Source organism: Xyrauchen texanus, chromosome 2 (assembly GCF_025860055.1).
Source record: "Xyrauchen texanus isolate HMW12.3.18 chromosome 2, RBS_HiC_50CHRs, whole genome shotgun sequence".
In the NCBI taxonomy this organism is placed as follows: Eukaryota; Metazoa; Chordata; class Actinopteri; order Cypriniformes; family Catostomidae; genus Xyrauchen; species Xyrauchen texanus.
The window spans coordinates 43,771,953-43,916,131 of record NC_068277.1 but is presented as its reverse complement, the minus strand read 5'-3'; the positions used below and the strand labels follow the sequence as shown (position 1 = coordinate 43,916,131).

The 144,179-nt window shown below is 38.6% G+C and overlaps 3 protein-coding genes across 3 annotated transcripts; all 3 read left to right on the top strand.

The window, feature by feature from the left end:
• The first annotated feature begins 63,733 nt into the window (after window positions 1-63,733).
• On the top strand, window positions 63,734-67,048 carry ciao2b (cytosolic iron-sulfur assembly component 2B). The gene is made up of 5 exons (XM_052149629.1): window positions 63,734-64,021; window positions 64,162-64,239; window positions 64,381-64,506; window positions 64,598-64,643; window positions 64,771-67,048. Exons 1-5 carry the CDS (start codon window positions 63,893-63,895, stop codon window positions 64,869-64,871), a joined length of 480 nt encoding a protein of 159 aa, XP_052005589.1. The 5' UTR covers window positions 63,734-63,892; the 3' UTR covers window positions 64,872-67,048.
• A 3,349-nt stretch (window positions 67,049-70,397) lies between these two features.
• Window positions 70,398-72,730, top strand: rrad (Ras-related associated with diabetes). Its single transcript, XM_052149593.1, has 5 exons — window positions 70,398-70,541; window positions 70,691-71,058; window positions 71,181-71,254; window positions 71,343-71,547; window positions 71,785-72,730. Coding segments are annotated over exons 1-5 (927 nt in total). The 5' UTR covers window positions 70,398-70,539; the 3' UTR covers window positions 72,063-72,730.
• Window positions 72,731-73,020: 290 nt separating this feature from the next.
• On the top strand, window positions 73,021-129,165 carry cdh16 (cadherin 16, KSP-cadherin). The gene is made up of 18 exons (XM_052149582.1): window positions 73,021-73,038; window positions 74,145-74,203; window positions 74,298-74,393; window positions 78,597-78,731; window positions 79,096-79,225; window positions 82,285-82,443; window positions 84,566-84,762; window positions 94,481-94,606; window positions 98,187-98,337; window positions 98,432-98,644; window positions 101,050-101,126; window positions 106,058-106,249; window positions 114,977-115,218; window positions 116,539-116,669; window positions 120,695-120,934; window positions 126,634-126,750; window positions 128,455-128,571; window positions 128,666-129,165. Exons 2-18 carry the CDS (start codon window positions 74,150-74,152, stop codon window positions 128,764-128,766), a joined length of 2,478 nt encoding a protein of 825 aa, XP_052005542.1. The 5' UTR covers window positions 73,021-73,038; window positions 74,145-74,149; the 3' UTR covers window positions 128,767-129,165.
• Window positions 129,166-144,179: the final 15,014 nt, after the last annotated feature.

Sequence of the window (144,179 nt, the reverse complement as noted above, 5' to 3'; positions counted from 1 at the left end):
CACAAAGTTAGAGTACTTTACCGATTTAACCTTCTAAAATGTACAGAATGCCTTTAAATCCATGATTTATACAATACATAGGTTTGCTAGGTAATTCTGACAAGTGATTTGATCTGACATATAACTGACAAATTAATGATTATAGTCTGATATACCTCTTTAAAATGTGTGTAATGTTTTATCCATGTTGTATGACCAATGAATTAACCAGTATGATTTGTGACCAGGGATTTTAATGTTTTGTTTCCTACACATATAATATCCATGAAAGAATATCATGCTTGGTATGCAACGGTTTGCTTGGTTACATAAAGAAAGCTGATGACAAGGATTAGCATGTCTATTGTACCATTTGCAAGATATAAAGTTAATGAATAAACATGCACTATTTTGAGCGGGAAAATGTACACGCAAGTACATCTCCAATATTGTGTTCAAAGTGCTGGTGTATTTGTTAAATACTTTGGGTAATCCAATAGCAAATCGATGTAAACTCAAATATGGTTAAATGGCTTTAAGGCATTGTCAACAGACTCCATAAAGTTCATTTTCAAGTCAATTCAAGTGATTTTTATTGTCATTCACCCATATACATGTACAGTACACAGCAAAACGAGACAACGTTCCTCCAGGACCATGGTGCTACATAAAACAACATAGGGCAAACACAGAACCACATGAGACTACACAGACTAAATAACATTTCTACATAAAGTGCACGTGCAAACATGTGCAAAAAGTATGGGACAGTACAATAAATGACTAAAAGGAACAGGACAATAGGCACAGTGAGAGACAGTGCAGCACCGACCAGTACACATTTGTAATCAAGTAGTGCAAAAAGATGACACTTTCTAAAATGCTAAATGTAAACATAACATACTATGAAATAGTGTTCTATGGACATAGTAGTTATTGAGTTAGCAGCCAGGTATAAAATGACAATAATTAAAGTGCAACTCTGGACATTTTCAAAAGTTGGATGGTGTACAGGTGTGTGTGTGTGTGTGTGTGTGTGTGTGTGTGTGTGTGTGTGTGTGTGTGTGTGTGTGTGTGTGTGTGTGTGTGTGTGTTTGTCAGTCCAGTCCCTGAGTATTAAGGAGTCTGATGGCTTGAGGGAAGAAGCTGTAACACAGTCTGGCCGTGAGGGCCCGAAAGCTTCGGTACCTCTTGCCAGACGGCAGGAGGGTGAAGAGTTTGTGTGAGGGGTGTGTGGGGTCATCCACAATGCTGGTTGCTTTGCGGATGCAGCGTTTTATGTAAATGTCTATGATGGAGGGAAGAGAGACCCCTATGATCTTATCAGCTGTTCTCACTATCCTCTGCAGGGCTTTGCGGTCCGAAACGGTGCAAGTCCCAAACCAGGCAGTTATGCAGCTGTTCAGGATGCTCTCAATAGTCCCTCTATTCACTATATTGATCATTCATTTCACATTTTGTCACTCTTCTCACCAACCTGTCTTGTGTATATATGTGTTCGATTAGATTTATGTTTAGCATAGCAATAAAGTTTGTCTGTATTCAAAGATGATTTAGACTGTGATATATTTTGATAAATAATCTCATCTCTGTTTCTAAAAGATTTAGCTTCAAAGCTGTACCTAAATACGTGTGATATTATTTTCAATAAGCCATGAGAATAATAATATCACTCCAATAAGTAAATTAATCATAATTCACTTATTAAAGCTAATTCCTTACAGTAGAAATTGTGAGCGGATACAACTAGACATTGTATTATGATTTTAATGGTGGAGAATAATCTAGTTATTTGTCATTTATCTAATTTATAATGGTTGTCGAACACGACTAATTCCATAATAAATTTCATTACATAATAATGTCCAATAAGGACAGTTTCATTTAGTTCATAGCTCACATATTTCAAGACCCTAAATTCCCTTACATATATTGGTGATATATATCACTTTAATGGTTCCAGTCTAAATTCATCAGTACCAAATTCCCTTACACTTCCGCTTGAACTCCGTGAGGGCCCCTCCATTGCAACTAGAGGGGGAGCCAGATTGGTTTCGAGAGGCTAGGATACACACCTCTGCTCAGGCCAATCCTGCCAGATGGGATAGGATGGAGGAGGCCCCCAAGATAGGGTGTTGCAGACCCCTCCAACACAATCCATTCAAGGGCTCTCCCATTTGAATGCAGCAGTGGGATCTCCCACCTGAACACAGTGGGAGCTATTCACTTTTATTTGTATCATGGGCTCTCCCATTCACAAATGGGTTGGCTCTCCCGTCGAATGCTGTGAATGCCCTTCTCTTTCGAATGATGGTTGGGCCTACTTGCTTGAGTGGCCGCTGAGTCTCCTTTCACTGGGCTTGCACCATTCGCCGCACAAGCCCATCCGTCGAACGAATTAGGAGAGAGACTTAAGGTCAGTCCGGGTGGCTAGGATTCACACCTCCATCCGGGACGACCCTCCCATTTCACGGGGGTGCCCCCTGCGTTAGTGCAAACCGACCCCTCCTGTACACAACAGCTCTTCACAGAGCAAATTTCCCTGCGGCCATACCGCCACTGTCCCTTCTGTGTTTCAACTTGTATTCACTCTCCAATCTTCCTATCCTATACCTCCCAGTTTTCTATCCCTTAGCACAGACCCCAGCTAGCGGCCCAGCTCGATCCTATCACCTTCGGCACTCCTGCCCATCTCTCACAAGCTAGGAATCTTGTTCAATCTTGTCTTTTGGGGGTCAGATGTTCCGTATAATTCACATCCTTCTAAAATCAAGCCTCCATAGCTAAAGACTCGCTGTCCTGCATATCAGCTTCTTTTGGGGTATTCAAGCTCGGGTCAAGTTTCGAGCCTAAAGCCCTTTGCCCAGGACAGTGAGCCACACATGTTTACACTATCATTAATAAATGATTACATTCACTTGTGAACTACTGAAGTGCAGTTTCATTAACAAGGTTCGGAATGAGCAAATTCATTTAGTCCGACCAATCACACAGCCAGAGCAAGAGTGTATAAAAATCTGCTTGCCTCTAAGTGTCACTGAAAGTTTGCAGCAACCCTCCTCTTCCCCATCTCATCCTATCTGTTCCATCAATACTAATCCGTGGTGGGGGGGGGGGTTATTCATGCTCAGATCAAGTCCCAAGCCTTTAAATCTGTCTGACCTGGATAAACTGGTTAAACTGTGCTGAGCTAAAAAAAATCATCTCTGGCTATTATCTCTAACAATCAGTGTGTATATGCTATTAATGGCAGTCATATCTGGTAGTCACAAACAGTGTTTAGCAACAGGAAAAATTACACTTAAACAGTCAGGCTTCCTATGCAACCAATTGACCCGGTTGCTAGGGTGGGTAGAGTCACGTTGGCTTAACCTCCTCGTGGTCGCTATAATGTGGATCTCACTATTGGTGGGGCGGGTGATGAGTTGTGCATGGACACCGTGGAGAATAGCTTGAAGCCTCCTCACATGCTAGGTCTCCGTGGTAACACACTCAACAAGCCACATGATAAGATGCACTGATTGACTTCTCGGACGTCTCGGAAACTGAGATTTGTCCTCTGCTACTCCACCACAACGACCTAGAGCGCATTGGGAATTGTGCATGCAAAATGTTTTTACCAAAAAAAAAAAGTAGAGTAACACAAGTCTTCTGGCTGCACATAAAGTATGCCTACTTATGAGGAAAGGGCATTTAACAATCACAACACCTTAAAAATAATACACAAAAATGCAATATAACTGCAGGGATAAGGCTTATTAGCAGAGATGCCAGCTAATGAAAAAGGGACAATGAGTCCATGAAATCACAGCCCCCCACACACAAACATATTCACACAATAGAGTTGAAAGTACAATAAATAACGAGCACAGCACTCAGTGAAAGGAACACCAACAAAGAGGTTAAAAGGTAAAAACTGCCTCTATACCTTGGGTTCACAGTTCCTGCAACAAACAAATTATATAAAAATGACAGAAACCAGTTGGCACACAATACAAACACACAATTGTCACAAAAAAAGTCACAAAATTGAGAAAACGCGACATAAGGCAGCCAGGGCATAAATGTACACAAAAATATGATTCAACAACAACAAAGCAAGTTGGAGCAAAATAAGAATATATAAAAACATATTTATATGTTATATTTGTATATCTTTCATAGGATATACATTTCTTTGTTTATTACAAGACAAATGAGTACTATAATCATAGAAATTACTTCTATATCACATTGATTTTCTGTGCAACAATAGTAAATTACCTGTATTCAATATGCATACACATACATATTATACATGCTATTTCTTTCTCAGGGTAGTGCTGATGTGTCAGTGATTGACTTAATTTACATTTGACATTGCTATCTGGTGAAGAAGCAACATGGAAGTAAACTATAACAAGTATAACACGAGTGTGATTTGGCTATTGTTATTTGGGTGCACTAATGATATTATGTAAGTTGTGTCTATTTAGACTCAAAAAGTGCCTGAGAAAATACAGTACATTTGTGTAACTTATGTGTTGATTATGTGTTACGTGTAGCTCTATGTGTTTGGCAGCCAGCTGCATCTCATAAATTTCAGTCTGGATGTAATGAATCCTGTTCTATATTTGTTGCATCATCTTTTTGATATATTAAAAATAAATCACAACATTATTTTCTATTCAATTATTTTCAAATTTTCATTGATTTTTTTATTTTTATTTGACACTATCTGGGCATAGATATAATTTTGATAGATATAAGTGTCAGGTCTCTAAAGACCTTAATACATAATGTTTGGCAAACACCCATGGATTTAAGGGTTAATTCAGGCCATGAGAACAGCACTGACGTCCTCATTTGGAAACCACTTTACTCTTACACACGCTGCATCCAGAAACTTTACAATTAAAAGTTCTTGCTTTACATTTTACTCTATCAAATGGCTATAAAGCTGACACCTGCACATAATATTACACTGAGTATATCCATTTTAAAGTCTTTGTCATTGAATCTCTGATCCCTTCATACAGTGCATCCGGAAAGTATTCACAGCGTTTCACTTTTTCCAAATTTTGTTATGTTACAGCCTTATTCCAAAATGGATTAAATTAATTGTTTTCCTCTTAATTCGACAAAAAACCCCATAATGACAACATGAAAGAAGTTTGTTTGAAACCTTTGCAAAATTATAAAAAATAAAAAATGAAAAAATCACATGTACATAAGTATTCACAGCCTTTGCCATGACACTCAAAATTGAGCTCAGGTTCATCCTGTTTCCACTGATAATCCTTAAGATGTTTCTACAACTTGATTGGAGTCCACCTGTGGTAATTTCAGTTGATTGGACATGATTTGGAAAGGCACATGCCTGTCTATATAAGGCCCCACAGTTGACAGTGCATGTCAGAGCACAAACCAAGCCATGAAGTCCAAGTAATTGGCTGTAGACCTCCGAGGCACAGATCTGGGGAAGGGTACAGAAAAATTTCTGCAGCCTTGAAGGTCCCAATGAGCACAGTGGCCTCCATCATCTGTAAATGGAAAAAGTTTGGAATCACCAGGACTCTTCCTAGAGCCGGCTGCCCGGCCAAACTGAGTGATCAAGGGGGAAGTGGCTTTGTCAGGGAGGTGACCAAGAACCCGATGGTCACTCTGACAGAGCTCCAGCATTTCTCTGTGGAGAGAGGAGAACCTTCCAGAAAAACAACCGTCTCTGCACTCCACCAATCAGGCCTGTGTGGTAGAGTAGCCACTCCTCAGTAAAAGGCACATGATAGCCTGCCTGGAGTTTGCCAAAAGGCACCTGAATGACTCTCAGACCATGAGAAACTAAATTCTCTGGTCTGATGAAACAAAGATTGAACTCTTTGTCCTGAAAGGCAAGCATCATGTCTGGAGGAAACCAGGCACCACTCATCACCTGGCCAATACCATCCATACAGTGAAGCATGGTGGTGGCAGGATCATGCTGTGGGGATGTTTTCCAGCGGCAGGAACTGGGAGACTAGTCAGGATCGAGGGAAAGATGAATGCAGCAATGTACAGAGACATCCTTGATGAAAACCTTCTCCGGAGCGCTCTGGACCTCAGATTGGAGCGAAGGTTCATCATCCAACAGGACAACGACCCTAAGCACAGAGCCAAGATAACAACGGGACAACTCTGTGAATGTCCTTGAGTGGCCCAGCCAGAGTCCAGACTTGAACCCGATTGAACATCTCTGGAGAGATCTGAAAATGGCTGTGCACCGACGCGCCCCATCCAACCAGATGGAGCTTGAGAGGTCCTGCAATGAAGAATGGGAGAAACTGCCCAAAAATAGGTGTGCCAAGCTTGTAGCATCATACACAAAAAGAACTGGGGCTGTAATTGGTGCCAAAGGTGCTTCAACAAAGTATTGAGCAAAGGCTGTGAATACTTATTTACATGTTTATCTTTTTGTTATTATTTTTTTTTAATAAATTTGCAAAGATTCAAAAAACTTTTTTCATGTTGTCATTATGGGGTATTGTTTGTAGAATTGAGGAAAATAATGAATTTAATCAGTTTTGGAATAAGGCTGTAAATACTTTCCGGATGCACTGTAGATACATTATGTGTTGTAAATATGTAGCATAAAAATAAAATGTCCTGAATCTTAAACAACAGGAATTCTGAGAAACTAATTTGCACTTTATGTTATATAAATTGCTGGTATCAGGAAGAGGAATTTACAACCAGTCTCCCAGAATAAAACAGCTTGCCGCATGATGTAGAGAATTATTCTGTACCCATCATCAAGTCAGAAGCTTCAAAGACATTATTGTTATTAAAATATTCACTGCCCCTTCTCATGTATCTGTTTAACAATTTTGTTACAATTGGCCACTGCATTCCTGTGCCAAGGAACAGTTTCAATTGAAGCAGTACTAGAAGAAAAGTATATAAACATTGAAAGTGGATGTCAAAAGCCAGATCGTAAGTGCCTCCCAGTGGAGGGTGAATATAAACACTTGAATATGTAATATTATTTAAAATCATAGCCAAGTTGGATAGAAAACAGACAATGTCTTAAGAGGCTGAATGCAACAAGAGTCAACAGTTTTAGTACTGATTACATTTTAATTTAGTCCTTCAGTCCCTATTTGCCATTTAACAGATTTTCAGTTGGTTCTCTCTAGTGTTTATCTAAACAAAATTAACTTGCCAGTTAAGACATTCAATGAAAAATAATTAGGACTATGTCTTATAATGCAAAGCAAAACACTTGACCTTTATTGACTATGTTGACACTTTAAATGCAAGCAGGCATCCTATCAGGATTCTACACTAATTTTCTCAATGCATTAAACATGTATGGCCATATGCGATTCCTGAATTTCTTATGCTTTAGTGTCTTGATTTAAAGCCATATGCTTCAAAAGTCTACATTAAGTGGTTAGCAGCAAACAAAATCTAAGGACTCCATGACCTGACACATTATTCCTGGTTGTATGTAATCAAAAAAGATACATTTCTGGGACAGCTGAAAAAGGTGCAGCGTAAAGAGTTTTTTTTGGTTCTCCTCCCTGACACAGGCATCACTCTGACTGCTGTTAGGAATGCACAGATTAGAAACAGCCCCTCTAAAGCTTATTTATAGTCCAGCACATCAGTAAGCACATTGATCTTTTTTTAAAGCATTTCTTGGTGGCCAGCACCGGATGTGTTCTTTGAATATTAAGCCATAAATGGATGTGAGGTGTCTGGTGCACCAGCCCTTGCAAACACAGAGTTCAAAAAAAGAGGAGGATCTAGACAATGTTATGAGTTGGTGTGTGATTACACGGGTTAGTGACAGCATATTATGTGAGTTCAATGGCTGCAAAAGTTCTGGGGACATCTTGGTGATAAACAGTTGTGAGAATTATTCAGTGACAGGATATAATTTTACTAAATCAATTAGCGAATAATATTATTGTATAGTGTAGGCTTTTCTTTCTCTATTCAAGACTGATTGCACTGTGAATTCGGCAACAGTAGGTTGAAAGATCTGCTACTGAAATTGGTCTGAGCTTCCCGAAATTTGAGTCACTACCCCAGTGGCTCAAGCTGGAAGTGTTGTTAAATGTATGGGCAGGGTTGGGAAGATTTCTTTTGAAATGTATTCCACTACAAATTACAGAATACATGCTGTAAAATGTAATTTGTAATGTATTTCGTTTGATTAATTAAGGTCAGTAACATATTCTAATTACTTTGGATTACTTCTTCAGCATTGGTAGATTTTTTAACTTATTTTGACTATAAATACTCTGCCAGTACAGTAAGAACATATACACATGTTAAACCTAAATATCTTATGCAATGTTGTTTCTTAAGCAAGATCAAATTGATCTTGTTTTAAGGATTTGTAGATATTTTTACAGGAAAACAATACAAAAATTATTATCAAGAATACAATTTTTGCCCAAATATTAAAGGTCTTACTAGAAAAAATTAATTATGATCCAACGTGAATTTTGTTGATACATTTATGTATTTTTTCAAATGCACTTTGATCGCATCATTTATATGTATAAATGTTTTCCATTTTAAAGGATTAAATATTAAATGAAACAAATGACAATAAAATGCAAAGTAATCTCTTCAGTAATCAAAATACTTTTTTAATGTAACTGTATTCTAATTACCAATTATTTCAATTGTAACTGTAGTGGGACACAGTTACCTATATTTTGTATTTTAAATACGTAATCCCGTTACATGTATTCCGTTACTCCCCAACCCTGTGTATGGACACATGTGAACTTCAGTTTCCAGGTGAAATGTCCACAGGTTGGCACCAAAATCGAGTTATATTTTTAGTTGTAAATTTTGTAATACAGTCAACAGGAATGCAAATTGTATTAAATCTACTACCAAACCCAACTGCCAATTCTAAACCAAACCGTCAGTGGACTAGAAATGTAATTTTAAAAACAAAAATGTAACCTATGTATCGTGTTCACTTTTGTTATGTAAACGTGTTACTTACTGGTACTTAGGGGACCAGAACCCATATCTCGGAGGTTGATAGAAGTAAATGTGTTAACACTTAAATTGATGCAAAAATGCCTGATGGGATTGCTGTTTGTCAGTGATTATGTAGAATGGATCTGATTTCATCTATAAATATGTTTGTTCAAAACATCCTTGATCAGCTTGTGCAATGATTTGCTTGTGGAGAAGGGGACAAACACATAGGCCTTAAAAAATACTGTACATGGAAACAAACCTGTGGTGGCACTCAACCACCTTTAGCTCTGAACTAACCTACAGAGAGCCACGATGCAGTGGAGAAGATGAGATGATATTTGATAACCTGATTAAATGTTAAAAAGTGAGAGAGTGGAAGTGCAGACTGCAGAGCCTCAGACTAATCCAGTTTTGCTTAAATCCTGTGAGAGATTCAGGGTAAGACTCAAAACAATTACCCTTGCCAAAAGCCTGTGTCAACTCTGATCATACTGTTATTGTTTGAGCAAAGCTCACCTACAGTCAAATATACTCCAAGATAAGGCATTCAGACAAATGTAAACTCATTAATGAATTATCTTGTTGGCTGTACGCTCTGGCACAACACAACTTTAAAGTAACACCTGCCAAAAGAAAAATGCATGTAGCATAAATAATTTGTATTTGAGGAGTAAATCGATAATAGATTCAAACAATGTTTGCTAAACTATCTTTAATATGTTTGTTTGTTTGCTTGCTTGCTGTTGATACTAGAACTAGACACTAATCAAAATTCCACACTATCGTTCAGAGGCGTCATGCCCATTCGATGTAAGGGGCACGTGCCCCCTCAGATATTTGAGCCAAGAGAATTTTAAATGTATTATTTGAACTTCCAAAAACATTTTGTTACCTTTTGATCATTACATTTAATGATTATTGCATGCAAAAAAAGAATGTGTATGTGGCAGAAATCTTTATTCACATTCTATTTTTATATATTTGTTTCAGTCCAATGAATCAAATGTTCCGCTAAAGGCAACATCCCGTGGCTGCCTTGGATCACGTTCACAGGGAAGGTTGAGCACATATGGGAAAGCACAATGTTAAACTAATTAATTAAATTAACTTATGAGCAGCTTGTCTTTCCTAAATGTGTCTGTCTCAGTGGAACAGTCAATCTTTTTTTTAATAGTCTCAAGTTTTAGTTTTATATGGTTCCTCTGTAGCAGCAGATTTTGTATCCGTTCAGAAAGGTGGCGGGTGACCACTGACGTGCGGTCTGGGTAGGCAAATTAGGCACTGCCTACCCTGGCAAAATTCAAAAATAAAATGTTTATTAAATAATAAACTTGTATTTGTATTTTTACTTATTTTTACTTATTCTAGTGATTTATATATGCAATATGTGTTTTACTCCAATTGTTTAGACGTTATGATGACAAATGTAGCAGTTATGCATAATCAACTAAAAACAAATGGTAGAATAAGCAGTGCTTTTACGGTCCATTCATTGCAGACGACAAGCGGAAAACCCATGTTGCCATGCGCACTTCGATCCTGTAATCTTTAACATGTACGGCAAAAAGCACAAATCTGCTGTGCCTTTTGACGTAAATATGTTATGTCCGTAATCATCTCCGTTACGTATCAGACATGGACCAATTAAAATCGAGATATTCCTGGACATTTGCGTAGCTAACGTCATTACACCACAGCTAGTGTACATGCCTAATCCCTGCCAATTTCAAAATCAAAATGACAGCACCGGCTGTAATCACGGAATTAAGAAATTTTTCCAAGCTCGATTTTAATTCCAAATATGAGTTAATTGCAAGAGGGAGGTCTACGCCAGCCTTAGATGGACTAGTACAGCAAAAGGGCCCAAAAACTATCCAATCATTTCAAACTGATTGGTATGTAAGAAAAGATTGGCTATGTGGCTGTGCTAACAATCAGCGGCTGTACTGCTATCCCTGCCTGCTTTTTTCAACCAGTCAGACTGTTTGGACTTCAGCGGGATATTGTGATTTGAACAACCTGCCCGCAGCTTTAACCAAGCATGAAAAGTCGTCAGCTCACATCCAGTGTCAAATTACACTGAAAACCTTTGGAAAATCTCGGATCGACCTTGCACTTGACGAGCAAAGGAAGCTGAATATAACCTACCACAATGAAAAGGTAAAGGAAAACAGAACTTATGTTCTGTTATATGTACTGTATTTTGACTACTGAATTTTGTATAATAATATCTAATGAAGATATATTAACAAAATCGTATATATTATATATAAAACATATCTAAAATACATATACATTTCTTGATATGTACACGATATACATCCTGATTTGTACATTTCTTGATATGCCACGCTTGTGCGTAATGTTCACTGTTATTACGTATTATTAGCTTAAACAATAAATCAGGTAATCTGGCTTTCATAACTCAGTGCCTAGCCTCTTTAAGACATCACCGCACGTCACTGCGGGTGACTGAACGGATTGAGGCGACCTGCGCTGTTTACATTCTCTGTCTTGGGGAAACTGTAATGTGCCAAACAGTGATGGCAATTGTAACAACTGATGTGATGAAGAGACAGTATTCTGTGTTTTCTTGGCATTATTCAGAAGACAAATAGATATGGTTTGCTTGGTGACATTTCCACAGTATTTGTCCAGTCACTGTTATTGTAAATGGTGCAGCGACTCTCTCATCTATGGGTTCTTCTCTTTTATAAAATTGTGCATCCTCATTTCCTTTCTTTGTATAATTTCTTCGCAAATTTTCTGTGAAATATCACAAATATTTTTATTATTTACTGTGAGCATTTTTGGGCGTAACCTTGTTATTTTCTTTTTGATTCTCTTATGAATAAAAAAAAATTCTCTGCGGATTATAAAAAGCTGGCATTTAAAATACATTTCATTGTAACGTGGTGAGGCCTATGTTTAAAATTCAATGCCCTGTTCAGTTCTTTCTCTATTTTAAATGCTTTGACAGATTATTATTATTTATTATTTTTATAGCCATTAATTTATTATCATAGTATTTTCAAACACTGAGGTTCGACCTGGAATTTAGACTCTTAGGTGATACACTTAGATGATCTTAGAGAGAGTTAGAATACCTATTCTATTGTAAATTGATGTTTGGTTTGACTGTTCTAAAGTTGATATTGGATATATTTTATGTCATTTTATTTCTATATTTAGATTTTTAAGTGTAGGTTTAAATACTCTGTAGTTGAAATTAGAGGTCAAACTTAATAATTTAGCCCTTGGAATTAAATTATGAAATATGTGTTACATTAAGTAACATTACATTATTTCACGCCTTTGTAAATGTACTATTACACTTTATTGCATTTTAGTGTTATTAGTGCTCTCTTATTTCTTGTTTTGTACTTAGTTAATACACCTAAACGCATATATCACAATGCTTTTATGAGCAGCTTTGCGTAATGTTACTACCCACATGCTGTTTTAGGTGTTTTTTGGGAGTTTTATTTGTTTTATTGCTTTTATTTCATTTATATTCAAATTTTATGAATTATATTCATTATGTAATAAAGACACAAACAAAAAAAGGTATTGATAAAACATGCATCTATGGGTGAAAAACACCAAACAAAGCACCACAACAATATTTAATATCTGACTTTTCTGCTCAGATTTTGATGGTTATATTTATTAAGCTTATTTGTTTTTTTTTTGTGTTATCCTATTGAAGGGCTACGATTTGGGTCTAAGAATCATGTCTGATTGGTGTCTTGTGGAAATTACTCCGACCTAATTATACAGGGCTTTGACTAATCATCAACATAACCAACTGACTAATCGATGTAGAAAATATGCTGTTTTACACATCCCTAGCCATTGTGTTGTTGAAATGTTATTAGTTAATAAATTAGTTATAAATCCTATTAACTCATGATGCACTGGTGTATGTTAAAATTATAGTTTATTAAAACCACAAAGGTTAAACATGAATTAGAACTGTTGTGCCAGATGATGGCCCAACAATGCCTTCTTAAAATTAAAAAAATGCACATGATAAACAACTCCAGGAGTCAAATATTGCCCCTTAATGGAAAGGTTTATATATTTAACTCTGGTATGAATGCCAACAGATACATATGCACTCAAGAAAATTAAAAACTTCAACCTAGGGAACATGCCCTGACCCCCCTAGACAATAAGTGTACACTCCTTTTCTTGGTCAGGTTGTTGTGCGTAACCTGAGATTAAATCCCACAGGAATGCAATTATGAAATGTTTTTCTTGAAAAAGTTTGTATTTTATTTGTATAAAATAGAACATAATGGTAATAGATACATTGTCACCGGGCTCTTCCACACGTCAGTCACCCACTCTCACTTGCCCAAGTTTTAATCACCCACACCTGCAGCTTATCATCACTTCGTTAAGACTTGCACTTAAGTCTAACACTCAGTTAGTGCCTGGCCTTGTTGAAAGGTACTTTGGACTTCCCTATTGCTCTGCTGCAGTGGAATACGGCAGTGGATACAAGTTAAATTACTCTGAGAATTCTGTGAATACGGCATATCTACTCATCTGTGTTAATCTCACCTGTTTTTCAACTATCTGTTCTCAATATACACAAGTGATTCGGAGAACACAGCGTTTATACTCCACTGTGTTAATCTCACATGTTTGCCCATGGTCTGCCCTAGACGTGTAAGATAAGTGACTTTGTGAAACCTGAGGTTACTGCATATCTACTCAGCTGTTTGAAACTTGCCTATTATACTACGAGACTCTCTGAATGCACAGGAAACTTGACTTTGAGAACTCTGAAAATAATTTGTTTGATTCACTAACCTGCTCCTGTTTATGAACGTGACTAACCTGTGAGCCTGTCTGAAGTCGAAGTTGCCTATTTGGTCACGTTAAGTTGGAAGTTACCATTTGTGGATTTGTGCCTTCTGCCTTGGTTCACTGTTATCATAGACCATCTTCATAGACTTTGTACTGTACCTGAATAGTTGCCTTGCTTGCTTACCTGTCCGCTATACAGTGTCCAGTAAAATAAATGTGTTAATTGTCAAGCTCCTGATAGGGTTGGGAAATGTCCCCTAAATTGGCAGTTGACGATGTTGACAGTAAAACATCGCGATGGACGATGATATCGTCGGCGGGGGCCGACGAGTCAAAGGTAATTTTTTTCAAATATTATATGAAAAATTATTATTTCGTTATTTTACTAACCCAACTAATGACTCGTCGGCGCTTTATTAGTAGGTTGCACGACACGTGAAGCATGTTTTTTTAAGCTTTCACTTAAGAAGAGTTTTGCACTTTTTATTTTAATATATCTCTTTACATAAATACTATTTTCCACTTAAAAACTATAATTTCGTTATTTTACTCACTGATGAGCAAAAGGTCGAGGCAGAAATGACCATGTACCTGCAGGAAATGGCCATTGATGGGGAAGAGGACCCGCTGACTTGGTGGGAAACGAACGACAAAAGGTTTCCGTTCATGGCAAGATTAGCACGGAAATATCTGTGCATATGTGCTACCAGTACTCCATCAGAGCGGGTCTTCAGCACAGCGGGTAGTGTAGTTACTCTAATCCGCAGCTTATTAAAACCAGATAAAGTGAATATGTTGGTATTTCTGGCCAGAAACATCGAAATTTAAACATGGTCTATGGTGAAAGATATTAGACTTCTTGCGGAGCTATTCGATTTTGCATATTATTTTTTAAACGTTCATTTGTGTAGTTCATATGACCACTTTACAATATTTCAATAACATTATTTATTTTGTAGCCTGTGCTGAAGTTAATTGTGCTGCTAATTATAAGTGAAATGTTAATGCCGAGTTTCGGTCTGAGTGTTGTTCCGTTTTCTCGTTCTTTATTTGTTGTTCTTCTATGTTTTAATAAATGTGTGTTATTCATATTCACATTGTTTCTTTCATTTGATTTGACATTATGGATTTATGGCCAAGGAAATTTTTCTTTAAATGTATTAACCAGACAAAAGTTATTTGACGTTCGCTGGTCTGGGTTTATCTTAAACTGCCGCTTCAGTGTATACAAGAGCTATGTGACAATGAGCAAGATTTTCTGAGACACTACAACTACTAATAATTAATTAATAAAGGCTATTTTCTTGTAGCCTACAAAATAACATATTTTAATCTAAATGTACAGTGTAAGACATGTAAAAAAAAGACAAGAAGCTAACAATGTCAAGATCAATATTTGTGTAGCCTGCCTGACACGGTATTTTCACAGACTAACACGTCACGTCTCTGGCATATACTACAGTATTTAAAATAGCACATATGCATTAGTTATATTCTCAATTTAATTTACAGAGCAATCCCTGCAAAGTTTTTAGGTTAACTATAGAAGAGACTAGGATTAGTGAGTCACACTAGCAAGACTCGCAAAAGGGGCCGTGACATCACGATGGTGGCTCTACATTGTGATGTTGGTCAGCCATCACGATGGACGATGATATCGTCCATCGGCACAACCCTAGCTCCTGAGTTGGCGTGTCATTGCATGCATGTTAAAAACAACTTTGATTACTTTAGAGTGCTGTAGTGTATTACATATCTAATTTAGAGATGTGGACAGGGTCAGTTAAAATGGGTATTTGGCGCGCATTCTACCACCAATGTATGTAGGGTAATTTTCACACGTGCTAAATTTAGGAGGGAATTTAGAGTCTCGAAATATGTGAGCTATGAACTAAATTAAACTGTCCTTGTTGGGTAATGAAATGTATAACGGTTGGTGAGAAGAGTGACAAAATGTGAAATAAATGATCAATATAGTGAGTAGAAGGACTATTGAGAGCATCCTGAACAGCTGGTTTGGTACTTGCACCATTTCGGACCGCAAAGCCTTGCAGAGGATAGTGAGAACAGCTGAGAAGATCATAGGGGTCTCTCTTCCCTCCATCATAGACATTTACATAAAACACTGCATCCGCAAAGCAACCAGCATTGTGGATGACCCCACATATTATAGTCAAGTCGTCTTTTAACACAGACAAACTTTATTACTATTGTAAACATAAATCTAATCTAACACATACATAAGACAGGTTGGTGAAAAGTGACAGAATGTGAAATAACTGATCAGTACAATGAAGATTAACTTTACGGAGTCTGTTGACAACACCTTAAGAACCATTTCATCCTTCTTTGAGTCTACCCAACCACCCAAATTATTTTATTAATACACCAGCACTTTGAGTGCAATATTGGAGATGTACTTGCTTATCTTTGTGGTGTTTCCTTGCATTCTTTGAAATGTTCTTGGTGCTTGGTCGAAAGTTCTCTTTGTGACCGAATTTATTGTCTGTATGAATGGTGAGGTTAGCTGTGAAGCGAGGCCTTCTCGTGGGTTTGTGAACCATAGAGAGTGATGAGCTTTCTCGGGACATGGAGTCCCGAGCTCCCTTAGACCTCACATGGCACATGCAGGCAGAAGACCCGAAGAACAGAGTGTGAAGAGAGGAGATGAAGCTGAAGAAGAGCAAGAGCAGCCGAAGAGCAAGTGTTCTTCCTGTTTGGAACTATTTGAACTGAGACTGGCCGCATCCTCAAAGGTGTCCTGCGCCAATCAGAAGTGACTTTTCAGAGTCATATGGTCAACTGGGCTGTTTTTGTCCGACAGTTGAGTTATGGTCCTTTGTTTCAGACTCTTAAAAATTTCCAGCTTAAAAATAGTGATTATTGAGAATGGTACAAGATACATGATATTCATTGTCATCAGATTTTTCTTCATACACCCAAATGCTGACATACTAACCATGACAATTTTTTATGGATGTTATACGTGTAGGTAATAAAACATGAAAATCCCTGGTTACGAAATCATATTGGTTTTACACATTATTGTATTTTATCGAGTTAAACCTTATAGTTACCATTCTTAGTAGAATGAGATGAATTATACAAAATGAAAGATTATATTTATCAGTTATAGGTGATTGCACATCGCTACACACATTTTAAAGAGGAAAATCAGGCTATAATGATTAATTTGTCAGTTATACAAGCTACCACAGTTCAAAGTCATTTTCAGCATTATCTAGCAAGGCTAGAGTAAGATTAAATGTCTTAGAGTTGTGCAAGTCTGATGGACCTGGTAACCTTACAAAAGAGAAGTCTGGTGTGGGGGATCTTGTGAAGACCGGTGATTTAAGACATTGAAACATTCCAAACTGAAAGGCTGTTTTTTTCTCGTTTCAAATCATGTTGGTGGAATTCTTCAGCATATATAGTCTTACAGTGCTTTTATGTGTCAACCCAAACCCCCCTGCCATGACACCAATTTCAAATCTACTGAGTGTTCATGAATGTATTTTGTTGTCTTTATTTCTCTTTAAATCAAACTATTTTATTTGGTTATTTTATTTTAGCAAGTTCACTTAATTGTATTATCTATACCTTACACTGAGCATGGGAAACTACATTTACAGTAATCACATCATTCAGAGGAAGGCTACATGTTCACCTACTTTAGAGATGGGCTTCAGCTCACTCTATTTAGCGGAGACCTATTTTACACTGCCTCTTATGACGTGTTTTACTGATTAAAACCAGTGTTTTGTACAGTTTCCTGAGCTTTATACTGCTTATTCAAGTAAAATGAACTTCGCATAAATGGCGGTGTTTGGTTTGGTTGATCCTGGTGCCCCCTCCAGAAAATTAGGTGCATGTCGCCTTTGCTATCAATATTATTACTGACCTTTCAGACATAGACATGAATGAATTGCCTCGTCTACAAAATGTGAAGCTAATCTGGTTATTAGGAGAAGGTATGTTCAGCAGCATTTATCTCTGCTATGTTTATGTATTATGTTTTCCCTATACATCTCTTTAATTTGGATTTATCAAGATAGATGGAGTAACAGACTATGGGTATGAGCTCATATCATCCTGAAAATGGCCTGTGTTTCAAAAGCACTGTATTTATCAATGCAATAAACCTCAGTGAATCAATACATCCCTACCATTTTAGAGCAATTTTTGAAGTTTCGCTTTGGTATTGTTCTATTTTACTTTTGTTATTATTTAAAGAAATATGATGCAGCAAATCACAACACCACAAATGATAAGGGTGTTACAAAAAAAAAAAAAGACAAAAGCACATTCATGATTTATGGCCCAGGCCTCTGTAAAGGCTGGGGAAATGGATGGCTAGAAGAACAAAGTAAGTGAACTTAAAATGTTTACACTTATAAATAATTGAGATCAAATTACAGGAAAATTATGACAACAGTATACTGTTTTCTCAAGTTACAACAGCTGCTGGAAAGATCTAGTAATGTGTGGTGTTTCTTTTCTTTTCTGGCACATTGCAGATCTTCTGGGCATGCACATATTTTACTTTGGAGGACTAAATATATGAACACGCAGTGGTTCATTTAAAAATGAAGTACTAAACATAACTGCCATATAATTCTTGATTATGTTTTTCACTACTATCACAGTTGGTTCTGGCTATAGAGTTATCTCAACAAAGTATAGGTGGGCAGTGATCATTTCCACAGAACAAAAGGCAGCATCATCCAAGCCCATTGATTAAAGGCTGACACTTTCTGGAACAGATTTCAAAGAACAAAGGGAAAAGTTGAAGGGCAAAATGGAATCACACCTTTTTTGCTACTCATATCCCGTCTGCTACAGTATCAGCAACATTTCGTGTGGTATGACAATCTTTTGTATGATGGTTGGTTGCTGCTTGGTCATTTACTTTATGAAAAGTAAATGACTTAATCACAAATCAAAGTCACAATGGTAATGGGTGATCTATCATACTCGATGAAAACAAAAATGTTTACATATTTCAAAAATTAAATGTCCATATTATTACTTAGGAACATATGCTATACATATATCTAAATATCAACATGCATATGGTTTTGGAGGTGGTGTGGTGGGTCAGTGGGTATCACTGTCGCCTCACGGCAAGACAGTGAACAGTTTGAATCCTATCTCAACCTGGGCCTTTCTGTGTGGAGTTTGCATGCTCTCCCTGTGTTTGTGTGGGTTGCCTCTGGGTGCTCTGGTTGTTTGTACGTCAATTAAATTGGAGTGTGCGTTCAGCCTGAGACAGCTGGGATATACTCCAGCACTACCCCTGACCCTGCATAGGATAAATGGAGATGGCTTTGGTATTTTGACTACTGAATATAAAATGTAGTGTAATTGATAACGACCAATATAAGGTTTGTGAAATCAGAAACACTAGGTTGACTTTTCTTTAGCTAAAATTGGTCTGTGCTTACTGAAATTCGAAAAACACTGCCCCAGTGCCAACAGTAAGTGTTGTTGGACATATAGGCATATGTGAGCTCCATATATTGAATGAAATGTCCATGGAGGGGCACCAAAAGCGAGTTGTTTCAGTCCCCCCACCCCCCTACCCAAACCTAAACCTAACCATCAGTGGAGTAAAAATGTAATGTCCAAATCACACCTGTCATCGAATATGCAAACGCGATTACTTCCTAGTTTCAGTGCTGGATCTGAACCTGGATCTCCCATGCTGCTGGGCAATGCGCTTCAGGTCATGCCACAGTAGAAGGTAAACTGTTATGAGTAAGACGCGGGCAGACGAGGAGTGAGGATCTAAATTTAGCTTCTTTAATGAAAGAGGAAAAGGTGAACAAGATAACTAAAAATAAATAAACAACTCAGGGAACAAACAAAACATCCACGAGGGGACAACAAAATGTAAACATGAGACACATTGATGAAGGGCAAGGCAGGAACACAGTCAAGGACAACTATAACATTAACATTAGATGACCGACAACGAATGAACAAACAACAGGGTTTAAATACAGAAGGATGATAAGTAAATTAAACACAGGTGGAAACAATGACACTGGCAGTGATGAGGGCAGGGGATTATGGGAAGTGTAGTTCGGGACGGGTGACAGGGGAGAAACACTGAGCAGATAACGGGGAATCGTGACATAAACACACTGGAGGCGATGAAAAAATGTCTGATAGGTGATGCCGCCTGTCAGTGAGTCGGCATAATGCGGCTGATCATAGGGTACTGGAACTCTCAGAAACAACATGCCTACTTCCCATGTTATTATGTTGTTTTCTTGTCAACAATTCCCATTTATTCAGTTATGAATTATGAATTAATATGTCCTATTTTTTTTTTACATTATATTTACCTTCAATTTCAGTTTTACATGAAAAAGACAGAAGGCCAAATAAAGGCTTTTTGTGAATGGAAACCCGCAGGTTGATGAATTAATTTTTTTGGGAGAGAAAGAACATTTTCACCCAAGAGAAAATAAAGCTGTTCACAGCTGGGTTTAATAATTTTTCCCCAGGGGAAGCTGACGAAAAAAAAATGAGCAGTTCCTGCACTCACTCTCCCACTGTGTTCCTACTGTTTCCTATTCACTATTCAACACAGACTGTGTCATACACACTTCTCTTTCAGCAACATTAGTGCTATCTGTTTTACAGTACAAGAAATATTCAAGCATATAGTACGTTAGCAATTACAATCTAGAACGGCTTGCTGTTTGCTGTCCAATGTTGCTATCAGAGATTATTCAGCAATCCAGTGGATTAAAACTGAACCACAAAACAGAGATATGGAATGAGACTCAGTGAGTTTTTCACTCTCCCTGTCACATGGGTACCATCATTAGTTTATTATGTTGACCATAGGTATTAGTGTCAGCAGTCATGGGACCAGCTCCAGGGGAACTGCAGCAGACAGTAGTTAGACATAGTGTTTGTGCTAGTATGGCATATTTTTGTCCATACCGTCACAATAAATTAATTCCACTCCCACTACAAATTCACAAAGCCTCCCTATTGGGGGCCTTCGTAGCTCAGCGACTATTGACGTTGACTACCACCCCTGGAGTCAAGAGTTCGAATCCAGGGCGTGATTAGTGACTCCACCCAGGTCTCCTAAGTAACCAAATTGGCCCGGTTGCTAGAGAGGGTAGAGTCACATGGGGTAACCTCCTCGTAGTCGCGATTAGTATTCTCACTCCCAATGAGGCGTGTGGTAAGTTGCGCGTGGATTGTGTGGAGAATAGCATGAGCCTCCACATACCGAGTCTCCTTGGTGTCATGCACAATGAGCCACGTGATAAGATGCCCAAATTGACGGTCTCAAAAGTGGAGGCGATTGAGTCTTGTCCTCCACCACCTAGATTGTGGTGAGTAACTGTGCCACCAAGAGGACCTACTAAGTAGTGGGAATTGGGCATTCCAAATAAAATAAAATAAATAAAAAAAGCTTCCCTATCAAAGGTCCTACCATCAACCAGTGTAGGACAGGCATGTCTATCACCAGGATGCATTTATCCAAACCTGACTCCTTTTTTTTTAGCTCTGCCTATTTCAGCACTTAATCTGCTTGATATTGCTACATTCTTAACACATTTTCCACCTCATGAGAGATGACAGTGGCACATCTGTTCCCACCTCTTGCACTCACAAGGAACGGTGCAGTCGACAGTCTGAGAATGCTGCCAGCTGCCCTTTGTAAAACATACACTGAAAGAGAACTGCTTCATAAAAGGATTATTATTTTAGTCATCTTTCAACTTATGTTATTGTCCCATTGTCACCATAAGTTTATTACTTAAACTGGTTGATCTGCATACTAACCAAGTACACTTCAGCATTTGACTTTGAGTTACTGAGGGTTGACTGGAACCTTGCTTCTTTCATCACTGTACAACCATCAAAGCATTTCTTCTCTTTTTGCCCAGAAGGATCTTACACTGAAAATAATCATTACAATAACAACATCATAAAAGCTTCATGCAAGCAATGTGACTTTATGAGCATAGTTGGCAAGGTTTTCAGATTAATTAGGTCATTTCAGATTCTTAAAAGGAAATCTGATCTTCCTGTGGCTGTGTAATGCTAATTTGATGCTTCAGAATTTAGTGCCAACACGTCCATATTCTCTCTCTTGTTCCATCTCTTTCTCCTTCTGGTCTCTCAGCAACTTTCTCTGGTCTCATATTTTCAGGGGAGCTGTACACCAACCACCTAAGCATTTAATGAGATATTATATTACGAGGTTATTAATTTGTTTCCATTTTCATATGCTTATTCATATGCTTATTAAAACCCCAGGCTGTCTGCAGGTACTTTAAAACGAACCTTTCTATTTAATTTAGACACTATATATATATATATATATATATATATATATATATATATATATATATATATATATATATATATATGTGTGTGTGTGTGTGTGTTTGACCACTGGCAGGTACATTTTCAGATTACACTCAACAGTGATTGAGTATTATATTAGCAAAGAAGTTCGGCTCCGAGATCCTTTTACTGCATGTTGAGAGTAGTTTGTTTTGAGTAATTCTGTGAAATACAGTCAGAAGTTTACATACACCATAGCCAAATACATTTAAACATTGTGAAAGTTTTTCACAATTGCTGATATTTAATCATAGAACACATTTCCTATCTTAGGTCAGTTATTTCTTTCATCACATTCCCACTGGGTCAGATTTTTACATGCACTTATTATTTGGTAGCATTGCCTTTAAATTGTTTAACTTGGGTCAAACATTTTGGGTAGCCTTCCACAAGATCACACTTCCGTTAGGTTAGCAGTGGTTTGACTCTCATTAGAGATGTCTCCTAACAACCCAACTGATAAACAATGCTGCAGCACTAGCATTTGTGCTTCAGGTGTACAATTATCAAAAGAGATTATAATGTTTTATACACCTGTTTCTGCAAGCGTTTGTTAAACAAGCTTTAATATAATATTTATCGATTTTACTTAATTAAGTGAATGCTTATCACTTACTTTGTATATCTTCCTGAGTGTCGACATGTTTGTGTGATATCATGCCTCTGTACAAGCCTACATGTACTTCAAGATGCATTCCATTGCACTTTTCCTAGTAGGAATTTGTCAAATCGACTTTCTGAGTTGAATGTAACGCAGCACTACTTTTCAAATCTTGATCTGACACTGAATTCTCAAGAAGCCTAATTTACACTTAGAAAACTCCTGATGTTGCTATAACAATGCAAAAAGCACTTACCAATTTACTTGAAGTGAAAATCAGTAATTAATAAATTAAGCAATTCTACAGTCATGCAGAACATCTCAGGTTTGTAAATCCATAAGGATCTCTTTCTCAATGGCGATAGCGAAATAATGACAGTTGACTCGTCAGCAAGATCTTGTGCTCTTCGCTTTCAAATGACGTCACTTATAGCATGATTACATTACTCAAGGCCAGTTAGAAGGCCTCGACTGGGACATATACAAAAGATCACACCCACCAAGAACAAATAAATCAATCTGATTGGCTGATGATTCTGACAGTCTGACTTTAGTTGATGGACGTGGACTAATGTTGAGGGATTCTGTGGAAATTCTGAAGGCCTGAGCGGGTCGAGCTCAAACTCATGCGCTGCGTATGGCTTCGGACATGCAATTTGTGAAACAGTTGTCACGTTTCGCTTGAAAGCATCAAGGAATAAATTCTGAACTTTTTGTTTTTCTCTATTTGTTTGAAGATTAATTAAGAGTGGAAAGCGAAAATACATGTGATTGAGAATGAAAGGATGAAAATATTTATTGATTTATTTGGCATGTTAGAAAAGGCTTTGCTGGCCCTGAGAATTTGCAGCTGCAGTTAATTTTAGCTCTTCATTAGTTCCTGATTAGTCCATTCCTTAACTTATTATTAATTTATGTGGAAGTAACAATTAATTCAGGTATTAATTCATGATTATGCATGTACTGTTATTATAAAGTGTTACTCTGGCTTATCCACTATGTGCAAGTGTTGTGCGCATGACTCTACACGGTTTGACATTAAAAGCAGAGAATAACTCAATTATCTCATGTAGATGCAGTTTTCTTGCATTGTCAAATTTTTTAAATAAGCAGATTTTTGGGAGTTATCATTGGCACCACTATCCAGCTTAACACTGCCATTCGATCCCTGCCTCAACCATGGCAAGACTTTTAAAAGTCATGGCAAATGTCTCCCATCTGGTCATTGTAACTTCTCAAACTCTACTACTCCCTCCCTTAACACAAGACATGTCACTAGTTGGCCTATTTAATTGGAAAAATCACTGCAGGGCACTGGTCCTAAGTTATCCAAATAAAAAACCCTGTGACAGCCAGTCAGAGCCCTTCCTTCACTAATACGCTAATAGACAGTGAAGACATGTAAAGCTGCATTTCTTCCTTCAGCAAACTGAATGCCAAGAATTAAAGTGGCCTCTGTCTGCATCCTGCACAGAGCTCTAGTGATAGAACTGCTTTAAATGAACACACAGTCTCAGACTGATCTGAGTAATTGATATTTCAGTGGGTTATTTCTCTTCATTAGGGCACAGCATGCTCAGCTGCACAGGCATGGAGAGCAAGGTACGAGAAGTGCACACTCTTTGATTGGATCTTATCTGGTCTCTTTGCCAGGGATTGGGACTAGGGACTGCGCCATTAGCTGGACTGTGGCTATCATAGTATTGCACTTTTCGAAGCCAATAATTGTTCTGTCAGCCCTGCAAGGAAAAGCTCTCTAAGGACTTTTGTAGCATTCATTGATTATATGATGGCAGAAATTTCTGGTCGTTAAAAATGTCTTTTCTTTTCTGAGTGTTGCATCAGGCACATTATATTCTCACTTTAGTTGGTCATATTTGATCTGTTAGACTGATAATAAAAGCTAGATAAGAGTTGTACATTATCTCATGTACATTTTTTACAAGCCTTCAACAACACACACAATGTTCTCAACAATATGTGCAAGCAAGTGACAAAGAGCATATGTATAATACATATATAATGAATGCATGTTTCACAGCTATGGAGAAGTATACTAAGCGCATTTGAATTAGAATGCAACAGAGCCACAGCTAACTTAACATTTTTATTTATTTTAGTTTCAGTAATTTACTTACTCTGTTTGTTAGTTTTAATTTAGTTTTAGTTTTTTAATAAATTTTTGTTTAGTTTATTAATAAACTTTAGTTTTTATTTGTATTTCAGTTAACAGAGATGAGAAAATTACTTAGCAGGGAAAACGTGTAATGTTTTTGAAATTTAACTATTCACTATCCAGTCCAGATTACACAAAGGTCTACATAGTGCATAGCTAGACTGACATACAGTAAAATAACTAAGAAGGACTCATAAATGTGGAGATACACTCACTGACCACTTAATTAGGTACACCTGTACACCTACTTATTGTAATCAGCCAATTGTGTGGCAGCAGTGCAATGCATAAAATCAAGCAGATACAGTTCAGGACCTTCAGTTAAGGTTCACATCAACCATCAGAATGGGGAAAAATATGGTCTCAGTGATTTCGACCATGGCATGATTCTTGGTACCAGATGGGCTGGTTTGAGTATTTTTGTAGCTGCTGATCTCTTAGGATTTCAGAAGCTACAGTTCAGCAGAACTGTAGCTTCTGTTTCGACTGAAAACTCACATTAAGATCTGCCTTCATCAATGCCCACTTTTCACAATCCAACTAACAACTGATAAAAATAAATCCTAACCCTACATTTTTTTCTTGTTTGATAAGCCGTTTCATTCAGAAATACGTCATAATATGGAAGTAAATTAGTTTGAAACTTTCGTTTAATGCAGTCATCAAGAAAACTTATTCAGGGGTTTTGCAGAAATGCACTCTGAAATGTCACGTTTACACAATTGCAGCATTAAAGGCTGATTAGAGAACGTGCTTTCACAAACACAGCTTCTGTCAGAAAATACTGCTTATATGTACATGTTGATGCGTAAGTGACATTCTTGTAGGTTTTCGAAGAGTGCCCATGTGCGTATGTGCTCAAGTGCGTAGAGGGAACCCCGAAGTCTGGTGTAAAGGGAAACCCACACTATTGCAGCATAATGTATCCAAAGTCCCTCCACTTGCCGGCCATCTTTGTAGCACTCACAGGCAGGCTGGGTAGCTATTTTCTATGAATACAAGCATCATAAATGTACAGCTTCTATCTACTTGAATGGGGAAAGACCAAAATCTCCTAAACGGTTGGTCATGATTATGATCAAGAACAAATATCAAATCAGCAGTAAAAATTGACAATGGAATTATAAATTGTGCTTTTTCCAGGCTGGATCAGCTAATGTGCATGCGCTTCCTCGAGTTGATTGACAGGCGATGTCTGTATCTAAAAGGTGTTTGGCTATTTTACTTGTAAGGTGGGACTTCCTGTGCTACATCTGTTGTGCATAAAACAGCTTTCTGGAATATGTGTAAATTATAATTTTATATCTGCAAAATGTACTACTCTACCACCTGCTTAATGTCATTAACGACAGCTCTATATTGTTAAACCATTGTGGTTTGAATGATAATTGCACAACATAGTTACTATGGTTTTGGGAAACAGTAGTGACTAACTAGTTAATTTCTCCAACGATGCATCGGATTATGGAGGTTAAGCAGTGAGTTAAGTAGCTGTACAGGAAACGTACCCCAGAATGTTTGAGGAATATTAATCCAGTGTATTCTTGCTAGTGCTGTAATAAAAGATCAAAACATTTTGCCTTAAATTTATAATTCCTTTCTTCTCATGAGAATATCAGTCACTGAAGTAAACCACATAGATCATTATGTGCAGAGACCATAGTGAAAAGTACAGTAATCCCATTTCCTGTCATTAGAGTGAAGTATTTCCCTCTGTCTGCACTCTGAAGCCCTAATCCTTTTACATCCTTTTATCAATCTGATCTGTTCTCTAAGGCTAGGCAGTGTCATTATAAGCAGCCATCAACAGGCTAAAAGTGTCAGGATCCTGCTATCTCTGTTTGAGCTTTTTTACTCTCTTTTTTGGCAGGATCCTGACATCCTTGTTTTTGTACTTTATTTGTATTTTGTCTACAATTTATTTTTGCTTTCCATAATGTTAGGCTTTGTAATCTTAAGCATTTTTAAACAAATTAAATTCAGTAATATCCATAATTTATTATTATTGATAAATTATTCGTTGTTAAATTGATACATGAAATGTACCATCTATAATTATTTTGTATGTTTTGTATGTTTGTGTTTCTGTCATTTCTTATTTTTAAAATGAATCTATAGATCAAGGCTCAGGTGACATATATACTTTAAAACAAATTACATTGCTAGTATGCGCAATCATAGATTGTTTCTTATTTTTGTAGGATATTGGTGGAACTACATAAGAAATGCATTATGTGTTTACATTATACCATGCAGTGAGATGAGAACGTACAGGGCATTGTATCAAGGAGAAAAAAGCAGGACAACAAAGGTTGCCAAACGCTTTTAATTTTATTTCAGTGAAAAGACACAGCTGGATTTACATTTCCACCTGACTTTGGAGCGGAATCGTTTCCATCACCTCCCCAAAGTGGCCTTCTGAAAATTAATTTAGCCTTCACTATTAGATTGATGTAATCAACTTGCCTCATTTGTTCATGCATTTAACAGTGGCAGAGTGGCAGAGCGGCAGAGGAAAATCGGGCCCATAGTCTATGCTAAAGGATTTTGATTACCCATTGCTACTATTGGTCAGTATGTTCAATAAAAAGAAATTAGCTGACTTGGCTTTGGCTAAAGAATCATGTTGTTTTGTCCTGTTCTGTTCCTCTCATAGTCATGTTTACTTTTTAGACTCCCACACTTTCATTTCTTGGAAGCAACTATCCCATTTTCATGAAGAGCTTTAGATATAGTCAGACATTTAATCTGAAATATGGTAATCCACAGACATATCAATGGCTGGATAAGATATGCAGGAGGTCAGAGTGTCCGGATGTCAGTGTTGGGTAAGGGAATGTGGTGGGTAGCCTGCTGCTCTGTGTAATTTAATGAAAATCACCCAAGTCTTGTACAGTGGAGAGGTTCTCACAGAGGTAGAGGACATATGGTCTTGACATGCCAGGGATAGAGGAGCAGGTTTCATGTTCATCATTGCCTTATCCAGCAGTGTCATCTGCACAAAAGATAAGATGTTTGCACCTGTGCTGTGATCTCTGTTGTCAATTATATTTTTGATAGCTAATAATACTTTGCTGTGTACAACACGTTTCAGTTGAAAACTGAAAAGCATTTGCTATTGGTACATCTTAAAGCACTGTCAAGAGATCAAATGAATATGAACACACTAGATTTGTCATTATTTGAAACCCCATTTCAATTCCTTTTACTGCTCATCATTAACATCAGAAACTATTTGTATTTGTCTCTGTTTGTTTCATAGCATTATTTTTTTTCTTTGTAGCAGTGGTTTCGATTTCAGTTGACAACTGCCCTTGTGTAATTATAATGAGGTCACTCCTTGTTTTTTTTTATTTTCAAAGGTGAAATTCAATATAATAAATGAAAAACACACTTTGATTGGTTTTTGATGGTTTTTGCACAGATAAAGGTCAATCACCTGTTTCTGGTGGTTGTGTAGAAAGCTTTACAGCTACGGATCCTTCTTTGTAAGTGCGTTGAAGGTGGATAACATTAGTGTTAACACAGCATATGTCTGTTTGAAATAAGCCATATTTGTTGACAACTTTTCTTTCTGTAAAATTCAGATCCAAGTCTGAGGTATGATTTTGTCACTTAACCCTGAATTGTAAATACATGTGTAACACAGATCAAGGTTCGGGTATGAAAGGAGGAGATGAAGAACAGTGACACAGTTCAGGTAAGGCTTTTATTTTTCAGGCTTCAGCACACTGAAGCCTTTCTTTAGTCCACACAGTTTAGTCAATAAAACTCTTAATAAACTTACATTTCTTGAAATCATAAACTTCTCAACACTCAGAAATGTGAATATACTCAGAAAACATGCCATTCTCTCTGCCTTATCTGGCCTGTTTGGCTCCTTTTAAGGTCTCTCTCCACCATCACTGTTACAAGAAACAACTGATAGAAATTAAGACAACCAGCTTGATGAGCCACACCACTCCTTCTCTCCCGCAAACAGAAAGACGACCATGCCCCCATCCCCACAACATGTAAACCAGAAAGTGGAAAATATCAACATTTAGCATCCAACAGACATGACAAAATCAATAATACTCCAACGTAAACTTAATCAGATACACTCCAAGATTCTTTACAAGACTAACAGCACAAATAGCTGCATGTCTATATGTCATCTTTGATAAAATTGCAACAATGATGATACATGATGGCGCCACAAATGGCCACCTCAGTGTGGATCTCGAGCGCTGATAGACACAAGCTAGGGAAGCAAGCCAGAGCGCTGGTCAAGCTCCAACAGCACGACTTTTGAACAGCGCTGATGAGTATTCCTACTGCGAATCTCCGCTATCTTCCTAACAAAAGGGATGAACAACTTCTCACCCATACAAACAAGGACTTCTCAAACTCTGCTGCCTTGTGCTTCACAGAATCCTGTCTGAGTGAAGCCATTACAGACAGTGTATTACATCTGCTGGGCGTCCAGCTGTTCAGCATCTCATCACAGATTTATTGGGGTGGTGGAACATGCTTTTACATCAGTGAAATGTAGTTGGTGTACAGATGTAACAACATCAAAGAAGATGTGCTGTCCTAATTTGGACGTACTCTTTATTATCTGTAAGCCTTTCTACTTGCTGCATGATTTTTCATCATTTATTCTGGTGAGTGTTTATATTCCCCCACAAGCGGTGTTAGTGTAGCACTGCAACAGCTGGCTGATCAGATCACAGACATGGAACAACAATACCTGGACTCACTTATTATTATTCTCTGTGATTTTAAGAGAGCCAATCTCACCTGTGAACTGCCAAAATACAGACAGCACTTTACATTCCCCTCCAGAGACAGAAATGTACTGGATGTCTTCTACACAACATTAAAGGATGCATATCGCACTGTCCCTACAGCAGCTTTGGGACACTCTGTTCACTGTCTGGTTAATCGTCTTCTGACCTACAGGAAGAAACTTAAAACAGCTAAGCCTGTAGTAAGGACCAATGAAGCAGAGATGGAACTACAAGCCTGCTTTGACTGCACTAACTGTAATGTTTCTGAAGCTGCAGACACCAATCTGGACTCACAGAGCTCACAGATACTGTGACATCATATATTAGTGTCTGTGAGTATATGTTCATTCCTAATAGGACTTATTTAATGTTTTACAATGACAAACCATGGTTTATAGCAAAACTCTGGCAGCTTTGTCAACCCAAAGAGGATGCTTACAGAAGTGGGGATACAATCAAGACAAAAACACTCTGAAAAAGAGATTAGAATAGGTAAGAGATGTTACTCTGAGAATCTGAAATACAAGTTTTCATCAGTGTGGAGAGGCCTGAAAGACATTACCAACTACAAAACTCCACCCCCAAACACTGCAGCAAATAAACAACTGGCTGGTGACCTGAATGTGTTTTACTGTAGATTAAAAAAACCCAGTCTCACACCCCACACCCAATCTGACCTTCTCTTCACATAAACATCAACACCTGCGACAAGGTCTGTGGATGATGCAGTCAACATGGGATTACAACATATCCTGCAACTGTAACAGAACCACAGACTCGAAGATAGTGTTGAACCCGGAGGTGTAGTTTATTGAAGGGAAAAGAGGAGTTGGACAAACTGAGTGCACACTGCAGTGCAATGGAGTGTAAATCAAGGGAGTTTGATGAAGGGGCAATGATGTGAGGAGCTTGGACACATCTGAGTGTTGGAGAGGAGTACTTTGTAGGAAGTAGCTGGGATGAAGGAGTGAGGAGCTCGGAATGGTGATCATGGGAACGTGATGCTGGAGCACTGGAGTTAGGAGCTTTGAACACGCCGGAGCGTTAGAGAGGATAATCTCGTAGAAATTTGCTGGAACGAAGGAGCGAGGAGCGTTAGATGAAAGCCAGGAAACGTCTTGGAGTAGGAGCAGTTAAGTGAGTCTATGTTCACGTGTGAGATCAGATAAAGAGTGAACGGAGAGTGGAGCTTATATGTTGTGAGGCAGATTGATGTGGGAACAGGTTTCAGGTGCGGGTGATTAGTACTCTGGAGAGAGGGAACGTGGAGTGAAAGTGCTGGGAGTGTCAGGCTGAACTGTTACATTACCCCCCCCTCCAGGGGCTGCTCCCGAGGGGCGTGCAGTCTGGCGTCTAGGATGCCCACGACCACGAGGAGCAGGACGATCTGGGTGGGTATCGTGGAAGTGAGAAAGGAGGGTGGGATCCAAGATGTCATCACGAGGAACCCAAGATCTCTCCTCTGGCCCATATCCTTCCCAGTCAATGAGGTATTCTAAGCGACCTCTACGGCGCCGGGAGTCCAGGATGTCTCGGACTGCATAAGCCGGACCGTCCTCTAGGAGTAATGGTTGGGGAGGAGCATCCGTAGGGTCCTGTTCTGTGGAGCAAAGAGAGAGGGTCGGGTGGTGAGGCTTTAACAGAGAGACATGAAAGGTAGGGTGTATACGGAATTCTGGTGGAAGTTGGAGTTGGAAGGTGACAGGGTTAATCTGTTTGGAGATTGTGAAGGGACCAATGAAACGGGGACTTAGCTTTTTGCAAGGGAGGCGTAACCTGATGTCTCTTGTGAATAGCCAAACCTTTTGCCCAGGATGGTAGGTCAGAGTGGGAGCTCTGTGGGTGTCAGCAGAACCCTTTTGGCAGTGTACTGCTCGTTGTAGGTGGTGGTGAGCCAAGTTCCAGACTCCCTCACTCTCTCGGAACCAGTGATCGACGGCTGGCAGCTCCGAGAGATCCCCGGACCATGGGAATAAGGGAGGTTGGTAGCCCAACACACATTGGAAAGGGGTGAGCTTGGTGGAGGATTGACGTTGGGAGTTCTGGGCGTTCTCAGCCCAGGGAAGAAAACGACTCCAGCGATCTTGTCGGTGATGACAGAAGGTTCTGAGGAAGCGCCCGATCTCCTGTATCTTCCTTTCAGTCTGCCCATTGCTCTGAGGATGGTAACCAGAAGTGAGACTGATGGTCACCCCCAGGAGAGAAAAGAAGGCCTTCCAGACTCGGGAGATAAACTGAGGTCCGCGATCTGAGACTATGTCTTCAGGAACTCCGTAGTTGTGGAACACCTGATTGAAAACGCCCTCAGCAGTTTCTAGGGCTGTGGGGAGTCCCTTGAGAGGAAGTAGTTTGCAGGCCTTTGCGACCAGGACGCAAATATAACCTTCGGAAGAGGGTAGATCAGTGATGAAATCTACTCCTAGATGTGACCAGGGACGACGAGGAACAGGTAGAGGAAGAAGTTTGCCTGCAGGAAGACGGCGCGGGGTTCGGGATATGGAACATTCCACACATCCTTGGAGAAACCTTCGAACGTCAAGTTCCATGTGAGGCCACCAGAATTTGTCCTGGAGAAGGGAGAGAGTTCTGTTACTCCCCGGATGACCAGTGCCCAAGGAGGAGTGAAGGGAATCGATGAGGATTATACGTAGGGAAGAGGGGACGTAGGTCTTGTCTGCAGGGCAGTTAGGAGGAGCTGGCTCGGTGACGGTTGCCTCGGCGATGTCCTCGTCCAAGGACCATTGAATGGGACTAACCACCATGTTGGGAGAAAGAATGGTATCTGGGACTTCCTGGATCTCCTCTGGAGCATAGAGACGAGACATTGCGTCTGCCTTAACATTCTTGTGACCTGGGCGGTAGGTGATAGAGAAGTCGAACCGGGAGTCAAAGTCAAAGTCAAAGTTTATTTATAAAGCACTTTTAAAAACAGCAAGTGTTTGACAAAGTGCTGTACACTTAAATCCTATATTACTGCTACAAACGACCAATGACACAAAAGATAAAAACAATTAAACAAAAGCAATAAAACAACTCTCACATAGCATCAAATGCCAAACTATAATAATAGGTTTTAAGACTAGATTTAAAAGCAGCAAGTGTCTGAGCCTGTCTGATGTACAAGGGCAAATTGTTCCAAAGCTTTGGTCCAGCTACTGCAAATGCTCTTTCAGCCCCTGCTCTTCAGCTTAACCCGAGGGACAACTAAAAGCAAATGGTCAGCAGACCTAAGTGCTCTTGGCAGCGATACTGCTTGATCAGTTCAGACAGATACTTTGGTGCAAGACCATTAAGAGATTTGAAAACAAACATCAAAATCTTAAAATTAATCCTAAAATGGACAGGCAACCAGTGAAGAGAGGAGAGAATAGGGGTAATGTGTTCCCGCTTTCGTGTACCCGTCAACAGGCGAGCTGCTGCATTCTGGACCCTCTGCAGTCTGGAGAGAGAGGCCTGACTAATGCCTACATAGAGGCCATTACAATAGTCCAGACGCGATGAGATAAAAATATGAAGCAGTCTTTGAAAGTCTATAAAAGACAGGAAAGATTTAACCTTGGTGAGTTGTCTCAATTGGAAAAAACTAGACTTAACTACTAAGTTAATCTGTTTATCCAATTTAAAATCACAGTCCATAATCACACCCAAATTCTTAACATATGGTTTCACTAGTGGATTCAATTCCCCAAGATCCACCTGTAAGGATTCATAAGTGCCACCCAGCGTGAACAGCATGACTTCTGTTTTTCTTTCATTAAAACTTAGGAAATTCAGTGCCATCCAGGCCTTAATTTCCTCAAGACACTGTAATAGAGGCGCTAACGTATGAGTGTCTCTCCTTTTCAAAGGCAGATAAATTTGCATGTCATCTGCATAACAATGAAAAGAGATGCCAAACTTCCTGAAAATGTGTCCCAGAGGGAGCAAATACAAGGCAAACAAAATAGGCCCCAAAATGGAGCCCTGGTGGACCCCACACGTAAAAGAAGCCGTTGAGGAGGCAAATTCTCCAAGGCGAACTGAGATAGTTCTTTCAGACAAATATGATTTAAACCATGCCAACGCAGTACCCTCAATACCAACACATTTTTCTAAGCGTGTAACCATGGTCTTATGGTCTATGGTATCAAATGCAGTGGACAGATCCAGTAAAATTAGAATCGCACAGTTCCCCGAGTCAGTAGTAAGTGACAAATCGTTAGAGGGAGAAGAAAAAGGCCCATCGTGCTTGTCGAGGGTTCAGGCGGTGAGCCTCACGGAGGTATTCCAGGTTCTTATGGTCAGTTAGCACAAGAAAAGGATGTTTAGCTCCTTCAAGCCAATGCCGCCACTCCTCTAAGGCTAATTTGATTGCCAGAAGCTCCCGGTTACCAATGTCGTAGTTGAGCTCTGCTGGGTTGAGTTTCTTGTAGAAGTAGGCACAAGGGTGAAGTCTGGACGGTTTCCCTTGTTGTTGGGAGAGGACAGCTTCCACGCCAGAGGTGGAGGCGTCTACTTCTACTAGGAAGGGCTTGTTAGGATCCGGATGGAAGAGAAGGGAGCCATGGTAAAAGCCGTCTTGAGTCGTTGGAAGGCCAAGGAGGCCAAGGGGGACCAGGCTACGGACTTAGGCTTGGATTTCAGGAGTGAAGTCAGAGGAGCAGAGAGGGAGCTGAAGTTCTCAATGAAACGGTGGTAGAAATTGGAGAAACCCAGAAAGCGTTGGAGCTCCTTAATGGTCGTAGGAGTGGGCCAGGTTCGCACAGCCTCTACCTTACCCTCATCCATCTGGATGCCTTCAGGACTAAGGTTGTATCCGAGGAACTGGAGAGTGCGCAGATGAAAGGAAAATTTTTCTGCCTTGAGGTATAGATGGTGGTCCCTTAGCTTCTCTATCACTAGCTCGACATGCCGGCGATGGTCCGTTTCATTAGTGGAGTAGATAAGAATATCGTCGATGTAAACGATGACGAACTGATTGAGGTACTCCCGGAAAACCTCATTCATGAAACCCTGGAACACAAATGGGGCATTGACCGGACCATACGGCATCACCCGGTATTCATAATGGCCAGTTGGGGTAACGAATGCAGTCTTCCATTCGTCTCCTTTCCGAATGCGAATAAGTAAAGATTGCCACTCCTCTCAACAACTCCAGGGCAGCAGGAACTAGGGGACACAGTTATCTTGTTAAGGGCGCAATAATCAATACAGGGGCAGAGACCTCCGTCCTTCTTGGCCACAAAGAAGAAGCTAGAGGCAGCTGGAGAGGTGGATGGGCGAATGTATCCCTGGGAGAGAGCCTCCGTGATGTACTCCTCCATGGCGGTCTGTTCTGGAATGGAGAGAGGGTAGATCTTACCTCTGGGTACAGGTTTGCCCGGCAGGAGGTCGATAGAGCAGTCCCAGGGTCGGTGAGGTGGTAGCTGTGATGCCTGAAGGGGACAGAATACGTCCTGAAAGTGGGAGTAGCAGGAGGGAAACTCTCTGGACTGTGAGCTGGTCGGGCTTTGGATGGTAGTGGTGTTTAAATGGACAATAGATTCCCTGGAAGTAGTAGGGAGGTTTGGAGCGGGAAGGTTGGGAAAACAGGTGGGGAAGCATTTGGTTCCCCACTTCAGAACTTCACCTGACGACCAGCAGATGACAGGAGAATGTTGGACGAGCCAGGGGCAGCCTAGGATTATGTCAGTAGTGGAGTTATCGAGTACCAGTAGGGTGATATCCTCCGAGTGCAGGCATCCTACTTGCAGCTTGATGGGGCCGACCCAGTGACGGATATGCCCCCTGCCCAAAGGTTTGCCAGTTATGGTTTGGATCTGGAGACAGGGTTCACAGGTGTGCTTCTGGAGAAGGAGACATTTGCAGAGCGTGTCAGAGATGAAATTTCCGGCTGACCCAGAGTCGAGGAGTGCTGGTACTGAGAGAGAGGAATCAGAGGCAGTAAGTGAGACCTTAGTTAAGAGTGGGGAGGAGCAGATTCTTTGAGAGTGTAAATAACTCACCAAAGGGCGAAGGTGGCCGAATGAGACACGAAGAGATTACGTGTCCCTCCTTTCCACAGTACAGGCATAACTTCTGGGTCAACCGGTGTTGGCGCTCAGCAGGGGTCAGGCGGTAGGAGTCCAGCTGCATGTTGTCACTTTCTGGTTCATGTGAATAGCTAGAGGGTGGTTGGGCTACAGCTGGAGGATGTGGTAACGCGGGCAGCTCGGCGAGACAAGACCTCATACGATTAGACACCCGGATAGAAAGTAGTATGAATCGCTCTAGACCCATAGCATCATCAAATGAGGAGAGATGTAGTCGTAGCCGCAGTTCCAACCCCAAGCAGTAAATGGTGAGGTGTGACGACTCATTCTATACGCTGGAGGCTGCGAGTGTGCGAAATTTCAGGGCATAATCATTGATGGAACTCCTTCCCTGGTGGAGATTATACAGTTGTTCACCTTGCGAAGTATCCCCTGCAGGGAAACCAAAAACTTCCCGGAAGTGTTGGGTGAAGCTGTCAAAGGATTGGGTTACGGGGCTATTGGAGTCCCAGAGAGGTTGAGCCCATTGTAATGCTTGTCCTGTTAGAAGAGATGATGAATGCAACCTTAGAGCGCTCGGTGGAGAAACGATGTGGTTGCATCTCTATCGTTAACGAGCACTGGGTCAGAAAGCCACTGCAGTACTCCGCCACTCCTGAGTAGGGCGCTGGATTGGCGACGGGTGTCGAGGTAAGACCAGGAGAAGAAATAGCGGAAGTGCCGGTGGATAATGGAGGAGCGGAGGGATCCAAGTTGCGAGTTAGCGCTTGCCGAAGAGCATCTACGAGGGCTTGAATGGGATCGGGTCCTGCCGGGTTCATGATTGTTGGTGGTCTGATCTTCTGTAAAAGAACCACAGACTCGAAGATAGTGTTGAACCCGGAGGTGTAGTTTATTGAAGGGAAAAGGGGAGTTGGACAAACTGAGTGCACACTGCAGTGCAATGGAGTGGAAATGAAGGGAGTTTGATGAAGGGGCGATGAAGTGAGGAGCTTGGACACACCTGAGTGTTGGAGAGGAGTACTTCGTAGGAAGTAGCTGGGATGAAGGAGCGAGGAGCTCGGAATGGTGATCACAAGAACGTGATGCTGGAGCACTGGAGTTAGGAGCTTTGAACACGCCGGAGCGTTAGAGAGAAGAATCTCGTAGAATGTTGCTGGAACGAAGGAGCGAGGAGCGTTAGATGAAAGCCAGGAAACGTCTTGGAGTAGGAGCAGGTAAGTGAGTCTATGTTCACGTGTGAGATCAGACAAAGAGTGAACGGAGAGTCACTAAACTACACCATACTGATATGATTATATGATGTAGAGGGAATTTAGATCAATGATAGCCCTAATAATCGAAAACCTAAACCCCAACAGCAACCAACTAGAACTATTTGACAATTGTTCCCCCAAGAGAACAAAAAACATTGGACTTGTGTGGCTTGCTGTTGAGATAGATGAATGTGAATATCTAGGTGAGTAAACCAGTGATGTATAATCCAAATATGAAGTGATTGTAAGCTTGAAAATCAAAGCAGCATGAAGGAAGATTATGTGTTTCGCCCACATGCAAGTGAGTGAAACAAATGTGCATAACAAACGATGAATGACACTTCCGGATATTTTAAAGCAGATGCTGAATTATGTTTGGATATGATACCTTAATTGAATGAAAGGTGTAATTCTACCGAGTCTTCCTGACAGAATTACTGCTGCGCTCCCATTTCCAGCACCTGTATTTATCAGCACTGTTGCCCCCCAGGGATGTGTGCTTTCCCCACTACTCTTCTCCCTGTACACCAATGACTGCACTGCCAAGGATCCCACTGTCAAGCTCCTGAAGTTTGCTGATGATACTACTATCATTGACCTCATCCAAGATGCCGATGAGTCTGCATACCGAAGGGAGGTTGAACAGCTGGCTGTCTGGTGCAGCCAAAACATCCAGGAGCTGAACACACTCAAAACAGTGGAGATGATTGTGGACTTCAGGAGAAACATCCCAGCATTCTGAACAGCACTGTGGCAACAGTGAAGTCATTCTGGTTCCTGGGCTCTACCATCTCACAGAACCTGAAGTGGGAGACCCACATTTACTCCATTGTGATAAAGGCCCAGCAGAGGTTGTATTTCCTTCGCAGTTGAGGATGTTCAACCTGCCACATGCGCTGCTAATCCAGTTCTACCCAGCAGTTATTGAGTCTGTCCTCTGCACTCTAATAACTGTCTGGTTTGGTTCAGCTACCAAATTGGATATCAGAAGACTACAAAGGACAGTTTGGACTGCTGTGCGGATTATTGGTTCTCCCCTTCCCACCCTCCAAGATCTGTACACATCCAGAGCGAGTAAAAGGGCTGGAAAAATCACTCTGGACCCCACTCACCCAGCTCACTAACTCTTTGAACTGCTACAGAGTATTGAGCACCTGAACAGCCAGGCACAAGAACAGCTTTTTCCCTCAGGCTATCCATCTCATGAACAGTTAATCCTGCCCCATTGAGCAATAATTACGTGCAATAACAAGCTTAGTCAATTATGTATATTTGACATACCCTACCTCTTCTGCACATTACATTCCCTGTATTCTGTATATAACAAATTGTATTTGTATATATGTATATTTTTGTGTCTTATTGTGTATTTTTATATAAACTTTATATTCTGTTCAATTATTTGTATTCTATATTCTATTTTTTTCTTTTTTATTATTATTATTATTTTGTTTTTTTGTTGTATTGTTTGTGCACTGGAAGCTTCTGTCACCAAGACAAATTCCTTGTATGTGTAAGCATACTTGGCAATAAAGCTGATTCTGATTAAAATCTCTGTTGCTCTGAGATTTTATTTGCAAACCAAAATGTAGTAAAGTGCCAGTCAAAAGTTTGGAAACAGCTACTCTATTATTATTATTATTATTATTATTATTATTATTATTATTAATATTATTATAACAATAATTATTATTATACAGGTTAAGCCATCAAAAGAGTAAAGCCATCAAAACTATGAAATAACACAAATAGGTTTATGGGAATTATCTAGTTACCAAATATTTTAAATCAACATTAATTTTATTTTAGATTCTTCAAAGATCTGCACATTCTTAGCATTCTCTCAACTAACTTCATGAGGTGCCACCTGGGATGCTTTTTGAACAGACTTGGAGTTTTCATTTATGCTGGACTCATTCACACTTAAAATCATCCATTAAAAATGTCATGATAATGACACCTTTATTGTAGGTATTTATCATGAGAAATATACTATATATTCAGTCAGGAGTGTCAAAACCTTTGACTGGAATAAAACATAAACATTATTATACATATTTTTAAAGCTACTCTGCCCTGTTTGTTAAAACAAACTTACAATTGTGCAGATATACTCATGCTATGTGTAGTACACTGTAAAATCGAATTAGTTGACCTCACTTAGATTTGTTAAGGCAATCGGTTTGCATGCTTTTTTCTAAGTTACACACACTTATTTGTCTCAAGTAAAGTGAACCTAATTGTTTAAGTACAGATAAGTAGTTACAAGTAAACTTAGCTCATCTGTTATTAAACTATCAATGTTTTTATTTAATTATTTAAATTGAGTAAATGCACATCTCACACAATATAAGATCAATTTGACTGGAATCTAGGTTAGCAAATTAGCTCATTGATTCCCCTTCGTATTTCTTAAAAAACATAAAACTGCACTTTTGAAAGAGTACATTTGAGTAGAGAAGAATTACTCAAATTTAACAGGCTTCAGCTTAATCAGAGGTAACACTAATCACCCTAATGGTCACAACTAACCACCAGCTGCAATAAAATACCAACTATAGTCATAAGAATTAAAACTTTATCCATTTTTTAATAACATTTATTTTATTTCTACATAATTTCCCTTGTTTTGACAAAACACATGTCATTTATTCAAATGCAAGCGCTTCTGGGTATTCCACACAGCTGCAAGTTAGTAGCACTTGAAACCATATTTTAAAGAATGTATATATTTTAGTTTATTCCAAAATGAGAAATCTCAAGAACTGTTTAATTAGGACCACTTGACTGTTTTTAATTATTGACAGCTTTATGATTTAGAGAGTAACGGTAACTTAATTAAAACAAGTACCTATAGTAAAAAATAAGCTTATGTTGTATTAACTATTTTATTTGTATTTATTTTAATATTTGAGATAACTATTAGTATTTACAATGTATCGGAGAGATACAGTATAAGCTTAACATTTTTTATATTTAAATGAAAACACTGGTTCAGATCTGCAGTATCGACAGATTCAAATTCAGCCAACTGGAAGTGTTATGTGTGCAAATTTGTAGCTCTCTGCAGAAGCTACATCATCAAAAGTGTTGGGGAGTAACAGAATGCATGTAACGGAAATATGTATTTAAAATCCAAAATATAAGTAACTGTATTCCACTACAGTTACAATTAAAATCATTGGTAATTAGAATACAGTTACATTAAAAAAGTATTTTGAAGAGATTACTTTGCATTGTATTGTCATTTGTTTCATTTAATATTTAGTCCTTTCAGATGGAAAACATTTATACATATAAATGATGCGATCCAAAGTGCATTTGAACAGTGGTGAAACACTTTCTTATGATGTGTTACATTCATATGAGCAGACAGAGAAGTCAGTTTGAAGTAAGTTTGGAGCAGAAGAAATAGAAATAAACTTTGTGTAAATTGTCAGCTTTACGCTAAGCTAAAATGCTATTCCTAGCCATTTTACATGCACATGTTACGAGACATATTTTTTTTTATCAAGAAAATTCATGTTGAATCATTCTTTCTTTTTTCTAGTAAGATCTTTGATATTAGGGCAAAAATCGTATTCTTGATAATCATTTTTGTATTGTTTTCCTGCATAAGATATTTAGGTTTTTCCAGAAAATGTATTTTTAACATGTGTATTTTGTCTTACTGTACTGGCAAAGATTTTATAGTCAAAACAAGTGAAGAAATCTACCAGTGCTGAAGCATATACACAAAGGCAGCTTGACTTGCATCACAAAAAAAAGAGATTATACTGTCATCTCTGTCCATTTGGCCATATGTCTCGTCATATCCTATAAAGAGCTAAAGAAAAAAAAACAGACTCTGGAGAGGAGCAACGGGAAGCTCTGGATCCAGCTGAGATCAAGGCAATCAATTGCTGAGAAGTTAAGGAGATTTAAACAATGCAAGATAAAGAAAAAGTGTTCAGGGTGTATAAATAATAATTTTTTGGGAGGTTGTGGAGAATCCTGGTTCTGTAAAATGAAGAGAATACCTGTAGGGGCACTTAAAAGATGCAAAGATTCAAAGACTGTTTATAAACTGCATAGTAATGTGTCCCCTGGTGTTGTATTGGTATAGTGTTAATGCTGTGATTACTGAAAAAATTGTAGCCAGGGACATGAGGATAGTTTGAATATACTAAACCAGCAGAGCTTTGTGCATGAATTTAATTAGTCCTTCTAATTAAATCTAATGCAGGCAAAATTGTCCACACATCCTCATGCATATGCGAGCATCATGTACTAACAACCATGTTATGAGGAAAAAAAAAAGTTTGTCATGTTTGTGTTTATCAGAGTCATTAAATCTGGCTGAAGGGAATTTACTGTATACATATAGCCAGATTTCATATATAGCCTAGAACCATTTATTACTCTGACACATCCACATAATCCACATAGACACAAGACCATACATAAAATGCGCCTCTCCATATATCATTTCCCACCTCTATGCACATTGAAATTACATGCTGCCACTTACATTAGTCACACATGAAGTGGAGATTCACTTTATATTAAAAGAAATTTTTAAGGGTGAGAGGAAAATATTACAGTTTTCTGTGCCCAGTCAGCTGAACTGCGGTATAAACTGTCTGAAGCTGCCACTGCCGGTCTGGCCTCAACCCAGTGATTCGGCCTGTCAACCTCACTGCAGGAAGAACCAAACACACAGTGACATTTCCACTGCCAACACCCTCAGCACTTTTCCTGAGAAGCCCCACATCAAACAGATCTCAGTCCAAACTGTGGGTGGCATTCAGCATATTTGGCACACTGCCAGAACTGTCTTAAAGTACATCATTCATACTTGAATGTCAAAAAAATATTAATGTAACACTTCATGTGACTTAGTAGAGATGTAATTTGCCTTGAAGTGACAGTGTGAGATGTATGTAAGGCTAACAGTTTTGTTTAACATTAGTCAAAAGTTGCAGAAAAACTTTTTTTTTCAAGGATGTAACTTGAGCTTTGATACTGGGCAAGCATCCAAGGTTTTTAATACACATTATAAAACTAGTTCAGTAATCAGGGCACTGACCAGGGAGTCGGCCATTTCTAGGGGTGTCCCATTCTCAAAATCGTTCTAGTTCAATGAAACAATTTTTCCCTAAACATTCCCAGAATTCACCATAGAATAAAGACAGCATTGTTGCTCTCTTTGTTTCCTTGGAAACGTCGTCATGTCTTCTAAAGTCTATCAGGACATTAGAAGCAGAAAACATGTGTAAAATTATGAATTCAAAGCCTTATTTTCTCTATAAAACAGATGTTGTTTCTTTCATTATGTCATTACCTGGACCAGATCTGCTCATATTTGTGAGAGAAGATGGAAAACAAAAGGAAAGCAACAGCAGAGAAGAGGGTACGGCTTTAATGTTCTAACTTTTGTAGTCAACTGCATTTCGTTTTTTGCTTACCTATTGTATGATCATATGTGTGCTTCCAATAAACATCATGCCACATGAAAGTATTGCGTAATGAGATCTCTAACATTAATTTCAACTTGCAATTGAATCAACATTGTGATACATGGGATAGATGGTATGTACCAGGGGCAATTCCAGGATTTCAATCTTTCAATCCCCGAATGTCACTATAAGATTTGCACATTTAATATATTCCACTCTGTGGGGGGATTGCCTGCCCCTATAGGAAAGCTCCGCAAAAAATACTTGAGGGGTGACATGTTGTTCTGGGTACACGCTCGAATACGTTGTCGTCAGCGATCTTGGAGCGGTTCACGTTAGAAGCCCCTGGGGTCGGGACAGCGTTTTTTTAAGTAGGGTTCAGATTTGTAATTTATGAAAAAATATATAGGCCATCGCTGTTTCGTGCACGCGCTCTTACTCACAGATAGGGGCTGTTCACACCGAACGTGTTCACACCTGCGTCTCCTCTGTTTTGCCATTGTTTTCCTGTGTAAACACGTGCTGGATGAACGTCCATACCTGCTGCACCGCGTCTCGCTGTTTCTTCAGTGTCTCAGAGGACTGGCACATTTTTTGACACTGTGTCAACACAAGTTAATAAGAGCTTCAGGTTCCAAAAACGCATGCCGAGACACCTGCGTTCTGTATCAGTCATTGAACTGTGTCTAGATAGTTTTTTTTTTTTTTGTACAGGTGTCACAAAGATTTAGTGTTCTGAACAAGTTCAGGTTGCAAAGAGGGGACTAGTACATTTATTCCAGATTGTTCTGACAAAAAACAAACAAATGTCAGCACTTGATAAACAGCAGTGTTTTTTTTCCTTCTGGTCTAGTGTGCTGAGGGGCCACCGTGCTTTGTATGATTATTGTTCATTACGAATGTTGACTACAATGCTTACATAAAATACAGCCTCAGCATCAGAATATAAACTCCAGGTGAAAGTAAAGAAAATAAGACAAGAATATATTACTATTGTATACAACAAATCCTCAAAGTAATATAAATACTACATCATATAATAATGGCAAACTGGACAACAATAAATAATTGTTGGGTTATAAAAGCAATAAATAACAACTGAATTCCAAAATGTTACTGGGTGAAGTAGTAGGTTTTGCACACCCTGTTCAAAGAAATTGATTTGTATACATTTATGTAGGTAAATATCACTTTTTTTATTACTGTATTGTGGAACAACTGGAAAACATGCATTAATTATCTTTAACTAGATTTTTATTTCATTAAAAATTTTGAATGTACTTGGCTACAATGGTTGATAGGATGAATTTGAAATGATTAATTATTAATTTTAAGCACATTTTCAAAATGGACCACAGATTGGTCGGTTGCTTGGGGCCTGAGAAAACGTAAACCTGCCCACTGGCATAGATTTCTTTTTTTTTTTTTTAACTGTTTACATCATTCAAAATATCCAGCTAATATTCACTCAAATAACACAAATATTGTCATTTTCTATAATAAACACATCTATAATGTTTTTTTTTTTTATTTTTCAAGATTTCTTGTTTCAGTGGCTTGCCCAAAATTTAAAGATTATAACTCTACAAAAGAATGTTCTATGATATATTATAATAAATTTTGAGACTCACAGCCTAAGAAACTGCATAAAAACCACACACACAAACAAATTATAACTTGACCCTAAAATTATTCTTTTTCAGATTTTTCTGATTTGATATATCAGGGTGCTCCAAAATGCTTGTTTTAATCCCAATCATGTCATCTGTAACTGACTAAAATTTTGTTTTGATATAAGAAAGCAATTAAAAGTTATAGCATTAAAAAAATAATTTATCCTAGTGTCCAAAAACATCTCCAAGTGTCCAATAGCCTCTCCTTACAAATAAAACATAATAATTGTACATAAGAACTAATTACACATTAAAATACAATGATGACTAAAGGTATGCTCTCTATCTTCAAAGCATGCTGGCACAAGTAACGAGATCTCATTCAGGTCCATTCTGTGTCATTTGAGCCATCATTGAGTCTGTGTATGTACTTGGCACCATCTCTTGGTGGTCATATGTAATCAAAGTGAACGATCCTCTCTGCCCATATATGAATGACTTCCACCATTGGCTGCAGCGATCTGAATCCTAATACGATTGTTTTACCGTTCCATGATTCTGGACAATATACATAATTTCCGATTAAGTCATCTGATCCAGGAAAGCTAACGTGTTTTGTGTGTGAACATTGTCCTTTGTGTGGATTATCTAATGATCTATTCAACTATTCATGTTGCTCATTTAAACAGGAATTGTAATCTTATGTGAAATTGTATGTTCTGTTTTTTTTTTTACTTTTTTTAAGTTACAAGCAAATACGCAGCTTATAGGCAACACCTGTTTACATGTAACATTTATGTAAAAGATAGAACTTCACTATTACTCGCTATATTTTGTTAGTGAGAAAAACAGTTCAGTTTTGGTCTAAATGTCTACATGCATTGTAAAGCAGAGCCTCTAAGCTTTAAAACAATATGTATTTTGTGTTGGTCAAGACTGTTGTTATTATTATTTTGATAGTTTTTTTTTTTGTCGGCGTGTCAATCCGAGCAACCCGAGGGGGTTGGGTTGTTATTTTATACTAACCTGTATTTGTAGTATTTCTTGTGGTACACTTATTTATTAACTCTTAAAACAAAATAGATACAAATCGTGTTAGTCAGATACAAATAGTGTATTTCAAAGATTGTGTGTCAAGTTGGCTACGTACCAGCCAAATAAGTCTTTAATCAGAAGTGTGACTGAAGTCCAGAGTAAAAAATGTATCTACTGCAAGATTGAATATCTGTAATACCTTCTGCAAAACCTGCAGTTAACCTTTTAGCTCTCTGACAAAGCATGGCTCACCAAATATGGTCTAAAATCTCTGTCAAAGGCAGAGGAATCCATGATCTTGTGAACAGCTGTGACATTGGTTAAGAGGCATTTGAATTTCTGACAAAATGAGAGGGGTGACATAGAGGAAAGCAATTATGTCCATAGTTTATTACAGCCTTCTGTCTAAATGGGTCAGTACTGTTTGGTGAGTATCTGTGTTGCACACATTTCTGCACTAATCAACTTCTCTCACATGTTCACTAACCGTGACGATATTATAATGTATGAAGTGTTTCCCATTTAAGTGTGACCTTATTTTAAAACTGTATTTGTGTCCATGAGCCCCAATTATTCCATCAGCCCTCGTGCCTCATACCTGATCATGGATGGCCATTCTTTATTCATTCCAACCAGCCATTCAAAACTTTACTCAGATGCAAACTAATCCAGATGGAATCTGCAGATTTTTTTTTTCTCTGAAAAATGTACAGTATGGAATGGATTTCAACATGGGGAACAATGTTTTATAACAACTTCTGTTAGTATGAGTGATCTACTTCAACTAAAAATGTCAAAATCATGCCACAGGATTAAGACAGGCCTTTGTATCAGACCAAGCGTCATAACAACGTTTTATAAAGATGACCTTGCTGTGGAGAAAACAATGTGTGCGTGTGTGTGTGTGTGTGTGTGCGTGCGTGCGTGCGTGCGTGCACGCGTTCGTCCGTGCATTTATGTAGGCTCTTGAATTCTTACTCTATTACATGTGAATGTTGCATGACAAAAGGTCATTCAGAGGATGAGGACATATATCACTACCTTTGTTACATGTCATCTCTAGCTCCTGTCCAAACAGAACATTTAGAGGCAAATTGAAAAACAAAAAAAAAAGAAAGAAATATATGTATATATATATATATCTTAATTATGAAAGAATATCCTAATATCTGATAACTGCACATTGTGTTGCAGAAAAATACAGTGAATCTGATTGTGGCATTGAGGAAAGAAATTTAGTTAGTTTTGACCGCACCTTAAATAATCCTCTTATTTGTGTTCAACCAATGAGGGAAGAATGATGTCAGAGATTATCTGCTTTCCCTATAAACTGGCATTAAATCCAGGGCAGATTACTGCAATCTTTGTCAATGCATAAACTGAAGTTGTAATGGTATGATGTAAGACTGCCCCCTTGTGGATACCTTTTATGACAACAGAATCATTGCTGCTATATCTTTGCACTTGGACAAATGGACATAGCGGAAATAAAATAGGACTAATTTGATCTGCATTTAAATCAGCTCATTGAGCTTCATTTCACATCCGAGATCTCTAAGAATCAGGGTATTTTTGAGTGGAGCCATTAGGTTTAATCATTGACTCAAGAGGAGTCATTTGCAATTTAGAGAAGTTTGTCAGATGTATTAGCAGACATTCTATTCTTTAAGCACTCCTTATATGTTTGTTAGAGGAGCTCATAGATCATCTTCACATGTTGTGTATGAAACCACCCCTGCTTATCAAAGTGTTTCCATTTACATAAACCTGTCTCTGAAGCTTAAGCCAGCAAAAGTTATTTTCTCCCCCACAGGATAATGATTTTAATTGCAGAGAAAGAAGAGCATGAGTTTAAACAGCAATATAGATTATAATAAATAGACAGCTTTTCATAAGTGCAGCTCTCGCCTGGTTTCCCACTGAAGCTAAGCGGGGTTATGTCTGGCTAGTGCCAGAATGGGAGACATACTGAGAAAAACTAAGGGGGCCTTATATACTAATATCCCAGTATACTATAGTGATAGGGACACCACTGTAAAAAGGCACAATCTCTCAAAAAGATACCTGACCAAATTTGCCAGGTCCTATCGCAGGTCCTTTGAAAACCCAGCAGGCCAAGACATTTGCTGATTTCATGCTAATTTTTATTTGGATAATATTTGCATTGTTGGATATCAGGTTATGACAATACAAAATGAGACAGAGAAAGACTAGATACAAAATAAAGTGAAAGCAAAAAGATAAAGTGAATCTAGAGCAATTTGCTGAACTGTAACGGCACACTCAAGCCAAGTATACATCGAGTTAACTTTTGGCCTTCACAAAAACAGACTGAAGCAATCAGCAGGTAATAGGAATGCTAATCTCTTAGTAGATCAATGCAGATCAGTGTTGCCAGTTTTAGAGTCTCAATATTTGGAATAGGGCCTGCAATAAAAGCACTTGTCCATTAAAAATAGCTTGTGAAATCTTTGATAATCTCTTTGTCCATAAATCCTTTGTGTGGGTGACTCTTAAGACAAGACTAATTATAACCTGAAACCAACATTGCACAAGATTAACATATGATTTATTATTGAATAATGCATTCATTCTCAAAATGCCAACGCTTCCAAGAATATCCACAGCAATTTTCTTTGTCATTGTGATCCTTGAATGTGGACCAAAAAGTGAATCCCTTGATTTGAAAAGCTTTCTTTTTAATGTGTGAGCGGATTCACAAATTGAGATGGTGTAACTGGTTAATGATAACAACAGGGCAAAAATAGTGTCTCAGAATACCTTGCACACAAACTGTTAACATCAGTTTTACTTTGACAATATATAGCTAACTTCTGCTAGATCAGTTTTACTTTGACAATATATAGCTAACTTCTGCTAGATCAGTTTTACTTTGACAAGGACATATGTCCTCATAATAATGTTAAAACTAAAACAATGACTGCCTAATAGATGGCTGTGCTGATTGACCAAATTATACCACATGTCTCTGCATGGTGACGTATTCAACATGAACTAGCAGCATGGTAGTTATACCGTAGTAAATATGATATTATTTATTGGCTGCTGATTGCCACTTGAAGTTGTTGAAAAGTGCACACCTTTGTGCATCCGTGTCGCCAGGTCATTTTTCCGGGGCTTCAGTCCCGAATGTTTTGACTGTAGCCCCGAATGTAATTTTAAACGTAGGCAACAGAAATTTAGGTGCAGCTCAACAACAACAAGAACAAAAATATTTCTGCATGAATATGCAATATTCTTCATGATGCAGCCTGTCACGCAGGTCTTCGAGGAACGTAGGCTACTCACAATAATATTGCTACATATTGTTTGAAGTTCACGTGGCGTGACATCCTCCCCCTCCACCTCCTGCTACTAGAGAGAAGCAGCTTGTGTTACTCTGGAGGAAAAATGAAACATCAAGAAAAAAAGCAACATAGCCTTTTGGACTTTATTGAAAAGAAGAGTAATGGTGAGGATTTACTGGTGTTACCTACATGTATAGCTTAATGTTTTTAAACTTGTGGGCTGTCAAGGACATCCAAATGTAGGGTGACCATATGTCCTCTTTTCCCCAGAAATGTCCTCTTTTTCGGAACTTAAAAAAGCGTCCGGCCGGGATTTCTAAATTTGCAAAAATGTCCTTGATTCGACTTTAGTTGCAATATGATGTGCATCTGGTCTAATGCTTCATTGTGCATATTTACATTGCTTTAACCCCTCTTTGTAAGTTCCGCCTTCTTGCACACCAATTGGTCGATTATAAGAGGCTTGCAGCAACTATTGTCAATCTCTCTACGAAGCGCTGTTGTGTTCGAAATCAAACAGTTGCTTGACAGTAGCAGCAAATGACAGATGAGTGGAAACAATGCCCAAACGAAAGTGCAAATTTACAGAAGATTTGCACAAATAATCCCCATGCTCTCATCCAGGTCGAGATCCGTGGGAAGCAGAATGTATGACAATGTAATACTGCACTTATGTGTCAGTTTCTAATAAAGGTGCAAGTTGACCGTTTAGACACTAGGAAAAACTACTTAATTACAGTAATGTGAATATTTGTAATTCGTTACTTTACACCCCTGCTAGGAACGATATGTAAGTACTTACTCAGTTGTAAGTAAATGCTGCTTTCTCAGTACTGTCATTAAATTAACTGATGAAGATATTTATAATAGTCACTCTAAAAATAATAATAGCACATTTCACACGGAAGCAATGTGTAGTGGCAAATTCCAAATAACAAAATAATTATGCCAATTCCTTGATACAGGGTTAAAGTTTAAAATGCTCAAAAGACAGTCAAAAAGGTCATTTTATTTGTTTTCATATATTAGTTTCTTTTTTTCCTTTCAATGGAGATGTGTGTGTGGTTTGAAAACCAAATGCTTGCCCTGTACACACACTCCCCCCACAGTTCAAAACTGCATATAGACCAATCACATTAAAGGGGGTGGGATACAGGTGAACAACTAAATTAACTCACAGAAAAGTAAAAATAAACATTCATAATATAAATGGCTCCTACATAATGATGGAGCTTTAGTCATTTTGGGAAAAAACATGATCTGTGACCATGGCCATTGCTATTGGGTAAAAGGTGGTAACGATTCTAGGGTCCCACAGGTCCAGGGGGGCCTACAACAAATTTTAAACTATTTGTTTTAATATGGAAGGAGCCCAAAGCAAAACACAACCAAGGGGCCCAGAATTCCTTGCTATATCCCTGTCTGGGACATTCGAAGATTCGTTAGTCCAAAAACCATGTGACTGCTTCGATATCTGGTTCAAAAGAAGTGCAAATCCCAATACAGTCACATAAGAACATTTCATTCCCCTTTTAATGAAATGTTATTGCCAATCTCAAAAGAATATTTATTTTCCAACCCTCACTTTGTTAATACTTATTTATAAGCACTTACTTTAGTTAATAAAAGACAAAAATGACATAATAACTTTGATAATAAATGTTATTGCTTTTAAACTTTATCAGCCACAACGGCTTACTAGCTGTGCTTACTTTTTTGACCACCAGATGGCAGTAAATTGAACAGTGTATTGAAGCTTTGTGTCACGAATCCAATATCAATAAATTTGAAAATGTTTTAGAACAGGGCTAAAGGCACAACTTAAGGAAAATTTGCTTTTTTTTTTCTTGTCACAAAGTGTATAAAGATCGAACTTCATCCACTTGAAAAGATAGATCCATACTATAAACTTCCAATAATGTAATTTGTTTAGCCGTAAATGTGTGCAAAATACTGACATATGTATTTAAAAGCAGGCCTAGTATACGTTTTATCTTTCATTTTCATTGTTGATGGGTTTTCGAGCGGGGGATAACCAAACTAGATCGTGCAACCTTAAAGCCCAGTGCCCCCGTGGGCAGTCAGGGGCCCCGGGTAGACAAGGGCCCCTGGGCACTGGCCCCATTGGCCCGGTTGGTAATCCATCCCTGGCTGAAAGCTCCATTACACAATGTTTGATATAGATATACAAGAATTGGGGGCAGAGAGTCTGCTGGCCACCCAAACTCCACAGCGCACCTCAGTTTTTTCCGATGGAAATCTGTGGTCAAATATGGTACTACAAGGAGCCCTCATTGAGACCCATAGATAACGGAAGGTGATAAGACATTGTATGTTTTTTTATGATGACAAATGATGTCAAAAAGTCTTGGCTTATGAACATTTCTGTTTTAAATGTGATTTAAGATATTATTATCATTGTAAAGCATTTAGATGTTTAGTAATGTAGAAGCATGTAAATGGCATGTAGAAAGATCTGTTACTTTCCCTCTCCTCCCTGGGGTTCTTCAACTACAATAAACATAATAAAATAACATTTGTTTTAGATTTTGATCTACAAGAAGTCAACATTCTAATATCAATCGTTCTTATTTAGAATATTAGAATCATAATTTTGTTCTAAAAGTGCCACCTTGTGGTGGAATAATGCAAAGACACCACATATTGTGACAGTAATGTGTCAATGTAATTTAAATTATTTAAATATTATTAAATAATAGATTTACCTCAAAACAAAGGTCTAGATGTAGGTAGGGATAATAGGGACATGTCCCTATCAACTTCGAAAATTGAAAAAAAAATCTAATAAAATGTATATTTCTTTTTTTCAGTGGAATGCCCCAAAATGAAGGAATATAACTTAAAAGTATAAATAAATAAATCTTTTCAAATGTTTTTATTATATATTATGATCAATTATGAGACTCACTGCCTAAGAAACTGCAAAATAACTACACACACACACACACACACACACACACACACACACACACACACACACAAAATAAAAATATATCTCAGGGTGTAAAGAAGGAATAATGTAATCTGTAACTGAGTAAAATTTTGTTTTGATATAAGAAAGCAATTAAAAGTTATAGCACTACAAAAATAATTTATCCTAGTGTCCAAAAACATCTCCAAGTGTCCAATAGCCTCTCCTTACAAATAAAACATAATAATTGTACATAAGAACTAATTACACATTAAAATACAATGATGACTAAAGGTATGCTCTCTATCTTCAAAGCATGCAGGCACAAGTAACGAGATCTCATTCAGGTCCATTCTGTGTCATTTGAGCCATCATTGAGTCTGTGTATGTACTTGCCACCATCTCTTGGTGGTCATATGTAATTAAAGTGAACGATCATCTCTGCCCATATTTGAATGACTTCCACCATTGGCTGTGGCGATCTGAATCCTAATACGATTGTTTTACCGTTCCGTGATGCTGGACAATATTTTTTTTAGCCAGATATTTAGCCTCTGCTGTGTGCACATTGTCCTTTGTGTGGATTATCTAATGATCTATTCAAACGATTATGTTTTGTGTGGGCACATTTAATTTTTTTATCCCTTTTTCTCCCAATTTGGCATGTCCAATTCCCAATGTGCTTTTAAGTCCTCGAGGTCATGTAGTGATTCTTGTCAATCCGGGTAGCGGAGGACGAATCCCAGCTGCCTCCGCATCTGAGACCGTCAACCCGCACATCTTATCACATGGCTTGTTGAGCACATTGCCACGGAGACATAGCACGTGTGGAGGCTTCACGCCATCAACCACGGCTTCCATGCCCAAATCACCACACACCCCACCGAGAACGAACCACATTATAGCGACCACGAGGAGGTTACCCCATGTGACTCTACCCTCCCTAGCAACTAGGCCAATTTGGTTATTTAGGAGACATGGCTGAAGTCCTGGGATTCGAACTCTAGGTGTTGTAGCCAGCGTCTTTACCACTGAGCTACCCAGGCCCCTTGTGTGAAATTGCATGTTCAGTTTTTTATTTATTTATTTTTTTTTTTTACGTTATAACCAAATACGCGGCTTATATTTACATGTATCATATATAATAAATTGCAACAATAATGTAAGGACACCACATATTGTGTGTCAGTGATTTGTCAATGTAATTGAAAAAGTAAATTATTTACATTTTATTAAATAATAGATTACCTCAAAACAAAGGTGTAGATTTATGTTGGGATAATAGGGACATGTCCCTATCAACTGTCTGAAAATTGGAAACATCCTAACCAACATTTGTGCAATTTTACCACACAGAAATTATTGTCCTACCTCCTCGTACGGTTACTGCATCTGATACTTTTCTCACAACTGTTCAGGATGCACCAATTAATTGTAAGATAAAAAAAAAAAAACTATTTTGGAAGATTACACGGGTGGATTTCCATTGGTATTTTACAACCTATCCTTAAAATGAATACATTTAGACAAGCATGCTTTTCATGTACAAATATTTTCATGTCTAGGACAAAAATGTCCTGAGTTTTGTATGCAGCCCAATGGAGGATTCTTTTCCGTAAGCATCCTCGTGAGAAAGACAAATTTGAAATTGTTCTGCTGAAGAAAGAAAGTCGTACACATCTGGTATTTTTGGCTGAACTATCCCTTTAATGATGGGTGTGTTATGTATGTAAGTATGTAATAAATTATTTTTATATCTCCCCACACACTCAGTTATTTATATACAGTATTTATGCACAAATATGTGGATTTATTTATTTGTTTGTTGATTTATTTATTTGTTTGTTATTTTGCAGGTTTCTTCCTCCCTCCAGGCCCAAATGCTTTATTTTTAATGCAATTTAAAAGGTGCAATTTAAATAGATAATTTTTTTTATATACTGTTTTATTGTTACAACGAAATACATTTTAAACATTAATTAAATACATGATTTATAAATACACAAATGTATTATTAAATATAATTACACTTTTAAACATTAATTATATAAACAAATTTAAGTGTTTATATATTTCAGAGTTCAATTCAGCATTCACTGCAATGGAACCTTTTCACATATCTGGGTTGAGGAGTGAAAGTAGACGCATAGCAGTGTAAACTTGAGTGGCGAGTAATGGGAGACCACAGCATGTCAGTATTATATATAAGCAGGGGTGTATATATATATATAGTTGAAGTCAGAATTTACAAACACTTAGTCATTAAAAGTAATGAAAACATAAAAATTATTTTTAAACATTTTTATTGCTTCATCTATTACATATGAACAGCAGAACATATATGTGTATATATATATATATATATATATATATATATATATATATATATATATATATATATATACACACACACAGAATCTCACTATAAATAGGGGTAAGAACTTCCTGTTCTATACAGAACAAGGGAGGGGCTCTTTCAGGTGGAAGCGACCAATGAGCCAAATGCCTGAGACCGAATGCATAATAATAAAATAAAATCTAGGGGAGGCCTAGCCAACCTTTGTCAGTAGGCCTATGTAACTTATTGAAATGTAATTTGGGATGCTTACCATTCCAAATGAAGGACTTCGCTATGCTATAAAATTGCTTGAAATAAGAGAGGGAGACATCTATATGGAGAGACTGCAACAAGTCATTACATTTTGGAATACAATTAATTTTAATAACATTAACTTTCCCAATCATAGATAAATGTAATGAAGCCCACCTGTCCACATCGCTCGAAAACCATTATTAAAGGGGTCAAAATGAACTCTAACTAAATCACACAATTTTGCTGGGAATAAAATGCCCAAATACTTAATGCCCTGTTTTGACCACTGGAAAGTTCCCGGCTGAAAAGCCGTTACTGGGCAATACGCTGTCAGAGACAAAGCTTTGGATTTAGACCAATTGACTCTATATCCTGAAAACATAGAAAAGGAATTAATAATTCTGTGTAGGCAAGGCATAGATCTAGTAGGGTCAGAGATGAATAATAAAATATCATCTGCGTAAAGCAAAATTATATGTGCCATACCTTCCGCCACCACCCCTGGAAAATCATCCTCCTTTCTAATATATGAAGGTCAGTGACTGTTTGGGGCATAAAAAAACTTTTAGACCGTCCTTGGTGTCTATGCTTAGCTTTGCTGGAAACATCAGTGCAAAAGCGACCTTCTGTTGATGTAAGAGTTTCTTACATTCCTTGAACCTAGATCACATTTCTCTCTTGTTGAATTCGCAAAGTCCGGGAACAAGAAAATATTGTGATTCTTCTAAGAATGTTTTCCTTTGCTCCTCGCCTGGCGCAACACGATATCTTCATCAGATGATCTCAGAAATGTGGCCAGAATTGATCGTGCCTGTCTCCCTCAGCAGATCTGCGAGCCGGGACTCTGTGAGCTCGCATGATTTCCAGTTTATGGCCTGTTATGTTGAGCAGACTTGGGAAGAGCTCGTCCAGGAATTTAACCATATCTCTGCACTCTTCATGCTCAAGAATTCCAACAATCCGTATATAGTTCCTTTGGTTCCTATTTTCTAAATCTTCCAATTTTTCCAAAATGTGTTCCAAGTCTGTTTTGGACACAGGCGGATTAGTAGATAATTCCCTTTCCGATGACTCCAGATAATCAATCCGTTTCTCAACATCTGCCACTCTTGTGACCAACTCAGAGAATTTTGTCTCTATCACCATAATCGATCAACGTATTACAGCGAGATCTTCCAAATCAGCAGCAACCTTAGTCAGCATCACTGAGATGTTGGACAGATGATGCTGGATTTCTTCTCCCGTCGCACCCTCCAAATAAGTTCCCGGCTCGCAGAGCTGTCAGAGATTTCAGCTTGAGCACATAAGTGTCTTTTAATGTCTCCAGAGTAAGTGAGGATTTTGACTTCTTTGCCATGTTAACCTCAAAGAGCAAATATGTAACTGGGTGTATCGAATCGTGTGCAGAGTTGTCGCTCACATGTCTGATTCTCTCATGGCGTCAAGTCCAGGCAGTCTAAAACTCATTATTAACCGCTCCACAGATTTCAAATTAGCAAACTATAGTTTTGGCAAGTCATTTAGGACATCTACTTTGTGCATGACATGAGTCATTTTTCCAACAATTGTTTACAGACAGATTGTTTCACTTTTAATTGATTATATCACAATTCCATTGAGTCAGAAGTTTACATACACTAAGTTAACTGTGCCTTTAAGCAGCTTGGAAAATTCGATAAAATGATGTCAAGCCTTTAGGCAATTAGCCAATTAGGCTAGCTGGCTAATTGGAGTCAACTGAAGGTGTGTCTGTGTATGTATTTTAAGGCCTACCTTCAAACTCAGTGCCCCTTTGCTTGACATCATGTGAAAATCTAAAGAAATCTACCAAGACCTCAGAAAAAAAAACAATTGCGGACCTCCACAAATCTGGTTCATCCTTGGGATAAATTTCCAAATGACTGAAGGTACCAAGTTCATCTGTACAAACAATAGTATGCAAGTATAAACACCATGGTACCATGCAGACATCATACCGCTCAGGAAGGAGATGCATTCTGTCTCCTAGAGATGAATGTAGTTTGGTGCGAAAACTGCAAATCAATCCCAGAACAACAGCAAAGGACCTTGTGAAGATGCTGGAGGCAACAGGTAGACAAGTACCTACATCCACAGTAAAACAAGTCCTATATCAACATAACCTTCAAGGCAGCTCAGCAAGGAAGAAGCCACTGCTCCAAAACTGTCATAAAAAAGCCAGACTACAGTTTGCAAGGGCACATGGGGACAAAGATCTTACATTTGGAGAAATGTCCTCTGGTCTGATGAAACAAAAATGTTACCGTTTGGCCATAATTACCATTGTTATGTTTGGAGCAAAAAAAGGGTGAGGCTTGCAAGTTGAAGAACACCATCCCAACCGTGAAGCATGGGGGTGGCATTATGTTGTGAGGGTGCTTTTCTGCAGGATGGACTGGTGCACTTCACAAAATAGATGGCATCATGAGGAAAGAATATTATGTGGATATATTGAAGCAACATCTCAGAATTCAGCCATGAAGTTAAAGCTTGGTCGAAAATGGGTCTTCCAAATGAACAATGACCCCAAGCATACCTCCAAAGCTGTGGCAAAATGGCTTAAGGACAGCAAAGTCAAGGTATTGGAGTGGCCATCTCAAATCCCTGACCTCAATCCAATTGACAATTTAAAGGCAGAACTGAAAAAGCAAGGAGGCCTACAAACAGGGCTGAACTGGGAAGAGAAATCGGCCCAGGATTTACATGGCAACTGGCCCAAAAGTTGTTTATGGGGTCGCTGTCCTTTACTGCATATCGCAGCACATTTTTGTGGTCCATTCCGCATAATGCTGCGGATCATTTTTGCTTATCGTGGCCCATTCGGCACATTTTGCGGATGCACCACCAGCCCGCTCAGCTCTCCCGATGGCCATTCCGCCCATGATTAGCCCCAAAGTGTGTCAGCTCACCAGGAAAATGCCCGGTATGCCAGATTGCCAGTCCAGCCCTGCCTACAAATAATACATTTATATATACATATCCTCCTAAGACCTGAGCTTGACTGCTGTGTGCATTTTACATTTCCCTTTTTGATTTGCAACTAGTAGCATTATGTTTCCAGGAGTGTTGGTTATTCACATTTTTGAGATGTTACAGACATTACTGCTGATTTTCTGTTAAGCTGAATCAATTATTCTTATTCAAAGTGTGCTCACTTGCTCTTTTCAGCTTTTGTATGAACCACATTTATTTTCAATGTGAAAATACACAGTAAATACAGTATATAGGAATGCATTTACTAATGTTAATGAATAGAATCATTTTGTAATAAGATAACAAAATAAAATAAAATAAATTATATTAAAATGAAGCTAAATAACCCACAGATGTGTTTTTTCTACATTTGATTAAATGTTGTGCCAGTTTACACATATGTGGATATCATGCTTATCAGTGTGCTGACGTGCAAAAAATTTACAGATTTTTTAAAGCGGCATATCAAGAGACACTACTCTTTACAACCAAACACTTTTATCCAGTAAGAAAACTTGCTTCCTTCTGCTCTGACTATATTCCCCAACTCTGAGGATTGTTTTGTCCAGCAGGACAATGCTCCATGCCACACAGCCAGGTCAATCAAATTGTGGATGGAGAACCACCAGATCAAGACCTTGTCATGGCCAGCCCAATCTCCAGACCAGAACCCCATTGAAAACCTCTGGAATATGATCAAGAGGAAGATGGATGGTCACAAGCCATAAAAATAAGTCAAGCTGCTTGAATTATTGCGCCAGGAGTGACTGTTAGTGAGCATGACAAGATGCATAAAAGCTGCAATTAAAAATCAAGATTATTCCACCAAACATTGATTTCTGAACTCTTTCATAATACTAAAGTTTTATGTATATATGCAGTAGGGGTGTTCAGCAAAGCCATTATCTGTATCTGTATTCGGATAGAAACGGATGTGAGCTATAGCCTCTGTATATAAACTATGCCTCGGATGGGCCTATTTAAATATTATTATTATTATTATTATTACTTAATTATATTATTGATATATTATGAATTTTTTTCTCACCAGATTAAGCTGAATGTGTAGGATACATAAACTGTGGAAAATGATTTTAACAGTGGTTTCTGCTGGTATTTCGGACATTAATATCTGCTGAAACAAAATGGTCATTTATGTCTGTGCAGTGTTCAAGTAACAATGTTATTCTGGAGGCACGAGGTGTCAATCAATTGTAAAATGTCAAACACATTTTGCAGTGAAAATTAAATATAAATATGAATGTTAAAAGAAATGAGAAAGCACAGGATATCTCTATCAGAAAGTTGTATGATACACTCAAGGCTTATTTTGTGTTCACATATTTTTGTAGAGGTCATAATTAATTAGTTAACTTAAATTTCATGCGCAGAATTTGTGAAATGCAGTGGAATATATTGTAAGATCGAGCCTCTATATATTTCTAGTGAATGGAAAAAAATGAAAAGTAAAACAAATGTTTCGCAATCCTCCGTGTGCAGGAATATTCTGAATAGATTTACACTCTATGAAGTATGTAAACCTCTGTGGAGCTTTTAAACCTTTTTGGAAAAAGGATTAACCAAATAATTACCTTAATCAGTAATGAGGATATAAATGTGGTCAACTTACAGTCAAGCTCTGCTATAAAATCATCCAGCTCAGGTTGGTATAAATCCTTACGTGTGAAATGTGTGAAACATTTGGCATTAATGTGTTACAGAGCAGACATTTCAAATAGACATTTTGAGAAGTGAAATATGTGTAAGATATAAGCTATGTCCCAAATGACACACTATACTCTTACAAAATTTACTATGCACTCAGACATGTATTGAATGAATTTAGAAAGTGTAGTATCATCGCAAATTGAACACTAAACTAGGTGACAAATGTAATATCGTATACTTAAGGTAGATATTTGATAATATAAGGTTCATTGAGAAATGTTGCATTAAATCAGGTTAATGGGTATGGCCCAAATGAGGATAACCCAACATTTTTGGAAAATCTGTTTTTATTATTAGCCACAAACATTTATAATGTGCAGTCATTTTAATTTCACAATTTCTCCATGTTTAGATCACTCAACTGGTGTAGATATCTCACATCAACAAAGTCGCAAGAAAATACAGTATTTTATGGAAGATTTAAACTCCTGCATTTGGTGCAGAAGAAAATATCCAGACAAAAAATGTTCTTGAGGAGCTGATGCAAAAACGTATTATCATCAAATTATGGATTGTACATATTATCCCATAATAATATCTGATCATGGTGCTGTTTCTTTAATCTATTCAAATATATGTAAAAAAAAAAAAAAAAAAAACCCTGTGAGATGAAGATTACATCCCAAATGATTACACGATCAATAAGTTTTTCATTTGTAGGATCACATATCGATTTTTTTCTTTGAGGTAATTTAAATATGACATCTTCAACTACGAGATGGGAGGCCTTTAAAACAAATATGGTGGTCAAATAATTAGCAATACAACCTACAACTACAAATACAATTTTATTAGATATGCAAAATTTTGAAATAAAAAAGAATGAAAGAAATAGAGAATATAGTTCATTCAAACCCAGATGTACATTTAAAAAAAAATATTGATCTTAAAGCTCAATATAATGATTTGTCAATATCTAAAGATAACAGTGTTTTGCATTTAAAACAGTTATTCTACAATCAAAGGGAAAAGGCAGGGAAATGACTTGCATGGCAAATCAGAAAATAGAGGCAGAGAGAACTATAATTGATATCCAGACCTGCACTGGAGAGCTTACACTGATCATCAAGAGATAAGTAATACATTTTTGTAATTTTTCAGACTCTACATACATCAGAATCTCTGTAACATCATCATGAAAAAAAAATATTACAAGAAAATTCAATAAATAAATTAGCCATACCTCTTTTAGAAATGTATACTGAATCTCTCAAGAATTATATTCTATGATAAATGCACTGATCACTTTAATTCCTAAACCAGACAAGCCATTATCTAAATGTGACTCATTTAGACCAATTTCACTTCTTAACTCTGACATTAAGATCCTAGCTAAACTTTTAGCTGTAAGATTGGAGAAGTGTCTTCCATTTTTAATAGAAGTGGACCAATGTGGGTTTGTTTAAAATGTAAAACAGTACTGAACAAGTATTTGTTCAATTATTTTGACTATAAAAACTCAGCCAATACAGTAAGACCAAATACACATTTTAAAAATAAATAATCTGAAAGACCACAATATCTTATGCAGTGTTGTTTCTAAAACAAGATAAATCAAATTGTTCTTGTTTAAGGATTTTTTTTATATTTTTACAGGAAAACGGTATAAAAATGATTAAGAAACTGAATTTTGCCCTAATATCAAAAAGGTCTTACTAGAAAAAAGAAATTATGATCCAACATGAATTTTCTTGATAAAAAAATATGATCATGCCAGTGTTTCACTGCTGTTCAAATGCACTTTGGATCGCATCATTTATATGTATAAATGTTTTCCATCTGAAAGGACTAAATATTAAATTAAACAAATGACAATAAATTGCAAAGTAATCTCTTCAGTAATAAAAATACTTTTTGAATGTAACTGTATTCTAATTACCAATTATTTAATTTGTAACTGTAGTGGAATACAGTTACTTGTTTTTTTTAAATACGTAATCCCGATACAAGTATTTTGTTACTCCCCAACCTTGCGTATGTTGTCCCTAGATCCTGAAAAGGCCTTTGATAGTGTTGAGTGGCTAGATCTATTTCAAATACTTTATAGATTCAGGTTTGGGAGCAAGTGGTATTCCACTTCAGGGAATGCAGCTACCTTGTAGAAGGAGCCCTTGCCTGAGTGATCATGTTTACCACTGCGGGCGGTAGACCACATAAGTCTTCCGCGTCCCATCCAGGGACCAGACATGGAGGATTGAGAGGTCTGGACGTGGGTGCTAGATGGTGCCCCATTCCTGAGAGAGAAGGTCCTTCCTCCGGGGAATTTGCCAGGGAGGTGCTATCACGAGGAGCGTGAGGTCCTCGTCCTCCCTGACCTTGCACAAATCTGTGCAAGTAGGCTCACTGTTGCACAGCCTGGTTCCTGTACGACTGAATAATTGGCAGCAGAGGGGCGTAACAGCCACCCAATGTGTGCTGCGGCACCATGTCCATCTTGGGACTCGAGTCTGAAGCCAGTGCTGAAGCGGTCTCATATGCATCAATCTGAGCGGCGTGACCACCGCCGAGGATGCCCCAGGAGCCTCTGAAAGTGTTTCAGTGGAACTGCTGTCCTCTGCCTGAAAGAATTCAGGCAATTCAGCACTGACTGCGCACGCTCGCTTGTGAGGTGTGCAATCATTGACACCGAGTCCATCAAACTCCTTTCCGAGAAAAGGCATGCTCTGAACCATGGAGAGCTTGCACTTTTCCCAGTTGATCCGAAGCCCTAGACAGCTGAGGTGCTTGAACACCAGGTCCCTGTGTGCTCACAGTAACTCTCGAGAGTGTGCTAGGATCAGACAGTCGTCGAGATAGTTGAGGATAGTTGACGATGGGCCCTAGCTGCGAGTGCTCTGTGTCTGGCGGCCGTGACAACGGTGGCCGTGAACACTGATTATGTGACCCAAGGAGTGAGGAAACTGCTCTTTTTTTGACAATGTGGGTACCGCAGCCGTTCGGGGTGCGGCAAACACAACACAAAAGGAAACAAAAGATTTGCCTTCCAGCCCACCACCTGAGGATGGAGTGGTCTTGGTACTAGCGCCATAGCGGTCATCTCTCTCCCTGAGTCGTCAGTCTCAGGGGCACTTAGGAGCCTTCCAGGTCCTTGTGCCAGGCCGTGAGGGTATCAGCTTCTTGTGGGGGGCTCTACACTGGCACCAAGAACTGGGCTTGGGCTGTGGCGGATACGGGATCTTGAGCCGCACCGGGGTAAGATATGCTGTATAGCCTCCTTCTGATTCTTCACCGCTGAAAACTGCTGGGCAAATTCCTCAACGGTGTCACCGAATAGGCAGATCTGGGAGATGGGCATGTTGAGAAAGCAAACTTTGTCAGCATCCCTCATCTCGACCAGATTCAGCCACATGTGGCGCTCCTGGATCACCAAGGTGGACACCACCTACCTGAGTGCTCGCACCACGACCTTCATCACCCGGAGGGCGAGGTCGTTCGCCGAGCGCATCTCCTGCAGCACATCTGGATTAGGACTATCCATGTGCAGCTCTTTCAGTGCCTTGGCCTGGTGTACTTGCAGGAGGGCAATGGCATGCAGGGCGGAGGCAGCCTGTCCAGTAGCACTGTAGACTTTGGTCATCAGAGATGACATAGTCCAATAGACCCTGGAGGGGAGCGCGGGCGATCCCACCAGGTGGCGGCGTTTTGCGGGCATAGGTGCACCGTGACTGCCTTATCCACCTGAGGGACCTCCGTGTTGCTCTCAAGAGCAACCACTTGTGTCACTAAATCGACACAACGTCGAGTGACAGAAGAGGATCTCAGATATACCTTGGGTACAGATAGAGCTGGAAACCCAAAATACCAATAGTCTTGATACATATCTATATTCATATTCCCGCAAAACACTCCTGAATGTGTGTATGAATCACATAAGGCCATTGGTGAACAATTTACAATATCTTCTCACCTATATGGCGAAATGGCAACTTTATTTCAGGTAAACGGGATATGGGCTTCAAACTTTGGTACTGCAATGGTGTAAGTAAGATTGGAGATCTATATAAGAATAACATTCTTATTTATTTTGATAACTTGGGAAAAAATTATGACATTTCCCAATCAAATTTCTTTAAATATTTCCAACTACTTAGTTTCCTCTGCTTTGAATAAAGCTGTTTTACAATATACACAATTAACAATATTAAAACAATTAGCAGCACGAAACACTTACTAAGAGTTTGGGGTAGTGGTGGCTCAGTGGTTAAGGCTTATGATAATTAATCTGTTATTTATGGTAGACTTTTTGGTAAAGCAAAGATATCTACAGAATCTAAGAGAAGTGCATTGTGTGAGGACTTAAATATAGAAATTAAAGCTGAAGAATGGAGATTTGTCTGCTTAAAAGCACAAAAATTGTCAATCAGCACCAGACATAAATTAACACAATACAATTGGATGACTTACAATACCCCAGAAAAATTTAACAAGTTTAACTCTAACATATCTGATATATGTATCAAATGCAATGTGTCTATAGGTAACTTAATTCAATGTATCTGGAATTGTGAAGTAATACAATATAATTTCTAAAATAATAGCATAAAAAGTCTCCCTGTGTCCCAAGCTTTGCATTTTAGGTAGGCTATATTTCCCATAAATCTGAAACTGAAGAAAGATGAAGCTAAGTTGTTAGATTTGTGTTTACTACATGCTAAACAATTAATTTCCATGTACTGGAAAAATATATCACGCTCTTCAATTAGCCAGTGGCTAAGACAATTATCAGTCTGCTTATAAATTGGAAAATAATAACTTGCCTCTCTCCTCTCCATCAATAGAGGGTGTGTGGTGAGCGTACTGGTGCACTATGGCTGCCTTCGCAACATCCAGTTGGATGATGCACACTGGTGAGGAGAGTCCCCTGTTCACTGTGTAAAGCGCTTTGAAAAAAACTTGACTTTTCTATGTAGGCTATGTATTTTTTATTTATCTTTTATTTATTTTTTTAGGTTTCGTCCTCCATACATAATTTGCACCTTTTCCCTGTTTTTGTTTCCAATTCTTGTTCTTGTACGCAGCAATACAAAAATACTTATTATTATTATTATTATTATTATTATTGTTATTATCCTTTAAATACATTTGTCGAAACTTTTGTTTTGAAAAACTGACGTACTTCTTCCGGTAGTTTGACGCTTGCCCTCATCTTGCTTAGCAGTTTGTACTTTTATTTGTACGCGATATAACAATACATAATTGTAGTGTATTTGTGTATCACTCTTAGTGTTTTATCGTAAATGAAGCGCAGTAAGACGAGTTCTCTTTTCAGTTGATTGCTTCGAGTTTATTATAATGTCAGGGGGAACTCGACTAGAAAACGCCAATCCTCTGATATTCCAGCGATCAGGAGAAAGACTCCTAACTGCCACTGATAAAGATGAAGATGTAGCTGACCCCATCGATGACAGGGAGATCTTTGATATCCTTCCACAACATTTCACTTAACTCACCAGTCAGTATTGTTGCATGATTTATCTGCCATGTTCAGAGTTGCTCCTTGCAAAGAAAGAAGCTTAAACTCATTTTTCGTACATAGTCACACCTTAACCACATGAAAACATCTGATTAGATCAATCAATGATCCTGAGCACCCACTGTCCCTCGAAGAGCTGAATGTCGTGGAACAAATGCGCGTTAATGTGAGTCGAATTTAAACAAGAATTTCTGTGAGAATAAAAGACAAATATGCATTAAATAATTTTGGTATTTATATTATGTTTTTCTTACAATAATGTTGATTAATATCTATATACCTACCTATCATATTGTTCTCCGAGTAGGTGAATGATCAGGAGAGCACAGTGTCTGTGGAGTTTAAACCTACCATCCCACACTGCAGTATGGCCACACTCATTGGCCTGTCCATCAAAGTCAAGCTTCTGCGCTCCCTTCCTGAGAGATTTAAGGTATGCTTAAAAGGAGCCTTTTGAAGCCAAACACATTAATAGGCCCTGGGTGTCTCAAGTAAGTCATTTGTAATGGTCTTTTTGTTGCTAGATTGATGTTCACATCACACCCGGCACTCATGCCTCCGAGGATGCAGGTAAATGTTCATCGTAACAGCAGGTTGAAGGATAAGTTAACAACATTGTCCCGGTATACTGCACAAGTTTCCATGTTTTAACTAAAAAGTGCATTTGTCCATATGTTGTGTTTCTTCTCTACTTCAGTTAATAAGCAGCTTGCAGACAAAGAGAGAGTGGCAGCAGCTCTGGAGAACTCTCAGCTACTGGAGGTGGTCAACCAGTGTCTGTCCACTAGAATTATGTGATTTATTTATTTTCATTTATAATTGTAATACTCAGCAAACAATACAAGATCAGAAAGCCTTATTTGTATTTTCAAGAGAGTATATTATTAATCTTGATGTTTGCTCATTGCTCAAATTGAGTATTCTTGAAGCATCCAAGTTGAGTTACAACTGGGGAAGTTCTATTGAAATAGGATCCCCCATTCTGTTTGCGTTTTCATATAATATGAGTAAAAATATTTGTGAATATTTATTATATACAATAAAAAAAAAATGTGTTTGGTAATCTTACAGTATTTTGACAGCATCCTAATACTAAGTAATATTCATTGGAATGAAAAATTATTTGTACAGTACAACTGAGATAAAACAGTTGCCACTTGCATATGTTTTTAATCACCAGTATATTTCACAATACAGGCTGGGTAACTGTAAATGACTATTCTTTGTTTAGATTTTGTTTACCTACTTTTAGCATGGTCACATACTAAACTTATACTCTGGCTAGTTTTGCATTAAAGGGATAGTTCACCCCAAAATTAAATAATTTATTCACCCTCATGTCATTCCAGATGAGTATTACTTACTTTCTTCGGCTGAACACAAACAAATATTTTTAGAAGAATATTTCAGCTCTGTAGGTCAGTGCAAGTGAATGGTGACCAAAATTCTGAAGCTCCAAATGCATATAATAAAATAAAATAAACAGCATAAAATAAACCCATATGACTCCAGTGGTTTAATCCATGTCTTCAGAAGAAATATGATAGGTGTGGGTGAGAAACAGATAAATATTGAAGTCCTTTTTTTACTAGTAATTCTCCTCTCTGCCCAGTAGGTGATGATATGGACGAAGAATGTGAATATACAAATATAATAAAAAAGGACTCTTTTCTCACCCACACCTATTATATCGCTTCTGAAGACATGGATTTAACCACTGGAGAAATGTGGATTATTTTTATACGCTTTTTGGAACTTCACATGTCTGGTCACCATTTGCTTGCATTGTATGGACCAACAGAGCTGAAATATTTTTCTAAAAATCTTTGTGTTGAGAAGAAGAAAGTCATACACATCTGGGATGGCATGAGGGTGAATAAGTTATGAGAGAATTTTCATTTTTGGGTGAACTATCCCTTTAACACAAAGTCTCTGACACAGACTCTGTATGACTCAACAAGTTACTCAGCTATTTTTTAAGGTTTTATACATTTTATAAAGGTTTAGGATTACTCCATGGTCTAATTGAAAGGCAGAAGACGGTCAAATGATAAGCACAATAGGGTGCACAGTGTATTTAAATTACACTTGCTTGGCTTTCAAGACACAAAAGTGCTTTCACTGGCATCATTAAAAATGCATGATAGATACCATTTCATGTAATTGAACACTTATTCAATAAAGCCTTTTTTTGTAATTATCAAACTAGCTAATGTTGCAAATGTTTTTCTTTGGTCTGGTCATGAAAATAAAAACCAAACTCTTTATTTAACTCCATTAATTTATGGGCCGTTTTCCAAACAGCATTTTTGCACCCTTGTAGGATACTTTGGGAAGGGGATGCCAATCATAGGGTCATTCCAAACAAAAGTAAGAATGTTATTTTTTTTTCACAAAGGACCCTTTCACTTGACTTTTAGTGAAGGCTACAGTTAAACTGTAATGCCATGCTCTCTTCAGAGTGCCACATCAAGAGCTCTGTCTTTCATAGTAAGGCATAGGGATGATCACTTTCGATTGGAATTCACCCATGATTACTTATCTAACAAAGTTGCTAGTAAGTTTACAAATAAATATTGTGTTGCATTTGAATGATAGGACATGTATCATGTCACATCAGCACAAAAAAATAACTGGTATATTGTCTTAAAACTGTAAATGCAGTAGACAATGATTTTTTTTTTTGTGTCGTCACATGATAAATATTTCTTCAAAGCTCAAGTAAACGCTAAGAAGGAACATGTTTTAAAGTCTTACAGCTGTGTGACTATTACGCTGACATATCAAATGATGTCTGTATGTTTTCTGGTGTAAATAAAATATGAGTATTGTTTTTTTGTCCAAGCACCCTTATTAGATATGCAGTGTAAACAAGTATAAGCAAGTGTCCTAAATGTAATTCTGATCAAATTTTCAAAACCTTTTCAGGAAAACAAAGAATTGTGAATTAATTAAATCTGCACACATTTCTAAAATACTTCAATTGTGTTTTCTTAAAGATAAATGGAAAACTGGACTTTATAAATGTTTTTTTTTTTTTTAATCATTGACAGAAAACTAATTTTTTCTCTACAAAAGGTGGATCAAACTAAATGCTCTAAGCCTAGTGTTTGTTTAAAAAAGATGCATTTTGCCTCTGCTGAAGTTTCTGAATATTCTACCTGTCATCTATTAAATCTCATTATCTTCTGGTTGTGTTCAGGATCCTAGGAACATGCTTATCCCTACATGACTTCTACATTGTTCAGTAAAGAGTTTCTTCCTGATTTAACAGATATATTATAGACCTTGGCATAATGGAGGAATTTTGGCAGCTAGAGCAGGATATATAGATTCCATAAGCCTGGCCAGTCATGCAATACACAAACCTCCACTTAATAAAATCAGCGCAGTGTGTATGTACAACAGTTGCAATATGTGTGGTGCCTTTTTTTCTATTTTTCTATTTGTGGCACAATACTGATTACCACAAAAAATTATTTTGACTTGCTCTTCCTTTTTTTTTTTTCAGGAAAAATCTGGTGTAGGCCTACAGTGAGGCACTTTCAATTAAAGTGAATGGGGCCAATCTGTAAACATTTAAATAATCACTGTTTTATAATTATAGCCACTAGTCATAAACAATATGTATGTTAACATGATTTTAGTTTGATAAAATTGCTTACTGACCTTGTTGACTGTAATGTGCGGACTGTTTAACTGCCGAGTGCTCGTATGTGCTCATTGCCAACCAACGTATATTCTAATAAAGAACGTTGTCTTACTCATTGATTTATTTATTTTTTTACTAAGCAATTGCTAAAAAATTTATTATTATTTTTAAACAATGTTGTTTCTAGAGTAGCAACATGTTTACAACAGCAAAGTCACTATAACTCAATATCTCACTGGAAACAAATCTAAAATGTCAATAAAATAGCTGTATCCAATGGCTGTGAAGAAAGCAGGGAAGGCTGTCATCAAGGGTCTGTGTTTGATGTCAATCAAACTGCGCACACGTGGGTCAAGTGCAGGTGGACCCGTCACCATCTTTGCTGCCTAATATGGGTGTAACGGGATAACCGTCACAAAAATTACCACGGTATTATGTTTCACGGTATTTAGGTGCATTGATAATATTAAAAGCAGTTCAATATTTGGTTATAAAATAGGCCATTTATGATAAACACACAGATAAATATTTCGGTTATAACCAATTCTTGAACTTTATTTTGGATTTCTTCAACTTTAATCCTTTTGACAATTTCTGCTACAGTTTCACTATCACTTTTTTGCATGCATATTGTCAATGTCAATTTCCTGAACATTAAAAACCATGCATTTTGAAAACCCTATTTAGTACAATGTTTTACAAATACATATTATTATATGTACATATTATATATACATATACCAAAAACATATTATTAGTATTATCAAACACATTGGCCTGCTGTTGCGCTACATCAATGTTGAATGAGGTTTTAAATCAATTTGCTGCATTTGTGAATATGACAGAAAGCATAAACATATCTTAGCCTAAATAGTCATTACAAATCATATAAAACTACACTGAATCTTGTGTTTTTATGAAACGGGCTATCATTTATTATCCTGTTTAGGCCTACTGTATTTCCACATACATTAATCTCCGCAAATTCAGTGGGATGGTGCTCACGGAGATGGTGCTTAAGGTTTGAAGCGTTTCCCGCCTGAGCCGATAATTTTTGCAGCAAACTTTACAGACTGGGTAGCCATCAACACTGATGGTGCCTCGTGGGTCTTTTAGCGGAAATAAAGGTTCAGGCTCGCCCGGATATGTCTGTATATGTTGCGCTCGTGCTGGACTTCTGATGTGCTCGAGATGCGCAGCGCTCGCGACACCTGCACGTCACCTTTCAAATTGAGTGACAGTCAGATGCAACCTGAGGAAATCGCAATTTAAAGATTTATTTTATCTAGCAAAGTTTATATGATGATGTGTAAATGTCGCAGATTCTGTCTTAATTAAACTGATTAGGATTTTACAAAAGTCCTGAAGAAATCTATCTTTATCTTCATGCAATACTGTCAATGAGAAGATTTCAACGGTATAATAACCATCCATTTTAAAACCGATGTATATAGTGAAACCTTGAAGCAGTTACATCCCTACTGCCTATGGCAGGAAAATTGCGATGTTAATTTGTTTAATTAGTTAGATGGTGAGGCATTTTGGATTTTGGCATTTGGGGATCAGAGTCAGATGACAAGGTGAAATGTGTTTTAATGATAACAATTAATGTATTTATCATGTAAATGATTACATTATATTTTCGGTGATATAAGACAGTAAGTAAATTGTTGTATTTGATCCCATTAAGTGTCAACCACAGACCTTTGCATGGGCCCCCCTGCGCCATGGGCCCGGAGTCATCTGTATCCTTTGACCACCCCTGACGTCGGGCCTTTGTCTAGGGGCAAAATTGTTACTGGACTCGGCAGATGTTTGACAATGCGCTGATAAAAGATTGCACCTGACAATTCTATCTTCTAACACCAGATGGCAACATTGAAATATAAATATCCTACTCATAAAAGCTTCTCAACAAATGTATCGAGTAATTTTGCCCTTGAGAATAATAGCATGGTGCTGTTTTAGACATGCAACACATAGGGCTTACAATAAAGAGTAAATCTGAAAATACCAGTGGCGCTGTGCCCATTCAGACTGAGGGTGCACGTACCCCCAATATTTTTAAGCCAAGAGGATTTTGAATGGATCGTTTGAAATTACAAAAACATAATTTTTAATATGATAATTCAAATCAATTATAATTGCATGTAAAAAAAAAAAAAAAGTATGTCTTTGTCAAAAATCTTTATTTACATGTCTAAATGTTAGGCTGACCTTGGTGCCCCCTCAAAAATATAGGTAAGCTATATGATGCTCCTGCTAAATACTGATGCTGAAAAATCTAAAAAATAAATAAATACATAAAAACACTTGAAGAGATCCAATCTCTTCAAGTGATACATTTTAAATGAATTTCAAACAGTCAAGGAATGACTGAAAACACATTTAAACTCTAATTTCTGGTCATGAAACATGCATGATGTTTGGGCTATGAGCATAAAGACTGAGCATGAATATGCACCTTCTACCTACAGTACACCATGTATTACATGTGTAGGGGGAGGGAAGACCCCCTCTGCTCGCCCTTGCAATTGTGAATTACTCCCGCAATGTAGCGCACTGGATTGCGCCCCCTCCCTCTCCCTGATCTCTCAATGACGTAACTACTATAAAGCGAGACGTGATTCTCCGAGGTAAACCCTCCCTCGGTGTGACGTCACGGACACTAGCGCGCCTTAAATAAGGGGATCCGTCTTATCACAGAACAGATCATAAGCGAAATCCTCAGCAGAAGAATAACGGAATTAAACGAAAGGATTTTTGAACACTGGAATTTTGACACTGAAGTGAAGACAATATTGCCGCAACCATATGTAAGTACCATTTCGAATTCTCATGACGATTTGAATAAAAACAATAGCCTATGTATTGTCATTATTAGAACTCTATGTTGGAAAGTGTTATTACGCTATAAGCTGTTTTTATGATAGGTTGTAGTTACGTTTTACTTTTACACTGACAGGTTTGGAGTCATGACTTTGAACAAAGGAGACAAGTTGAGGAACATGGATAAGAGAAGAGGCAGCATGCCGTTTCCCGTCCACCTGCAGAACTTGCACAGAAGAAGTATGCCGGTGGACGACCGAGAACTGCGCTCAACGATGTCCGCGGAAGAGACGGGCGAACTGTCCAACCTCATGCGCTTCAGTCCCGGAGAGCAACACAGAAACAGCTATGTGTCCGACTCCTCCGACTCGGTCATCTCCTCCGGCAGTGATTCGGAGGGACAGGTCTACAAGGTGGTTCTCCTGGGAGAACAGGGCGTTGGGAAATCGAGTTTGGCGAGAATATTTGGCGGAGTTGAAGACAGTAATGATTACGAGGAAACAGGTACTTTTTTGACTTGCAAATGCATTTAAGTAAATCTAGCCTACATTCCACAGGCAGTGCTTTGTGGTAGGGTTTTGCAAGCTCTTGAAGATGTTTACATTTAGATTGCACCTTCATTTCAGGAAACACATATGACAGATCACTTGTTGTTGATGACGAAGAGACATCCATCCTTCTGTATGACGTATGGGAACAGGTAAGCCTGTGAGAAACCCTGTGTTAACTTAAAAAAAATGGGCAAAATTTTAATGTAGTGTGCTAACAGTCCAATTTAACCCCTACAGGATAACAGCCAGTGGCTGAAAGATCAGTGCATGCGTATGGGAGATGCCTACATCATCGTGTACTCGGTGACAGACAAGTCCAGCTTTGAGAAGGCTTCAGAGCTGCGAATCCAACTGCGCAGAGCTCGGCAGTCAGAAAACATCCCCATCATCCTGGTGGGAAACAAGAGTGACCTGGTGCGCTCCAGAGAAGTGTCTGTGGATGGTAAGATTCCACCCTCCTTCTGCTCTGTTTAAAACAATGGCAGTTAGAAACAGATGTCTGCTTGGCCACTCAATAGATTGTAGATGTTTTGGATACACAAGGACTTGGCTGTCTCATGTGCTTTGAGGAACAGCCAGGAGGCATAGTGATGATGACGACAACGTAGCGTTAGTCCCTCTGGTAATGGAGCTATTGCTCACCTGCATCTGTCTCTTTTTTCTTTCCTCCTCTCTCTAGAGGGCAGTGCCTGTGCCGTTGTGTTTGACTGCAAGTTCATAGAGACCTCCGCCTCTCTGCATCACAATGTGCGTGACCTTTTTGAGGGCATTGTGCGGCAAATTCGTCTACGCAAGGACAGCAAGGAGGAGAACGCACGCCGCATGGCTAACTGCAAGCGTCGTGAGAGCATGAGCAAGAAGGCCAAACGTTTCCTGGGCCGAATGGTGGCCCGCAAGAACAAGAAGATGGCCTTTAGACAGAAGTCCAAATCCTGTCATGACCTGTCTGTCCTCTGAAAAACTGGACTAAAATGCCCTCTCATCCCCATGACCAGAAGCTGTGTATTTTTTTATGTTAATATAAGGACTATTTAGCTGTACAGACACATATTAACATGTTTTGTAACCTGAAAAAGAGATTATATCAAACACACCTGACAAAATCATGTTGATTATGTTGACCGGTATGCGGCTTTTTCATGTTAGGTTAGGTTTTTTTTTCGCTGCCTTAACATGTATAGTTGTCAAATTCTACCCATGTAATTAGGAGGTTAATCCACAAAGTCACAATGTTCCCTTTTGAGAGCTATGAGTACTGAGTTGTAGGATTAGTTGTATGCTCCTCTCATGTGTGTCATGTCTAGGAGATGAGCACAAGTATTTATTTATTTATTATTATAATTTTTTTTTTTCATGTTGAAATTATATGGAATCAAACTTTACTTGAAATTGAGTACGCAGGTTCGTAACTCAGCAAAGACAATGAACTAGAAGGTTTGGTTTTTGCAAGAGGCAATATAAATGGGGAGTTTCAATATAAGAAGTCTGACACATAAAGTTTCTCTGGCATATATGCTCCATGGGCAAATGACCGACAAAGAAGCAATAAATGATGTGTTGTGAGATGTTTTTAACATTTGATTTGCACTTATTGCCATTTAATATTATTGTGCTGTTCATTTTGTGACATGTTTACATTGGATTTATAATAAAATTATAATGTAAAAACAATACTTTTACACAGTGTTGTTGTCTCTACTACAAAGAAAATACACATTCAAAGAACTCTTTAAAGTGGTAATACTAGTAATGTATTCCCCCATACATATGCAAGCTTACCACGTACTTGAGAGTAAGTTGTACAATTGGAGGAAACAAGGTAGTTAAAGGTTTCTGGAGTCAAATTAAGAAAGCTAATCATTAAACAGTTAGAGAGCAGATGCAATACTCTTCTAACACTTGAAACTATTCTCACTGGAAGTGTGGACGGAAGGTAAGAGCTGCTTTTGTTTAACAACATGAGAGCAGAAAAAATATTTGCATAAGATTTTGCCTAAATTTTTGCCACAATCTGCTGTAATACTCTGATTTTATTGGTTGTTTGAAATCATATGTGTTGGTATTGTTCTATGATTATAGTTTGCTAAAGCACAGCAGTTGCAAGTGACTAATTTTAGCATAATGATGTTTCTTTATTTAAAATAGCTAATATTTTGTTTATTTAGAATGGCATATGTTTATTTTACTCTATAGAAGGGTAGTATATCTTGTATAGGAGTCTGAGTATTTTTGTTTTTGTTTTGTTTTGTTTTTTACAAACAAGAATTTAGGCTAAATTTATATTTAAGTGTAGATCACAATGTTTATTTTATGTGTTTGTAACTGGAAATCCCTTTCTTTAAAGCTTTTCACTATTCTTAAATACGCCTTTCAAATAACTGTAATGGTCATGTGTTGTGACAAATACATTTTCAAAAGTGCAAATATTCTCTATATTTTAATTAATATGTTGGCATCCGTAGTCGGTATAAAATAATGAGCAAAATGCTGTTTTAGATGTATAGATGTATGGATATCAATACCCTTAAGGCATATATTTATTCAACCTTTTCTTTAGTCACTGGCCACTGGATACAGACACAGAAAGTATCCTAATGATGTGAAAATCAGACCTGCAGAATTAGCTTGTTTTCCGAATGCTTTCTCTTAAAAAAAATAATCATTTTGATCATGTAGTTATCCGTGTACAAGCTTCAATGAGTTTTTATTATAGAACTTGTGCTTCAAAGTAATTTGACACTTAACGTGATGTTACATTAATGAGCTGTGTTCGCTGTTAACATGTTAAGTTGATCGTTAACTATTAGGGGGAAGTAGTCTGATGGCACGCTTGATTCTTTTGGTCATAAAATTAACTAGTGACAATTTCTGCATACATTTCTTTTATTCTTGTCTGTTCTTTGTCTTGCTTCAATATTTATGGAATTAATGGAAACATATGCACGTGCATGCAGACTGGTTTCAAGAAAAAAATATGCTCTTTTGTTTGAACTTTAAAGTAAAGTGTAAATACTAAAATGAGATAATTTTGTGTCTTAGGCTTAATGGCCACTCTTTGCTCAATGGAATATCTGAGTGCATGGATTATAGCACTGAGTGTAAGTTCTCTAAATTGAAAGTTTTGTCTGGAATATCACAATATTTATCACTCACCATGAATTCACTTATGCAATTAATTGCTTTCTATTTCAGGTAGTGTCTCAGAACATTTTGCTTTCTGACACTGCACATCTTAAGATTGGTGTTCCAGAAAACTATGATGGTATTTTCCCATGGTATCTCACCAAGGTGAGCACTATTTCTAAGGGGGACAAAATGGCAAATAAGTAGGAGCTATGGCTGATGCATGTTGGGCACAATTTAGCTGTGAAGTTGTACTGAAATGAATGTGTTTTAATTTGTCCACCTTAAAATATATAATAGCCTTATAATTAACAATAGACTAATAAATAAAGGTCACAAGGTTAAAGGGTATATGACAATGGGACTGCTAGACATGTTGTGTTTTTAAATGAGATTTAAAGGTAAAGATGCTACATAGACTCAGTGAAAGTGAGTTTGAGAGATTAGGTGTCAGAACAGTATGATCTACCATCTAGAGTAGGTAATCCAGAAACTGAGGTGCAGGGGTGTATTGATGGAGGTGTATTGATGGAGTGGCTCAGACATATAAAGAAGGGCAGGGCCATGAAGGAATAATCCGGGTTCAACACAAGTTATGCTTAATCAGCAGCATTTGCAGCATAATGTTGATAACCACTAAAATTAATTTAGACACGACCCTCGTTTTCTTTAAAGGAAAAAAAAAATAAAAAGCAGAAATTGAGGTTACACAGACCCTTACAGCGAAAGTGAATGGGACCAATATTTGGAGGATTTAAAGACAGAAATGCAAAGCTTATAATTTTATAAAAGCTCTTACATTAATTCTTCTGTTAAACCTCATGTATTATTTGAGTTGTAAAGTTGTTTAAATCCTCGTTTTTACAATTATTTTAGGGTTTTCAGCGTTACGTCGTCATGGCAACAAAGTTGTAAAATGTTATATATAACTTTGCACAGAAAAGGTTTGTACATGATTTTATAACACTAAAATCATATTAACACTCATATTGTTTACTTCACTTCCATTGTAAATGTCTCACAGTAAGCTTGATTTTTGCTTTCTTTTAAAGAATGCAAATGCTGTCGACTGAAATTAACTTGTATTGAACTCGGAATAGAAGAGTGCTTTGTACTGACTACAGGATGATACAGGTTGTCTAGCAATGGTGGATAGGCTGATGAAAATGGCATAATTAATACTGGAGATTATAAAGGCATGTACTAGAACTTGAAAATGAAAGAGTGCACTCTAGACTAGAGGACTGATGTACTGTATGTAAGCTTCAAATGTAATCCCAAGGTTCTGAACAGTTTGGTTGGCTGTTTTCAATTACCACTTAATACCAGCTCTTTCCTGTTGACTAAAATATCATAAAGATAACTCTATAAAATAAATTGTTATTATAGACTGCATTAAAGAGGTAAAAATGGACTGTCCTTGTGCTGTGTTGTGAATGACTACTAATCTCAGAGCAGTCTATTAATGACTGCTGCTAAGAAAAAATAAGAGAAATGACTGAAAAGGCAGAGCTATTGTACATGCCGTTCAATAAACCCCACTTCCGACTCCCCAGAGCACTCAGAACTCAAGGTGTAATTATGAGCAGGCATTCAGGCACCATCTAGTCGTCACCAAACTAAATATGGAGGTCCTGTACAATGCCTTATTTCAAACCCTATGTCAGACATCTTTACCAGATGTCGGTTAGTAATAGCAAGGTTGCTCTACAAAAGCTTTTCACTTTGACACTGTAATTGGCAGCATTTGTGAAGAACCGTTTGGGTCCTAGTGCTTCTCGCTCACCATTTTCTACATTTGATGCCATGCTATCAAAACAGTCCATGTAGTCTCTAAATCAAGTATAATTGTCTACATGTAAGTGGGTGGATAATTACCTACACCCTGTGTTATCACTGAAGGACAAAATTATGGCTACATAATATTTGTTTAGGCCTACAAAAATAAGTGACAAATGAGGTCTGACTCATTCATGTAATTTTTTAACCCTCAGCTAACTGGTATGTTCTGCCTGTATACTTCCCAGATAGAGTAATACATTTGGGCTAGTTTTTTGCCACAGTCAGTCAAAACATGGGTTTAAAAGAGCATGTTCCCCAGATATCCCGTGCAGGCATGTTGGCAGTATTTGTCAGATTGAACAGACAGGGGAAGGGCGAGCTACCAAGTGCCATGCGAGTCATATTGTGAGCAGTTAGCACTTCAGTCAATCACTACCTTTCCTAATAAACACTCATTGTCATTCTATTCTAAATACGCTAAGCAAACACATAAAAAAAGATATATGCATTGCTACATTCAGAGAACCAAATAGAATAATTAAAACTCTGTTCAGGCAGGTGAGAATTGTTAGCATGACACTGGGTGTTCAGGGTTGTGTACTATTCGGGGTATGACCACATACACACTGTACACAATTCTCAGTGTGCCAGTATTGAACAGAAGCATTTACACTGTGGTGCCTTATATCCAGTTTAATTCAGCATCACCATGTGCATCGGTGTCAACCACAGAGCTACATAACTGCTGTCAACAGCAGCAGCCTCTTCAGGCTTAATGACACATTTGGAGATCAGGCCAGCCAGTCACTGACAGATCCTTCAAGACCATCAGTGCTGCTCACAGTCCTCCTTATATGCAAACTAAGCAAGTTGCTTACACTGTCAAAGACATTAAAAGTATTACAAATACACTGACGGGGTTCCCCACATAAATTTAGCTTAGGGGCCGCAAAAAGCTAAGACCATAAAAAATAAATAATGCTGTGTCAAAACAAACTGAAAAGTTATATATATATATACAGTATCATACAGTATCAATAAAGCAGAACATGTTGATTAAAGAGCAAAATATTTAAATAAATGTATCAAATACACCAGCATGCCATGGTGCCAGACAAATAAATCAACAAATATATAGAGACATATTGAGATTTAACCAGATTCTGAGGTGGTCGAGATGGCATGTGACCACATTGCGCTTGCAATGAAAAAGAGGCTCCGCACAGAAGATCTGCTTTTTTAGACAATGTTTCATGCTAAAAATTATTTTTTTTCTCCCCAATTTGGAAAGCCAATTCCCAACGCGCACTAGGTCCTTGTGGTGGTGTAGTGACTCGCCTCAATCCGGGTGGTGAAGGACGACTCTCAGTTGCCTTCCCATCTGAGACCGTCAATCCGCGCACCTTATCACGTGGCTTGTTGTGGAGGCCCACGCTATTCTCCACAGGATCCACGCACAACTCACCAAGCGCCCCACGAGAGCAAGAACCACCCATTATAGCAACCACTGGGAGGTTACCCCATGTGACTCTACCTTCCCTAGTAACCGGGCCAATTTGGTTGCATAGGAGACGTGGCTGGAGTCACTCAGCATGCCTTGGATTCAAACTCGTGACTCCATGGGTGGTAGTCAGCATCAATACACGCTGAGTTACCCAGCCACCCAACCACAAACCACAGCTTTATTCAGCACAAGAACACCTGCGGTCCACTGAGCTAAAACAATAGTGTTCATCTTAGCTGGTTTGAACAGGAAATAATCAACAAATTGGAAAAAGTGAAATAAATAAATAATACATGTACATTCGTATGATATTGTGTGACTGGACTCATTTGAATTCCTACGACTTTCACTACAGCCAATGACGTCGCTGGACATCGTTTCCATCTAATATGTGACAAATACCCACAAAACAGCTTCCTATCATGTTTACGTACTCTACTGATTGGTTATGTGTAGATAAGGGGTTTGGGTAAGGGCATAATATTAATAAGCATGTCCTTAATGCCTTAACTCGCGCTTACTTCTGCATTAGACATCCGTGAATTTGCACATGATGAAGTCATACGAGTTTATGCAAACAACATTGGGTGAGATCATAAGCCAACTAATAAATGATGTACGTTTTTCATTAGATCGGGATGGGACACAAACACATCACCACTGAGAATTCTGCTCTGAACATTATATGGACCAGTAATCGTGACCCAAAAAGAAGGTTGTTGGTCTGTTCTGATGGGGTCATGGAAAATATCTAAGCATATAATCTTGCATACATAGGGTAGTAAAATAAAGAGGTTTATCAACTATTAAAAGGGAGAAGAGAACACTTCTCATCTTTTGTTGTTGGTGTCAAAGACCATGATGTGTCCAATTTTGGTGCAAATTCAACTGTTACTTGCTAATATACTAATACATGTGTTTGTTCCATGTGTTCGACTTGTAGGCCACTATTCTGAAGTGTAGGCATTTTCAAAATTGTTGATTTTCCTACTCCTATTTGCAATTCATGTCATGATCACAGTTTTGCATATTGTTCGGCCTATGCAGTTCAGATTTTGTGTTTTTATTTATACATTTTACAGTTGCCTGATCTCCCCCTCACCTACACTGATCTGACTGTGAGTGGTGATGATGAAGGGATATTTGGGGTAGAGTCAGGCTTCCTGTACGCCCTCAAACCTCTGGATAGAGAGAAGCAGCCATCCTACTCCTTGCAGGTGCAAGTTTCTCTTTCTAATGGCTAATTCTCATTTTCTCTGTTCAATCATTCATCAGTCATGCAATGACAAATTAATCCGTTTTCCATTTTAAAAATACATTTTTGTGAACATAAATTCTTACTGTAGTTATTTGTAAAACGCATCAGCCAAAATTGTTATGTCTTTTCTGGCCAATGAAATAGAATCCAAATCCATTTTCAGCATGTACAAAAACATACTCTAAACATCAAGAAGCAGCCAAAAATAACTTAAGCTATTTGACGAAAATCTCTGGCAATAATGTAAAATAAATGGAAAGGTTTTCAGCTCAAATAAGATGTGCTGCTTGCGTGCTTTGACCTGCAAGCACATTTTTCTCTAGGTGTCCTTCACAAAGTCCATGCACACTCAGGGCTTTACTGTGGAGGTGTGCGTCATCGATAAGAATGATAACGTGCCGGTGTTCTTGGTGGAGAGCATGAGAGGCAGTGTGCAGCTGGGGCTACTCAAAGGTGGGTGGGTTGAGCTCAGCAGGCATACATGAGAGAGTTTCCTTTGCTTGATGCTCAACATAATTGCCCTGACTTTTTCTTCCATTTAAAGCACTGAGAGCCTAAATGAGATAAACTGTTTGTAAGTTTGAATTTCACACATTTCAAACTTCAGATAATAGTAGCAGAAAAAGTTTGAGGGCAGTAATGATTAGTAGCTTTTTTTCTTTTTTACTTTCTGTGGTGATACATGTGAGAACAAGCTTTTATGTCTTTTGAACATAAGGACAAGCTGTTTCATCTGTTTGTGCTCAGATGCCTACATCATCACTGTGATGATAAATTAAAAGAAATGTCCTTGAAGTGCTAGCAATTGTATGTTGAAGGTTGCTCATACACTGCATGCACTATTATTAGGCAAGTGAGTTGTGTCGAAGAAGCGACACTAGGGGTCTCTCTTGAGCGCCGAATATACCTCTGATCTATGAAAAAAGACAGAATTTGCATGTCCCGCCACCGGACATACGGGTATAAAGGCAGGAAATGCATCTGTTTCATTCAGAAATTTTCTTCAGAGCCGATGGTTGTGTATGCACACAGGCGCTGTCTCGTGTGTCTGGGCTGCGATCACACCGAGGCACCGTTTTTGGATGGTTCATGTTTTCGCTGCGAGAACATGATTATGGCAACTTTGAGGTTGAGGCTTTCCTTCAACCGAAGGAACGCCACTCCAGCCGCCCCCCACGTCGCTCCTTCTTCCCACGGGATTGAGGACGACGCAGCTGGCGATGGAGGGCTCGGTTTGCACAAGGGTAGTCCTGATCCCGACGTGCAGCAGGAACTGCGTACCGACCGACCTCGCCCTCAGGGCCATGAAGGCCACAGCGCAGTCACTCGGGCAGGCGATGGCCACACTTGTGGTACAGGAACTTCATCTGTGGCTGAACTTGGTCGAGATGCGCGAGACGGACAAGACACGATTCCTCGACACCCCTGTCTCACAGTTCGGTCTCTTCAGCGACACCATCGAGGATTTCGCTCAGCAGTTCTCCGTGGTGAAAAAGCAGACAGAGGCCTTTTTCTCTCTTTTTTTTTTTTTCAGAGGCCTTTTTTTCACTCCTCAGAAAATTACGGAATGAAACAGACGCATTTCCCCGCCTTTATACCCGTATGTCGTGGGGCAGGACATGCAAATTCTGTCTGCCAACATTGGCCTTTTTTCATAGATCTGAGGTATATTCGGCGCTCAAGAGAGACCCCTAGTGTTGCTTCTTCGACACAACGTCTCATTCCCTCCATCAGGGAACGGAAGATACATACGTAACCTAGACGTTTTCTGATCTTATCATTATTTCCATGCACATTTTCCAACTCTAAACAATATAAACTTGAATGCTTATTGGATTCAATCATTTTCAGGTGATATGTATTTGTGTAATTAGGGAGGGCGTGGAGAAAGTGACTAACACCTTATATCAAGGTGTGCATAATTATTTGGCAGCTTCATTACCTTTGGTAAAATGGGCCAAAAAAGAGATTTAACTGTCACTGAAAAGTCAAACATTTTAAAATACCGTCCAGACGGATACAACACTCTTGAAATAGAAAAACTATTGAGGCGTGACCACCTGACAATCTATTTTTTTGTTGCGAATCGTCTACTGGGGTGCAAAAAATGCATGGAGAAGAAAAGGCACCAATTAACTGCAAAAGACTTGAGGAGAATTAATCATGAAGCTACCAGGAACCCATTATCCTCCAGTGCCACCTTATTCCAGAACTGCAACCTACCTGGAGTGTCCAGAAGAACAAAGTGTCAAATGCTCAGAGACATGACCAAGGTCAAGAAGGCTATAACATGACTACCACTGAATAAGATTCACATGTTGAAGCATCAAGATTGGGCAAACAAATATCTGAAGTCAGATTTTTCAAAGATTTTATGGACAGATGAAATGAGAGTGACTCTTGATGGACCAGTTGGATGGACCCATGGCTGGATCACTAATGGACACAGGGCACCACTTCGAGGAGAGGAACTGGTATGGGCTGCTATCATTCACGATGAGGAAGTTGGAACTTATTCGTGTTGAAGATAGACTGAAACTCAACTCCTAAACCTACTGCCAGTTTCTGGAAAGTACTTTCTTTAAGCAGTGGTACAGGATGAAGTCTTCAGCATTCAAGAAGGCCATGATCTTTATGCAGGACAATGCTCCGTCACATACATCCAAGTACTCCACTGCTTGGCTAGCCAGCAAGGGCCTCAAATATGCCCAAATAATGACATGTCCTATTCCTCACCTGACTTAAATCTTACTGAGAACTTGTGGGCCCTTCTCAAATGTGAGATTTACAATGAGGGAAGACAATACACCTCTTTGAACAGAATTTGGGTGGCCTAATATCGCCCTGAGAAAGACAAAACTCACTTTTCCTTTGTTAAACATTCAGGTTTGAGGATCAATAACATTTTGAATTGACTGAGAGCATAGTGTTTGTTCAACAATAAAATGAATCCTGAGGAATACAATTTACATAATAATTCTGCCCGCAGTGTAAACTAAAGCTGAAAAAAGCATTTTTCTCTGACGAAATGTATTCTAGCAGAGATTGAGACGAATGATGAAATGGTGAAAAATACTTCTGTCATTAATTTAAGGAAGATGAGTAATCTCTAAACATTAAAGTATTATTAGACCATCGCAGTGAAGATACTCATGTGCTCTGTCCTCAATGGAAACTAACATGCTTTATGTTGATTCATCATCTGTAGTCAATGTATTATAGTGAATTCGTCCCTCTTATGTTGAACTTCATGATGATAATTATTTAAATACAGAACATTATTATTGTAATGACCTGCATTGAAGGTCAGGCTAATACACATTTAGTATGATTTGCTCCTAGGATTTGCTTCTGATTGTCTTTGTTGTGGTAGGCTACATTTAATTTGTATTGCTTGAAAAGGCTATTTTTGTTAATAATTTCTGATTATAGGCAGTATGCATCAATGTGTCATACTTATAAACCTCAGTACATTATGAAATAACTATGATGTGTGTGTTTCATTGTCACAGGAATCCCGTTTATGCAGGTGGAAGCATTGGACCGAGATGACCGTAACACCGCCCATGCAGAACTGCGCTTCAGTCTTCTGGACCAGATCCCTCGCATCCCTGCCAGCCACATGTTCTCCATAGATTCCATCACTGGCGAAGTGTCCCTAACAGAAGATGGTAATAATCAGAACTTCTTAACTTCTTGTCTTAGACTGTGATTTGGAGTCAAGTCACCATGGTCCTAATTAAGTGCCGACATTGTCTTCTACTGCTGTAGCCCATCCACCTTAAAGTTTGATAGCATTCTGAGATGCTATTCTGCTTACTACAATTGTACAGCGTGGTTATCTAAGTTATCATGGCATTTTTGTCAGCTCGAACCAGTCTGGCCATTCTCTGTTGACCTCTCTCATCAACAAGGTGTTTCCATATGCAGAACTGCCACTCACAGGATGTGTTTTGTTTTTGGCGCCATTCGGAGTAAACTTTAGAAATTGTTGTCAATGTCAATTTTATGGTGTCAGTAAGTTGGTGAGATATAAGATATAAGTTCCAATAAGGTAGATAAATCTCCCAACTTTAACCAAGTTTCCGACATGAGCAAAAGATCCAAGTCGTTCGTTGTAATAAAGTCATTCAAAAGGAAGGTTTTGTTGACTAGCGAATGGGCATTTATCAATGCCATCTTAGCCGGTGTTGTGTCACCGAAAGACTCCGGCTCTTGGTAGAGGTAGCGAAGGTTTCGGGATTCCACGCCAGAGTCGTGGGGAAATGGGCTTTGATGGAACACAGAAGGATGGATTCTTCCAGTGTGTGCCAGGAAGCAAACCTGTTGTAATCCCAGGTGACAGCATGGGCTTGTCGACAGGTTGGAACTGTTCTCTGGGACGCCAGGTAAACTTTTATCCAAAGCATGATACCTCCACATTTCCCGTATATTTTCTGTCGCTTTTCTTTGTGCGTGAAAATCCCAGGAGATCAGCAGTTACAGAAATACTCAAACCAGCCCGTCTGGCACCAATAATCATGCCATGGTCGTGATCACTGAGATCACACTTTTCCCCATTCTGATGGTTGACGTGAACATCAACTGAAGGTCCTGATCGATGTCTGCATGATTTTATGCACTGCACTGCTGCCACATGATTGGCTAATTAGATAATCTCATGAATAAACAGATGTACAGGTGTACCTAATAAAGTGTTCAGTGAGTGTATATCATGGTCATCTAATTAACATGGATATATTTGGTAAATAATCATTCAAAAGCTCTTCTCTGAGAGAACAGAAGTTAAAATAATAGAATAATACCTCCTCTCATGTGAATCCTTCAGTTGCACACTTTCTTTCTCCTTTCCTCATTTGTCACTCCTTTCAGCCCCATTCCACCATGAAATCAGCAAATAACTCTCTCTTTCACTCAGCCCGTTTAACACGCTCTGCTTATTGCACTTTTAATGTGACTGTATACAACATTGCCCCTTTGTTTTTATAAAACTTTCCCACTAAATTAAAATAATTTTGAACCAGGGCCAGAGCTCACAGAGCCAGAAAAGCAAGCCGTTTAATTTGAATGAGTCATCGTGAGCCCGAGCATCAGGACAGGTCAGTCGAATCTGGGTTCAGGTCCAATTGCAAACAGAACAGCAATACAGTAATATGCTCTGAGAATGTTTGTGCACCGTGTTTCTTTGAGGTGTTTTCTTGTGACGAAAACAATAAATAGACAATGCAGAAAATTAATGGTTTTGTAATGTAGGTCTTTACTGCTGCCTTTGAGTAGCTCCATGGGTGATATGCATTGTGTGAAACTCACCATTAGAAGTAAACTGGAATGGCAAGGTAATAAAACCTGTGACTATTTACAGTTTAGTTACTGTGAAGGAAATTATAAGTTTGTCATTTAAGTTTGAGGTTTGTTTGGCAGGTTTACATGTTTGATACTTGCATGAAACTTTTCCTGCATAGTGTCATTTCTTATGTGAGGTGTTGTTCGTGTGTTTGGTATTCTTTGGTAAGCTGTTTTTGTTTTCTTATTTACAGGGATAGTTCACACAAAAATGAAAATTATGTTATCATTAACTGACCCTTATGTTGTTATCATTTCAAATTATTATTATTTTTATCATGGAAATATATGTAGACCCCAAAAGGGTCAACATTCTTAAATATCCCTCCCTTTGTGTTTCACACAAGAAAGTAATATGTGTTTGGAATGATGAGGGTGAGTAAATGATAACAACATTTTCTTTTTTGAGTAAACTATCCATTTAAATTGTTCCATTTGTTTGGTATCCAGGTGCCTCAACTCTAGATCCAGAGATGTGCGGCCGCTACAAACTCTCAGTGATGGTGCAGGACATGGCCGGGAAGGCCAACGCTTTCTTCTCCACTGGAACAGTGTTAGTAGAGGTGACTGGGAACACGTGGGCCTCACCTGACCCAGTAAGACTGCAGGAGAATCTGCCTGGACCATATCCCATTCAAATTTCACAGGTACAGACATACAGAATGACAAAAGCAGAGGACTCTAAATGCACTGATGGTATGAGTAATATTGTGAATTTTCCAAGTATATTATAGGATATGTGAATCTGTTTTATCTTGCTTTCTTCATGTCAGGATCCTGTCACTTTGTCATGACAGGATCCCGACACTGTTGTTCTGTGTTTGTGTTGTGTTTCGTTTTTTTGTCTCTGTGTGAGTGCACAGCTTCGGGTTGTGGTTTCCCTGCCGTGCACTCTTTGGCCGGTCTTGTGTTTCATGTTCGGAGCATGGTGTCTGGATCCTGACTCTCCTGTCTGGTTCGGTATCTGTTCTGGTGTCGGGATCTGGACACTCATGCTCCATGTCTTGTCTTTTATTGGCATTAGTGCATTGCTCTTATGTCATCTTGGCGGCACTCACATCAGTTGTTGGTGTTTGTCTGTCGTGACGGTGTGTGTTGCGCTCGCTTTGCGCTGCGCATCCATGTCGTGAGCCATCTTCATGCTGTGCTGGGGTTCGGTCACTTCTGTCTTAGATGTTGGTTTTATTTGTAGTCAAACTCACGCACTGGTGTCTTGTCTCGTTGTGTTGCCTGTTGCATGCATTGCGTGGTGTTTGCCTCTCGATATATGCTCAGGCTTTGTCTAGTGTTAGAATGCATGGCATTGCTTTGTTGCCATTGCCATGCCTTCTCTTGTCCTGTCTGTCGGTTGGCATAAGCAAATGTTGCCTTATTGTCTTGGCGATATGCATTCGTGCCATTCGGGTTTTTGTTTTGTGAGAGCACGTGGCTTTGCTTTGTTTCTGTTTTGCCTTGTGACCTCAGTCCTGCATCATACCTCACCTCCTTGTTTGCCCATTACCAGTTCATTTGTCTCACCTGCCCTGCCTGTTAACTTGTTGATTTCTCTCCCTATTTTAGTCTCCTTGTGTCGTGTGCGCTGTCCTGTGCCAGTTTGTCTTGTTCTCTTGTCCTGTCGGTTCTGTGTTCTGCTCCATTTTGATCCAGACCAGCCTGTCTGTGTGCTTACTGCCCTGGACTTTGTTTTTCCCCTAGAGGGTAGTTTTCATTTTTGGCTCTGTTTATTTTTGATGTTAATAAAGTCCTGTTTCACTGTGAGGTCCTGCCTCTTCAGATTCATGACACTTCAATTGCCAGTGCAATGACATTATCAATTTACACATGGGTTTTATCTTTACATGACTTTTGCTTGTTGTTCAGATTTTATGAGATTAGTAATGACTCACTGCCTATCTGAACACAGTCACTGTCTCTGGAACACCTGATACTCTCACCAATGTGGAAATGGGGCATCCACTTTGGGGCAAAATATTTGTTAGACTGATTATTTAATAAGCACAATGAAATGAGATATTTTAAATAAACATAAATAAAATGACAACACAATGGCAAGTCTGTAATGCCAGTAAAACTTTATAAACTTTATGAATAAAATTGTGCACGGTGTGATTTCAAGTTCAAATTGGATGCCTGCGTTGCAGTTTTCGATTATTGTGAGGGACTCAGAACTAAGCTAGTCAAGAGTAACATTAACTAAAATACTATATCATACACATTTTACTCTTTCTGAAAGTGAGATATAAAGAACATGCTTCTGTCTCTCACTTGCTCCTCAAGGAGACAACAAGCAGTGCGTTTGAGGTGAGGGAAAGGTGGAGTTTCTAACAAAAACAAAACACAGTCACCTGATTTTTGTGCCAAATAAGCCATGCTGTTGTTTTTTATTTCCGATCTATACAACATTTTATTTTTTAAGCTTTTTTTGTTGTTGTTTTATTTGACAATACGAATGATGATGATGATGTGCTTTAGCCACTACGCCACCACCACAGATTTATAGTTTTTGCAAGCCATTTAGGACATCTACTTTGTGCATGACTTGAGTCATTTTTCCAACAATTGTTTACAGACAGATTGTTTCACTTTAATTGACTACACAATTCCAGTGGGTCTGAAGTTTGCATCCATTAATTTAACTGTGCCTTTAAGCAGCTTGGAAAACTCCAAAATATTGTGTCAAGCCTTTAGGCAATTTGCTTCTGATAGACTAACTGGCTAATTAGAGTCAATTGGAGGTGTACATGTGGATGTATTTTAACCTTCAAACTTATTGCCACTTGACATCATGGGAAAATCAAAAGAAATCAGCCAAGAACTCAGAAAAAATATTGCGGACCTCCACAAGTCTGGTTCATCCTTGGGAGCAATTTCCAAATGCCTGAAGGTACCACGTTCATCTGTAAAAACAGTAGTATGCAAGTATAAACACCATGGGGTGACGCAGCCATCATACCGCTCAGGAAGGAAACGCATTCAGTTGCCTAGAGATGAATGTAGTTTGGTGCAAAAAGTGCAAATCAATCCCAGAACAACAGCAAAGGACCTTGTGAAGTTGCTGGAGGAAACAGGTAGACAAGTATCTATATCCACAATAAAATGATTCCTATGTCGACATAACTTGAAAAGCTGCTCAGCAAGGAAGAATCCACTGCTCCAAATCCACCATTAAAAAGCCAGACTACAGTTTGCAAGTGCAAATAGGGACAAAGATCTTACTTTTTGGAGAAATGTCCTCTGGTCTGATGAAACAAAAAATTAACTGTTTGGCCGTAATGATCATAAATATGGTTGCAGGGAAAAGGGTGAGGCTTGCAAGCCGAAGAACACCATCCCAACCGTGAAGCATGGGGGTGCCAGCATCATGTTGTTGGAATGCTTTGCTGCAGGAGGGACTGGAGCACTTCAGAAAATAATGAGGAAGGAAAATTACGTGGATATATTTAAGCAACATCTCAAGACATCAGCCAGGAAGTTAAACTTGGTCACAAATGTGTCTTCCAAATGAACAATGACCCCAAGAATGCCTACAAAGTTATGGCAGGACAACAAAGTCAAGGTATTGGAGCGGCCATCACAAAGCCCTGACCTCAATCCGATAGAATCCGAAAGAGGCCTGCAAACCTGACTCAGTTACACCAGTTCTGTCAGCAGGAATGGACCACAATTCCAGAAACTTACTGTGAGAAGCTTGTGGAAGGCTACCCAAAATGTCTGACCAAAGTTAAAAAATGTAAAGGCAGTGATACCAAATACTAACAAAGTGCATGTAAACTTGTGACCTATTGGGAATATGATGAAAGTAATAAAAGCTGAAATAAATCATTCTATCCACTATTATTCTGACATTTCACATTATTAAAATAAAGTAGTAATCCTAACTGGACAGGGAATTATGAAAAACTTAGCTTAAATGTATTTGGCTAAAGTGTATGTAAACGACTGACTTCAACTGTATGTGCTAATATTAAAATACATACAATACAATGTATTTATTTTGCAACTACATGTTGTTCTGCAAAAGTGCCACAAGATTCACATTTGCTAATATTGAGGTTGAGGTACTGTACAGGTAGGCTTAGAAGTAGGGGTAGGTTTAGGGTAAGTGTTGGGGTAGTTTTAGGTTTAGGTTTGGGGTAAGATTAACAGTCATACTTAAATGCAGGTACTTGCATTTAAAATGTAAGAAAAATGCAACAACACGGATGCATATAATAAGTGCATTGTATCAAATGCTTAAGTACATAATAGTTAAAGACACCTTCTATAAAGTAGGTTCATAATAATGATAATTTTATGAAATATACATTATACAGGGCACATTTGCTGCATGGAAATTAAAAATGGAATAGAGTTACAATTAAAAATTGTCTTTTCGTCTCGTTTTGGCACACAAACTTTTGTCATTGCAACAGATACTGATACATACTGTATACATATGCACATCCCTATTCAGCAGTATAAAAATAAAAAAGAGAAATACTGAGTGTATGAAATTTTAAAGTACTTGCCATTATTGGTATTGGTATGATTGTTTTTATATACAAAATAGCCATTGTACCAGTACATACCGTACACACACACCACACATACAAAAATAAGTGATATAATAAAAAATAGGCTACATATAAAATAATAGCAATGCAATTTACAATAATGTATTTACCATTTAATGTAATGCAAAGCTTACTCATAGAATGTGTAGAAGACTTAAAAAATGTAAATGCTTGAATACAGCCTATGATATTCAAGGAAAATTGTGCAATGTGTAGGGGTGAGGTGTGAAGTTGTTCATGGTTTGTGCCAAAAGAGCATCTGTAATGAATCTTTATCCTCCTTTTTCTCTTCCCTCTCTTCTGTGGATACCTCCTACACACACCAACGCATTTCCACCCAATAAACATGCCTGGATCTCAAACAATGCTTTATTTTTCCTTCTTCTGTATCATAGTTTTGGAAATGCTTTCTTCAGTTTTAGAGTTTAGAGTCCAAAGTTTGCTCTTGCTCTACACCCTTAAGGTCGCTATCTTTGAATCAGTCTTGCTATAGCTCACAAACAGAGATAAAATCAAATATAATATTTTTTTATATATTGCATTATATTATATTCTAAAAACATTTTATCAAATAACTGATGAAGTAATAGTAATATATGCATACGTGTATGGTGTTTCTGGGGGTTTTTTACGGGAAAAGCCTTTTTCCACCCACTCCTGTGTGTGCTGTGATGGACATGTGGGTGGTTTGAGTCACACTGATTATGAAACAGATTAGTGGTCATGAAGGACTCAGAATCTGTGTCGTGTATTTCAATTTTGTCTCTCATAGCAACATGTAGCACTCTCCTCATTTCAACCATATTTCTATTTTTAAAGGCAAAAAAATAAACCTAAAAATGTTTATCTAAATCTTCTTATCTCCGTGTGTTCCTAAAAAAAACACTTCTGGTATTTCATATAAAAAGCTTTATTTGCTCATAATTCTGTGGATGAGTTCAGCATGTGATTTCAGCTTTGTTTATTTGTTCTCATTCAAATCTATCAAGTTCAGAGGTGGTAATTCAGGACACTTTACCACACTGCCATATAACTGAATTAACTGCCCATTGTTCATTTCTATTTCATCCAAATGTCTTTAGTAGCCAGAGTAAAACATTTTGTATTTACTTTTTTTTTGTGTGGACTCACAAAGCATGTTGTATTCAACATGCTTTGTAATTTAAGTAATTTGATTGCCTTACAGAGATTACTAGATGTTAATGATACTGTCAATTAATTAATTTTATTAATTCCACCCCCTGTACCACATGCATTTTTTGGAGTTGTACCCACACCTCTTTGGTATTCCTCAATCTATCTCATATAAATAGTGTGACACACAAAACAAATGCCAACATTTAAAAAATAATAATAATTAATAAATACAATTATTAAATACAATTAAAATAAAATAATATATAATGGTTTAAGTACCAAAAGTGTATAGGTTCTCTTGTGACTCGAAATATGTAAGAGTGTCTATTTCTTTTCACTTCCCTAATTTATATTTTGTGTAATTATGTCATATCTTTTTAAGTTTACTGTCACATGATATCTATTTCTTTGTATATTACAAGAGAAATTAGTACTATATTCATAGAAATAAATACTATTTCATGTTAACTTTGAATTATCAACAATGGGGAATTATCAGTGTGTTATATGTGTATACACAGTGATCGATTTGTACAAATAAATTCAAGGGGGATGGTGTAATCAAATGTTGTTGTTTTTTTTTTTTTGGGGGGGTCTAATACTTTTGGGTTATTGACAAATAAGGTTGTACAAAGTGTTATAATGATACATCTTTTAAAACTCTAGTTTAAAACACTTGTGTCATGTTCTCATAAATATAATCTTTGAAATTGTCATGTGGTGTAACCAGTAAGTAAAAAGTATTATAATACTTTCTTTGCACCTTCAATACATGAGAGTATAAACAACTTAATCACTAATTTCCAAAAAGTTTTAAAATAAATTTTTCAAGCTATTTCAATTTTTTATAAATATTATGATTTTTCAAAAATATCAATAAGTTTTCTCAGGGTTACACCACATGAACAAGATGTGCCTTTTCATAAAAGATATTCAAATAAATGTCAGATGTTTTTTTAAAAAATTCACGCTCAGTCTTGAGGGTCTAAAGGTGTCTGCTCTGTTTTGTGGTTTTTATGGTCAACATAAACAGCAAAATAACTACCTACATGTTGGTTATTTTTAAATATGAATCGTATTTTAAAACAAATATTTCTCAAGGCTTATTTTTTTAAGAAATAATAATAAAAGATTATTCTGCACTAGTCATGCCAATATTTCCCCCATGAAATTCAGCTTTTAATGAGACGTTGACTTTTATTTTTTTACACTCTCTGGACAACACGTGATATTTTTCACTTTTAAGCCCCAGAAAAAATATCATCATGACTTAAAACTCAGCAATTGAAAAATGTTCATCAGAGAAGAGGTGTATTCAATTAATGGTTTGTGTGAATTGCATTTTTTTAATGTATTTTTAATTTAATAGATCTGGACAAATATTAGCATCACTTCATTATTGACTCTTAGGACAAATGGCCATAATATGCACCAGTTGCCCTCTGTTATTGTATTTTATGATGAATCTTGTGAAAAGAATCCACGTTATGATAATTCAAAATGTTTTTCTCTAGATCGCTCAACCACTGCAGACACACATTTTTCCTACTCCAATCTACAATTTGACCATGATTGCAAGTGCATGAAACATTTGAAAACTTGTTCCGTACGTTTCATGTATACACTATGAAGGAGAAGTAAACTCAACGCAAACTCCGGCAAACTTGTTTTAAAGTGTTTTCATAAAACCGGCATTTTTTCTCAGTGGAGAGAGACCTCATATGTTCAAGGTTGCCATAATGCAGGACCAAAGCGTCACCCTGGCACAATATATCCAAACTGTACAAGTGTCCAGATCTGATTGGGGGATTTTCCTTATAGAAATCTAGCAACTTCACACGTCGAAATCTAATTCTGACCAGCTAATCGCCCTTATTTAAAGTCTGTTATTTATCAAATGTATTGAAATGAAATATTAAATATTTTACTTGCATGATTAGTTCTAAGTACTACATGACACAATTGATCTAAAGGGGATTGCAAGGGGGGATGGTGGTTTTACAAGAGCAACCAGGGAAGTTGTATCCCCTCGCATCCCCCCTCTACTGGAGCCCTGCATATACACATACATAATGTATGTTATTTCTTACTTAAGGTGGCACTGATATTTCAGTTATTGGCTCGATTTACATTTGATATTGCTATTTGACGAAGAAACAACATCAAAGTAAACTTATAGCAAGTACAACTCATGAAAAGTATGATATGACTATTGTCATTTGGGTGTACTTCTGAAATGATGTAGCCTAAGTTGTGCATCTATTTAGACTCAACAAGTGTCTGAGAAAATACACATAAGTTACACATACATTACACATGTTTAGATTATGTGTTTGGTGTAGTTTAATATGTAATTTATGAAACATATATTTATTTTATTGTTTTCTAATTGTCTTGAAAATACTTTAAAAATTTTACACTATCTGGGGATTTTGTACATCCATTTTTGATAGATAGATATAAGTGCTTGGTCTTTAAAGACCCAAATATGTAAGAATGAGAGAGAATATTACCATGCATTTAAGGGTAAAGGGATCATTTACTCAAAAATGTAAATTGTGAATCATTTACTCACCCTCAGGTTGTTTCAAATCTGTATGACTTTCTTCCAATGTAACAGGAAATGAGATGTTAGGCAGAATCATTCACCATTCTCTTATATTTTATGGCAAAACAGCCTAGCATCTCCTTTTGTGTTCCACGGAAGAAATCATGTCATACAAGTTTGGAACAATGTGAGGGTGAAAAAATGATGACACAATTTTTAGGTGAACTATCCTTTTTAAGTTACAACATGCAGGTGTGTTTTAAAAATGTCTTGCTCAAACAGAGAGCACTCTTAATCATTCTATTAGATTTCAAACCTGTTAATCTGAATCTCATAAATGAATGGACTCCAAAGCAACATTCTCTTTTTCAAAGGAATACATTCTCAAAATCAGACTGTTAACAACCACTCTTGTCAATCCAACACATCACTAAACATCAAAGATATAAATACTCATACTCAGTCTTAAAAGGATTATGTCACTTCTATCAAAAACAGGCCCTGGAAACTAAATAGATGACATCACCTTAGTTGGTGCTCACCATTTTTAGAACAGCAGGACACGCATTAATCTCTTCAAAGCTCTGCTCCCTTGATGGTTCTTAACAGTGCGAGCAGGTCATTTTTACAGAGGCCCACTGTTGTATACAAAGTGCTTGAGTTTGAAGAGCCATCTCCATAACAAAAGGCTGGAGGACAAGGTATTGAAAAGATACCCCCCCACTCTCACTGCTCCAATGTCTTCTCCTTCTTCGGTGCTATTCCACACCCTTTCCGGGACCATTTGCATATTTGTTGCAACAGAGTGGAAAATCGTGAGGGCAGCTGGATTATTTCGGCAGCTCCTGTGCTTGCCACACATGTGGCACTTTTCCACTGCACATTACGGTTCGACTCACCTCAACTCTACTCGCTTTACATTTCTGAGCTTGCTTTTCCACTGCAGTTTAGTGACACCTCAACGTGGGTGGGATTATAGGCTGATCGTCATAATTGCGCTGCCTCTACTGCCGTGACATCATCTTAGACATGACACAAACTGACCAAAACAATAACACAACTGTGTTACATAAACATTGTAATATCACACCATTGTGCTGCATAAAGCAGTTGTTGCATGGTGATTTTACACAAGTGTAACAGTTACATTGGCCTGGTTGTTTTAGAAGCAAGCTTCCGGTAGCTGGTCAACTAAATAAAGTGAAGCTTTCAAGCAGAGTATAGAGTTAACGTAACAAAATGTACCATCCTCCAATCCAGATTAACGTCAGTCCAGGACACTCTCCCTCCCATTGCTCGCAGATTTAGATAGCGTCCATTTGATCGAACCACTTCCACTTTTCCTTGATGGTTCTGTAGTCACTTTTAAGTTTTTTTTTACTTTTCCCTAAACTGTTGGTAGGTCCGGTGTTAGCTGTGTGCAGCCAACAGCTGATACACTTTCTGAGAGACGTTTTCGTTTCGCTCATCGCTAACGAGTGGACCGTCTGCACCTTGTTTATTGACCATGGCGTGGTTTTGCGCACAGTCATTTCTTTTTTCACAATTTGAAAGTTGCGTGAACGAATGATACTGTTATCGCTGTTGCTAACTTTAAAACTAGCGGGTTGATGTCACGTGTCGGAAATCCATGACGCTGGTAGTGACGATTCTCCCTGACCAATCAGTGATCTGCAGGATTTTGACGTCACAATTAATATCGGCTCGGCTCGCATGGAACCTCGACCGAAGTGGTACTAAAAAAATCAACAGGTAGCAGGTACTATCCACATTGGAAAACCCCCAAAAAGCGAGCTGAGTCGAGTTGAGTTCAGCTGTACTGTGCAGTAGAAAAGCCCCAATAGCCAACTCTCAGTCGTGCTAAAAGATCCAGGGTTTCCCCTCAACTCTTTATTGTTTAAGTCGGGTGTACAATCAAGTTTTATGGTGCACTTGCCTTGTGTACATTATACAAATACTTTTTTTTTTTTAGATACTTTGTTGATACTTTGGATTCTCAAGTTTAATTCAAGTTCATATTCTGTTGATGTCTTCAATTGTATTGATTGGTTATGTTGTGTATTGTGTGTGTGTGTGTGTGTGTGTGTGTGTGTGTGTGTGTGTGTGTGTGTGTGTGTGTATTTGCAGGTGAAGTGGAGTGGGAGTCCAGTGGAATATAGTCTTGAGGGAGAGTTTCCAGAAATGCTCTTCACTATTAACAGAGAAGGAATCATTTACCTTAATGCTCCTCTGGACAGAGAAACACAAGACCAGGTAAATTGTAAATGCTCTGTCAGATGCACTATACCGTATACATTTTCTAAACCCTGACTACTAAATAAGGTAAAAACATAATAAATTAGCTTTCTTCAAAAGCAGCTTTGATGACTTTTGATGACAATTATTATAACTATTACATACTTTGGGAGTTTCTCTTTTGAATAATTTAGATCAATGACAGAAGAGTTAGAAACGTTAAAAGCAGAGGTGGGTAGAGAAGCCAAAAACCATACTCAAGTAAAAGTACAATTACTTTAAAAAAAAATATTACTCAAGTAGAAGTAAAATTACTAACATAAATAATTACTTGAGTAAGCGTAAGAAAGTATATACAATTAAAAGAGTACTCATGTAGTGAGTAACTTGTTACTTTCACTAATGATATAATAGACATTTACTCATGTTGTTCCAAACCCGTATGTCTTTCTTTCTTCCATGCAACACAATAAGGAGATTTTAGACATAATTTTAGCCAGTCACTATTTATTTTCAGTGAATGTGTTTTTTCTCTCTCCATATTTTGAAAGTGAATGGTGGCCGAGATTGTCAGTCCCTAACTTTCTGTCTAACATATTTTGTGTTCCACATAATACAAAGAGTCGCACTGGTTTAGAACAACAAAGGGTTGGAAATAGATGAGCTATCACTTTAAAGGGATCGTTCACCCAAAAATGAAAATTCTCTCATCATTTACTCACCCTCATGCCATACCAGATGTGTGTGACTTACTTTCTTCTGCAGAACACAAACTAAGATTTTTAGAAGTATATTTTAGCTCTGTAGGCCAAAATAGTTAGCACATAAAGGCAGTATAAAAGTAATCCATAAGACTCCAGTAGTTAAATCAATATCTTCAGAAGTGATATGATGATGGTTTGGGTGAGAAACAGATCAATATTTGTCATTTTTTGCTAGACATTCCTCTCCCTGCCCAGCAGGGGGTGATATGCAGTGAAGAATGTGAACCACCAAAAACACAAGAAGAAGAATGTGAAGGCGATCTGTTTCTCTGTTTCTCATCCAAACCTATCTCATCATTTCTGAAGATACTGATTTAACCTCTGGAGTCTTATGGATTACTTTTATGCTGACTTTTTTTTTTTTGTTTAGCTTTAAATGTTGCCACCCATTCACTGGCATTGTATGGACCAAAAGAGCTGAGAAATTCTTCTAAAAGATGGGGCGGTGTCTGAAACCACCCCTGTCCACTATATAGTGCACTATATCGGGTGTATGCCAATTTGTAGGAGTGTAGGACTGAATTCTGAGTGAGCCACTCATTCCCTACCTTTGTTCACTCATTCTTACCCACAATGTACTCTAATTTCGAATGTACATTTGATGTGCACTGGACGACGGTTAATTGTCCACAATCCACAATGGGGAAGATGTACAAGCTGGGAGTTTACTGCTTCCTTCACTCCTGCAATGTTTTATTTCATGTTGAATTAGTTAAATTATGTTTCGACAAATCATTACTTGATTAAAATAACATAATTACATATAGATAGACAAAACATACAGATACATTTTAAAATGTATTCTTTATTCAATAAAATGTGTTACTATATTAACACATGGTATGTATTCAAAATGACAAACAGAATAAAGATTTACTGTATTAATATATTATTTAATAAGAATAACAAGTAAGGCCCAAGTATTTTAAAAGTGCATATGTGACATTGTTTCTGCGACACCCCCAGAGCTGCAACGCTTGGTTTATATGTCAGTGTCCGAATTCACTCACTCATTTCGTTCACTCACTGCTGAGATATAGTACACTAACTGCCATTCACTATATAGGAAATAGTGAATGAGTGAAATATTTCGGACAGAGCCACTCTCTTCGCCATACGATCGCCTCGTGCCCGCACATCTCACACACGCGTGCCTTGCGCCCCTCGCTGTGAACGCACAGAAATGCTGTTTGTACACGCTCCAGTTGTCAATCACGCGACTGACAGAGCAAAAGGCATTTACACTTAATTTGGTTGCTTACATGGATTTATACAGTTAATCTGCCCATAGTAGCTGCAATAATTTACAGTACATGCACAAATACTGCTCATTATAAGCGGGACGCGGGACAAAGCGCACTGATATATTGCTGCACTGATTTATAAATGTACACTTAAAAACTGATGTCATAAAAGCCCAGTTACATTATCACCCTGAAAATGGCCATCACATTACACAGAAAAGCCTGTGTTAGCATTAGAGCCAAAACTTACTTCAGCGTGCTGCCTGAAGTTGAAGCTGAGATTTTAATCTTGAAATATCAGCTTGTATTGATGTTAAAAGAAGGCATTGCATGACGAAACTATTCTTTTTTTCACTGTGCGGAGTATAGAGAGTGTTTCACTTTGAAGAGTTTGATGCTGCAGCATTGATGACTTGAGTGACAGTCTGTGACAGCGCGCGCAGCAGTGTGAAATTCCGTTCTCGTAAAAGTCCCATTCAATAATTAATCTCTCAATAAATTACACATGAATTAAAATTACACCCAGTAATGTAACAACAGTAACGCCACGCTTTGTAAAGAAGTAAAAGTTTAAAAATTTCATTTGAAATTGACTTGAAGTATTTATTTTCAAAAATTACTCAAGTAAATGTAACAGAGTAAATGTAGCGGGTTACTACCCACCTCTTGTTAAAAGTACAACCTATAAACTGTGTGAGTGTTTTTATTGTACTATTATTTATTTTTTATTTTATGTTATGTTTTGTTTTTTTATGTTTTCTTGGTTTTGTTGGTTTGTGTTATGTCATGTCATGTTATGTTTTCTTTTCTTTTTTCTTGGTTTTGTTGTTTTGTGATATGTTATGTTATGTTATGTTTTCTTTTTTTTTTCTTGGTTTTGTTTTGTTTACTTTCGTTTTGCTTCTTTATACTCAAAGCCTTTATATAATTAGCCTTAATTAATGAACTATGCTCCCCACAAAATCCACATCACTTCCACTCAAATGAGTTGTTTGGTGAAATCAGCTGTGAATGAAAATCAGTTAATATAACATTCTTAAGTTCCATTCCCAAAGAAGAGCCAGCCATCAACAATACCATTATTTATTTTATACATAAAAACACCTGCTGTGGATTAGTATGTAAAGGTAATCTGAATTATAAGGTGTAAGTGTTTTACTAATGCTGATGGCCATAATAGGCAGGTGTTTATAGCTCAATGCTTTGCCCATCTAGTGCTCTACATAAGTGTATATACTTAGTCAGTATAATGAGTATAGCACTAGTAGAGTGAAATGGCTTGAGGCAACAAGGGCAAATGAGGCAGCTTTACAGACATGGTGTTTGATCCCCATTCGTTACTGTTGTAACCTAAGAGCATTGAATTTTAACATTAAAAGCCACTAACTGCTCTTATTTGGGACATTTGCTTTAGTCTGTATAAAGGGGATTTGAATGAGCATGTATTCTCTTCAGCTGATTAGGCTTCAGATGATTATTGTATTCATTACAACATCAACAGACAGTGACACATTAACTGATGTCTTTGTAAATGTGTATTCACAATCGTTTTTTTAAGTACCTCTCCCAACCCTGTTGTTTTTCTCTTAGTTTCATATTGATATAGTGGTGGAGAGGCCAGATGGCAGAGAGATTGCTAAGTCTGTAGAGCTGAGAGTGATGGTGGGGGACACCAATGACAACAGGCCAACTTTCCCACAGATGCAGTACCATACTGTGGTTAAGGAGCTTGCAACTAAAGGTTACAAAATCAAAACAAAGAAATATTTTCAATCTTTTTTTCAGCTGCAATCTACATTTGGAGAGTTTCTGGAAGTATGATCTTCTGCTTACAGGTACGGAAATTCTTACGGTCCAAGCGGCTGACAATGACGATCCGAAAACAGATAATGTGCGAATATTTTATCGGCTGGTCGGACAGATGCCTGAAACGCCACGGAATTTGTTCCGTGTGGACCGTGACTCAGGAGTGATCACAGTGCAGGCAGACACCATGGAGGGCACCGCCCCACAGTACACACTCACCATCACAGCAGAGGATGCTAAAGGTTCACTTATCCCTCTTTAGATGATCAATGCAAAATCAGTCTAGTAGAATATTACACAGTAATTAAAAAGTGTCATTTTGTACAATTTTCTCTAATTGGTTTGTCTGTTTAGAGATTCATTTTCTTCAAATTTTACATTGTCAATTTCAAACATAATTCTATATAAAACTTGAGGTAGGGTGAACTAAGGTAGACATATTTGTGCTTTCAAATTACTGCAATTTACTGTGATTGTGCAACACTTCAGACCAACAAATGAGACAATCTGCTCCAGCTTACCTAAAATCATTCCTGCAGAGCTACGACAAATGAGCAGCACCTTGCTGTACCAACAAAACAAAATCAAACCAAAATCACAGCCCTTGTGGCCCCGCCTGCCGGCAGGCTTTTCCCCACCTCTCTAGAGCTGGGGAGGGGGACAAGTGGGGGGAAAAACAAAAAAGGGGAGAAGAAAAGGGCAAGGCGGAGTGGCAGTGAGAGAGAGAGAGAGAGAGAGAGAGAGAGAGAGAGAGAGAGAAAAAAAACTTGCCTACCGGTTCCCAGACACGCCGTCGCCTGGTCCTCGTCCACTCCTCCACCCTCTGGTGGCCGACAGCCACTCCTCCCCAGGCAGACCGGAGCAAGTCCTACGACCCCTGGTGGATGGAATGCCCCTCTGCGTCCAGATGGCCGGCAGTGACACCTCTATCCCCGGCATGCGGCCGTGGTTGCTCCTTTGGGAAAATGGCAGTGGCGAGGACTCCGCGACAGTGCATCTCTCCTCCTTTCTGGGTTTAGGCACCAATGTAACAAGGTAAGGATGGGAAAGGAGGAGACGGGAACCAGCTGAACAGTCAAAATATTATTTCATGAAACAAAAAAACACAAACACACACATGGCAGCTGTGTGTGGCTCTCGAACTGCCGCATCCCGCTGCACTCATCCCTCTCCTCGGCTGATTAACCCGATTGGGGGACGGGCATTTGTAGTTACAGCCCGGCCCCACCCTCCTCCTCGTCACAATATATATATATATATATATATATATACTGTAAATATACAGTACTGTGCAAAAGTCTTAGGCACATACTGTAAGATGTTTCACAAAAACATTTGTCTTAAGATGGTTATTTATATCATCTGCTTTAGTGTGTCAATAGGAAATTTACATTTTAGACTCCCAAATATTCATTTTGCAAATAGAATAGAAGAACAGGGAGCCCTGCAACAGTTGGCATGACCCCCACAGAGTCCACCACCGAATATTGATTAAGCTTGTTTTTATGTTTACTGGACTTTGTATGATGTTAAGTGATAAATGAAAACTATTTATGGTATTATTTATGAAAACATCCTCGCTATGCAACATTTTTTACAAGTACCTAAGACATTTGCACAGTACCATATATATATATATATATATATATATATATATATATATATATATATATATATATACAGTATATAAAGTATCAGAATTAGCTTTATTGCCAAGTGTGCTTGCATACACAAGGATGTTTTGGTTTGTGTTGATAGGAGAAACAAGCAAGTAAGTGCACACTGAACATTAAAGTGAGACAAATAATATAAAGCAAGGTAAGAGTATACATAAAATATAACATAGAATAGCATATGTACATGTACAAGTGGTAATATATGTGCAAGGAAGGGGTATGTACAGTTATTAAATTAAATGTGAGTTAAACTATGGGAGTCATGAAGGTAGTTTAATTGTTCATGTGATAAATGGCCTGAGGCTAAAAACTGTTTTGTGCATGGTTGTCCTGGCGCTAAGTGCTCTGTAGCGCCGGCCAGAGGGAGTTCAAAAAGAGAGTGCAGGGTGTGTGGGGTCCAGAGTGATTCTACCTGCACATTTCCTCACTCTAGACATGTACAGGTCTTGGAGGTTGGGCAGGGGGGCACCAATAATCCTCTTAGCAGTCCTGACTGTCCATTGTAGTTTCCTTCTGTCTGATTTGGTGGCTAAACCAAACCAGACAGTTATAGATGTACACAGAAGTCCACTATCATCTACACTGATATATATTATTATTGTTGCACTCTAATCTAGTAAATATAAATATACAGTTTAGCAAGAATATAGTCATGTCATAGACTTACCTGTGGTAAAGTAATTAATGTACTGCACACAGAGATTTGGTGTCCCAGATTACCCTAATTCACCTTACTGTAGTTATTGTAATTATGCAGCATGGTACAGCTACAGTGCTTGCTGTTGGTCGAATTATAGACTCAAATAATAGGTCTCAAGATGTCACTTCTTTCCCACATAGTGTGAATAATGAGTTAACTGACATCTCGCTAGCATGTTTAATATGTTGTGTAGAATCTGGCATGCAATTCTGTCCCCTTACAGTAATGGCAGTCAACAGGAACTTAATCTGCTCTCTGACTTTATCTTCAGGGCTGAACAGCTCTTGCACTGTCATAGTCAAAGTTCTGGATGAAAACAACAACCCACCAATCTTCACCCACCATGAGGTAAGATGTGTTCTGCAATTCTTTATGCTGCTCTCTTTATGCTTTGTATTGTTTTTGGTTTTGTGAATTACATTTTTTATTTTGATGTTGTTGCTGTCCATCAGTCTTTCTTTCTATCTCTGTCTCGGTTTCTCTCTCTCTCTCTCTCTCTCTCTCTCTCTCTCTCTCTCTCTCTCTCTCTCTCTCTCTATCTGTGAGTGTGTGTGTGTTGGGTGTGTTAAAGATATCTGTGCAAGAAAATTTGATTTACAGGGACAGATGAGCTTTCAGAGGGATTCATGCTTTAATCTCAGGTTTATAGAAGTGCAACAATTCGGCTATGATTTTTTTCTTTATCCAGTTTTGAGCACTCCAAATGGACAGTATTCATGTTAATAATCAGATGACACTGAAAAGCAGTTTATCCAAAAACAAACTCAGACTCATTATCAGAATTTCACCTCAAATCTTCTCTTACTTGTACACTAAATGCAATTCATTCACTGATTTAAAAATATGTTTTTTAATACAACACTTTTGAAAAGCTGCATATAAATTCGAATGATCAATTTATGATTGAAAATATATTTTATTATATCAAAGGTATTTCACCCTACCCCTAAACAGTATCCCAAAGCCATAAGCTTTGATTATGAATTCTTTGTGACCATAGTGTTGATTTTTGTGTTAGTTAACTCTACCAGATGTCTTTAAAAATATCTGTAACACTCTATAAACAAATGTATAATGTATTGTGATCTTCCTGCAGGGCTTAATATCACATTTTTACATAATATATCTATCTGATCATCCTATTTTTTGAATAATTTCTTAACCTGAGATAATGTTCTAAAAATGACCACTTACCGCACTGACTATTAATCAATGAGCAATTCACTAAATAAAGTGAGGGGTGGAGTGCGGATTGCAGAGCAGAGATGAAGGCAGGCAGTGGTTCCTGATTTCTGGAAAATACCCTGTCTGTTTCCACCCACGTGTTGTGAATAATACAGGAGATGTAGGTGGGTGAAGACTGAGTGCTCCTGTAAAGATAGAGGGCAGGCAACATGGAGAGTTCCCAAAAGCAGTTCTGGCATGAAATCAGTTGGTATATTTAGATCCTCTTTGAAAGAAGTGGAAAACACAGATAGAGGAGATGTGCACTGTTCTGCATTCTGGAAACATCCATAGAGTTCACCGCTCTGGCTGTGTGCCTTAGGAAAGATTAATTTCATTATGTATTCATGTAGTCTCTAGGATGCAGTTAAAACTTTTTAACATGGATGATGATTGGTGAACGCTGCTATACTTAGAGATATGAACATCAGTGTTTGCAGGAAAACATGCACATACACTTTCTACTCTCTTCCAAGACACTCTCACTACTACTCAGATATTAAGCTAAAATTCAGCTTTGCCTGTAGTCTATTCCTTATTTCTCCATAGAGGTGTATAAGCTTTTCAAAAAGGTTATGTCTATGTCATTAGTTCAGTATGTCATGAGTCAGAATGTTGGCACTGCTTGGTCGAGCAGATCAGACATAACAGCACTTCCAAAGAAATATATGTAAATGGAGACAGAAAAGGTCAACAATACTATAACTAGTGCATGGTTTAACAGTTATCATTGGATAAAGATCTCCTCTATAGTCTACTCAAAGGCCATAAACTGAAGATCATATCAGCCAACATGTTGTTGGCAATCCTGAATGTGCAAATGATTCATAGGCAGATTTATGCATTTATTTTTGGAAAAAAAGTGTGGGCAATTTATTATAATTCTGCAATCATAACAGTTATTGTCTGGCACAAGATTAATGAATATCTCAATTAAGGTGACAATAAACAGTAAGGGTGTCAACATTAAACTGAGCATAAATACATACAGTACATTTATACTAAATCCAATTAATGAAAATAGAAACATCTATTTAATCTTAATTTGTCGAAAACATAGTAATAAACAGCACTGAGTAAATATTTAGCTTTAAAAAAAAGAGGATGCATTGACTTAGTGAATTAGTGAATCGTTTATTTAACCCATATGTTGCGTTCCGGTCATTTTGACCTGGGCGGGTTTTTTTTTTGTTTGGTTTTTTATGTAATCCAATTGGAATACAATTCATTGACTTTGTTCACATATGATATCTGAAAAAACAAAAAAAAAAAATAAAAAAAAAAATACAATTTATTTCACTTTGTTACACTTGTGTTCCCAGTCAAAAATGACCAGCCATTGGAAATGAATGGATTAGATTACAAAATACAGAAATATTAAGAGTTCAGTAGCATCCCAGTCCTTTAGAGGAGCACATATGGATGTGAGTTGGCACACACAAAGTCCTTGGACATGTGCATACACACAAAACAAACACATACAAACACACACATATATACACAGTGTGTGTTGAGTGCCCTGTTGTGCATCGTCTTTCCATGTACACTCTTTGAGGAATATTTCAAAGTTCTTCTTATCATATTGTTTTGGGCTCATTTGAATCGGGGTGGTCTGCTGTAAGTTACGATATGTCATTGTCTATGTTATATGTATGTTTCAGGAAGTAATAAGGGAAAGAATTACAAAAAGACACTCCTGTTTATTATATTTATGTGTCATTTCATACATTAAAACTCTCAGCAGTTTGGCCTCATTTGCTCATTGTAGTCTACAAATTGAGACCTTTCCAGCTATATAGCTACTCTATAACACATGGCTATCTCATCTTTCTTTGCTTTTACCAACTCTGAATGTAATTGGTGTGATAATAAAAATATTAAATGATGAGAACAAAGCAGTTCTTATTTGTAAGCAAATTAAAAAGCATTATTTAAGATTTGGTAGGATCAGCTAAATATATTGTAAAGTCAAGATTCTGAGATTCCATTTGTTTACAGGAATCGCCCAAACAAACTGATTCACTTTAATGTTTTGGAATTCACAATGCTGCATATAAGAGAGAAAGAGGGAGGACAGTTTAGATGAGCATTGTTTCATTACAGCCTCACTACGGGTTGACATTAAAACAGCAATGTAGTGATTAGCTAAACTGCTACTTGTTGGAAAAAGCAGCTTGTTATTGGTAAAGCTACTTTACTGTGAAAATACCTGGACTACTGTCGAGCATCTGAATAATCTAGTGTTGCTAGCACTTTGTTACTCCTCAACACTGGTTCCTTAACACATTTTCTCGTTTGTTCATGCAATCTTAGTTGCTCTATGCATTTTTGTTTATACCTGTAGGTGCAGATGTTGGAAGTGTTTAAGATTGAAAGTGTGTGGTTGTATGAGCATGAGAGAGTGGGAGCTATGGGAACTACAGTAATTAATGTGGCTGTATAGGCCTTGATCCAAGCTCTGATAAGAAAGAAAACAGCATTTGCATTTCTTAGATTTAAAGCTGACGTATGTAATTTCTGCATTTGGACTATTGCGTCCAAATATCCATACTTTTCTACTATGTATAGTATGCAAAAAACAGTATGCCAATGGAGTAGTATTCCGAATCCACTTATAAACCCTGCATTTAAATCACTATGAAACGCGAGGTGGACGGCTCTTCTCAACTGTACATGCTACATACTGTATATCCCAAGATAATTGTTCCTTGTGCCTAAATGGGGCTTTTTTAACAAAACCAAATCAGATCGTTTTCACGATTGTTTTTATTACATCATATATTCGGGTCACGAGATGATGCCAACATCCCCAGATGAAGTATGTCCAAAGTCTTTTTATACTACTAAGTAATTTTTATTTGTATAACACCTTTCACAACACACATCGTTTCAAAGCAGCTTTACAGAATATCAGGCATTAACAGAAGATAAAACTGTAATGTCTATGTCTTAAGAGTCATCATTGAGTAATTAGATAAAATACTATTGTGAATTGTGTTTAAATATAAGTAATTAAATAATAATTGTTTTTATAACTCCAGTAAGCAAGCCGAAGGCGACTGTGGCAAGGAACACAAAACTCAAAAAATAACCTTGGGTGAATCCAGACTCACTGTGGGGGCCAGTTCCCCTCCAGCTAACATCATGAATATAATGCCAATATTATTTATGTATAGTGCAAGCCATGGTTTAAAATTATTAAACAAAGTAAGTGTTAAGGGTCAGTGTTTAAACAAAGATTTTGTAGGAACTGTAAGATTAATGACCAATGTCTTTGAAGTCCATCCTGGATTAACTGCAGAAGTTCACATAGATACATTGTCCTTTTTAGTTTGCTGCTGAAGGGTTTTGTTGGCAATTAAATGGTAGTCTATGTTTTCCATTTCAAGAGTATAATCCATCATTAGACCATGGTGATGCAGGCAGAGATCAGTGAGGTGCATCGCAGTTCAACCTGGCCGGTAATTTCGGTGAGGTCTATCCTAAATCCAAGGTTCAAGATACATGTGTCCTTCACCAAATACAGTACATACTGTGACAGTGTGTGGTTTCTGAACAGCTTTCTGAATACGCCCCCCTTTTAATGCTGTTGATCAAACAAACAGAAAGTCCTGCCCCCAGCTCACGCCATTAGTCAAGACAATGTTATCATCTCTCTTGAGGCAGGTCTCTCAAAACAAACAGAGGAATTTTCATAGCGCCACAGAGACACAGTGTTTACAGTTTTCAAGAAAATGAACCTATGAATGGCTTATTTATGGCTGTCTCTTCATTTTAAGCTGGAATAGGACAAAGTATTTTAACACCGAAAAAGGTAGATACTTCAGCTTAAAACTGATACACATTATATACGCATTTCCTGACTCAACTCTCCAGATTATTGTGTTCCTTTTTCGGTCTCAGTCTTTCTCCTTTGTCTGCACTCTTTGTCAACCTCTCCATCCCACCTGTCTGATCTCCTCCACTCTGCTCATGCTTTATCTAATCATACTAAACTTTCTAATCATAAATATTTTACAGTAATGATATCTTTACTCTCAATTTGTATTCTCTAGTATGGACCCTTCCACCTGACTGAGGATTCTACAGTCGGCACCACGGTAACAGTGGTGTCGGCATGGGATGCAGATGAGTGGGGTGGAGACAGTTGGCAGGTGGACTACAGGATTGAGTCTGGGAATGAGGAGGAGGTTTTTACATTAGTGACGGAGAGACAGACCAATGAAGCTGCTCTCATTTTGGATAAGGTACTATTTCTGTCTCCTCTCTGACTACTACTCCCAGAACATGTCTATAATACATATTATGTATTTCACCTGTGTTTATTTTGGGACTAACTGGTTTAAAGTAATTGCAAAAATGTTTCAGAAAAGAGTGTCACAAAATGTGGCTCAGAAAAGAAAGTCTTGAGAAATGATCTAATGGTCTGATCTAAGCTTCAAACTCGGGTTAAACTGGAAAAATTTGAAAGAAAAGAACAGATTGATAACACTTTATTTTGATGGTCCCCCTACAGATATTCAACTGACTATAAGTGTCTTATCAACTGACTTGCTATAGCTTGTTAACAGTGTTTCAACAAACATTCAGTAGCCTGTATATAGATCTTTATTAATGATCTACTTTCATTATTGATGAGGACATCACTTCATTAAAATTGGTCAAAACAATGACTTCTGTACATTTATTTTTCTTTTACATATACGTCTATGTGCTGTTGCAATGTGGTACTGCTATTCCTATGTGTTATCAGTGTTGGTATTTACCATCTGTTGGTAGTCTGTTTCAAAGAAGGAGACATGTAGCAGTCAGATAACTGTATGCCTTCACTTTATTGTTCACTTTATTGTGCTGTTCACTTTATTTTGACGGTCCCAAGGTAGCTATAGAGGAACAATTGACACTACCTTAAAGTACAGTAACTTTACTGATAGGAAATTAAGATCCAACAGTCAGTAGAGCCATTAGGTAACTAAAAGGAGAAATAAGAATATGAGCAGGTAAACAAAGAATTGTAAATAGTAAATCTATATACAGGATACTGAAAGTTTGTTGAAACACTGTTTACTAACTATAGCAAGTCAGTTGATAAGTCACTTATAGTCAGTTGAATATCTGTAGGGGGACCATCAAAATAAGTGTTACCAATAGATTTTTTGCTAAATGCAATTTTTGGGATGTCAAATTTAATGCAAGGAGTCGTTGCTGAGATGAGAGATTTCTCTAATTACAAGCTTTAATAAAGGACACACACACACACACTGCAGTGATGAAGGCAGAGCATACTGGGAAACGTAGTCTGGGGGAAACACTTCAAAAGTAAGAGTCCTATGAAACACGAGGGAGAAAAACTGAGACCATAAACGTGTTGACTATGTTTAATGCCACTATTTTCCAAAGTAGTTTACCTAATTTGACATCAGTACTATTTCATACTGCTTTCTGAAGACCATTTAGAACCTTTGTAGCACCACACATACACAGCAGTTCTCCAGCATACCCATTAATGATGAATGATGAAGAAAAACCTAAATTTTTTATTGAATCAAATATATATCATGTACAACCAAAGTACATTTATTTGCATTCTTGTATGGTGGAATTTAATCATCATCGAAGCTTAACATATATAAACTATCACCTACAAGTAAAACCTGTACTGTATGACATACAGTACACTGTACTGTATGTCCTATCTCTTCTATCATAGAACCCCTCTGTTCTGCTATATACCTATATATCATAGAACCTTTCTTACCTGTTTCTTTTCATTGCTATCCCATCATACAGTGGAACCCTTCTTTTCCATCACAGAACCCCTCTTTTTTGTCTTCTGTCTATATCTCTTCCGTGGTATAACCCTTTTATTCTTTATTGGAATCTTTCTGTTCTGTAATAGACCTGTCTCTTCCATCATATAACCATTGTATTTCATTATATAATCCTGTAACACCTCTTTTCCTTAATAGACCTATATTTTCCATTAAAAGACACCCTTAACTCCATCATAGTACCCTCCGTTTCTTCATAGAATCTCTCTGTTCTGCAATAGACCTATCTTTTCCAGTATAAAACCCTTTTATTCCACCATAGAACCCTTCTGTTTCATTATAGAATATTTCTGTTCTGTAATATACCTGTCTTTTCCATTGTAGTGCCCTTGTATTCCAGCATAGAACCATCTGCGCCATCATAACACCTTTTTGTTCTGCAATAGACCTACCTTTTCCATCATACATTTATTTTATTCTGGCATAGAACCCTTTTGTTTCATCATAAAATATGTATGTTCTGCAATAGACCTGGCTCTTTCATCATAGAACCTTTTGATTTCATCATTGAACCTTTCATTTTTATTATAGAATCTGTCTGTTCTGCAATGTACCTATCTTTTCCATTATGAAAACCCTTTTATTCCATCATGGAACCCTTCTATTTCGTCATAGAATATTTCTGTTCTATAAAAGACATGTTTCTTCCATCATAGAACCCTTGTATATCCATAAAATAATGATATTCTATCATAGAACCACTCTTATTCATATTATACTAAATTTTTCCATCATAGAAAGCCTTTTATAAAACACTCCATTTCATCATAGAACCTTTATGTTCTGCAACAGACCTATATTTTCCATTATAAAACTCTTTTATAATAACATAAAACCCTTTTGTTTAATCATATAATACTTGTGTTCTGTAACAGACTTGTCTCTTCCATTACACAGTCATTGTATTCATCATAGAAGCATTCTGTTCCATCATAGTACCCCTCTTCTCCATAATAGACCTAAACTTTCCATCATAGAACCCCTTTTATTCCAGCATCGAACCCTTAGTTTCATCATAACATTTTGGGTTTGCAGTAAACCTATAATTTCTATTATAAAATAAATGTTGTTCCATCACAGAACCCTTTTGTTTCATCATAGAAGCTTTGTTTTCTGTAATAGACATGTCTATTCCATCATATAACCCTTGTATTCCATTATACAAGCATTCTGTTCCATCACAGAACCCTCAATTCATGATTTAATCTATATAGCAAAAAAATGTATTACAAATAAAAACTTATATGCACATATTTTATAGTTTATTCATTTCATCTGTACTACCTTGTTATCTTTTATCTCCTTGTAAGGAGTTTTTCTTTTTTCTTCTTTTTTTTAGCTTGCTCACCGGTTATATGCCAATATTCTCTTTAAGCTTCCTTAATTTCCCTAAAAGTTTATGCATTTCACATTGCTCTAATGTTGGATATTAAAAAGATACCCCATTGACTGAATGCAAAGTAAATATTTTACCGTTTTTTTAACAATAACAATATTTTAACAATATTTGTTATAAATTGGTGTAATAGTAATTATTTTTAGTTAAATGCTAAATAAACGCAAATATTTAGTTTTTTGGAAACAACATATTTTAATTACAGCATAATATTTTAGGAAGGGGTGTCTTCCAAGGGTGTAATCATATTTGGGAGTCATTGGAAAAATACATTATTAATAATAATAATAATAATAATATATATATATATATATATATATATATATATATATATATATATATATATATTAATAAAATCCCTGTTTGAATTATTGTGAATGCAATACATTTAATAAATATTTAAACGTGGCCTAAGTGCATGAATACTTTTGGGGTACCATTGTATGCAAGCAACAGATTAGTCATTCTTTAGCAAACCACTCAGCCAGGGATCAAGGTCTGATCTGTGACCTACATTCCCTTCAGGTGATGCTGTTGTCCCACAACTGGGTCATCACAAGATCACGATTAGATTCCCTTGATTTCTGAGTCCATTAAAAACCATTCAGTAGTGCTACTGTTTGGTCAGCTTCAGGCAGTTTTTATACATTTTTAAATAGCTTTTTAATATTAAATATTGATATTATTTTATAAATATATAATATGAATATTATTTTATAAATAATAAATAGCTTTTAAACAGATGTATTATGCATCCTGATATTTACTGAAGCAATTGAGCCACCTGTTTGGTATTCTGTTTGTCTGTTTTCTCTGTATGTTTCCCTCTGCACAACTGTTGTTACGCTATGGCTAGGTAATTAATTAATTGGATACTTAATTAACAGGAGCTAATTACAGTGTGTCATGCTTGCACCATGGGCAATCCAGGCTAGAAGACACATGTATTCTGTATCCCCATTAGAAGTACTGTTTTTAGTAAACAAGTTCTGTTGCCTTGAAGCCTGTTAGAATGGTGGGCTGATGTTGTTACAGATGTCAGGAGCTATAAACAATGTTTCTGATTTTTATATTATGCAGGATTTGAGGACAGCTCACTTGTGCAGGGCTACAGGTGTGCTGAACACTCTCAATTATTCTTAGTGGAGCCCACATCCTGACAAGATGTCAGAACCTTTTTTGTTTTTTGTTTTTTTTTATGAGAAAGGCACAAATCTTTGTTTTCAGAAATACATTATTTGAAAAGGATTTCAGGGTCTGACCAGAGTTCCATCTGATTGCTTGTATTTGGATGTTCTGTAATATTGCTATTGAAAACAGCAATGCAATTCACTTCCAGTCACTGGCATTAGTCATTTTCTCTGTCTTGATCATTGAATTAGGCCAGAGTATTTTTATTTGTCATGGTAAACTACAGTTTGGTTTAGGTGCATTTGTGACCATGTGGACTTGAATATGTGTCTTCTTCTCTCCTGCCTTGCCTAATTTGCCTATTACACTTATCCTTAAAACAGGCAAGAGTGGATAATGATTAGCAAAAAATAATTTAATGTCACTTTTTATATCATTTGGACTTACAGTTTTTCTGAATTGCTAAAACACTAAACCACATTCTCTGTACCAATTGTTCAAACATTAAACCCATTTGTCAAACCAATCACTTAGTTAAGGCAAAACCTTTAACAAATTCAGGTAGTTAGACGCCATATGCAAATCTCATCCACTCTTTTTGGAAAACTCTAAACACATTCTCACACACTAAAACGCATTTCACACTGTGATGCATTTGTGTTGCAATATGGTAAACACGGGTGGCAAAAGTTAAACTCAACTGCAACACAGTTGTCATCGTTTACTCAAAATGACTCAAAATTGTTCACACTTGTTTCTAATGATGTGATCAAATCAATTGCAGGTGATGCTGTCAATTAATCTCTCAATGATTTTGCAGTTGCACAACATTTTGAGTGTACTGTAATGTGCTTTTCATTTAGAGTTTTCTTTGTTCTTTGGGCCTTTGCAGTTGGACTACTGTATTTTTACAGTACGCAAGTGCTGAAAATACAGACATTCTACACTGTATTACTTGCAGTACTTACAGTATATAATAATATATTCAATGTACTAAGTTATGATTACTAAAATGCGTTTACTATTTACAATTTTAAAAATCTGTAACTACATTCCCTAGAAGTGGTGTTCTCCATTTTCTGATGTAGTGTCTAATGAATGCTCTGTAGTGTTTATATATTGTTTTTGGGCACAGATGAAATGGTTTTGAAGCTATTGTTTGATTTTGCCAGAAGAGTCAGGGGTTATGTGAATGTAGTTTGAAGATTTGGATTTGTGTTTAAAGTTGTGAGAAAATGGGTGAAGATTTCATGAAATGTGCTTAGCATTTGTGAAAAACTGTAAGTAAAACATATCCAAAGGCGTATGTATTTGATAATTGTTGGACTTTATGAGTTGGATCTCCCAGGCTACATTGCTTTATTAAGGTACGAAAGACTCAAAAGCTTATCAGTGACTGTGGCCATGGGATCAAGGAGCACCCTGATAGCACCTCTAAAACAACAGATAAATCCCATAAAGGAATGTGGATGGGATGAAAAGTTCTAAGCCTGTGTACCCCATGCATAAAACAAGAGACAAGAGAATTTCTACCAACAGGGACTCCATCGATAAGTGGCATTGCTATAGAGACAACATAGACTTGCCGGGGTAACCACAGCCCCGAAACGCTCCTGCAAATATTCCAGCATTGTAACGACAGGGCAGTGAACTGGATATTAATCTTGTGCTGGAGACTAATTAAAAATACACACTTGAACATATAAAGCCTCCTAGTTGATGGAGCTCTAGCATTTAGAATGGAATCATCCACAGTGGGGGATAACACATCATTTAAAAGTGTGCCCTGTTGAGGGGCTATACCCATGATTTCCACAAGTCAGTCCGGAAATCCGAAGCTTGGCGTAGTTCCATAATGGCCTCACCGTCCAGCCCAGCTCATTTAAACCCCTCATAAAATAGACCTGGTAGGCTTGCAAAACTACCAGAGTGTGCAAAGCCGAAACCGCCTGACCAGAAGCCTGGTAGGACTTGCTCAACAAGGACGTCGTCACCCTGCATGGCTTTGAGGGAAGAGTAGGCCTCGTTTTCCATGTGGTCGAGAGATGGGTAGCCAGTGACTCTTCCATTGCCGGGGCCGATGTATATCTGTGGTCGGAAGCTCGACACACACTGTGGGCCACAGGGCTAGGATGCAAGTGCCCGTGTGTAAATCTCACTGGAGAATGTCGGGCTAAATCCGGGGAGAGTGACAGAGAGAACCGTAGTCCGGCCTGCTGCTCAGCTCCCATCTCCTCGCCATCCATGTCAGTCTGCCACGGGTGAAGTGGCAGACGTGCGACCAGCACCAGCATGCAGCTTGACCGAATTTCCAAAGGAGGCAAGCCTTTCGCGGAGCATCCTGACCTTCATAAAATCACACTACGGGCAATCCGAACCCTCCAACGTGGCTCTCTGGTGGGATGTTGTGAGGATACCAAACGTGAACGCACCAGAGATGCAGTGGGACAGGAACGAAAATTGACCGGTAGACGGTTTTCCAGAAGCACTTTGTTGCAGACCAAAAGTCCTTCTCCATGGTTTCTCAGAACTTTTCCCACACCCACTGCTTTGCCTCCCTCATGGCAGAGGTTGGCCTTCGGGCCTGTCGGTACCTTGCAACTGCCTCCGGAGACCTCTGGTACAACATGTCCTGGAAGGCCTCTTTCTTCATTCGGACGGCTTCCCTGACCACCAGTGTCCACCATGGTGTTTGAGGGTTGCTTTTGGTTGCTTTTGCTCCACCTCCCTCACCAGTTCTGGCTCCTTCCCCCAGCTAGGGGACATTCCACATCCCCAGAGCTAGACTTTTCCACCTGGGTCTGGTCCATTGAGACCCCCGGCATTCACTGCCATCCATATAGCAGCGCACCCGACTCCTGCGGTTTTTCCCATGGGTGGTGGGCCCAAGGGATGTAGAGGGGGGTGTCAGGTCACTTCTTCGGGCTGTGCCCGGCCCGGCTCCGTTGCAAACCCGGCCACCAGGCGCTCGCCGACAAGCCCTCCATCTGGGCCTGGCTCCAGACAGGGGCCCCGGGCTTCCTCCGGGCAGGGTAACTCCTCCTCTTGCCGTTTTTTCCATAGAATCTTTTTGAACCATTCTTAGTCTGGCCCCTCACCTGAGACAACTTTGCTTTGGGAGGCCCTACCAGGAGCACCTGCCTCCTGACAACTCAGCCCTCAAGTTCATAAGGTCACACAAACCTCTCCATCCCGATATGGTAATGGTTCCCGGAGAGGTAACTAGAGTAAGTTCGTCAGTAACATCATTTCAAATCGGTAAGCTGTTAGTTTAACAACACTTCTTAGTAGCAATGTGGTAGTTTGCCATTCTTGTATCTTTTAATAGCAATTTCTTTTTTTATTAAGTCACGGGGTTGGGGATTGCGTTGACATTGAGGCTTTGTGTTGCACACTAATGTCTATGTGCGTGCGTATGAAGGGGTGAGAGCGAAAGAGAGGGATTGCGAGAGTGATTTCCACAGATATTAAAAAGACATTTCAAATATTATAGAAATTCTTATCTGGTTTACTTAGCCAATGTCTTTATTTTATTATTTTGCTGTGGTAGCCTGTACAGCTCTTTTGGAATAGCTGAAACAATTTTGCAAATTGTTATGGTAAACGCGATCAAGACCTGGAACTACTTCACAGCAAAGCGTTTACTGAAAAATAATCCACCCATCAACCAGTCAGAATAAACCATTAAAAAGCTGCGTGGTAAAAATGGTTATCACTATGTGTTATTGGCAGTATTCTGTTATCTTAATCCATACCAGTGAAATGGAGCAACAGCTTCCCAGCATCAATGGCTTGTCTCACTCACTGACATAAGAAGTTTTGAGAATTAACTTAAATGAGAAACTTTAGCATTAAATTAAATCACAGACAATACAAAAAGTTAAATTACAATTATTGGTGACAAAGCATTTTGACATTGGTAAGGACCAAATCGACACCTATATGCATTCTGTTAACGTACCTTCTAATTCACATTAGATCAAAATTTCTTTTTTCCTAGTAAGACCTTTGTTATTAGGGACAAAATCATATTCTTGATCATAATTTTGTATTGTTTTTATACAGTTCCATTTTTATAGTAAAAACAAGTGAAAAATAAAGAAGTAACCAAAAGTATTTAGAATAAGTTACTGACCTTGAGTAATCTAATGGAATATGTTACAAATTACATTTTACAGCATGTATTCTGTAGTCTGTAGTGGAATACATTTCAAAAGTAACCTTCCAAACCCTGCATACAGGCAGAGTGTCTTCAGTATGTTGTGTTTATCCAGAGCTATATCTGACCTTCAGTCTGATTAATGACATCAGAGCACACAATGAGTCATTGAGAACCTCAGTAATTCATATTTAAACACATATTACCTTCAGAAATTCAGTCTGATGCATTGTGACTAGTGAGACACAGATTGTGTGATTGGGTACATATCACTTAAGAGAATACTCTGTGAAAAATATTTGATTATATATTGTTTTATATTGTTAATTGCTGCAGGACATTATGTTCTCTTGAAATCACCCCCCATGCATGCAAAAAAGCATATGCTTTTCAAAGGCCTCACTTGAATGGTATAAATAATGTAATAACAGCATGTTCTCCGGTAACTTGTGTGTAGGTGCTGGACTTTGAGCGGGAGAATGAGTACATCCTGGTACTTAGTGCTCAGAACCCAGTTGCTCTGGTGCGAGGCAGGTATGGACCAGCGTCCACATCAACGGTCACCATATTCATTGATGACATCAATGAAGGTCCCGTTTTGTCTCAAAGCCACTATGAAGTGACCGTCAGAGAAGGGGAGGAGCCAGGACGTGTTATTGCCACAATCAGGGGTTATGACCCTGACTCTCATCCAATCAGGCAAGCTGATGTTTCGCTCATGTAAATAAGTAGAAAACATTTTCAATAGAAATGTGAAATTCTTATGAGAGTTTAATAAAAAGAGAAGGATCAGTAACTTTATAAGGATATGTAACTACACTAATTTACAGTGTCTGTTTTACACTTATTAGAAGTGCTCATACTTTGGTACAGGGATTTGAACAAACCCCTAACCCGAAGTAATAAATTAAGCATGTACTTCATCTTGCACTGTGATACATACATTGGAATGGTCAGTTACACAATTGACAGTGTTTGAAATGTAAAATCCCCACTGTCGAGTATGACTGGTGTAGTCTGCGGTGGTATTTAAATTTATTTTATTTTTTTTAAATAATCAGACACCAGGCAGCGATGGGAGAATCAGCTCAACATTTACGTTCTGATGAAAGAAAGAAATACAAATACAATCTGTAACTGTGTGCTCACCCTCTACAATCTGTAAAATAAATATGTGCAATGCAGTCACCATGTGCTCAGCCCCAATGACAAACAGAAAAACCCCAAAAAGGTTATACCTCATAAACATAATCAACCATATCAGTAAAATTATATTTTACACACAAAAGAATAGAAAAACATATGTATACAAATTATTTTAAAATCAAGATGAAATTTTATTTTGAGGAGCTCAAAATATACCTACCTCTCCCATGCATGCACATGCCAAAATGGAAGAGGAGGAGCCAAAATCAGGAAATTAAAATGACTGGTACATTGCAGACAGAAAATTAAAGGGGAAGACGCACACATATACAACCAGACACAGCAGGCATACAGATGAACATTTTGTGTAATTCTATGCATGAAACATATAAAACACAGTACATATTTACACCTGTTACATGAGTGTTTGGCGACACGGAGATACACACACAGTTATTTGTAATCTGACATAAAACATTTATTCAAAATTTTGTCTGTTTTGTTTTGAGCCAAGTTAAATATTTTATAATAGAATTTTCACCGTTTAAGTAGTAGTTTGGGCAACTTTTGGGTGCAACATTGCAGACACTGTTGTATCTGTGCTTTTGAAAATCACCAGCCACAACGACAATACTTCAAATTGTGTGGCTTGTTGAGAAGAGGTATGATTGTAAGCAAACAGACTTACCCTTTTCAGCAGGTGGATGATAAAATGGGTAAATAATAATAATAATAATAATAATAATAATAATAATAATAATAAACCCTAGTTAATCTAGAGACCAGAATATCAGAGACACTTTGAGCCCTATTGACTTGGGCCAGTATCAAGACACCTGATTTACAATGAACTCTCACTTTTATTTTCATCAGGTATTCACTGAGAGGAGACACTAAGAAATATTTCTCAATTGGGAAGTATTCTGGAGAGCTAAAGACAGTCCAAGCTTTGGACAGAGAGGAAAACAGCACCTACACCATGGAGGTGGTGGCTGAAGATGGGCGTAAGAGATGATTTACCCTCTCCTCATACAGTGCATTCAATGTGTATGGCTGTTAATACGTGTTGTTTGAATAAACATGCCCATCAAACTGATGTTATAATGCAGAGCAATACAAGAAAAACTAAATTACATAGAGGTTGAGGTTATCAATGTGAGACATCTGGGAAAATTGTCCTCTTTTTTTCCAAATCATAAGTGCTACCAAGACACTTGACATTTCAAAATACCATGACAGGCTATATTCAGTATAAAACCTAATTGAACATTATTGGCCACATCCACATTCAGTGAGAGAAATCACACACATTGTAACTAGCAGTGAATGAGTCACCAGCTGAAGTGCTGGGGTAGCGAGGGAACAGCGGATGTGTACATATGTGTGGTATTGAATTCCACATCATCCCTCCACACTCTGAACACAGGGTGCAGATCAAAGACTTGAGGTGCAAAGGTGAGTTCACCCCTCAATCTGCCCTCATCAGGGTTAGATGAGAAATCAATGAAATCCAGAATGCTCAGTCACAAATGTTTACAGGGGGGGAGGGGGGCACAGAACAAGGTATGACTCACAACTCCCTGTCATACATGGTCTTAAGTGTAATAGGAGGGTAAAAAAATGACAGAGAGTAAAGAGAAAGGAAGAAACTATTGATGAAATAGAAAAATAATACACATTCTTATGTATCTAAGAGCAATTGTTTGATAATTGAGTGTTTTCTATTATGTACTGCCTGATTCAAGTGACCTTGCAGCATTATGGGGTTATGGTCTGGTCTTCAACTCGCCAATCCATAACCCTACATTTCTTCTTTGTTGAGACATTTGTTTGGTTGTGATTAGTTGGGTACAACAGGCTAAAGGCTTAAGGAAAATTAGCTTTTTTCTAGAAACATTTTTTCAAAAAAATACATTTTTTTGATTGAATATTGATGGAGCAGCATCATTTGTGTGGAAAGAAATAATAACGGAAGGTTGTTTTGATGAAAGTTAAATAAAAAAAATATAAAAAAAAAGGTGGTTAGGGAGCCTTTTACCACACACTTGAGGTAAACGGCCCCTAGGGGTTATAGTGATATTGTGAATGAATAGGTGCATAGTTAAGTTATAGTGCAAAATGTGTCAACTAATGCAAATCATTTTGATATGGCAAGAATTTTATTTTTGAGTAACAAATTAAGATGCTTACTCAAAATAACTACTTCAGAAAAGGGTGCACAATTTCCTATTCATTTCAAACACATTTGGCATTTTATAACTTAATATATTCTATTGCATATATTTAATTATTCTATGAACAAATTAATCTCCATTGTGATTGGATCAGTCAATGTGAGGCAACTTTGAAAACATTTTTCAGGACAAATCTTCCGCTTTAAAAAAAAAAAAGAAAAAAAATGTCTTTACAGGGGCCTTTAGCACCTGCAACAGGGGGCTTTTTACACCAAATACTTTCACTAATTGGACAGTTATATAGTTATATTTTTTTATTATTATTATTATTTTGACCTTGAACAAAAAATTTAAATAAGTATTGTGTGTCAATATAAATGTGTTAATTTAAGTAATTTAAGTAATTTTCATTAGCTAAATTCATTTGAAACATTTAAAAAATAATAAAAAAATATGATAAAATTGCTTCAAAAATCTAACTTTTGACACCACACATAATGATCTGATGGATCAGGAAAATGTTGCAGTGTATTGTGACAAACAGCTTTTTATGAAAAAGTTTTTGTTGCTATATAGCCTTTTTGTGGCCTTTAGACCCGTTGTACCCTACCTGATTTTTAAGGGGCCCATTTAATTAATTTCTTAGGGGCCCAGCCTTTTTTTGGCCAGCCCTTCTGAACTGTGAGAGGTCCTGTTTTCTGGTCTTGTTGCAAAGTCCAGTGTTCAGCTTTAGGAATCAGTCTTAACCCAAATCTTTTGGGAATCAAAATCCGCTCATCCTCGTGGTACCTAAAATCTCTTCCTCTGTAGAATGCCATTGGCAAGGTCTTAGTACCAGTTTGTTCCTTGCTAGTCTTTCTTGATACATCATATGCTTCATCTGCACACACAAATTGAATTCAGCTTAGTATTTGTCTATATTTTATTGTGATCAGTTTTATCTATCAGTATTGATATAATTATCAAATATAATTTTGTCTGTTTTCATGTAAATCAGTAAATCAGATTTAAGTGCTATAATAATAGCACTGTCTTTGTAATGCATAGGCTAATGTTATTGAGCTCAGTAGCACTATGCACACAGCCTTTAATGCAGCCTCTGCCCAATATTAAGCATCAAGTTATTGCCTGCTTTTAAAAATCTCAATATGCACTGCCCTGAAGAGATTGGAGATAATGTCTGAAAGAGGAACAGTCAATGTATCCAGTTTACCGCACCAATAGTCAAAGCAGAACAATAAATCCACCAAGCACTGGCTGGAGATTCATCTTTCTCTATATATGTCAATATCGCATGGTTTGATCCGCCGTATTATGAGGCTTTTGTTGTGTGGCACGTGTGTGGATATTTGATTGTTAACAAACTCCAAAGTTTCCACACATTAGCATAACAAAGCAGTTAATCCAAATTGTCTGGACACCATGAAATACAGTGCAAGAAAAAAGTAAACAAGGTTTTAATGTGGTAACATCTAAATTTACTGGTTTTATTTAAGTAAATAATATTATTTAAAATAACTGCATTAACCTGATTACATTAGGAAGTACACCATGAAAGTATTTTTATGGGTTATGTAGAAAATCTTAATGACTCTGACCTTATTGAAGCCCTGCCCACTATTCACAGCTGAGGCTTGTTGTTGGTAATGAGTGGCCTTTTTAATGTGGGTTTGCTTCAGCATAAAACAGCTTCTCTTTTTTCTTTTTTTTTTTTTAACAGTCTGCTGCTTGGGACTTTCACTTGGTGCTATGATTGTGTGAATAATATACCAGTCAGTTGCACCGTAGAGTCATCTCTATGTACTGGCGTATATCAGAAAGTAAACATTGCAAATGGATGCATGTTGTATGGTGTTTTAATTGACACCCTATTGTGATACTCATCCTGTGATTCAGCATTCCTATACCCTCAAATATTTTAGAAGTTAGATCAAGTAGAAATGGATCCTTAAAGGGATTACTCTCATCATTTCACCCTCATGCCATCCCATGTGTATATGACATTTGCTTATGCAGAACACAAAGCTTTTTAGAAGAATATCTCAGCTCTCTGGGTCCATACAATGCAAGTGAATGGTGCCCAGAAAAGGTCAAGCTCCAAAAAGCACATAAAGGCAGCATAAGTGTAATCCATGACTCTGGTGGTTGAGTGCAGTGTTCCTGGGGATCCTTAAAATGTCTTAAATTCAGTTTTCTAAAATGTAAGGTCATAAAAAGTCTTAAATATCTTAAATGATTGGAAATGTATGACAAGCTATTACTGAAGATGAAATGATGATGATGATGATATAGTGTTGATGAAATTTTACAATGTTTACCTTCAATTGTTAATATTGTAATACATTGTAGATTATTGTAGGAGTTCACATTTTATATCCCTTATTTGCTTGAATGACAAGCTGCATGCAGTGAAGTGCATACATTTCAAAATAAGAGTCCCTGTTGTATTTCAAAGTTAAAGTGCCTTTAAAGTTAAAAGTCCCATTCTATGACTCAAATCCCCCCCCTCACCCCCCCCACACACACACACACAATCAAATCAAATTATTTTAAAACTATTAATTTATATATATTTGTATATAAAAGATTTAAAGATTGATCTGTATTTATCCACTGGAGTCATAAGGATTACTTTTATGCTGCCTTTATGTGATTTTTGGAGCTTGAAAGGTCAGGCCACCATTAATTTGCATCGAAAGTCATATACATCTGGGATGGTATGAGGGTGAGTAAATGATGAGAAAATTTTCATTTTTGGGTGAACTATCCTTTTAAGGTATCATTTGCATGTTACAACTTTTTACAATGAAGAAAATGTCACATTGTTGTTTTGTTCTGCCTGATTTGTCTTCCAGGAAATTCTTCCTTGTCAGCCTCCACACTGGTGACAGTGCATATTCTGGATGTGAATGATAACAGCCCTGTTCTGGTGGGAGATTACTCCTGGAAGTACCTGTGCACACCTCGCTGGGATGATCAAGCTTTGGTTCTGGCCTCTCGGGACAGCGATGGCCCCCAGCATGGAGGAAGGCTCAACTTCTCTCTTCGCAGTGATGCCACTGTCCGGCGTAACTGGAAGCTCACTCCCATCAATGGTCTGTCTGTCTACATGTTTCATTTTTCCAATTATAATTTATGTGATATTATCAGCATAAGAATTTGAGTGAAGTTGAATTGAAATGACAGAATTTAATATTTGATATTTATTTTGCCTTAATGTCAGCATGCACTTGAGCTGGCATGGACTGCACAAGATTGTGCAAAACCTGATGATCCATGTTATTCCAGCATGATTTTAAAATGTTCCAGATAGCATATTTTGTGCCTCAATGGAAGCAATTTAATCTGACCTTTGCACAGAGTTAACATGGTCAAAACTTTCCCTGTTTGGGTCATGGCATCAAAATAGTGTATTATTTATAAATATTCTTTGTTTTACATTGTAATATTTTGAATATATAAATTTGATATTCAATATATATATATATATATATATTTCAAAATCACATGTTCTTATGTGGAATCAGAATTTTAGGTATACATTTATCATTATGTGTTTTCAATGGCGCGAAGCTCTATCTGTTGAGCTATTCCTAATTAGTGCTTCCACAATTGGACTCTTTCTACCTAGGTTGAGTATGAGGTGACACAAATCTGCCCTGCCACACAAAATCTACAAGACCCATCTCTGAAAATCGATATATCCTGTCAGTCATTTCATACGCACGTGTCAGAGGAGCATCATTCATATTCTAAATCCCTTTATGGTTCCAAACCTTCTATCATCAAAATAGCACTGACATGCCCGGTTATGGTGACCTCCGCTGTAATAAACTTCAAAGTGGATTAAATTATAGGTCTGAAAAAGAAATGTTTTGCTGTGGCTACAATGTGATCTAGTCAACCTGACATCCGGACTGGGTGTAGTGCTTAACACCTGCTGAATCACACAGTACATGTCTTGTGAAAGGCGTGTGCAGACAAAAAAGGAAATTGCACTCCATGTCTAATGTCTTCAGACAGATCTGTGTTAGATGTAATAAGCATAATGGCTGTCCTCCTGTGGCTTTAGGCATCATTAATGTGCCAAGCTGATGCCGTTGAGCAGGTTGACTTAGTTGTAGTGTCTGAGTCACTGTACGGATCCCCGTCAAATAGAACATGTTGACTCTTTCTATTTTCCTTTCTCTCTCTATTTCTCCTATCTCTCTCTCCCTCCCTTACTCTTTTTGCCTTATTTTTTCCTTGCAAGTTGTTAATGGATAAAAGGCCTCCTCTAGTGACGTAGGGTAATTATATTACCTTTGATTTCAAGGCTAGTAGTGTAGTTCCACTGACTTTTCTTCTAATTAATCCTCAGACATCCAACAGAGAAAAACAGAGTTTTTTCAATTGATTTATTTGTATTTACCAAATGACACATAAACAGATAAATTAGCATGAAGAGAAAACCAAAGATTCATTTACCATAGTTACTTTTAAACAACTGAACATCTATTGTTGTGCTCATAAGTCCACACACCTCCTGTAGACTCTGCAAAGGTGTATACAGTAATTAAAAAAAAAAAAATTCATTCTGCAATGAAAAGCTATTTGATATAAGAGATACCCACACACACGCCACAAGACAAAACAGCAACTGGATCTACACAAATGGTCCTGCCCAGAAGTCCACACACCACAAGCCCAGCAGTACAGAGCACCACCCCCTAACAATCAACAAACCTTCACACAAAACAATAGTTCCTAGGTTTCCCAGCATTTCCCAGCATTGAAGAGTTCCGCTATCTATCACTCATCGATGACCAAGAGTGTAACACACCGCCCCATGAACAAAAAGCAAGCAATCCCGACTATCCCACCCTATGTGACACATGAGGATCTCTGTCATGCTGCCTCTGAAGGGCAGCACAAAATAAATAAATAATAATAATAATAATTATATAATGATAATGATAATAATAATAATAATAAGTATGTCTTGTATATTTTATCATTGCATCTACTCTGCAAGGGGTATGCAAACTCATGACCCCAAATGTATATACAAAAGAGTCAGTGAATTATAAAGGGGAAAAATAATAATACAAATTAAATTAATTAATTAAATAAATAATAATAATAATAATAATAATAATAATAATAATAATAATAATAGAAACATTTATAGTCCAGGTTGTTTTAACCTTATTCATACCCACTTATATACAGTACATATATCTTTATAATCTCACAAATATATATATTCTAAACGAGGTGTCAACCACCAATTTTAAACAATATAGTAATGTATGGAATGTTTTCAACTTCTCTTTAGTATTTGTAGGGATGTGCATGTAAAGTGTGATTCTAGGTCACGTTGATATTGTACGTTTACACCATGTATGTACAAATACTTACGATTAAGTAAAAGATAACCATGTTATTCGGATGGCTTTCTGATAGCACATTATGCAACTCGTTTAATACTACATTTCATTAAGTTGTTCCATCAGAATTATTTTAAAACGAAGGCCATGGACAACATATTGGTCACCTCTGTCAAGAGAAATAACTGCTGGAGATAAGCCTGTTCTGGTGTCATCGTAACCCCCTTAGTCCCCTGTTGACTGGCACATTAAAGGACTTTGGGTTCAAATGAAAGTAGTGGGGCTTCTTGGACCACAGATAACAGTGAGCAGAGACAGATAACAACCCTTAGTTTACTGGACTAAGCTCTTGTTCTGCATCAGAGAGACAAACCCTGATTAGGCCCAGTCATGAGTTTTTCCATTATTCAGTAATGTTCATAACTTGTTTGCTACTAATAAAGGAGCAGAATAAAATAAAAAATAACATTGCTTTTACTAATAATAAGTAAATAAATCATGTTGTTCTTAATGACTAATTAAGAAAATATACTGATAAAATAGTATTGCTGAATAAGTTGCATCATTGCTAATTAAGGTGGAAAATTACTTATTATGACTAATTTAGAGCAAAACCCCTGACAGAAGTACACTGTAGATGTTGTAATGTAAAAGTTATATTTAAAAGTTCTAAGGATCTATTTATATATTTCTGGCTGTATGATGCAACTTCTTTTAATTTTATCTAAACATCTTTTATAGATCTATTAAAGAGATAGTTCTCCCCAAAATGAAAATTCTCTCATCATTTACCTACCCTCATGCCATCTCAGATGAAGGACAAGAATTCCAAAAGCACCAAAAAAGAGATAAAGACAGCATAAATGTAATCCATAAGACTCCAGTGGTTTAATCTATGTCTTCTGAAGCGATTCAGTTGATTTTGGGTGAGAACAGATGAAAATGTAACTCCTTTTTCTCTTTGCATCTTAATTATTGTAATGCATCGTAATTGCAGTCTCTAGGCATGATTATGATTTCAAGCTCAATTACACTTCCTAGCGATTTACAGGGGTGTAAAGCACCCAGGATTTTACATAGCAACGGGGGGGTGAGTGGTTCGCTGGCCTTTTCTGCATATCGGGGTGCCATTTTGTGGTCTGTTCTGCATTATAGCTTATCCCGGTTAATATCCATTTCGCAGGCGACCCACTGGCCTGCTCGGTTCTCCCGATGGCCAGTCAAACTACTCTAACTACTTTTGAGTAGTTTTCTATATTTAGCCAATGTTATACATCTAGAACAGGAGTGTTCATTACATCAATCGCGATAGCAAGAGCACCACTGGTTAATTGATCTAGATAAAATATAAAAGATGTACTTTTTATTTCCTGACGTCAGTAGCTGCGCGCTGTTTGATTGACAGGCGGCTAATGTTTGTGCGCCTAAATTATCAAATACACTTTATAATTCCGACAATGCCCATCTTGATGTAAACACAGTTGGTCTAAAGTGGGACAAAAAGCGTATTTACATCAAAATGTTGGACTTGAAGTGTACATGTAACTGCAGTCTAGAAGGCTGTCATATAAAGTATATTAATCAAACAACATTAACAAGAAAATGAGAAAACCACTCACAACTTTTGGCTGAAAAAGTTGAGTAGCTTTAAAAGTATTAATGTAATATTACATTAAAATTCTGGTCTTAAAAGATACAAGAAATAAGGAGGACTATCTCAAAAGGAGGACAATGTGGCCCCCATGTTCTACTTAAAGAAATTATTCACACAAAAAAGCAAATTATTTTATCATTTACCTCATGCCATCTATGACTTTCTTTCCTCAGAAGAAAAGTCATCCATAAAACTCCAGCGGTTTAATCCATGACAATGAATTTATATGACAGGTGTGGGTGAGAAACAGATCAATTAAAGTACTTTTTTGTAGATCAAAGTACATTTTTGCTAGAAATTCTGCTCTCTGCTTAGCAGGTGGTGATATGCATGAAGAAAGTGAATCACCAAAAACACAAGAAGAAAGTGAAAGTTAAAGTGGAGATTGAGATTGCAGGGAGGAGAATTAGTAGAAAAGGAATTCAATATTGATCTGTTTCTCACCATCTATCATATTGCTTCTGAAGACATGGATTAAACCACTGGAGACACATGGATTAGACTACTTTTATGCTGATTTGTGGAGCTTCAATATTTTAGCAATGATTCACTTTCATTGTATGGACCAAAAGAGCTGAGATATACTTCTAAAAAATCTTAATTTTTGTTCTGCAGAAGAATGAAAGTAATACATATCCAGGATGGCATGAGGGTGAGTAAATTATGTAATTTGTAATTTGTGGGTGAATTATTCCTTTTTAAGCATGATGTAGCCCCTGTACCAAACAACATTTCCCATACCTGCTCTACCTCCTCTATTGTGCAGGATATGATGTGCCAAGTGATCCTGATTATTTTGCACTTTTTGCATTCCTTGCATTGTTTGAATGTGTTTTGTGCACAACAATAATGCTCTGTTGGCATTAAGAGAAATTTAGCACAAACTGATTTTAAAGTAATTGTTTCATACATTATGATTTAAAATAGTGATCAGTGTATTGAAAATAACATTTTAACCTTTTCATTTCTGTTATCACGTCTTTTGAATCCGATTCATGTAGTCTTTATCATAGGCCTTTTTCAGACTGCTACTAAAAATCAGACATTTTTGCATATCCAGATTGTATCCAGATGAGGTTTTGATACTCTGGACAGTAAAAAACCACATAAAATAAAAATTTTCCGAATCTTCAAATGCGATTGAAATGAGATTCAGATTTCAAATGTTTTTTTGTGTCACTCTTAATGCGACACACAACGATGATATAAAAAATCGGTGACTGCAGCACGGACATCACAATATTTACCAGTCTCGCCCTCAAAATAAGCGTCCTGTCCAGTTGCGGTGCAGAACTCCTCCGTCGCACAAGAAAAACTCAAATCTAAATTACTTTACAATCTACATTTAGCATCAGCCATAATTTTTACATTTGCTCTGATGTCAGGCGCTCTCTTCCCTGGGATACATCGAATAAGCCAAAGAGTGTACATGGCTCGCTTTATGGACCGTATCTAATGGCTTCTTTTTCTCACTGACCTCGGATGGTCAGCGTTCAGATGATGACCAGTCAATGACCTGTCAATATTTGTCAATGAGCCTTACTTATTTCTATTTCTACTTCTATTTCTTATTTCTTTTGGTGTAACCTATTGTATTCCATTAGATTTTTTCATGTTAAATAATACATTTTATTTTAATAAAATCTGTTAATTTAGATGTTACCACATGAAGAAAACAAAGCATTGTTTCCCTGTATTTTTTATTTTTTTATTACTGATACTGTATGTATTTCTTCCACAGAAATATAACAGGATGTGATTGTTTCCACAGACACTCACACCAACCTATCTTTAAATGTCCCATACCTGCCTCCAGAGGTTTACATTGTTCCTTTTACCATCTCAGACAGCAGCTCTCCTCCCAGAAGCACATTCATCAATCTGCCAGGTAACGCATATGCACTAACTTAATGAAAAGAGAGCATGCTTGCGTAACGATTGAGACGTAGTGCACTGTCGTCATTTGATTACCTTCAAACATTGTATTGCTCATAGTGTCTTTCATACTGGAAAGAAAACACTAACTAGGCTCACCAATGACTGTAATATCATTGGAGGTCACAACTGGCATTTCAAATTTAGATTGTTCACAATGTTCTCAAACCTACAAAAACAACCAATTTAACACATTTCGTTAATAAAGTGAGCACTCACGTCATTAGTGTTATTTGAAAGAGTACACAAATAAGCATAATGACTGTTCGATCAAATTATTTTGGTCAAACAATTTAGCACTAATGTAGGCTGCATCTGTTATTTTAGTTTCTTTTTTTCCTCAAAATGCTCACCGATGTGATGTTGTTGGAATAGGTGAGCTCTTTTTTATTTGTTTAATTTCTTGATAAAGTTGTAGTTACATTTTTCAGTCCATCACATTCTGTCTGGAATGTACTTTGAGCTGCATAATAAAAACTGAGTGATTATTTCCTATGCACACTGTAAAACGTTATAACCTAGAGTTGTCACATTAAGGTTACTTGATATAACCCCTAAAAATTATGTTTGTGGTTTAGTCTAATGTAGTTAATTTGATTCAGTTAAATAAAATCATATTTTGTGACCTGAATAAAACCAGTTTATTTAGATGCTTTCACATGAAGCACATTTTTTTGGTTACCTGACAAAGCTGTGTGTGTGTGTGTGTGTGTGTGTGTGTGTGTGTGTGTGTGTATGTGTGTGTGCGTTATTAAACTATATATTGTAATAATATTGGGCCTTCATATAGTGTTTTTAAACTACATGTATCCACAGAAATTGTTAACCTAAAATGTGCCACTTTACAGTGTACAATATACAGTAAGTAACTGTGTGTCATTATATTATATAGTATATGATAATTCTAAATGATACTAGACAAAATGCAGAGTGTATGTTAGTATTTACACCTGGGTGCAATTTGCATCTGCTTCTTAAGCTGGTGTCTTAAATACTTTGTGTATATTAGTGAAGCTTGTGTGTGTGTGTGTGTGTGTGTGTGTGAGCATGTATTTATCACTTTGTGGGGACCAAATGTCCCCATAAGGATAGTAAAACCTGAAATTTTTGACCTTGTGGGGACATTTTGTTGGTCCCCATGAGGAAAACAGCTTATAAATCATACTAAATTATGTTTTTTGAAAATGTAAAAATGCAGAAAGTTTTCTGTGAGGGTTAGGTTTAGGGGTAGGGTTAGGTTTAGGGGATAGAATATAAAGTTTGTACAGTAAAACCATTATGTCTATGGAAAGTCCTCATAAAACATGGAAACACAACGTGTGTGTGTGTGTGTGTGTGTGTGTGTGTGTGTGTGTGTGTGTGTGTGTGTGTGTGTGTGTGTGTGTGCCTGGACATGAATCCACATGCATTTGCTTAATACTTGCTCTTCCAAAACACCCTGTTCACACAGTCTCCAGTGATGTGTGGCTTGGTCACAGGTGCATGGCCCCTCATGGTCTCTCTCCTTGTCTCACTTTATCTGACTAGTTTCACATGAGACCTCACAAACGCTATTACCCTCTACTAGTGGCCTTTAAATATTTCCTATTTTCATGGCTGCACCATTGCCTCTCTAATACATTTAAACAGAACTACATGGTCATTGTCTTTCACACAGTGACGGTTTGTCCATGCAATGTGAGGGGGAACTGTAGAATGGCAGCAAAACAGCTTCAGGGTATGCCCACTATTCAATCAACAGTAGGCATTCTGCTGGGAACTTTGGGTGTCATAGGTGAGACATATACACAGCTTCATTCAAAACATCCTGAAGTGATTGGAAAGGGAAGTAAATAACACAATTTGCTTTTTTATGTTCTTGTTTACAGGTGTTATACTGATTGTTATATTTGTGAGACTGTCCTACCGGAATCCTACACCACCTAACAAAGCCTGCCAGGAACGAGAGCCACTTAATGTCTCTCTGTAACTCCTGAGATGCTTTCTAGGCCACTTGGTCACTTGGCCACAGCATTCTTAAAGGTGACCATCAACTTATTGAGGGATTGATCTTAGTTTAAATAGTAAATGCTTTAAATATACTGCTGCCTTTTGATACATTATGTTTTTTAGTTTTTAGTTTTAGAGGTTTTAGTGAAAAAATGTAAATGTTCTTGTAAAAATGGTTAAGAGCAATATTTGAGTAAACATTTTAGAGTATGGTTTATAGAGGCATTCATAACTTCTGTCTACATAACATTTGTCTGTTATTTATTTTTATTTAATGTAGTTACATCATAATCTTTGCTATCTTAGTATTTTATATTTAGTAGTGATTTAATAATTTGGATAGAGAATATTTTTTTCCTCCTCTTTACTGTATGATCAATTTCATTCAACTGCAATAAAGTCAATGAGAAAACAAGCTCTGTTTGGTATCTATCTGTCTGTCCATATACAGTATACTTAAAGCTTGAATTGCTCCGATGATGGGAAATTACATACTTTTATTACAAAATTCACATACGAGTCTGAATGTATGATTGATTATTTTTATATATTCTATATTTTGTATATAATTAGTCGCACTGTATGAACAGGTTAAATCGAAAGTCCTAATATATATATATATATATATATATATATATATATATATATATATATATATACATACAGTATATACACCGATCAGCCACAACATTAAAACCAGCTGCCTAATATCGTGTAGGTCCTCCTTGTGCCACCAAAACAGGTCTGACCCACAAGACCTCTGAAGGTGTCCTGTGGTATCTGGCACCAAGACGTTAGCAGCAGATCCTTTAAGTGTTGTAAGTTGCAAGGTGGAACCTCTGTGGATTGGACTTGTTGGCCCAGAACATCCCATAGATGCTCAATCAGATTGAGATCTAGGGAATTTGGAGGACAAGTCAACACCTTGAAATCTTTGTCATGTTCCTCAAACAATTCCTGAACAATTTTTGCAGTGTGGCAGGGTGCATTATCCTGCTGAAAGAGGCCACTGCCTTCAGGGAATACCATTGCCATGGAGGGGTGTATTAAGTAACATCAACATAACTGCCAGGATCCAAGTTTTCCCAGCAGAACACTGCCCAGAGCATCACACTGCCTCCGCCAGCCTGCCTTCTTCCCATAGTGCATCCTGCTGCCATCTCTTCCCCAGGTAAACAATGCACACGCACCTGGCCGTCCACTTGATGTAAACGAAAATGTGATTCATCAGACCAGGCCACCTTCTTCCACTGCAGCTACACAGCCCCATGCACAGCAAGCTGCGATGCACTGTGTGTTCTGACACCTTTCTATCATGGCCAGCATTAAGTTTTTCAGCAATTTGTTCTACAGCAGCTCTTATGTGGGACCGGACCTGACGGGCTAGACTTCGCTCTCCATGCGCATCAGTGAGCCTTGACCCTGTCAAGAACCTGTCTATACAGCTCTGGAAAAAATAAAGAGACCACTGCAAAATTATCAGTATCTCTGGATTTACTATTTATAGGTATGCGTTTCAATAAAATTTACATTTTAGTTTTATTCTATAAAGTACTGACTTTTCTCCCAAATTCCAAATAATAATATTGTCAATTAGGGCATTTATTTGCAGAAAATGACAACTGGTCAAAATATAAATAAAATAATGCAGTGTTTTCAGACCACGAATAATGCAAAGAAAACAAGTTCATATTAATTGTTAAACAACACAATACTAATGTTTTAACTTAGAAAGAGTTCTGAAATCAATATTTGGTGGAATAACCCTGATTTTCAATCACAGCTTTCATAAGTCTTGGCATGATCTCTACCAGTCTTTCACATTGCTGTTGTTTGACTTTATGCCACTCTTGGCACACAAATTCAAGAAGATCGGCTTTGTTTGACGGCTTGTGGCCATCCATCTTCCTCTTAATCACATTCCAGAGGTTTTCAATGGGGTTCAGGTCTGGAGATTGGGCTGGCCATGACAGGGTCTTGATCCGGTGGTTCTCCATCCACACCTTGATTGACCTGGCTGTGTGGCATGGAGTATTGTCCTGCTGGATAAAACAATCCTCAGAGTTGGGGAACGTTGTCAGAGCAGAAGGAAGCAAGTTTTCTTCCAGGATAACCTTGTATGTGGCTTGATTCATGCGTCCTTCACAAAGATGAATCTGTCTGATTCCAGCCTTGCTGAAGCACCCCATATCATCACCGATCCTCCACCAAATTTCACATTGGGTGTGAGACACTGTGGCTTGACTGCCTCTCCAGGTCTCCGTTTAACTATTAGATGACCAGGTGGAAGATCGGTGATGATCTTTGGGATAGCCTTCGTTGCCCTCGATCATTGATGAGCCTTGGGTGCCCAACAACCTGTCGCCGGTTTGTGGTTTGTCCCTTCTCGGACCACTGTCAGTAGGTTCTCTCCACTGTTGACCAGGAGCACCCCACAAGCCTAGCGCACAAGCCTTTCAGAGATGCTCTGACCCAGTCATATGGCCATAACAATTTGCTGCTTGTCAAATTCGCTCAGGTCTTTACTCCTGCTATTTCTCCTGCATTCAACATGTTGACTACAATAACTAATTGTTCGCTTACCATCTAATCTACCCAGACCTTGACATGGCCTTGTTGGAGAAGATCAATGTTATTGGTCCTAATATTTTGGCTCATCTGTGTATATAATGTATACCTTTCAGTCTATATGTCTATTTATACTGTATCTCTACCAAAATATAAAAGGAAATATTGACAGAGACAAAGACAGAGTAAAAGAGAGCTTAATCTCATTCCGGTTCATGTGCTTGCCATTGTTTTCAGGCCATTTTGGTTTATAAAGCATTTAAGCGATAAAGATGAATCATCCTATAAAGGGGATAACAGAAAAACTATAAAAACCAGTTAAATATAAACCCAGGCTACACTGAAACACACATTTACATATATTTAGTGAGGCAGTGAAGATTACCAATCCATTCTAGCCCACCGTCTCCTGTTTATGGATGACAACAGCGAACATGACCCAGATGACCTTGCAAGTATACTATATATAGACACGCAACACTCCAAAAATAGCCACGCAGCTAAGTGACGCCAAACAGTAGCCTTCCTGCTATGATTTTAAATTAATCCTGTTTGGCACTGAATATATAGTGTGCACTATTAAATTCTGTTTGTGTCCTTTCCCTCAGGTGCTTTTTTAAAGCATCTGTAACCTCAACAAAGAAGGGTGTCACATTACCTCATGCGCTTCCTGTCATATTGGTGCTGATTCTTGCCATGAGGCAATAATTCACAGACAGCCTTCCCATGAAGAGTATGCTCTCACAGGATTTCATTCATGAGTATTTGGCTAGGCTTGCTCATTTGTTCAAATGTTCCAGTGGTGCATGGCGGAAACACAGAATTGTATTATTCAAAAACATCATGATGACTATTTACCTTCAAGCAGAGTTCCAGATAGAGACATTTTCAAAACATTCCCCAATTTAATATTAAAATACCAAACGTACACAATTACAAAATAGCACACATTGCTTTTGGAACTGTCAACAATTTTTTTTTGCTATAAGAATGACCCCATGAGGGCTGTGAATGGACATGAATACATGTATTATTGAAGGGCATATTTATGAAATGCCCCAGACATTAATAGGTCAAGCCTAAAATAATACTGTGAAAAGCAGAGACTATATATAGTTTATCTGGCCTTGTTTTAGTTCTTTTAGGATCAGAATGGTTCAGCTGGCTAACAGAGCAGCCATGGCAGTTTTGCTTCCTAATTAAACCCACAAACAGCTGTAACTTGAAGCTTTTGCTTGTAACCTCTGTCAAAGATATGTACATTATATGGCTGAAGAGAGGGTAATATATGTCTTTCTGTACGGGTCTTGTGGTGATTTGTGAATTGTCTCAGTCAGCTGAAAGCTCTGTTACCTGTCAAAAAGCTACATTTTGATGCTGCGCTGATTTAGCGCTTTGGGAACAGTTTTAGGTGTGACCAGCTGTGAATATGTGTGCAACACGTCAATTAAATTGACCAGAATTTATAGCCTCTGCTGGTGACATCAATTGGATGCACCTGTAGCAGGGCTATAAATAGATGCATCACAGGTGCATCATCAGATCTTTTGCCTTCAGATCACTCTGTGTGTGTTGTGCTTCTCAAGCTGTCAGAACTTTATTTCCTCTGTTAGGAGTTAGAATTTGTTAGGCATTGCGCAGAAAACCTTTTGCTGTGTTGAATGCTATATCAGTCCCTTCCTTTCCCCTCCAAAAAAACCCTGACAGTCTTGCACCCAACCTTGGGGGGGTAGCCCACCCCCTGGACGGGGCGCTTGTATCATCCACTTCTACCCTCCCAATACCCCCATGAAACCTCTCCATTCCTGCCACCTCTGGTGTTTCGGGAGTTAGAGGCTTCCAGGGAAATGTTGGGTCTGCCGTTGCTTCCTGCCTTAGTCCAGGACGTGGAACACTCGACATCCCCTCAACAGGAAGTGTCAAAATTAATACCCATCTCTGAGAACCTGGGAGTGTGGAAACTTCTGCCAGGTATTTCTATGTGGTTCCTAAGAACAGTATAAAAAGGCTACAGAATTCAATTAGTTCACTGTAATACTTCTCGCATGAAGGAGGACAGGAAACAGGTCTTCACCACAAGGTAAGCTTTTAATTTCCGTTGTTTCTTACAACACCACTATCACAAACAATACAATACAATATCAGCGCACTGAGCTTGCTTGTCATCTCTCCCTGGAGGCCCTCTCGCTGCCTTTTTATGCCACTCTCCCCGTGCTCACTGAAATTAGAGACAGGTGTTAGACATAATTTAGCTCAGGTGTAAGCGCCCTTACCGCTTTTCTCTCCCGGACGGGCGCTTGACCACGCCCCCGCTGCCACATTCACCGTCCTCCGCGTTTATACGCTGTGGTACCCACTACTGTGAAACTGGAGCAAGCATGTCTACTGTGGAAAGAACTGAAAAATCTCTTGGTCAAAGGGGCCTTGTTCCCAAGAAGGGTGGGGGGTTGCGTCCGATCCTTAGATCTTCGAGGCTTGAATCGCTCAGTCAGGGCATTCAAGTTCAAGATGCTAACTAGGAAGATGGTCATGTCCCTATATACTTCTATATACTTTCATATAGAAATTCTGCCACAACACAGGAAGTACCTGAGGTTCGCTTTCGGGGGGCGAAGCCTTCCAATATCGGGTTCTTCCATTCAGCCTAGCCCTATCACCCCGCACATTCACAAAATGCATGGATGCAGCATTGGCTCCTTTGCGACTCCGGGGTATCCGCATTCTGAATTACATAGACGACTGGCTGATACTATCACAGTCTCAAGAACTGGCAGATCAGCACAGGGATATCGTCTTAGCTCATCTGGTTTCTCTGGGTCTGTGACTCAGTGTCAAAAAGTGCATTCTCTCTCCCACTCAGAGAATTACCTATCTGGGCATTGTATGGAATTCTATCACTATGCAGGAACAATTGTCTCCCAACGAATCGTGTCCTTTCAGATCACCCTGAGCAAATTCAGGCTAGGCCAAGGTTGCACTGTTCATCAGTATCAACGAATACTAGGTCTCATGGCATCTGCACCTTCAGTGATCCCTTTGGGCCTTCTGCACATGAGATTGTTTCAGTTGTGGCTCAAAGCCGGGGGATTTCATCCAAGGGCCAGTTCCCTAAGGCTAATAAGGGTTACGCGCCACACGCTTCGTACCCTTTCTATGTGGTTCAGACCCCGGTTCCTTACTTTGGGTCCCACTCTAGGTGTGTCTTGTCGTCGCAAGTTGCTAACGACAGACGCCTCCCTGACGGGCTGGGTAGCGGTCTTAAGTGGTCGTCCAGCTCATGGGGAATGGGAGGGTCATCAGTATCAGGCTGTATTTCTGGCCCTGAAATACTTCCTCCAGAGGCTACCATGTCTTGGTCCGTGTGGACAACACAGCAGTAGTCTCTTACATAAACCATCAAGGAGGTCTACATTCTCGTCAGCTGAACAGACTGACACAGCAGATTCTCCTCTGGGCCCAGGTCAATCTCCTGTAAATCAGAGCAGCTTATATCCCTGGATGCCTGAATGTGGGAGCAGATTTACTGTCCAGACAGAAAATACAGACGGGGTAGTGGAAACTCCACCCCGAGGTAGTGGAACAAATCTGGGTGAGATTTTACAGGGCAGAAGTGGACCTCTTCGCCTCTCAACAGACAGTGCAATGTCCCTTCTACTTCTCTCTGAGTCACCCAGCCCCCCTGGGTCTGGACGCGATGGCAAATACATGTCCCAGAATGCGCCTTTATGTGTTTTCCCCCGGTTTCTCTGCTCCCGGGAGTCTTGGCCAGAGTTCTCCAGCAAGGGTCCTGCCTCTTAATGATAGCGCCATGCTGGCCGAACAGAGTATGGTTCTCGGAGATAATGTCTCTCCTCGACGGCTCGCCTTAGGTGATTCCGGACAGGAGTGACCTTCTGTCTCAGGCGCAGGGGACAATATTTCATCCCCGGCCCGAGATGTGGAACCTTCATGTTTGGCACCTGAAGGGTACCAACTGAGGGACACTGGGCTTTCACCTGAAGTCATTGAGAACATTCTAAGTGCTAGGGCTCCCTCTACTAGAAGTTACACCAATAAATGGGGTATCTTTGAAAGATGGTGCAGTGCACATAATGCAGATCCAGTTAACTGCCAGATTGCTTCAGTTCTGGACTTTCTGCAGGAGAAATTGTCAGCAGGCACATGCCCCGCCACTCTCAGGGTTTACGTGGCCGCTCTATCGGCTTGCCATGCCTTGATTGACGGGGTGCCATTGGGGAGACATCCTCTGCTCGCTCGCTTTGTTCGTGGAGCCATGCAACTGAGACCTCCTGCTAGGACCATGATCCCTTCATGGGACTTAGCAATAGTCTTTGAGGGTCTGGTTGAGACCCCCTTTGAACCTCTAGTGTCAGTGTCTGGTAAACTTTTGACTCTCAAGATGGTTTTTCTTATGGCAATTACTTATCAAGAAAGAATTGGGGATCTGCAGGCTCTGTCTGTCTTGCCAGCCTGCTTAGATTTTGCCCAATGGCTAAAAGGAATATTGCACCCTCATCCTGACTACCTGCCTAAGGTTCCTTCTCGAACATACATCCGGTCACTCTCGAAGCCTTCTGCTCCCCGCCGTTTACAACGCCGGAGCAGGAAAGACTTCACGGACTGTATCCAGATTTTATACGATTTTATAGTTTGGATGATCATGCCACTACGGGCTTTTATGTCCTTGAGTCAACATCACAAGCTCATGTCTGTGACCTCTCGTGCTCTTGTGAGCACAACTACACTACCGTAAGGGTCCGGACATCCACAGTGCGGCAGCGTGGGTATTCTCATTCCCAAAGCGCTAAATCAGTGCAGCATCAAAGTGTAGCTTTTTGAGAGGGAACGTATCAGGTTACTTAACTGTAACCCCTGTTCCCTGATAAAAGCGGAACGAGATGCTGTGTTTTATTTCTCACTGGGATGCCCCAGGAATGCTCTTCAGACAAAATACCTGACGATGCACCTGTGTTTTTATCATGTTAATATGTTCCTTGCGTTTCACTTATAATATTAGCAGTATTTTTGTTCAAAAAATTGTTTTATCAAACTGTTCCGTTTGATAACCCTTCTTCTGACCCCCTATCAGAAACCCTTGGTTTTGGTGCATCTTCTCCTTTAAGACCTGACAGTAAACGACCACTGTTATGAGTGGCTCTCTGCTCTTGATTGACCCGCTCTTTCTATTTGCCATCTCATTGCTCACCGCTGCTTGGGCGGGCTATGGACCATTTGCTATTTAAAGGTAAACTAAGCATTGATGTGTTGTTGTTAGGCAGGGAGATGCAAATGTTTACCACAGTGTGACATCACAATGTGGAGAAAGTATAGGTAGAGGCACTTTTGCAGCTTGGTTTCAACAAATGCTCTTTTAGCAGTGAGGATGAAGTTTTGAGTTCTGAAACTTAAAGTATTTGACCTCAAATATATATCAAAAGATCAGGGAATATTTGATTTAACATTTCATGGCCCCTTTAAGGGATAGTTCAGCCAAAAATAAAAATTCTGTCATCATTTACATATCCTTATGTTGTTCCAAACCTGTATTGCTTACTTTCTTCTGTGGAACACAAAAAAGAATGTTAGGCAGAATGTTAGCCTCAGTCACCATTCACTTTCATTGCATATATTGTCCATACAATGAAAATTAATGGAAATTGAGGCTAACATTCTGACATTCATACGGTAATTTATTTTTTTAAGTTGCGTTCAAAAACCACTTGTCTAAAATATCAGGTGGCATGTCGCTTCTGTTTTGATTCAACACCTCTTTCAGTGCTGGATGGAGTTCCCTTTCAGTTAGAATGTCCCTCCTTTCCTCACCACTTCCCTATAGACCGTAAAGGTTCACAGCACATTTGCAGCTCTTATCATTTGCTATTTAGACATGTGGACTCAGGGGCAAGGACTGGTGACCTCAAAGTGATGCCACAGTGGGTTGGCCAAGGTGATAGGCCAGCATGATGATTGGCCATTCTTGCTGCTGCCTATTTAAATAACATGCTTCCCACACAAACACGATTCTGTGCATGCACTTGGGCGGAACTCAACATCAGTTGCGCTCTGAAGCTTTCTATTTATAATCCTATTTAATCTATCTAAAATGAGATAAGTGTTTGCCTGCCTGATTAATTTAATAGGGCCTTAGCCACTTAGCCTCTCTCCACTTCACCCTGTCGACCTATCTTGTTTACCACAGCCGAGATTGGAGAAGGCGAGTGAAGGTTAGCTGTCTAAATCGGAGAGGCCTCGTTCAACCAGGAAAAACCTGTAATTGCCTTGATCTGATGCATATTTAATCTGCACATTGAGTGATGCTATCTCCACTGGAGATTTGTGAAGAGGGACAAGCATGAAATCCAATTTAGACTGCAATTCAGATTGAGATCACCGTAGCACCCTGCAGCAGACATTGACTAGGCATATTTTTCCTGTTGTTTATATTGTAGAATACATTTTTCCTCTTTAGCAGTTAAATTTTGATTACCCTATAATGGTGTTATTCTTTGGTAATGCTTTGTGTGTACAATCTCTGCTTGTCCCACACTCTGTCTCAGATACTTTTGTGAGGTGTATGACTTTTAAATTTGACATAATTTGGGTCTAATCCATGATTGAATTATTATTATTTTTATTGCATGGTAATTAGAGCTGTGTTAGAGTTAAGGGGCTTTCACACTGGGCATATTTGCTGCAGTCCAATCCCGAGTGCGATTGTTCCTGGTGCCCCCCGCAGCGTTGGTCTGGTTTAACATTCACTAGATTCTATCAAACCCCGGTCCATTTCCATTTGTTTTACATCATCACAAACATGCATGGTGAACACGACTCATCACACTTTTTTTATTTTTTTTATTTTGGTGCCATTGAGTGAACGACAACTGCATATATGTGCGCTTCATGGCGTAACTCATCAGCTGTCCAGGGGAAAGTGGCTTGCTGCTGCTCGCAAACAGCATTTTTTGAGGAGACAGCTGATTGAAAGGAATTCATTTGCACCTTTGTTTACACTGCACATTTACTCACGCATGTGTCCAAGGTGAAGTTATCGCCACTGAAATTTCCTATTATACCCTATATTTATAACCTATAATAGTATTTATATATATATTTATAATGTGTGTAAATAGATAGACAGACAGTATTTATAGTGTTGATTGTACTTATATATCATTGTGGAACGCTGGTTCAGTGTCTGCCTACAGTACAGCGTACAGTAGGGCGAGGTCAATAAACTGAGCCAGGTTGAGAGAGCAGCGACCACCAGGCATGAATGATGAGGCTGGCTCATTCAGTCCACATTGAAAAATGTCTTTCAGAGCCACCTCATCAAAATTCACCTGGTTAGCCAGGGCACAAAAATCCACAACATAAGCTTCTAAGGGTTGGCTCCCCTGGCGCAAAACCAAGAGTCGGGCTGCTGGCTCCATAATGTCAAGGGTGGGGTTATGAGTTACACAACCGCTGCCTTGCATGAAAAACCCTTGGTTAGCGTCAGAAGAGCCATAAAACCTCTCCGGGGATGGAGAGCATACGGCGCTCGCGGATGCGTGGAGAGCATCAACGGGCTCAGGGGCAGACACAGGTGAAACAGGGTGAAATAAATCAGAAATAGTGCATACCTGCTGCCCCTGGGCCGCGAGCGCTTGGTCATGCCTCCAAACTGTAGCTCCTCGCGCCGAATGTGACGTGCATCTCCGCTCTAGTGAGCTGCGAAAATCCACTGTGGTTTCCATTGTGAATGTCTTCTGTAAGGTTGGTAATTCTGTCACCCGCACAAGAAGAGACAGTCACAATGTGAGTCAAAACTGCGTTTTATTGCAGGCAAAAGTACAAACAAGGGCAAATCCAGTGAAGCGTCGTCAAAGGGGGGCGTGATGTCGGAGCCGGGGAATCAGAATAGAATAAAGGGGCAAATCCGGGAGAGAGTGGTCAACGAGAACGGGAGGTCGAAGCCGGGAAAACAGTTAACAACTAGGGCACTGAACCAGCGTTCCACACCACGGCCCCCGTCTCAAAGCCTACCACGGCCCCCGTCTCGAAGCCTACCACGGCCCCCGTCTCGAAGCCAACCACGGCCCCCGTCTCGAAGCCTACCACGGCCCCCGTCTCGAAGCCTACCACGGCCCCCGTCTCGAAGCCTGACACGGCCCTATTCCCGAAGCCTGACACGGCCCCAGTCCCGAGGCCTGTCACGGCCCCAGCCTCGAAGCCTGGCACGGCCAACGAGCCAGCGCCCATGCCCGCCACGGCCAACGAGCCAGCGCCCATGCCCGCCACGGCCAACGAGCCAGTGCCCATGTCTGCCACGGTCAGCAACCCAGCGCCTGTAGCCTCGACCGTCCCCATGGCCATCCCCTGTTGGCCGAAGACGTCAGAGAAGGAAGAGGGCCCCTTCTCCCCAGTCTCGTCTTGTACTCAAGACCGCAGAGGTTCCCCCAGAGTCTTCCACGGCTCTGCCGGGCTCTGCTCCACCCTCAGAGTCTTCCACGGCTCTGCCGGGCTCTGCTCCGCCGTCAGAGTCTTCCACGGCTCTGCCGGGCTCTGCTCCGCCGTCAGAGTCTTCCACGGCTCTGCCGGGCTCTGCTCCGCCCTCAGAGTCTTCCATGGCTCTGCCTGGCTCTGCTCGCCCCTCAGAGCCCTCGCGGGCTCCGCCTCACGAGCCTCCCAAGGCTCCTCCTCTCGAGTCTTCCAGGGCTCCTCCTCCCCTCGAGCCTCTCAGGGCTCCATCCCTCGAGTCTTTCAGGGCTCCTCCCCCTCTCAAGCCTCTCAGGGCTTCATCTCTCGAGTCTCTCAGGGCTCCTCCTCCCCTCCAGCCTCTCAGGGCTTCGTCTCTCGAGTCTCTCAAGGCTCCTCCTCCCCTCCAGCCTCTCAGGGCTTCGTCTCTCGAGTCTTTCCTGGCTCCCCACCTCAAGCCTCTCGAGCCTTCCAGGGCTCTGCCACTAGAGCCTCTCAAGTCTTCCACGGCCTTTTTCCCAGAGCCTCCTACGGCTCCACCTCCCGAGCCTCCCACGGGTCTGCTCCCAGAGACTCCAGGGCCTCCTACGGCTCCACCTCCCGAGCCTCCTACGGCTCTGCTCCCAGAGACTCCAGAGCTTTCTAGGGCTCCGCCTCCCGAGCCTCCTACGGCTCCCCCTCCAGAGCCTTCTACGGCTCTACCCCCCGAGACTACAGAGCCTTCCAGGCCTTCCCCCTTAAAGCCTCCTTCGGCTCCACCTCCAGAGCCTTCCAGGCCTCTGGCTCTAGAGCCTCCCATGATGCCACCGTCATTGGCTCCACCTCCTGAGCCTTCCAGGCCTTCGCCCCTAAAGCCTCCTATGGCTCCACCTCCCGAGCCTCCTACGGCTCTACCCCCCGAGACTGCAGAGCCTTCCAGGCCTTCCCCCTTAAATCCTCCTTTGGCTCCACCTCCAGAGCCTTCCAGGCCTCCACCTCTAGAGCCTCCCACGGCACCACCGTCATTGGCTCCACCTCCAGAGCCTTCCAGAACCCCACCTCTAGAGCCGCCTACGGTGCCACCTCCGTCGGCTCTGCCGCCAGAGTCTTCCAAGTCTCCGCCTCTAGAGCCTCCTGCGGCACCACCTCCCTCTGCCCTGTCTCTTGGGCTCCCTATGGCGCCGCCTCCTCAGTCTCTCAGTGCCCCGCCTGCCGAGTCTCCCACGGTTCCGCCTTTCACGGCTCTTCCCTGGCCTCCTGACCCTGTCCGGTGGCCTCCTGACCCTCTTCCTGCCCTGTGGCCTTTTCCCTGGCCTCCTGACCCTCTCCCTATCCTATGGCCTCTTCCCTGGCCTCCTGACCCTTAACCTGTCCGGTGGGCAACTTCCAGGCCCCCGGACCCAGTCCCTGTCCTCCAGTCGCCTTCCAGACCCCCTGACCCAGACTCTGCCCTATGGCTGCCCCTAGATCTCCCGACCACCCGCCTGTCCGCTATGTTCCCCCTGACCTTGCCTTGAAACTGCCCATTGACCCCATGGACATGGACAGTCTCATTTCCCTCTGTGCCCCTTGGACTGCCCTCAATTTTGTTTGTGTGTTTTGTGGGTTTTCTGTTCAGGGGTTTTTTGTTTGTTGGGATTGTCCAGCACCTCTTCCCAGAGGTCGCGCTCCTCTCACCGAGCGCGGCCGTCAGGAGCCGTCCGTTATAGAGGGTGGAGTACTGTCACGAACCCCGCTCCCTCGCTCCGCCCCCTCAAGCTTCCTCGCTCGTTTTGCTCCCTCGGGCTTCCACGCTCGTTTTGCTCGCTCGAGCTTGCACGCTCGTTTTTGCTCCTAAGAGCTCACATGCTCGTACACTATCTCCCCCCTCGGGCTCACATGCCCGCTCCCAATCGCCAGAACATTATATACACCTGCACTCGTCTCAATCACCACATCATTTTTTACACCTGCACTCGCCTCTATAAATACCACAGCACATTCGTCTCACTCCTGTTGGTTATTGTATTTAGTTTCCCGTGTCTTAGCCCCCCGCTAGTCCCGTCTAGTTTCGAACTCCCTTGTGTGTACTCTTCCTCTTAGCTTGCCAGCTCCAGTGTTCCCCTTGTTCCCCTGTCTTTGATCCCGCTAGTCCCGTCTAGTTCTACGCCCTAGTTGTTAACTGTTTTCCCGGCTTCGACCTCCCGCTCTCGTTGACCACTCTCTCCCGGATTTGCCCCTTTATTCTATTCTGATTCCCCGGCTCCGACATCACGCGCCCCTTTGACGACGCTTCACTGGATTTGCCCTTGTTTGTACTTTTGCCTGCAATAAAACGCAGTTTTGACTCACATTGTGACTGTCTCTTCTTGTGCGGGTGACAGGACTATGGAAAAAATTTATGGGAAAAGTACTTCTGGAAAAAAGTTTTGTTCTATTGCAAAAAAAAAAAAAAAAAGATTGTTTTTAAACCAGTTTTCCAAACATTACCCCGTCTTCCATTGGTAAGACAAGCAAATTTTAATATGGTTGATTTGTTTTTGTTGTTGTTTAGTGTTTATTAGCTTTCACTCTATAATTGTCATTTTCAGTTTAGTTTTTCAATTTATTTAAATCAAGTAATTTTTATTTGTATAGCAGTTTTCACGACACACATAGTTTCAAAGCAGCTTTACAGGAAATTATGCATTAACAAAAAATAAATAAAAAATAAAACTGTAATAATTATAATGTATTATGTATAATTATAGTGATCATTGTGTAGTTTCATTAAATATGATTGTAAAATGTGTATAACATTTTTAAAATTAAATAATAATTGTATTTGAACCTCTGTGAGCAAGCTGAAGGCTGTGGTATGGAAAACAAAACTCCATAAGATGGTGTTTAATGGAGAAATATAACCTTGGGAGAAACCAGGCCAGTTCCCCTCTGGCTAAACAACATGAATATAATGCCAATATTAATTATTTGTGTGCATTGCAAGTCATGGTTTTAAATGTGTAAATTAAGTAAGAGATCAGGTCCAGTGTTTTAAAATATTAAAAATATTTATTTTATGATCTTTAAGATGAATGACTAATGTCAATAATCCTGGATGAACTGCAGAAGTTCACATAGATGCATTGTCCTTTGTTAGTTAGCTGATGAAGGCATTTGTTGGCAATTAAATGATAGTCCATCAATAGACAAAGATGATGCAGGCAGAGATAAATTATGTGGTGCATCGCAGTTCAACCTGCAGGGCATTTCGTTGAAGTTTGGTGAGTTCCAACCTAAGTCCAAAGTTCAGGCGGTGGCAAATGAATTATCCGATGTCTTACAGTTAGAGTTGGCATCAGTTCATCCTCTGAAGGCAAAAAACTGAAGTGATGTCTGGCTAGCACTGGCTGTAGTCATTTCTCAGTGGCATGTAGCAGTGGAGTCCGACACCAAGCAGGAATAGAGCTGGATCTGGTAACCTCGGAATATGAATCCCGAAGTTGAGACATGGAAACAAATAGAATAATATTAGCAAAGATGCCATTACATTTTATGCAGATTTATAGATCATGATGGATGTTTCTGGTTCCAGCAGACCTAAATAAAGCAGCCTTACTGTGAGTTGATGAATAAATTAGGTGTATGTCTGGCTAAATAGATGAGTCTTTAGTCTAGACTTCAACTGAGTGAGTGTGTCTGCATCCCGAACACTGTTAGGGAGACTATTCTATAGATTAGGAGCTAAATTTGAAAAGGATCTACCTCATTTTGTGGATTTTTATATTCTTGGAATTCTTAACATGATGGAATCTAGTGTGGTAGAAAGCCACTTAAGTACTGTGGAGCTAGACCATTCAAAACTTTGTATGTAGTTAACAGAATTTTAATTAATAAAAAATTTAACAGATAGCCAATGTAACAATTATAAAATTGGGCTAATATGATCATATTTCTTGGTTCTAATCAGCACTCTGGCAGCTGCATTTTGAACCAATTTAAGTTTATTTTTCACTATTTATTGAACTTACTGGACATCCTCCCCTAATGAATTACAATAATTTAGTCTTGAGGTCATGAATGCATGAATACATTTTTCAGCATCAGCAACAGAGAGCATGTGTCATAATTTTGCAATATTTATCAGGTGGAAGAATGCTGTTCTACAAACATTGGAAATTTGTTTTTCAAAGGACAAATTGGTATCAAATATAACACCTAAGTTCTTTGCAGAAGAAGACAATGAAACGGTACATCCATCAAGTCAAATAATATTTTAGTGGCTTATTTTTAGAGGTTTTTGGTTCAATCATTAGTACCTCGGTTTTTTCAGAATTGAGTAGAAGGAAATTTCTGGCTATCCAATCTTTGAATTCATTGAGACACTCTGCTAATTTGGAGAATTGTGAATTTTCAATGACTTTAGAAAAA

Bases quoted from the DNA above. Each gene is read 5' to 3' on its own strand.
- ciao2b (XM_052149629.1), top strand. From the start codon at position 63,893: ATGTCAGGGGGAACTCGACTAGAAAACGCCAATCCTCTGATATTCCAG. The intron at 64,022-64,161 runs ATCCTTCCACAA...ACATGAAAACAT, and splicing joins ATGACAGGGAGATCTTTGAT to CTGATTAGATCAATCAATGA. The intron at 64,240-64,380 runs GTGAGTCGAATT...TTCTCCGAGTAG, and splicing joins TGGAACAAATGCGCGTTAAT to GTGAATGATCAGGAGAGCAC.
- rrad (XM_052149593.1), top strand. The intron at 71,059-71,180 runs GTACTTTTTTGA...CCTTCATTTCAG, and splicing joins TAATGATTACGAGGAAACAG to GAAACACATATGACAGATCA. The intron at 71,548-71,784 runs GTAAGATTCCAC...TCCTCTCTCTAG, and splicing joins CAGAGAAGTGTCTGTGGATG to AGGGCAGTGCCTGTGCCGTT.
- cdh16 (XM_052149582.1), top strand. From the start codon at position 74,150: ATGGCCACTCTTTGCTCAATGGAATATCTGAGTGCATGGATTATAGCA. The intron at 84,763-94,480 runs GTACAGACATAC...GTGTATTTGCAG, and splicing joins ATCCCATTCAAATTTCACAG to GTGAAGTGGAGTGGGAGTCC. The intron at 106,250-114,976 runs GTACTATTTCTG...ACTTGTGTGTAG, and splicing joins CTGCTCTCATTTTGGATAAG to GTGCTGGACTTTGAGCGGGA.